Here is a 123,426-nt window from a genome sequence, read left to right as displayed (position 1 = left end):
TTTTTGGGATTAACCAATTTGCTGACCTGGGCTTGTCAGCGCTTTAGCTGTCTTTAGAGTCTTCAACGCAGGAGGATGTACCTGAACAAAACCAGAGATGACAAAAATCCACACAGGTAGGAATTCTAACCAGGAGGTACGAGTTAGAGCTGGCTGCTCGAAGGTGGGAAATGTTTTAGAAAAATACTCTTCCACGTGTTGATGTTTTAACAAATTTTCTTCTTGTATCACATCATCTCCTCTCCACTGTGAGCTCAGTCTAAACAAACAGATTATTTTGTTTGTGTTCCCTAATTGTCTTTCTAAGTAGCTGCCTGCTACTTTACACCTCTTATCTTCACACATTTTACCTTTTTGACCTTTTCAAGAATAAAGACAAACACAGTGGTCGACTAGAATCTGTTCAACCGAGTTGCCTAATATTTGATAAAGAAACGTGCAAAACGACACATTTTCAAAACCAGGCACAAGATTGATTTGCTTGTTTCATTTCACACATGATAGCTGGGCAGGCATTACAGAGACCTCCAAATTTGTATAAAAGCAATTTAAAAATTCATTTTGAACACAGGAAAATTGGAGTCAAAGTTCACAAATCTGTACCTCAAAACGGTGAAGCCGACATGCCAACCACTTGTCCGTCATCAGTTGGCCTTGACTAAGCGAACGCTATTTTCCATCTCTCTCCAAATGTGATTTAAAAAAAACGGGGCGTGCTTTCATTCCAGCGCCTCAGCTTTGACATCATCATTGGGCCACCATGGCGACACAGCTGAAACACACACACACGCTTGCAGAGCAATTCACACCATCTGACACAGCTGACACAATGCTTTAAAAATAGACCTGGCGCTTATATGTATATAAAGTCAGGCACGTATTGACCAACTTATGAAGAGTGATAGAATATCAGCGATGGAGAGAGATAGGGCAACATATTCATAGTTCCACAAGTAGGTCGTATCTCCACAAGTGCGATTTAAAAGTGTGACTTGACGATAACATTGAACATGTCCAAACTAAACGTTCAACGTGGTTACAAGCGATCTTTTTCAAACTGGTTTATAATCAAAAATGACCGTAAAGAGGCTTACCATGTCATTCTCTATTATTCCAGTTAAACGCCTTAAGCCGTTTTCACACTGCACTTAGCATGGTGATTGGTGGGCTTCATGGATCAGAGCAATGCTGGACAGCACAGTACGGCAAAAAGGACTTGTCACGTATGAACGTTCCATTGGAAGTATCTCCAACTGACTGCTCTGCAGTGGCCAACATGACATCATCCGCAAGTGGAATTTTTTTTTGCAGATACTTATGAATTTAATTTGCACACGCCGATTTCGTGCTCGGACTCCGGCGAGTCTGGCAAGATCCCACCGAGTTCCGCTGAATTTAAAGGGAATGAGGGGAGCCGTTATGATCTGCCGGGAATCAAGTTGGCCGTGTTCAGTCCCACAACCTTTCTAACTGTGCCTGACTATAAGATACAACAAAACTTCTCTCTGCGTAGTTCCTGTTAGCTGTCAGCACATCCAAATATGAGCAACCGGTACGCTGTAGTTTTTATGACTTAAACATGTCCAGAGTGAAAAGGGATTCACTCTGCCATCTACTTGCTGATCTTACAGCCTTGTTGGGACATGGTGGCTTTCCGCCAAAATGCACTAAACGTCACACTTTTTGACACGCAAAGGCAGCAGCCTACGCCTACACTCATTCCACCATCTTTGGTGGGCCGACACCGGTGGGACGGGGGTCTGGAGAAACCCTGAGGCCGACCATTAGGCAACTGTTAAGTCACAGAATAAACACCATTTTACCACTCGGGTACAGACAGCAAATAAAAGCCACAAGAGGAATTTTAGCGGTTTGTACGCAAGTCGGAACAATCAAAAGATTTAATGTCTGTTTGTTCCTTGGGGCCATTTCCCTTCGTCTTTTGAATCTGATGCTGTCGAGTGAGGCCATTTGTTTTAATAATGGAAAATGTGGTTCTTTGGTGGTAGCGTTAGTGGAGGGGGGTGGGGGCACCTACACCGTTGAGAGAAAGCGAGCTTCTGGTTGAAATGGTCTCTACGGCTCAGGAACATGCTCGTGATCCAAAACCTAAGCTCGTTTTCCTTCAAAACACATATTCATTATCCTTCCTCCTCCTGTTTCCTCATGTCTCTCCTCAGCTGAAGCGGCACATGGAACGGACAGGAAATTCCTTGGGTGTAAAAGCCCGCTCTGGCTTCCTGTTTCATTAGGTTCTTGGTCACTTTGGTCCACACAATCGCTCGATTCCTATGGTCTCCCACCTCCCCCGAGTGATGCAGATTGTTCCAGGCTGGGCGATATGGCACTTTGGATGACAGATGAGTCATGAAGCGGCGGAAGTCATGAGCTGGCCCCGGTTGCAGAGCGACCCGCCCTTTGTTTTCAACACATGCGCTTAGCAACGCGATGCAATGTGATTGTTAGAGATGAAGAAATCCTCCCAGGGGCTTTTTAGGGGCTAAAGGTTTCTTCGTTGGAGTGTTTGCAGTCGTCTCTTTAAATCGAACCCTTTATGTACAAGCGCTACGTGTGTGTGTGTGTGTTTGTGTTTGTGTGCGCACTCAGCATTAAAAGGTAGATTCTGAGCTTCTCTTATTATTGATGTTGACCTTTTGTCACTTTAGTCATTTAGCAACCAGGACAGAGAAGTGTATTATTTTATAACTCCACTGCACCACATCAAATCCATTTGTATGGTTGTCATAGCAATTTCTTTGTCAGTATATCTCTATTTCTCTGCACTGTCATTTGAAATGAACAGGGTGTCAAACTTAGTCAGCGGAATGTCTTTGTTGAGTCCTCCAAGTCACACTGTGTGCATGCAACAACATTTATTTGTTTGTGACTCTCCTCTGCCACATCAAAACTTGCGTGCGTGTCATCACGCCAGATGACAACTCACATAGTACAACGCACACGTATTAGTTCAACACAGCATACTGCAAATTGTATCAACTACAATAATAACAGAATTGTTTTGGTGAAATTATTCTAATCTGTCTAATGTGTTTCGACACATTAGTAGTAGCCCTATTATACTGAGTAGCCTAACAAAGAACAACCAGCATGGTTAATTTTTGCTCAAATCACCTAGCTGACTCGGCACTGTTTCCTTCATTGTGTGGCTTTGGGTACGTCTGGTGGCAGCCAAGTGCCTCATTATTTTATCTTTCCATTTTTAATGGTGCTTGTCTTCATTCATATCACAGGTGAAATGGAGTTTATTCCAGCTGACCTTGGGAAAAAGTTCAGACCAAAGTGGCCTTGGAAAAAAAGACGCTTGGTCAGTAACCCAGCTGGAGATGACGTCACCATGCTATGTAACACAAACCACTATTTCCAAAATTGATTACTGTATATGTGATTTTTTTCCCAGAAGCCTGACAGTGTAAAACTATGAATTTTATGGTAGTCTGGGATTATCATTATGGTCATCGTTTCAACTATAAGGGAAAGAGATTACATTCATTGAAAAAAGATGCATTTGTTTAATCAAGATCACCAAAAGGAAGCAAGGTGAGTTCTCCATCCAATCCTCCCCTTCTCAAACCAAATAAATTCATTATTTGTAAACGTTGCTAGATTTTGTATATTAATATTTGCTAATGTATACAAGAGGTACAGCTAAACCCAAAGAAACTAAGAAGAAGAAAAAAACAACAACAACAAGGAAATGCCAGCAAGCTTATCTGACAATGCACCAACTAATAAACATGAGGACAAGTCTAAAAAGGGGGCCAAGACCCTCTCATGACCCTTGGACATGAACACACAAGCATGCACCCAATTTAGCATGCAGGCTGCCTCATGTTTTATTTGGATGGGCCATTTGTCTCTTCGTGTAATGATGTACCCCTTTTTCCTCTTCTTGTGTTTTTGTACACGAGCGGCCGGTTTATGGAATGTGTCTATAAAATGCTTGTTAGTATGGGTACAGCCTGGGGGTGTTGTTTCAAACACACACACACACACACACACACACACACACACACACACACACACACACACACACACACACACACACACACACGTATAAGCGATCACACATTCCCTCCAATTTGTTCCCACACAAACTCAAACTCACTAGCCAAATGCGTTTGACACGGTGCACATGGAAATAGCCGGTCCACTTTCCCTTAAGGTTAAACCTCTGAAGTGTTCAGACACAAACACAAACATGCCTTGGGTAGCATAGTTGTCATTGTTGTTTTTTTGTCACATCTGATGTTCACATTACTCTCATATGCCCACAGGAAAGGAATAAATCAGAAATTTGCAATGACAAAATGATGCTGTCAGGAAGTCTTGATGAAGGGAACGCTTGTGACGTTTTAACATTTTTCACTGTCGCAAGTCGGTAACCACTCTTAAAAGCAGGATAGGATTCTTCACTCGTTCGAATGTGAGCATACTTATCTTTTTGCAATTTTCTTAGCACTCCTTGTTGGGGATACTTTTTGATTAAGTGGAGCAAAAAGCCCAAAACTTGCTGAACTGAGCTCTTGTGACGTACACGACAATTTAATTATTTTTTAATTATGATGATCACTATTTTCTTCATGTTGTCCTGATTTTGGCCCTTTTATAATACCAGCTCGCATGGTTCTATTGGTTCGTACTGAGTCATGTGGTTACCAATTTGAACTCTCTCTCCCAGGTTACCAAATATGGTTCCTCAGCCGATAGAGGGCCTTTAAGCTTGTGTCATGGTGACCATTTGGGAGCGCCAATGAAAACAGCGCCGCTAGTGTCATGACTCCACCGCAATTAATCGGCCGCATGGTGGCATGTTTTGCTTCTACCTCTGGAAGCTCCTCGGGCGCACTGCTTGTTTACACAAAAATGAACAATGTCGGGAGGGAAATGCCACCCTTGCCTGGGATGTTAGATAGCGTACCACGACAGAGGGCCCACCCCTCGCCCACTGCACTTTTGCCTTCGATGTGGACGAGACTTCAGGACGAGGGCCAGAAGCAAGTCCAATTCAAAGTCTCCCAAGAATGCCGCACGTTGCCAAGCAGCGTCGCATTCAAATAAAAGTTGTGAGTAAATCGACCTTCACAGAGTGACACCTCCAGGCCTCCTTTTATGCCACTTGTTTATCTTCACGTGCAAGTTCGCCTTATATAGACGCCATCGGCGGGCGTGCAATCGGCCTCATATTGACTCATGTACGAGAGGTTGAATCCAGTGCGAGTGGGAGGTCTCACGACACCGCCGGAGTAAGAACATCAGAGCGCCCGAGTTGATTGACAGTGCAATGTCAGCAAATTCATTAAGGAGCCTCGGCGAATATCATGTCCTCGGTCGGGGATTGGATTTCTAGCCAAACAGAGTGAAGCATGAGAACTAGCAAGTAGAAGCAGACGGGAAGTGAGGTGTCTTCTAATGAAAGGTTTCGAGGTCAACTGTGTTATTATCGTTCGAACGCAGCTTCTTCTGAAAGGTGACACATCCTTACGTAGCATCTACACCTGTTCTCTGGTTCCGTTTACCTCTCTGAACCGTGCAGTTATTTGTTCAACAGTCTGGTTAATATAAGAGCCCCCTCGGCCCCTTTTATAGCCAACCCAAGTGTATGTTTTTGAGGCGCGGCGGTTGTGTATGCTTATTATGACTGGTTATTCTCTCGTCGCATCAGCAGTGGGGTGGTCTGTTCCATTATTAGCTTGGCTGGTAGGGGAAGATAGCCATAGAAAATGTTTCAACGACTAAAATGTTGAAAAATGATCATTCGTTCATTCAGATCCTTGTCAAAATTTGAATGGCTTCATAGAATTACTTTTTTGTGGGTCAAAAGGTTGATTAAAATATCTACACTGGATGAGAATTTATGAACACAGCACTAGATTACTTTAATGAGATTATAGTACATTTCGCAAAAGTCAAACAGTGACCACGAGACAAGAAGTTGAAGCTAACTTCAAAACCTGACATGAAAGTATTAACAGTATATACACATAGGTTAATGTATAAAAACAAGTTTGTTAGAATTGGATCTTTAAATATCGATGACAATTTAGTGAATGCTAAATTGGCAAGCAATAGAAAGGACCGACAATAATTACTCACAAATATCATTAAATCAAGTCAAAAATGTTCTTTCTCTAAACACCCCGACTTGACTAAACACGGAATTATGATAAATATTGATCCAGGCATGACAGATCCAGGGAGGAATTTTTATTGCAGCCGAATGGAGCTCAGGGATGGACTTGGAAAATCTTTGCTTTCAGGACTGTCCTTAATAGTCAATCTTCTGCAGTTTATACGACTCCTCTCCAGGCCGCAAGGAATCCTTTCTTCCAACAGCCAGTTGTAAACTATAAATAGCTTCGGAATGATACAGTTTGTGCTGGCTGGCTTGTAAGGTGGGCTGAGCAGGTTTGTATTCAGCAGACACGTTCTTCATCCGAGGATCCAACAATCTCAGAGTTCCTGTGTTTGTGTTTAGGAATGTTGTTTTGTGTGCTGTTGATGAAAATCCCCAACATCAGGAGACAAAACAAGTCCGGTTTGCACAACTTCACAATGGACTCATGTTGTTCAAAGTGTTGAAATGTGACAGTCACGCCTAATTACGATCATGGTATGAATTGCTTTATGCAAACCCGTTGTGACATATAAATCTGATTATTAACAGCTTAGCGAGGGATCTCCTTCACTCAGCAGCCACGGTTGGTCTCTTTTGGGGTTTGGAGAGCGATACATTATCCATTCAACAACAAACCTTTCTTTAACATTTTCACAAGTGGAACACCCAGCAGTAAGAAATGAGCTCATCAGTGGTTGCCTAGCTTTGTATAAGACGACAACAGAACAGTGTCACATTGTCCTGTTGGAAGGAGAAGCGGAGGTGCTACAATAAGCCAAATGTCATCTGACCCCAAATGTGACCCCGCCTGACCGACTGGAAAAAAGAAGAAACTGCAGTTACTTTGCACTTCCTTGCATAGTATGGTGGCGACTGTAATCCGGCCAAATATATAACACGCACGCATTTTATGTCGTAACATGTTTGGCAAACTCACATGACAAATAATAAAGACAAGCACTGTACATTGGAGACTATGCGAGCGAAAAGAAGTAGCTTATTTAGAAGAACGTCAGGAAACAGCTTTGACTCATAAGGCACGGGGGGGCCGTTCATTAGAGGAAATGAATCAGCATGAGAAAGCAAACATCGAGTGTTGCTGTCCATGCTCGACAGGTATTACCATGAATGGTCAGCGCCTCTCGCAAGTGAGACATTTTGTCTCCAGGTGGCAGAGATGAATCACATTACAAGCTAATGCTCACACTTCCTGAATGAGCGAGCCGGAGGGAAAAATAACACATATAAAGCAAAAATGTTGTGCCGTAAAGTCCAAATGATTCAGCGCTTGTACCCTAGACGTCACTTAAAAGGCAGATTTTTTTGTAAACTTTGTTATAACAGCTGGAATAGAAGTCGTAGTACCGACAGAACCGAGGCTAACTGATAGCTTGAAAAGGGCACACAGACAGCTTTCGGGAATGATCACATCTGAGTGTGATGCTTCTTCTATTCTGCCACCTCTCTTATCACTCGTGCACCTCTTGGTACATGAGCACGCAAGGCTCCGATTGCCAAAAGGGAGTTAACGCTCACTCATCGGCGTGTCAATTTCAGCCTTGCCTCTCAACCACGTCTGCTTTCTGTTAGCGTAAGCTTGGGCTTGTGTTGTGCTCTAAATAGTTTTACTTAAGTTGCCATCTCACTGTCCATCCCATGTGAATCCACATCGGTGTAATTGCTCAGACCAATTTGGTATCTTCTTTGTTGTAACTTGTCTTTTTTTTTCCTCCTGCCTTTTGCTCCACTCTCAACATTCCACAGAAAACCATACGATCCCAAAGGCCAAGTTGAGATAAGTCAATCAGGAATATTTCATGCCAAACTCTTGAAAAGTTCCAGAGAAGCTCTGGATGTTATCACTTTGGAGTCATTACAGTCCTCCCAGCGATGAGAATAATCCACGTGACGAGCCAAGCAACATCCTTTTATTGAGATACAGAGCCAAATGTGTCATAAAGTTACTTTCCCTGCTGCTCCACCATGTTGTCATGTCTGTAATTGCTTCCATGACTCTTAGTTGTGGTGCGGGCCATACTGCTGATGTTAGCCACAGGTGGAGGACAAGCCAGGCTCAGCTGGGTGGAGTGCTGGACTGACTCGGCGGAGTCTGTCGAAGGAGGCGCAGATACTGATGACATAAGGATGAAGTGCTATGAGCCTGAGGCTTTCCTTTGTTCCTTCGCTTTTTCCTTCCTTTTGTCATTCCAGGTATTCTAACTGTTAGTCTATTTTATCGTTTGATTTTCCACTTGGAACCATAAAAGAGTTTACTGTACTCAACCAAAGGCTGAATAAGATCTGATTTAAAACAAAGTATCTGAAGAATGCTTTTATATGTTTTGTCTTATTTTACTGCTGTAGGAGACAGAAAGATAGACAGAGATAGACAGACAGATGGCAGACGGACCAACAGACAGATAGAAACCAACATATTATTTCATGTATACATGTTCGTCTTTCAGTATTTGCGTAGCAAACACAACAGCTGCGGTCCCAAACTCATCATAAAAGTTTCGTGTGAGGCTTTTAAAGCCTTCATTGGCAAACAAACTAGAAAGGAGACCCTCAGGTGATTCCACAAAGAGCGCGTTGATCCACCTGCCGGCCGCCGACCAGGAGGCGGAGCACGAAAGTTTTGTCTGTGATTAGTGGTGTTTAGAGGGCAGAGTTGTGACCTCTCCTCCTTGGGTGAATGGTCACACTCTGCAGGGGCTTGATGAAGGGCCCCGAGAACAGACTCACATGCTGACACACTACAGCGCTCTCTAATCTACTGTGACCAAACACGGGCCGGAGAGCGGGTGGATTTGGGGGGTACCAGTAGCCAATTACTTGAAGAATGTCAGCTCAACTTTTAAGAGTAGCTTGACTGCAGCGTGTCGTGTTTGGGGGTCCCTGAAAATGTCGGGTCCCGGGTAATCGCTTATGTTAAGTCCGCCCATAAAACTTTTTTTTGTTTTTTTTCTATTCTGCCCTCCCTAAACATGCAACGTTCAGTTCGACATTTGTCCAAAGGAGAGCCAAAGTACTGTTCAAGCAATTTATTCAACACAGCATCGCGGTCATTATTGTCAGCTAATATCTAATCTGCCAGCGGGATGCAGACTGGCATCATTCAAGCCAAAAGCAAATCCCACTTCTGTGTAATCCCAGGGGACGTGTAGTGGGAAAAGTAGCATATGTCATGGAAGTGCTCAACCATAATGTTTTCCCTGGGAGCAGCTGGAGCGTGGGATGGATCCAGTGTTGACCTCCTGGCTCCTAATGTGTAATCTACCACTTTGTACTGCTCAGGTAAAAAAAAAAAAAAGTCTCTCACATATCTTAATAAACATGGGCAGCAACATCTCGTGGCTCTTCATTCATCCAATCATTTTTCAGACACGAGCAAGAATCAGATGTTTGAACACATTTGGACTGTATAATCTGATGAATGAAATTAATAATACATCATCATTTCCTCGCTAGTTATACGGTTTAAGTAGATTTTTCCATTGAATACTTATTTGTTCTTACTTGAGAGAGATTTTATCTTTGCCATACTATCCTGAAGTACCAAGTAACATATTTGGCTGACCTCTACAAATTCTACGAACATGCAACCAGGAGCTAGCTAGCGTCGTTAACTTGGCTGGCACAACAGATAGGAACCCGCCTCACGAATGGTCACATTGTGGTTAACAAGCACAAAACAGTATACTATTGTTTCACAATAAACAATACAAATATATGTTGCTTACTTTATAGTCTGGTGAGGGTTATATATGAACAAAACAATTATAAATTATTGTTATTATTATAAATATAATTGTATAATAATAATTATTATTATTTTATTATTGTTATTATTATATGAACGATTTCCCCCTAATTTTAGCTGGTGCGGTTTATAATCAGGTGCGTCTTAGAGTCCAGAAATTATGGTAATTTGTTGATTTTTTTCCATTTAATTAATTTATTTAATTGATTTTAATATCTTGTGCAGACAATCGAATACAGTTTTGTTTCGAGTCAGCATTTATCTGGTTTCAGTTTGGGTTTTGGAAACCTCACAAATACATGAGAAAACCCCTTCAACCTCTCTGGATAATGTGTGGTACCCCAAGCACATTGTTTAACCATAATTAAAAGAGTAAAACACATCAAAAACTACACACAACAAAAACTCCAATAAGTCATTAAGTTCAACGAAGCACATTCAAGAAAAGTGTTAGGCCCTTGTTCTGTGCTACACTGTTATTGGCCAGTTTGCTTTCTGGGGTACGACAAACGATGAATTTGTATCCAATTTTAACAGCGTCATTGTGATGGGAAATAGCTCATTAGGAACCAAGTGGTTGTGTTGCGTGATCGTATGACATTTCAATCGTCATTTTCCACAATAAAAATGATGAGGGGATTGCCGCAAAAATATAGTTACCAGATATGCTAACAGCCTACACATCTGGTTTTGGGGAGAACTGATCAGAATCTCAAACAAGCAACTCGGGATAGACCGTAAAAATATGTGTCTAATGTGTGTCGGTCTTCTCGAGGACATCCATCCATTTGTTTAAGCTAAACACATTGTATGAAGAAAAAATATGTAACTATGTTTTCCAGTCACCGTTTTCTGTCCTGGAAGTAAAAGTTGAATGATGATACAGCTGGATGGTGGGAAAAGTGTAAACAGAAACCAGTTTAACATTCCAGTGCCTTAAAGAGGCTCTTTCTTGAAGTGATCTGTTATCTATTAATGTTTCCAAATACTTTGACATCTGCTCACAGATGCAGAGCCGCAAGGAGCCAAAAGGCCCAACGAGGCCAGCAAGTGCGAAGCGTTCTACATTGATGTTTGTATGAGGAGCGCGAGGGGATCCTCTTTCAGAAAGAATCCCCAGAGATGGACCATAAATAACCCTCTGGAGTCATCTGGGATGTATAATTAATTTCCAGAAGCGCTTTTCCTACGATGGCAGTGTTTTGAGCAGGCTGTCACCTGTCAGTTGCACGCTGCGCCTATTGTCCAAAACGCATCCCGAGCCTGACATTGTGATGCTCTTTCTTGACGAAGACCTGCCACAGACATACTATGACACGTGGGAACTGTAAATTCTGAAAAAAAAAAAGTCCTAAACTCACCCCAAAAAAATGGACTCTATTTGTTTCAGGCATCAAAGCTCTGTAATAATGTTTCCACGACAACATGAGAAACACTCGCTCCACACCCAACACTGTTTATACAGGTACACCAGTGGATCCATGTGTGTAACAGGAAATGAGGTCACTTAGATGGGAAAAAATTTTTGTTTGCACAGCATGCCGGAAACATGGTCCAGTTATACCAAGGAGTGATAAACAACATGGATGTCAGGGTTATGGTATTTGTGAAGAGTGACAAAATGCTGGTTAGGGACTTTTACGTGATTCAGTCAAAGTCTGCTTTCAGGGAATAAGACACATGGACAGGAAGTCATTACACTTCCTTTCCCAGATTCACAAATTGTGTTTTGTACTCTTGGGATCAGTAGGGCATCAAAACTAGTTTCAATTGTTCTCATGAGGACAAACAAGCATTCTGCACCGGGCTTTCTCCTCGTGCTCCAGCTTCCAAAAACATGGTACGAGTATAGACACTCCATGAGGAATTTGATAGGTATCTCAATTCAACCATTGACCCTTAGAGCCATGTTGAAAGCCATCTGGGAAACAAACTCAAAAAGTCAGAGGGGGTATAATGCCTAAAAAAAAAATTCAAATCAAAGTTTTTCATCTTAGAGCGTCCTGAGAGGTTCATGAAGAGGAATGTACTGTTCGGATACTGAGGGGTGAAGTCATCTCTCTCTTTCTTTCTTTTCTCTACAATCAAGCACGTTCACATTATTTTGCCCACTGCTGTTAATGCACAGAGGGCCCGGCCCGGCTGTGAGCACATTCGCATTCTATGAAATTTTCACCATGAACAAAGCCGGGCACAGGGCCAAACACTGAGCTAATGGGATGGATTTAATTACAAAGCTGGAAGCTGTTCTTTCAGTTATTTCACTTTTTGGAATCGATAAATGGAGACTGATGATAGTAAAAAATGTATAGATATAATCGTGACGGGGCCACTTGACCTCCGGCTAGTAGAGTTTCCTGCCAAGCAAGCGCTCTTCGGCCCAAAGTTGTGACATGGCTTGGCGTTGACGAGTACAGCCATGAAGTAAGTCGGTGCTGCCCTTGCCTGGTCATAAAACGTATTGCACCCAATGAAGCACAATGGAGAAGCACTATTGGAGCTATAAAACACAAAAAACTTTTTTTTTGTAATACAAACGTATATGTAACAAAATAATAAATAGGTATTTAACCTAAATTTTTTCATGTGCACTGTATGCAAAACATTTCAGTCCTATATTTTTATAAATAGATCCTCGGTGGAATAAGTTACAGCAAAAAAAAAAAGACTGGATGTTTATTAATATCAAGATATATTTTAGTGTTTTTTTTTGTCTTTATAATTAACACTTTCTGAGGAAATCTGTGAATAGCAATAACTGAGTTACTGCCCTGACAAGTAATAGCAAACTTAAGGAATCACAGTGTGTGTGAGGAAAATTAAAACTGACAGCAGACATTACAGTAAACATTTCTTAAATGTGCACTTTATTTTGATATAGAAAAAGACCTTCTTTTGTCCACTTTAAGGGAACAGTTTCACGAGAGAGGCTCTCCACAGCTCATTTGAGTCTTTCCAGCATTCCAGCAATCACACTTATTATCTTTTGCTCATACACACACACATACTTGTGCAGTGGTCCCAGGCTAAAAGTGATCGAAAACAGCCGAGCGTGATGAAGACGGTAATCCTCTGAAGACCACTGCTTTGGTGAAGCACACTTGGATTAAGACAAAATAAAAATAAAAGGCAAAAAAAAATTACATCAAATTCTCATACATGTCAGCACATTCCAAATAAAAGATGGTTTAGTGTGTGTTTTTTTAAAGACATTTAAATAGCATAAAAGTTAAAAGGTCACAACAAGATTTCATCATCAGCACAAGAATGTGTCGCGGTAAAGCAGCAAGTCACCTTTCTTGACCTCCTTTATGAAGAGTTACAGAATGTGGAGGGAAAGGGCAGTCAAGTCTGTAACATGAGCACCTTTCCAAAACACAGAATTTTCTCATTATTATGCTGCCCAAGTTCTCTAAATACAGTACACCTATGGACACACACACACACACACACACACACATACACACAATGTCACATTTTTCTCAAAATGCTCTTTTCTTCATATGACACATCTCTTGTTCAGAGGCGACGATGCATAAATTGTCGTCGTTACACGAGACAAGTATCGATAGATATACTTCATTTTTCACTCTGTAGCTGTTGCACTCTGGATCAAACCTGGCCTGGCACCCTAGAACGGGTTTGCGTTAACAGACGGGGACATATTAACAGTAACAGGCTACTCCCAGGCTAGACTGAAGAACAGGTCAAGGTAGTTGTTTCAGAAATAATTGGACGTTGCACTCTGGAGCAGCCCGGGAGCTACACTCAAGACCTAATATAGTGTTGGATTCTAATATATGCGGGGTTAGAATCAAGAGCTTGTAAAATAGTCTTGAAAGGTCCCAAAGCTATATTCTAGGACAGGCTAGAAATATCACTCAAGAGCCAGTTGCGGTTTGACCTTAGAATAGCAGCGTCACACTCGTGATACTCTCACACAGACTGCATTGGATCCTAGATCTGGCCTAGGATTAGACTACAAATTTAGGATCCCCTCCAGACCCTCTAAAACTGAGCCAAGGCTATAGCAGTGAACGCGATTGATCGAAAAGAAAAGATGAAAGACTACACTGTTGTGGAACAGGCCAGGGGTGACATTCCAGAAAAGGAGAAGCATTCCAGTTCAGAGCAGGCCTTGAGGCGTGTTGTCAAGCTGTAGTACAGGTGCTAGTGCACACTCAAGAGCTGGTTTGGAGTCAAGCCTCTGGAACCCATCTAGGTTACATTCTAGAGCAGGGGTCTCAAACTCATTTTCCTTCAGAAGGCCATTGTGACTGCCAACCCAAATAAATGTATACAGTATAGGCTACACAACAAAACGATGACTAGTTTTGAAATCAGAGCCAACTAGTAAAAACTGTTACAATTTTTAAAACTATGAATGGTAATAAAAATCGCTAGCAAAATTTCTAGAAGACAATTTGCAATTTTAGTTTTGACACAAAGTTGATGCACAATTTGTCTTCGTGGGCCAAATATAATTACACTAGGGGCCAAATTTGGCCCGTGGGCCAGAGTTTGACACTCCTTTTCTAGAGCAAAACCATTGTCAGACTCGACAGATGACCAGAGTCTAGAGAGCAACCTTAGCGGCAACTCACAACAGGTCTGGCATTAACTACATCTGGCCTGACGTTGGGGGCTTTGGGAGACTCCCTTTAATGCTCAAGAACATATTGGCGGTTACATTCTAGAAGAGGATTGTTCAATCCTGGTCCTAGAGGACCCCTTTTCTGGATGTTTTAGACGTTTCCCAATCACACCTGATTAAAATGATCTGGATCGTTCTCCAGCTTCTGCACACCTTGTTGATTGTCTCTTGTTTGTCTCAGTCTAGTAAAAGGTCAGAGGTAACACTTCAAAACAAGTCAGCCCCACACTCTAGAACAGGGTTAGGTGACAACTTAAAGATTGTAGACTGACATGGCACAGTTCAAGGGCAGATCTAAGGTTACACCATAGAACAGCGCTTTGACTCTAGAACTGAGATTCTTAGAATTATCCAAGGTTACACTCGAGAAGAGTGAGACATTAGAATTTAGAGCGGGCCCACATACACAACGGGGGTTGTTTGAGGACATATTGGACCAGGTCCAGAAAAGGCCTGGCATTGCTCTCTACAGCAGGCCATAGCTTGTAGTCTAGACCAATCTTTGCAGAATACAAAGTACAACTGTCTGTCTGCCCGCCTCTCTGCCTAGAAGAGGTCCAGAGTGGCAATCAGTTCGTGATCCGAATGTAAACATTCAAAGACCACGTGGAGTTCCAGCAGTGCGGTGAAAATAATGTAGAAATCCGCTCAGGCGGGGTTCTAGCACAACTCCAAGTGGATGAAAGTCGATCTTTTCCAGCGGCGCCTCAGCCACAAGAGATCCATCAGACAAAGACTCGATAATATCACAGGCATTGAAACTACGACACAAAGATGGCGTTTGTGAAAGACGAGCAAAGGCTGACGCAGATGATCTCGGCCTCGCAATCACACAAACGCTGTACAGTACACGAGAAAACAAGTATTTCCAGGATTATTAGGTCAGTTTACGCCGTCATTTGGCTTGACTGCAGCACGGGCAGGTCTGCTGCGTTACAAAGTGTTAGCTATGTCACTCACATTTTCTCTTGGATGTCTCTAAAGTTAGCAAGCAGGACTTCCTCCTGCATTTTTTTTTTTTTTTTGCATAAGGCTGTGTTCACCACCCCCAACACAATTCACAATGAAAGTCATGTAACTGCATATACGGCAGCATATGACTCCTGATCTTCCATGCGTTCCACCATCCATGACTGAGTTCAATGCAAAGTGTTGTTTATATTTGTGCAAAACATCTGCGGAGAAGCGCGGACTAAACGTCAGGAGGAAGCGGGTCCGTCACCGCTGCTACTTGCACACTTTCTTCGAGACACCCTTCACGATGGCCGAGCTTCGATTGGTCGCTTTGGAAAGGCTCGTCCCCTGGGGACTCTTGAACCTCCTCCTCTGTGGGCTCCAGAGTGGCTGGCTCTATGGAGCTGAGTTGATAGTAGTTGAGAGGGGCGGAGTCTTTGAGAAGGTCTGCGGGACTCTCCTCCTCTTGGTTGATACAGAGCACGGCGGTCCCAGTCGGGAAAGGCCCCTGCAGGAGTACCTCCTCCACTTGCGGCTCCTCTACCCGCACCTCCCTTTCCCGTCTCTCCTGTTCCTCGGCGCTTTGCAGGTGCAACACGGCGGTCTCATTCTCCCGCTCAAGAATGTCCTCCTCCGCCTCCGAGACACACGCACGCACCCCGCTCTCTTCCGAGCCCGGGGATGCGGAGCAAGCGGAGAACGGGAAAGACACCCGGTCCGACTCGGCGTACGTCTCTCCGGGCACTTGTAGCAGCACCCTCCTCTTCTCCAGGTCCAACTTCATGATGGTGTGCAGGTAGTGCGTTCGGACACGAAGAGGGTTGAACTCGACTCGGCCCGCTAAATTTCCGCAACCATCTCTGGAGCAACCGCATGGGAAGGACATTCTGTCCACCTGAAGGAGAAAACAGGCTTCGCTATTGTCTCGATTGTTCAACCCTAAAAATGGACTTACACACTTGACGGTTTAGGTTTACACTGTAGGAACACGTGAAGCGACAACCATGCAGATGCCCAACATCCACATGAGTAACTTCACAAACGGCAAAGACAAGTACACGTCAAAAAACATTTTAAGCTGTATTTATGAAACAAGGGCGCAGATTTTGTTTTAAAATGGTGTTATTTCCAACTTCAGCACTTTAACTATATCAAAAATATACTGCTTGCAGAGAGTGATAACTTTTGGCTCTGTGGAGCAACATTCTTTATTTCCTTGTTACTTACTTGACTGAATCATGCAACTGTTGGAAAACGGATTTTGGTCGAGAATAAACACTTCAACTTTAATTTTTGTTATGTTTTTCTACCAGGTTACATCAATCACCTATTTTTTGCGCAAGGGTGCAATTTCATGAAGTCATCTTAGTTCTAGAAACACTTAATGATTTACCAAACTCCAACAGAGCACAAGTCTTCACCCTTTGCTGTCCATGGTAAAAAAATGCATTTTAATTTATTTACATCGTTGAGGAAAATAGAGACCTGTGTCTGTCCGTCTGTGGCCAAGACAGTCAAATCAAACAAGGTTAACCAGGATCTAAAGGTGAGCACCCTACCTGGCATTTGATGCCGGCCTGGCTGCAGCCGCAGCGTCGAGGGTCGCAGTACAGACGGCAGTCGCAGCCACATTCCTCCCGGGACAGGCGGATGGCTCGGAGCTCCGTTTTCTCCCGAGCGTCGATGCGTGCGATTCCAGAGGCTCGCAGAAGGGCTCTGCGCCGCTTGGTGGGCAGCGGCTGAAGGAAGAAGCAGTCGTCCACCTCCACGGCGTCCACGTCGAGGTCCTCATCCGAAACGTCGTCCAGAGTAAGCAGTTCGGCTTGGGCACACTCCACCGTGCCGTTCCTGGTCAGCTGTGTACGACAGTCAACCCAGCTAAAGTAAATAAAGTGTGGAGTAAAAACAAATACAGACACTGATGTGAAATATGTGCCTTGGCTTGATAAAGGTTGGGAAAGCAGTGCTCTCTCTTTTCTTTCCCCAGAGAATCAATCCACTGCTGAGCCCATTTTGAATTCTTTTTGCTATGCTGCAGCCCCTTTTGCCCGAAATGTAGTGTACTGTAAGATTTGGAATTTTTTCCCGAAAATGAAGTATTCCTAAGACTTCTCATGCTTAGTCAACGAAACCATGATGGGCCATGGTGTAAAAGTGTGCTGCATCCCGGATGCTTAAATAAGCAAGATCAAATATGCCGGTACGTTTTAATCGGACTCTTGCAGTGTAACTTGTCCAAACGCTTGGTGGACTGGTCTCTAGCGTACCCAATTAAGTGCCCATTTAGAGACTAGCACCCACAGCTTTCTGTACCTTCAGCTTGCGGGCGTTGAGCTTCTCCTGGCGTAGGTGTTGGCGTAAAGTGTGTCGGTGGCTGGTTTCCTGCTCCCGAGCAAACTCGCCCAGCGTGTAACGTCGGATGGACGAGTGGTTGTGGGCCATGCCCAACGAGCTGCCCCCCTGGCTGGGCACGCTCGTGAATCCCTGCCTCCGGGGGAAATAATACACTGTAACAGCATCGAAACGCACTTTCTTGCCTCCCGGCGACAGCTTGTGCTGTCTGAGGATTGAGGTGGCTGCGGGGGAAGAAACATTTAGGATGGAAATGAATGCTTATTTGCTACATTTGCACCAATATTTATTTTTTCCCTGCTTACGAGTGAATTCTGTCCTGGAGGATGGGTTGAGGCTGTCGCAGCTGTCAGCGCTGTCACTGCTGGAGATATCATCGTCAGAGTCTTTGGGTGTAGAAAAGGGAGAGCCGTTGTCCACCTCTTCATATCGTCGTTTGAGGCTGAGGGAAGAACCTGCCTCCATGGAAACTGTGTCTGAGGGTACAAGTAAGCGCCAGTGATCGATCATCAAAGCAAACAAAAAAAGATCGAGGGTGATAAACTGTTGCATGCAAAAACTGCAGTTGGGTTTTTAAAAAAGGGATGGGCGGTTTAGCTGAATTTCCCTAATTTGCCATGGGGGAAATTTGCCATTTTCAATCCCAGGTATTTATTCATTCTTTTTTTCATTTCCCTCCCCAAGATTTAAGGTAAAAAAAGAAGGGACGGAAAACTGAATAAATGACACCCACACAAGTAGCTTAACCTATAGTCTATATTTTTGAAAATATATTACATTTACTTATGAGGTTTTGGCTTGCAACTAGCAACAAGAAAAGTATATCCTGCATTTTCGAAACAAAATTCCCCAAATGAGGCTTTTAATTTAGCAAAGATATGATTTTATATGAATTATCTGAACCGAATACACAACAATTACATCACGGTAGACGGCAAGACAGAGAAAAAAAAAAAAGGGTTCATCTTAGCTTTGTAACATTGTTTGCAACAACCTCCCCCCCATTTTTCACAAACTAATTTGGACTGAAGTCATCACCATGGCAACTAGCTAAAATGGAATTACATTTCAAATTCAAGTTACAGCATCCACACTTCAGTGTTGGAATGGAGACATGACCAGCACACCATTGGTGTAAAATCCATCCTCAAACCAGCAAGGTAATATCGGAGCGTTATAATGTTATATAATACAAAAATGATCTCGTCCTTGTACTATGACTAAGCTTTTCCATTAACTGTCAGTGGAATTGATGATTGACTGGTTTAGCATGTCATGTGGCCATTTGTTCACACAACAAGCCTTGAGATGGTGAGAGCCAACACAACGGTTACCATGGTGACTAAATCAGGACGTGAGGACGCCAAAGAATCCGCTTCAGCCCACGAAGAAAAAAACAAAAACGATTTTCTCTAATATTGACTTCATCATTCAGAAATGATACAGTGGAATTTGGAAAACAAAAATAGTCAGGCAATGCAGACAATTGTTGCCTGAATTTTTATATTGCATATATTTGGCCATTTCCTACACTGGGAAAGTCCGTTTGAGCCCAGGGGGATTACTTTGAAGGGGGAAGTTTGTAGCAGTTTGGATAGGATATCTTTGGTGATACCCGCCCTGAAATTTGTCTGGCACATACAGTAGTAACAGTTTTATGATGGTGATAGTTGACCTTGGAGTGGATTATTTCTGTTTGCATTATCTCCTATGGGAACAAATCATACGTCAATGATCATTCTAGAAAGGACCGTGTCCCACTGTAGAGCTTCCAGGGAATCAAGTACTGTATTGCAATTACATCAATATACATGACAATCAACAGGAATCACAAATACCTTTTACCAACACACTGTACGCCTATCGCACAGCTTTTTTCCCTCTAACCCAATCCACATTTTGGATGCTGGGCCATCAATTCGGCTAGTGCCTCCTCTCCTAAATGATGCTGTCATTTTTTTGAGGAGAAGCAAGTACAGTGCTGTAAAGCGACCTTGTATTGCAGCATTTTTACCGCATTTAAACCCCCCGGAGAAGCCGTCAGGATGTGTGCAGTAATCATTCATTGGATTTCCAAGTGGAATGTTTTCCTTCACCCTTTTGAAAAGCTCAAAGTATATATCTTTACCATTTGGTAATATGACTTGCTTATTTTTGGTGATTTAGCTTTGTATGACAGTTTAACAAAATACCTGACTGTAGAATAAAGATGAATAACCTACTTATTACTAAAGGATGTATAGATAGATAGAAGCTGCTGATGACGGTGCAGTTTACAGAAAGCAGGAGCAGTATTGTCCAACTGTGGCAAGAACAGTCAATATATATATATATGAATGAGAGCACTTAGTATTTACATCTACAGTATATGCAAAAAAACTGTTTTCACGTGCACACGGTTTGGGGGGTTAAGAACGCTCACAATGACAAAGAAGCTTTTCTTACCTGGGTCACGAAGGGGAACTTGACTGCAACCAGCTCGTTGCTCTTTTCTCTTCCTTTGTGTTCATGAGTTATGTTGAACACCCTGTCAAACGCCTTTCTGATGCCGGAACCAGCAGCAATAGATTTTAAAGTGATTGTCTACGCGTACTACTTCTTCGATGTGCTTGGAGGAGGCTACTTGGGCTCATTGTTCTGTAGAGCTGGGGGGAAAAAAAAAAAAAACGAACCGCAGCCCTCTTTAGGATGTAGTTCAACGGATATCAAAGGGGTCGTCACGTTACCAGGAGGGAGGTGGGATCTATTTCCGCGCTGTATTGTATATATATATTTTTTTGATCGTTAAGTTTTTGCCTGCTCTTGACAGGGGCTTTTAAATGGAGAAGCCCACTGACATCTTTAGTCGTGGTCCTTTTTCGCCACCTCCTCGCTGTCCTCCTCCACCTCACTCAATGGGCCGGGGAACGGTCAGCAGGGTCGATCTTCGTCTCCTCGCTCACTACACGTTTCCGGTGTCAATTGTCGCGGCCGTCTTTGGGGCGAGAAGACGGTCTTTGAACCGGTTTCGCCCCGGCCGGCCCCGGTCGCTAGATTGTAACAATGGCAGCCCAAAAATTCCTCCCGGCGGACATATATATATACATACTCCCAGTGACGTCACGCTTAGCTTCTGCGCCAAGGAATGCTGGGAAATGGAGTGTTTGAGTTTGCCTTTGTCCGGCATGCTTTCAAACCGTTATAATTACTATCCATCCATTTTCAGAAAAAGCCTATCCTCAGTTATTGCATTATTCGTTTTTCGCTACTTTAAGTTAGCAATAGGAAATTAATAAAATACGTTTTTGGCTCAAAAATATAACATTGAAAAAAACATGTCACTGACAATTTCCTTATGGATCTAATAAGGCCAGCCCAACTTTAACTTTGAACTTACTAGCAATGAAGCAACTATACCTACAGATACATACAACATAGTGTATTTTCTCAAACAGTGTAAAGGGTTATTTCTTCAACTGAAGAATACTTGATGTTTTCTTTGAAGGAAGACTTTATGTACACATTTTTATTTTATGACGGTCTTTTTGGAATAATTCTGTCGACTATGCAAGTAAATTTCAAATCTTAGCAACAACCAGCAAAATCCCCAAAATGGTGTCCATGGGCATTTTCTTAACCGCAAAGATAAATAGATAAACATACTACAATAACTGACATTTCCCTTTTTTCTTATGAAAAGGTGTTTATTTTTTCTGGTATTTATGAGACAACGCGGTGAATCAGATTCGTACCAAGGCTGACAAATGACACAAGTATAAAAAAATGTCTAATTGATCATAAAAGCAGAGACAGAAAATGAACTCTCACATGCAACTCTGGTGTGCCCCATGTTACCAGTATTGCTAGCATTTGAATGGATACAAATAAAGACTTCAAAATTCTAAAAGTAATGTGCGGAAAATACTTAAAATCTATTTAAATGTAATGTTGTCCAAGAAAGCCTAATTAAAATGTTTTTGTGCTAAATAACTCCATCATTTGCACCCACCAAGTTTTTAGTCGCTATTCAAAGTATCAGAATTAGTGCAACTACCAGCTAGTAGATGCTAAATGTGTTAATAGCTGTATTTCACTTCCCCTTAAAGATGTAACTGGCTGTTAGCTGGTCTTTTAGCTCCATTCCCGCCCAGCGCAATGTATTCTCTTAGCACTGATTTGAGTTGTATTCAAGAGTTTTTAGAAAAGCAAACCTTGATTACAGAGTGCTAACCTTTGGCACACCAGACGCAGCGGTCACACCGGCCAAACATGAGCAAAGGAGGTGAGAAAATGCGGCCATGTTGGCGAGAGGACAGCAGGGTGACAAGGGGAGATGCGCTTTGTGTCACCGTGGTAACGGAGTCACTCCCTCCCAAGAAAGACATGAAAAGGCCAGGTGCTTCGTGTTCCCGCCGAACAGCTTCAAGAGGCTTCCTGCGGCGTTTCCTAGTGATCCGGGAAGAGCGAGGAGGGTGAAGCTGGATAGTTGAAAGGACCGTCTGGATCTAGTTCACTTCAGGATGATGTGGTAGCCGTCATTCGTGTCATCTGCAACAACAACAGCCATGACTGCCACAGTCAAAGAAAAACAAACAGACACGAAATCAGGAAAACGGTGAAAGATCAATACCTTTCATGGTGTCCAGAACAAAACAAACTTCATCCTGGAAGTTTTGAATCATCTAGGAGGTCAAAAAAGAAGAGTAGAAAATGTTCAAAATTCAGAAGGAAAGGCCAATGACTCACATAAAGCAAGTGCCCCAATGCACCACAGGCAGATGACAAAGGAAAATAATGAATGCAAATTCTTTCAAATGCATACAGCGCCGCCTTCATCAACCATCATTCAGGATTTTCGATGAGTGCACACTGAGAGCAAATCAGTACACGTCTACTGGCTTGTACTCAACCTTCAAATCTACAGTCCTGCTTTTGATTGTATGGTCGGCCTATAGATGGGGTGGCTAAAGTATCCAAGGTCAAAGATAAAATGTTTCATCTGCCTAGTTCTGAAAATGGGTCTGAGAGTGAGCCATTCTGCGCTTCTGCCCATAGGTTAGTAACAGAAAAGCAACGCAACACAGCATGTCTCCACCCATGACTTGACAGCTAGGCTGGGCAAAGATCCAGAGCCAAGCGAGGGCCCCTGGACTACTCAGTTTAAATCACTATCCTGCTCGCCTGTTTAAAGCGGGAGTCAAATAAAAATAAAAAATTACAATATATTTTACGTGGGACTTCCACTCAAAACACTATTGAGATTAAAATTGCATATATGGAACATGAATTAAGAAGCAGCAAAATCCACCTTTTTTAAATTGATTTTAGGGGACCATTTTGCCACTTGCTGTCGACTGAAGATGAAGAAATCATTTAGAATGTCAGAAGCTCACCTCATCACTGACTAGCACGTGGATGCCAGTGGGACCCTGTTTAAAGATCTGGTTGATCTGTCGAGGTGAGATGTTGAAGAGCTGAGCGATCTTCTCTGTCAGCTCGGTAGCAGTCAACTCCTCCAGGTAGATTGCATGATATACTGCAAGCAAGAAATACAAAGTACGTCTGTCAATAATTGCAAATGTTTAAAAAAATATATATATATATCTTGGTACTATCATTGTATCTGGACTGTACTGTCGTGCTCTGTGCTTTGTCGATATTAACAAAACAAGGTATTCCCCAATCTCAAACTGACCATTTGGAGAATTGTTGGACTATCACTCCATGTAGGAATACAAAAACTGTATGCTATAGCAAAATATACCCTAAAAGTCAAGAAGACACTGATTGTAGTCAATGAACAAAAATCGTCTTTCATTTTCAATTTATGAAAAATATTAATTTTCCATCTAAACATCTTTCTTTTCTTTTTTCCATGTGCACTGACTAAAGAACGTGTTGTTCGCAGCATCTCCGTTCTCATGTTTGGTCTGCTGCTCGCGTGCCTGCTGCGACTCCTGGCACACGTAGATGGTTAACCTCGGGCGGACCACCCTGTCGGCGACACATATGAAGGCGTGTTTGCAGTTATTCCCGTTCTGCATCGACCAATCAACAAACTGCATGCCGTCTCCATGTACTCACCGTCCTTTTAGCGCATTGAATAATCGTATGCCGTCTGGCGGGCCACAGATCTGAATGACATCGTCCCTGGTGAGCTTCAACAAGTCTGCTCCTGGTAATCACAAAAAAATAAATTAACACTGATCGGAAAACCAATCATGTCTACTCAGGACTTTTAAAAGCGGCTCAGCAGACACACAAAAAAAAAAGTACTTGACTATGTTGACATATACACAATACTTGCTGCAATGTAGAGCGAGGAACAAGTTTGTACCTGAGAAATTGGTGAAGAGCCGTGAGAAGGGCGAGAAGCGGTTCCGGAGAAGCCATTGTTGAGCATCTTGTGGCGTCGCCGCGGGTAACAAATTCTTAAGAGGGAAATAAAGTCACTAGCGGCCTCAACAAGTAAACAGCAATAAACAGCTTTGTAAATAGCTTTGTATTTTCATGACAGTAGACTGTTTTCATGTTTCCCAATATTACACTTATTAACCTTTAAAAGAAGAAGTATAACTGTGCTTATTTTAGAAATGGAAGAATAAGATCTTAAATTGGCGATGCTAGTCAAATGTCACCTGTACTTACGTCCGCGACTTGAACAACAGGCTCAGGCTGGTGGTTTGGTGATCCGTTTCTAAAAAGGATCAAATGGAAAGAGTGCGTTAGCAAGCAAAGATTCACCGCAAACAAAAAGATGGCATCGAGAACATCTTTCACCCTTCTAGAACAGGAAAGCTGTTCTGTGTACTGTTGAAGGCCGGTGATGGCGAGTTGTTGACGTAGGTGACTTCGGGCCAGGGGGAACACTGTCAAGAGTCCAAAGGTTCTGTTAATGCATCAAGTGGGCTCGCTGTGCATCGTGGTGCCAAGACTGCGGCTCCGACCAAACAAGGAAGGTTAAGGAGGCATTTAGGAGTTGCTCACTTACATTTAAAGTTCATAAATGTGAATCATAATTATTCTCAAGGTCTATTAGTCACATGTTGTAAATAGCCCACTTGGTGAGTACAGAATGATCATTTGAATCATCTTGGCAAGAACAATTCTCCAATTACATTTGATAAGGACACATTTGTGGACCGCTCTAAATAAAGCTTTGATTTATTTTCATGAACATTACCTCAAGGTTATTAATACACACACTAACCTCTGTGAGGATTGTCGTTTCATACGAGGGCTGATATTTCTCCTTCTCTTGCGGGGCCCTCTTCTCCATCTTCTCCCTGTCCGTCTTCTGCTTTCTGTCCGCACCTTTGGGCTGAAAGAGGTGACATGAAGTCACTGACCCGATGACACCGACTCGCACCCCAGCAAACACGTCAGGGGTTTTCCACTCATCACCTTGAAAACTTTGACCTGACAGGAGGCGGAGTGGAGGTGCTCGGTGTACTCGCTGCTCTCGTTCTCTTTGAACGTGTCAATCTGGATGCGGAAGGGAACCCCTTTTTCCCCGCCGTGCTTGCGCATGGTAAATTCTGTGCTGATGCAGTGAACCTAGCATTGGTGAAGAATCAACAAGGTTCTTGCATATAACGGGTGACCCAAAAAGATGCGTACCCATGAAAATTTCAATTGTGACTTTGATTAAAAAGCTATTTATTTCAAATTACAACCACACATTATTCACTTTATGGAAGACCATTTACCAGAGTTTCAGCTATTTCTGTCAATTTTTAGTCAATTGACTTCCTCTTCCTCAAAGACAATGTATACCAGGGAAATCCACAAACAATTGAGGAACAGAAAACTGCCATCACAGCAAAAATAAGAGCCATCCCGAAAGAGGAGTGTGTAAAAGTGATTGACAACTTTGTCAGACGAGTACAGGTTTGCTTGCAACGGAATGGTGGACATTTGGAACACATCTTGGGAAAGCCATAAATTGACTAAAAATTGACAGAAATAGCTGAAACTCCAAACTGAAACTTCCATAAACTGAATAATGTGTGGTTGTAATTTGAAATAAATAGCTTTTTAATCAAAGTCACAATTGAAATTTTCATGGGTACGCATCTTTTTGGGTCACCCTGTATATGAAAGTCAGAAAAAACATTGAAAAAAAAATTGCACGCTAAACAATTCTAATTTACCGAATGGACCTGAATAATCTTGGGAAAAGCTGCGCAACGATATCAAGAAGAGGAAGTCAATCAGGAGGATCGTGCTACCTGGATAAAAACGGAGGTTCTTTTTGACGGTTCCCAAAGGAACTCCACAGTGTTAAGCTGAGTAGGGTTAGCCCGTGGATCGATAATGCCGACTGACATGGGCACATCTGCAACAGACACAATGTGCAACAGTCTTTGAACATAAGGCGAGGCAAATTTGACAACACTGTATTCCACTGCTGTTGCAAATATTGGATGCTAGTCTGAAAAGAACTTAGCTTAGCTTCTGCTAACAGATTTTGTCTCAAGGAAATTAATCTGTTCCAACAGAAGTGTGCAAAACAAGATTCTAAGGCACCCACCCAGGTCCAGAATGCGATCCCCAGGCCTGTTCCAGCGCCAGCCCTCCAGCTGCTGGTGCTCTGTGTACTGAAGTCGGCGGTCGTGAAACACCACGCGAATGATGCTCTGCGTGTTAGATACAGCATATTTGCATATTACAGACATTTGTGTGGCACTTGAGTACAACCCTGAAAAAAGGAATTAGCAGATGAGTATTTATGCCCTAATTGTTGCACATTGACATGCAATATAATCTTAGCAATATGAATGACACATTCATCAGAGTCATCAATTGATCATAAACATTCTTGGCAATTAAGTATTAAAGAATATATTGAAAGCAGTCCAATGGCCACCCATAGCAAAAGTAACACACACAGGCACCTGAGTAACGCACCTTAACCATTTTACCAGAGATTTCCGGAAGTTCATCAATTTTTCGATTATCAAGCATTATAATTTCGTAGGACTGCCCTGCAATGACAAGTGTACAGGGGATAACACATGGTTAACATAGAAAATCATTGCACTTTTGGATTTAAAGTAAAAAATGTGGAACTTCCAACATGGGAAACAATCTATTCCGTAACATTTGGTGACTTCCAAATTGCGCTAACATTCTCAAAGATTATGCAAAGGAAATAAATTTATTCTATGGTAAAACAGAAATCAAGTTAAACTACAAACTTTTGGATGACCCGACAAACTGCTTGTCATTAGTAGCGGTGTAACGAATGATTTAGAAAACGCGCGAGCATCAGTACAAACTAATGAATTAGTCTGAAGTGGACAATGGTTCCATCGAAAAGTCATCAATGGGTAGGAATCGGTTTGATGTTGCTGATTATTTGTTTTTCAATTTATTCAATTGAATACTTAGATCTGGAAAGATTTTACATGTTGTTGTATCTCAATAAACCTGACAATAGCGTCACTTGTTAATGCACATTGTAAATTGATTTTCTCCGTAAACCTTCGGAATCAGACCAAACCAAATTGTTCCACGTGGAATAATATATCACTTCATGAATTCTGATACATATTATTATAGTATTGTGATACATAACGTTTGCTTGACCTTGAAACCTTTTTGTCATTAAATTTAAGATTAATTCCAAATTCCACTACCTGGGCAACTTTGGCCATTTCACACAAACTCAGTCAGACTAAGTGATTTATCAGCTAACAAATGAGAGTGGCCATTATGTAACGTTTTAACTCCAATGTCTGGTATCCACGTGCTGACCTTGATTGAGGTAGGTGAGTGTTTCATCATGCAGTTTAACGGCTGGCGAGGTAGCAGCACACAGAACATACTGGAAGGGAAGGATCTTGTTGTCGCTGTCCGGAGGCAAGTTGGACTCCTCTTGTTTGAAGATGGGCAGGGCAAGTACGTCGCTGAAGGTGAGACAAAAACAGAACAACTGTTAGTACATGTACAGTGCAAAGTGCAACAAACGAGCATGTGTATTCCCTTACTGAAGCAGTTCAATATTCATAATCAAGGCAATGCTAGCAAATATCTGAGTATCTCGACAATTTACAATGCAAAGTGTTGCTCGTGATGCAGACAGCTTGACAATGAAAGAGAGGGGAGAATATTTCAGCGTATAAACAAAGCCAAGGCAGCTTTATTTATGTAGCACATTTCAAACTCAATGTGCTTCATTAAAGAGCATTTACAAACAAAGAGTGGCAGGCACTTAAAAGCAAGGCAAAGACACTGTCACTTCACTTGCGACAGTCAGAATTCCAGCCAAGCTGCTTGCATATGGTGGGCAACTGATGAAAAGCAGAATCACGCACACAGACTTATATTCGCAAATGTGAAAGTTTCACAGACAGAGTCACCAGCAATATTGTGACTGCATAATAACAGGTTAAGTATCAGAGTCCTGCTGAGTTAAAACTGCTTCAGTACCTCATGCTGTATGCCCCTGCACCGAGCTCCTGACCGATGCCAGAGAGGCTGGCATCGAAGTCCTGGACCAGTCCGGACTCGATCACTTCGTCGGAGAGAGGCAATTTCAGAGCCCAGGCCATGATGACTTTGTGCGGATCTCAATGGGTTTTGGTTCTGATAGCACCCTCAATCACGTTTTAACCTTTGGTGAAGAAAACGAAGTTTGACTTCCAACCGTGAAAGCGGTGCATTGAACTTGCACGCATCTGTAAAGTGATGGACTTAACAAATTATTTTCATTTGATCAATTAGCGGTCTGCATATTTTACCTTACGGCGAAGCGGAGCGCAGCTGCTTTCTAATGGTGCGAGATTTTCATGCCATCACGTCGTGCGCCGTCGCTCTAGTACTAAAATAAACATGTCGGGCTAGTCACGCTAAGCAGCTAGCAACAGCGATCCCAAAAATTAGCGCGTCCTCCCAACATGAGGTGTCACGACAACATCATACAATCCACAACCCACATTTCTAGAACCGTGTGTGAGCCTAAAAATGCCGTAAAATAAAGATCAAACGATATGTTCTTTTTGTTTATTTATCTAGCCAACGAACGGAGTTACTGTAATTTCCGTGCGTGGCTCTCCTTCGTTTTGTTTTATTACGCACAATGCTGCCCCCTCGCGCCTGGGAATTCTTTTTATTAACAGTTCTACAGTACAGAAAAGCTGCTGTGTGGCGTTTGCATGTTCTCTCGGTGCGCTCGTATGCTCATGACTGCTTTCCACATGAACTGAACACTCGACATTTTTCATACGGATTAACAAGTATGAATGATTTTATGCCTACATATAGTTTTAATCAGCGAATTTACCCTGGTACTACATTATTATTTTTTTGTTGGGTAAATCAATCCCAAAAAAAGCATATTTTCACCGCTGAGTAGATCAACTGGTATGAACTGAAAATGTATCATCACAAATAAACACTTTTTAATTAGTAAAGACAGTTTATTTACATTTTTAAAAAAAAATTCCTCTCACTTCTTGCAAAGGCAGACGTTTCAGTCAAACAAGATAGTTATAGATAGAATATTTCTATCATTTTATTTGTTTAATATATTTTTGTTAATTTAAGGTTATTTAACAATATTGCATTTTTTTCCATAAAGCACATAGCAAGCAAACCAAACATATTCACTTATTGTATGGCATCTTGTTTTGATCTTCTAATTCACCGTGATTCATATTTATTCTGTATAACAGTAGCTGATCTGCGTTAAAAATGTTGCTACATTGCGATATTGATAAAAATTAAAAAAAAAAAATCATGAGGCCCACCAACATGGCTATATCGTTTGCAGTAGAAAAGAATTAGTAACATTTTTTTACCTCCTCAGGCATCAATAAAGTGCAAAGAATCCTTGATAATTAACATATAGGTTCACACATAATAAGCAGTTAGTAGAAAAAAAGACATACAGAACATGCAACATCTTCAAGTCATTACACATAACTCTCATGTAATTCCATCAGTTTGATTTATACTAGAGCCACTACATTTATCGAAAATATGTTACTGTTGTAGGGCGCTTTTGAAAGTTACATTGTTAATAACTTCATAAAATGAAAATTTCATCTAACTTGAGATGAGGAGCAGTTTGTTATCACCGAAAGACGACAGAGAAGGCACAAAAACAGCAATACGTTGTGACCAAATCATACTGGTTAATGACAAACTGTATCAAAAGTTTGCATTCGTCCTGAAATTAACTTAGGACTTGTACCAACTTCAAACATCAACAACTAGTATAAAGTATATAAAAATCAACACAGTTGACTTGAGCTTTTATGATTATCAAGAAATACCAAATTGATGATTGTCCCTGACTTGTTGCAGGATTGCGTTGCGGCTGCATAGACAAGCAGCAGATGAAATCGTCCATCATGGCAATAAACTTGATCCAGTGGAACCTCTGAAGTCACTCCGATTGAAGCAATTTTGGGTCAAACTGTCCCCTTGAAAATATCAATATTACTTTTATTGGCATTTTTAAAAAGACCGGTTAGTCATTGTTGACTGTCACACGTGTAAAAAGAGGTTAATCACTGGAGAACAACAGTTTGACTTTTGACACCAAATGATGTCATGCCCCATGGTCAATCGTTTGATGCACACTGAATAGAAATCCCTGCGATGTCATCATGATGTCGCATTCAAACTTTGATATTTTGTGTGACTTTGGGAGTCATTTTTCCGGAAAAGAACTTCAAAGTGTTCCACTTTAGAGGTTCCACTGAACTCAATAATGAACAACAATGCCACTTAACAAACTGAGCTGACTTACCTGCGTGTATGTTGCCATTAATAGGAGAACCGTACACACTCGTACACTCAGCCTTAGAACCCAGGAACTCACTTTAGTATTGTAGCGCTGAGTCTTAAATAATGTGTAACTTCATGTTGGGGTATTTACAACAAAATTTGCAAATTCCATTTTCTACTGGACCTGGAAAATGTTAATCTTGCTGGTGTTTTTCAGCGTCTGTCGTCGGTTGCAGAACCAAACCCGCACCACCTCTCGGTCGTAGTTCAGCTCCTTTGCGATTTCCGTGATCTCTTGCCCTGTGGGCAGCGAGTTCTTCTCAAAGTAGGAGTTGAGGACTTCGATGGCTTGAGGCGTGAAACTGGTGCGCCGCTTGCGTTTCTTCGACGGTTCGCCGCCGACAAACTCCATCAGGTTCTGCTGACCCTTTTGGTTCCAGTGCTCGGCCTCGGCAAGCCACTTCTCCAACACTGGCTTCAACTTCTGGGCACTCTTCGGGGTGATGTCCAGCTTTTCAAACCTGTCGCGAAAAGACTTTTCATTTAAGTTTTTTTTTTTCTAATGCATTGATGTTGATGAACGAATGGTTAATGACACTGAGACCTTTATTGTTTTAATTTTCTAGTTAACAAGTGATTAACTAGCTCAACATGACAAAACAAAGCTTGCTGTTACAATTACATGTAAAATCACATCAGACTGTTGTGAAACTTAACCCGAAACTTTTAAACACTGGGAGAATTTCATTGCAAATCTTCAGTTTTAATAATAAATATCCCTGTTTTAATAAAGATGACAAAATAAGTGTAATTCACCTGCAAATGGCGGATTGGCTGTAGGCCGGGCCCTCTGTAGCAGTCAGTGCCTGTCCCACTTGAGTCTGCGTCAAACCCAAGGATAGCCGCCGGATTTTGAAATTCTTAGCAAACTCACGTATTTCTTCCAGATTGATGCCTTCCTCATTGCTGGCAGCCTGATGGGGCTCTGCCGGACCGTGGCGGAATACACATGGTACATAAAACTGATTGTGAGTCATGTTTGCACAAGAGGGCAGATGTACGTACTGCTGACAAGCTGGCCCACTTTTGCCATCTCGCCACAGGTGATGGGGAGCGATGAGGATGGCGAGGTGGAGCTTTTGAGTACCGACGGCTGCGGGGCGATGACAACCGGCAACTGCGTGGCAGCTGTTGCCGGCGCCTGCGAGGGATCATGTACAAACAGGACAAATCAGTCACATTTTGCAACCCAAAGATTCAAATTAGGCAAGATCATGCATACCTGTGAGGTTGGTTTGGAAGGTGCGGCTGACACGGCAGCTTTGGGCAGAACAGCTGCAGAAGCCGCGACCGCGGCAGCTCCGTTCCCGACGGCAGCGAAAATCTGGCCCTGAGTGTTCAGGAGCAACTGCGGGGTGACCGTCTGGACCTGCAGACCCTGGAAGGGGAGGGTCGGAGTGGTAGCCCCCCCGGCCAGGGAGGCCGGGTTCACCAAAAAAGGGAGAGTTCCTATAACCTGAGAATAGATGTCGAATAGGAAGAGCATAAGCAAAACAACTTCCGATTAGCAGGGATTAGAAACGATCCGTTAACACTAAACTTTCTTTTGTAGTAGCAATAACAGCAACATCGTATCGTGATCTCGTGTTATTTGGGAACCAGACATTGCAAGTAATGTTTCATTTAAAGGGGACATGACATTGACTTTTCAATTGTTTCTATTCAGATAGTAGGATATTTGGAGTGACTGTATGTATCAAGTATGACATTAAATAAATATTTTCTTTCCTGTCAATTCCTGAAAATGTCTCTGTCGGAGAGCCATTCTGCAATTGTGGTTTACATTATGTAAGTTTTCAAGCTCATGATGAAAAAGTTTGGCTTTCAGGTTTGCCTTTGTCGAGAGATGGCTGGAGTCCAGCGACAGACTTTAAGGAAGCACTCGAGCCGTTTTTCAATGTCAAGAACAGAGTGCAGTGAACACGGCGAGTCCTGTCTTAGAAGTACGTAATTGGGAATGTACTTCCTACGAACGCTTGCCTCTTTTATCTATTCCCTTCAGCCTTAGGTTCAGACCAACCTGGCCCTGTGTGGTTGTCAGGATCTGGCTTGTGATGCCCGCCATGTTGGACATAGCGTTGGTGATGATGGGACTGGAGGTGAGGGAACTGAGAAACTGGGTCTGTGCTCCCAAAGATGCAGCATTGATCTGAGGACAAAAACACACGTTGGAACAAAAAAACTGAACATTCAAAAAATTCGCAATAGTTGTGGTGAATCTCAGTTTCGTCTTCCTCACCAGTGCGGGATTGATGGAGAGTCCAGCCGTCTGCAGTGCAGCCACCGATATGTTGGACTGGGCAGCAACGGTTGCGGCCGATGTGGCTTGAGCAGCTGCCTCTTGGGCGGCAGAGATGATCGTAGCTGGTGTGGACTGAGACGCCAAGCCGCAAGTTTGCTGGATGGAACCTGCCGGAGCCTGGAACACTGCCTGCGTGCTGGTTTGTAGAGGAGCCTGAACTGAATTTAGAATGACCAAACATGATCAATATTACAGGTGATCACAGTTGAAAACATCGACGACTATTTTCCAACAAACGAGTCTAAACTGAAAAAAAAATCAACAATATTATCATCGTTGACCGTCATCACGACCATTACCTTGAAGGCCAGCAAAGGGCATCTTAAGGAAGTTAGCGGGCTGCGTGGCGGCAGCAGCGGCGAGTCCAGACAGTGTGGCCACATTGGTAGTGGGCAGGGTGAAAACAGCCAGACCGCCCTGGCCGCCGATGGAGCCTGCCATGCTGATGGGGATGAGCAGTGGCTGGCCCAGCGAGCTTGTCTGGGCCAACATGCCAGTCATAAGAGTGGCAAGATTTTCTTGTGATAGAACCTGTGTGATATAATAGCACACAAACTCAGATGATGTCAGTACACAGCAGAAAAACACAGTGTATATATTTGGGGGGCTAAAAGAGTCATTTAGGTTGAAACAATTTTATTATGGCAACAATGTTAGTTAGCACAGCAAAGCAAGCAAGCTTTTTTGCTCCACAAAAGTTTTAAGAGTTTTTACTTATATTTTTAAGTGAGGGACAATACAAGGGAAAATTAGTTCTATGGCCTCTTATTTGTTTGTTAAAAATGCAGGAAAGGCAATTTTTACACCAGCAAAACTAAAAACAGTTGAAATTGTATTTAAAATGTATTTATTTTGTTTTTATTTTATTTAGTTTGTTGCCTTGAAATTTTGAGGTCACCCAACTTTTGTTTACATTGCGCAAAATGGATGCATGGCTAATATCCCTTTTGATTCCTTTAATAATGATTACCTGCGGACAACCTTGCACAGTGACGGGCAGAGTGGCCACGGGAGGCTGCGGCAAGGATATACTGATGGGCACAGTTGGACTGAGGGTATGGACAGCGTGAGCTGGCGCTTCACCTGATGCCGCTTGCTGTTTGCCAGCTACTGTCGGAGCACATCGGGTGAGGTGGTGAGTTTGGCGCATTTCTTTCGTGTGCAAATTGAAAATCCAAAGTGTGGCTGGCTTCAGCTTACCGACTTCCTCAGTGTTCTGGGATCCAGCGTTGTCATTGCGTGGGCGGGAACCATCAGGTTGAGCCCCTCCCCCCTCTGTTTTGCCCTCACTTGTCTTCCCTTCAGGTACCGATGAAGACAGAGACGCATCAACCCCGACTTCTAACACACGAATTGTCTCATGGCCAGACATCACGATGACCTGAAGACAAAGGGAAGGTCAAATACGAAACAGAAGGCAGGCTCATAGTTTATTCTGTTCTATTTATGATTTGGAATATAGAAAACTCAATCACAGTTAGTACCTAAGAGAGGTCTTTATGTTGCCTTCAAGAGAAGCTGAAACACCTACTTCACGGAGTAATTTCATTCAAATATTAGAATTATTAACAATTAAAAAGATTAATTATTATGTTCATCGCTGGTCTACGCAAATTTGAAGTCAAGGGGAGCAACTGTGGCGCATTTGTCTGATTTCCTTGTGTTTTACATGTTGCCACTAACTCAAGAGCATTCAGTCTGACTTTGAGATACTTAATTTGGACAGTATTTTCTGCTAGGTTCCACTTAGATGAATTTGATTCTAAGGAAATGCAAATATGAAAGGTTGAGAATGAGAAGCGAGGTGATTGGAGAACAAGGTCCGCACAGAGAGGGAGAGAGAGAGAGAGCGACAGACGGACAGACAGACGGACAGAGAAAAGAGGATGCATACCTGGTTGCCTCTGGCAGGGAATTTCAAATGGCAGGGTTTAAATGGCTGAAAAAAGACTTCTGCGCTCAGACAGTGAACAGCTAAAGGAGGACAAAGAAGCCAAGCATGTTAAAATACAAATGAGGAGAGCATGAGTACAGCAACATAAACAAACACAAACAATGGAAAGCATCAGCCAACGATCAGCTCAAGCAGTGTTTTCTTTCAAACATCCCTTGGCACACCAGTAAAGAGAGAGAAATGCTTCCCATCCACACACACACACAACAGCCATTTTTAGCCCATGAAAAAAAGCAAAGGGCTGCAGGGTGGAATTTATCATACATAAAGCATATAAAGTAGGACGAGTCAACGACTATGCTGTTATTTTCACATTTTGGCTATAGAGCCATCTATGTAAGCTTTAAAGCAGGGCTGTCCAAAATCTTTCTTTAAGAATAATTAACAAGTATACAGACCACTTAGTTAATTTATTCAACTTGGGTAAAACCAACTGATCTGCATAGATACAGAAAACACATATTAAACAATTGTATATTGTATAATTGTATATGATATACATGCATATATACAGTAGATATGTATCACAGACAGACCTGTTATGAGTTTGATACAGTGGCCACAGTATTCTACTAGTTCATTTACAGCACCAGGTTTGCGTTACTGGTAGTAGTCTAGAGTGGTTAAGATCCTATTTGTCTGGCAGGACGTTTTGGTGTTCTGTCATATGGAGTTCCACAAGGAATCTATTTTGGGTCCTTTGCTGTTTTCATTGTATTTGCCACCCCAGTGCCCCTAGGTTCCATCCGACGTAAACAGGGCATTTCCTTTCACTGCTATACAGATGACTGTCAGCTCGATGTCCTTGCTGAGCGAAAATGACCTTAAAGGTCAACAATCAAAAAAGATCACTAACTCTGTGATGTGAAAGGGACATGAAATGAAGCGATCTGAAGCTTGTGCTGTTGCTGGACACAAATAGAGGCGCAACTGGTTGTGTTGAGTGTTTGCATAATACGTCTCACAAGTCATTCACCATAATAAAAATGTCAAAGAGCTAAATTCGCAATGTAGTTACCAAATACGCTTACTATACATCTGGCTTCCTCTTTGTGTTCTATTACTACCACTACTATTAATGTATTTTTGGGACATATATGGATGCCTGTTGCACTCTGATGCCTCTCAGAAGTCAATTTGATACTACAGACATCTGGTTTAATGGAGGAGAGTCACAGTTTGGTGTGTGTGGTCTCATTATAAGTAGTGTTCCGTATGTGTCCACTGAAAAGTGCACATCTAAAAAATGACCCTTATGGAATTTTAATGAACTTGTTCTGAGTTCTGCATGTGCTCTGCATGTAAATCTCAACTGTCTGCCGAAATGGAAGATATTCTTTGCAAATTGAGTTACCTGCTCGTTGACAGCAAGCGGGGCATCTCTGACAGGAAGGTCCTGAGACTTCATGGCTTGGCTGCACCACCTCTATCCTCCTGCCGCTGCAAATGAGTCAAATCGGTCGATTTGAATATATGCATTTTAATAGAATTGCATGGAACGTTTAGTATTCTTGGCTATTTATGGGGCAAGACTATTGAGTGGGACCTATAAACAGGTCCCACTGTGTTGCACTTGGCTGCAGAGGAGATGGGGGGGCTGGAGGACTTCCACTGATGGCGGGCATGAAGCGAATGAAAAAAAAAATCAAAGCCCAAAAAGGAAATTGTGGTGCTACTTTTCCCGCCACCGGGGTGCAGTTAAGACATGCATGTGTGGCAAAAGTTTATCGGGTGTAAATGGTCTCGTCGCTATGCCACCCCTTCCCTCCCCATCCACCATTCGAACCAATAAAAGTCTCGTCGGTCACTTTAGGACATCATTACTAGACTGCCATATTCGCCGTCATGAATCGGTCTCTCTTTATCATAAATATATAAATTATGCTAATGCAGAGCATTGCATATTAACCCAAAGTCATTTCCTGTCGCAGTTTGACAGCTTCGCGCAAACCAGGCGACAAGAATCGTGCTTTTAAATGGTATTATTTTTGTTTGTTTGTTTAGTTATTTTTCAACGGTCAACTTACCGGTTTAAAAAGGTCCTTGTCACAGTTTGGTTCAGTCGCAGCTAATTAAAAATGCATCTCAGCTCCCAGACAGGCGCAGTGGCTGCACACACAAAAGCCATTTGCATTGATAAGAAGGAGGGCTGCAATGTTTGGGGGGATCTGGCCTCTCGTCTCGCCTCGCCGCGATGCCAACACTTCGGCTCATCCCCCCCAACCCTCCAAAAAAACCTCCAGGCGCCTCACAAGATCCCATGTGAGGTACAAACTCGGTGGGAATCGACAGAAATGTGCTCTTTTTGCCACTACGTCATGAACATAATTTATGCAAGAAAAAAAATATTGCATTGAAAATGTCTGCCGTGAGTTGAGAGGCGCCGTGGCGCTCTTAAAGGGCCAGTGCACCAAATAAGGTCCAGACAACGGCTCTTACAGTGATTGCGTAACTTGATCTCAAACTCATCTCCACCGGGTCTATTATTGTTTAATTTTATTTCCGAGAACGTAGGAATACTTTAAAATAAATAAATGATTTAATTGTTATAACAGCAGATGCGATGCAATAAAATGCATGCAATCAGTTAGATTCACATGGGGTTGTGGCTATTTTAGTTTTTCAGTATTTATCTTATTAGATGTGCAAAAATGAAAAAACTATTTCGTGTCTGCATCACAGTAGGAAGGTCAGAGGTAAAACGCTCACCATTTATTGAACATTGCGATAACCTTCAGGGAAATGAAATGAAACAAATGTATCAAATTAAACTCAATTAAAACGGGATTTATTTTTTCTTCCAAAGTTTTGGTTTTCTTTTGAAGTTAAAAAGCACCTTCTCACTGCATTTTTGTTCAAACCCCATTTTAAATTATGGAGACCTTTCAGATATGAGTGCTGCAGATCAATGTCTGAGAAAGTCTGACTGTGTATCATGCTTCTCTGGGATTTATTATTAAAGGTAGTGTCGACACATCCTTGTGAGTTGAATTCTCAAGTGGCATGGGATTATATATTCACCAGGAGGTTGGGCCATTCTTGGACTTCTGCCCTCTTTACATTTGTAATTTATTCATACCGAGAGGTCTCAACTCACCTCACCTTTGTATCGTTAAAACAACCACTGCTACATACAAAGTGCTGTAAATTGAGTAAAAATCAGTTATGCAAGAACAAAAACAGTGAAAACAGTAAATTAATAACACATATAAACAAAACATATTTGAATAAATTATCAACCAATCAATCAATCTGATCTCGCATTCACTCGTCACCTCCACCATCAACCAATAGGGGACGCTCCAACTGAAAACTAAGCAGCCGCGCTCCACCGCCGAACGAGATCAGTTGACGTCACCGATATCTACAACAACAAGAAGCAGAAAAACAAGGAAGTGGATTATTGCTATTCACCGCTCTTCGTTTGAACGACTCTGTGACGAGATAAGCAGAGTCCCCTGTGATTGTCTGACATCCTCTACATTTCGAACCGGACTGTGACAATGAACAACAAAGGTATTTTACCCGCTCATATTTCTTAGTTTTTTCTCCCTGTCAGCGGCTTGCTATGCGTCGCCAAGGCTAAAGGTAGCAATGCTAGTTGTTTTGGACAACCGGGGGTGGTTACATGACAATACATGGCCGTCGGAATTTTTGTGGAACTCGTTGAATGTCAGTGCCTTACAATGTCAGATTAAAGATTAAAACACGGTTTAGTTCAAACGAACGAATGCGTGATCATATCATGCCGTATTGCTTAGTATCAGGCGAAATTGTGATATCGGAGTCGGGTTTGGACGAGTTGATTTTGGTTTCATTTCCCCAGAATAGCAAGGGAGTTATCATCAGTGTGAGTTTTTGTAATATAAATGTTTGGCGGATGCCTGATTATTCTCATGGTACAATAAATATACATTTACAAACGATTTAAAAACGCACATGCAAAAAAAAAAAAGGCCCCAACATACATTTAAATGATGATGTAAATACAAAGGTTACCGTAATTGTATTTCTCTGGCATTAAGTGGAAAAGCATGTAATTGTTCTGTCTGATAGATAAAGTTAAGACTTTTTTTGGTAATAAAATTAGAACTTTTCTCAGCGGGGCCTTTTCAAAGGCCATGGACAATGACGAAAGCAAACTCCATCACCTTTCCAACATTCTCACGTTTGATTTGCCCAGCATGCGTATGTTCAAGTTTGGTGTTGTGTTCCAGGGTCATATCCACAGCAGAGTGTGTACCCTCAGCAGAGCACCGCCCCCGTTTACCCCCCTGCTATGCAAATATCTCCTCAGGCGCCTCCTTATACGGACACGCCTCCCGCATACTCTGAGGTAACCATAGCGATGGCCGAGATGATCCCGATTGTGAACTTGTTAACCACTTCTTGTATCTCTCCACAGATCTACCAGCCTAGGTATGTGCTTCCCCACCAGGTGACCGGCCAGATGCCTCAGATGTCCTCCCCCTATGTGGGCACTCAGGTCTACATGCCCATGCAGCCTCAGATGCCCGTCGGAGCCATGGCCCAGAACGTCCCCCTGGCTTATTATCCGATGGGGGCCATGTACCCGCCTGGTTCCACGGTGATGGTTGATGGTGGCTTCGACGCTGGCGCCCGCTTCACAGCTGGAAGCAGCGTTTCCATCCCGGTGAGTGTTTGTCCTCATCTACTTGATGTGTTGTCTTTCTGATTTAAAGAAATACAGTAAAGAATGTTCTTTTGGGGACTCACGGGAGTGACTGATGGTCTAATTTACTGTGCCTCAGCCCCCACCCCCTGGGCACGCCCCAAATGCAGCTCAACTGGCGGCCATGCAGGGCGCCAACGTGGTCATGACGCAGCGCAAGAACAACTTCTTCTTGGGCGGCTCCAGCGGAGGTTACACCATCTGGTAACAGCAGATGCTCCCTCACGCCTAAATCCAATGCAGCGCCTCCCCCCTTCCCCAACATCACGTACCCCCCCTCCCCCCTATCCTCCTTAGGCTGCTTAGCCACAATACTGATATCACCTAATGGAATGTAATGTTTTTGAGCCCTTGTGAAAGGTACAGTACTCCACTTATAACTTAGCCATTAAGTGACCAACAAGTATTTAATGTTGTAGAATCCATCCCATCATTTTCCACTGCGTCTAGCTTCAGTTTTAGTTTAGGTCATTCCAGGTTCACAAGAATGGTGGCCTGTGCTATGACACTTGTGGTTAAGTAGGTAGCTAAACTTGATAGATTTCGCAAGGCTTACGCCATAAGATCAACTTCAAGCCAAAGTCAAGTCACACATTTTCTTTACAATATTATCTTCTATCTCCAACCAGTTTGAACACAGGTAAGATGTGATGGTTTTTAATCTGTGAGCCATAAGGCACGAATATAATTTTCAGTCGCATCAAGTAGAAGTACAAGACAAAATGGCCGCCCCCCCAGAAATTGATAAAAACAGGTGGATTTTTCTGCTTAATTCATACTCTACAAACGCATTAATCAAAATACCATATGAAGGGGCATAGACCATATATTGTGATGAAAATATTTGACTTGACTACACCTTTAAGAGATCAAAATGTGGCAACAACATCAAATACCAACCAATCAAGACAACTCCAGCTTGGTTTGAAAAAATAACATTTTAAAGCCGTGTGTCTCTGATAAATTCACTAAGAGGTGTTCAACTGGTCTTCCACTTCTTCTTCTTTTTCCCCCCCCTCAAAGGCCATTTAAACAGATATCAGACCAAATTCTTTTTGGGAAACATCAGTATCACAAGAAACTGAAGGGTAAAGTCAAATTAGAGATCAACAGCATTTCAGACACATTTCTGCCTCGACAGCAGCACAACTCTGCTGTAAAGATGCTAAACTGCTGCTTGTTTATTAAAATCGAGTGCAGGTTAAATCATCTTTTCAATGATTTTTGATCAACCAGTTGAAACTCACTGCTCTAGAGACTAAAATATCATACTTGAAGCAGCTTCTACAGAAAAGACAGTAGGCAATGTCACATTCGTGTAGTGTTTAATAGTTGAGCTGCTTTATGGTGAAAGTGAAATGCAATTACAAAGTTGAATGCAAAAAAAAAAAATCCCCACTTGTCTTTTTTTCTCTCATTTTTTTAGTGTAGTAAACTAATGTTCCTATAAATACCAGTATGACTATCACAAAAAATTCTCGAGGAAAAAAAAAAAATGCATTGAAGTAGATCAAACTTGTCTTTTACGCAATGTGATATAAAAAAGAAAAAAGCAAGTTGCATTTAAAGAGCTTCAAAATAAAGAAATGCGCAAAATGCACTTGCCGAAAAGTGGTTTACTGTACCTTGTTGGGCGACGTGTAGATTTAACATAGTCAAGTGCCAAAGAGCACTGGGGATCGAGCCCCATTTCAAGAAACAAAACGTTCAAAGGAAAATGGAAAGAGATTCAAGTGAGTTGACTGCGACAGGCTGGTTGGTGTAACTTTTGTAGTTTGTTTCTTTTCTTTCTGTTTTGATGTCGGATACCCAGAGTTTATACAAAATGTCTGAAATGTGCTTATTTGTGCAAGCTCATTCATTTAGTACTCGTTTACTTTTTCTTCTGGTTTTCAATTTGGCACATTTGAAAAGGTTTCTGTTAGTGAACCATATTCACTTGTTTAAAAAGAACAACACTGAGTCAGTTGTACCAAAGAAAATGATTTATGATATCAACTAATCAGTTCATGTGGGATTTTTCATAATTGTTCAAAGTTGTGCATTTCATCATTTTTAATTTGCACATTATTCCTAATTTAAAAAAGAAAAAGAGGATGCACTGCTAAACTAATATGACAAATTCCAGACAACGGGTGGTTGGTTATTTTTTAGTCATAGGTGTGTGTGTGTGTCTATATTTAGAAAACTGTGAACTATTGTGCTCAGAGGCTTTACTGCTGTCTGTGATAATGATGCGCTTTTTTTAATAACAACCAATCAGAAAACTAGCGGTGTTTGTTTGCTGACTAGTTGATGTTTTACTTAATTAATGGGTAAATGTTTCATTTAAAATGAGCCTATAGGCCAGGTAAATATGTATCCTTAGAAATACGAGGTGAAATTAAGGGGAAAAATATTGGGGATCTTTCACAAACTGGGATTAAACAATCACCACGCTGTATCCGTGTTTGTGTCAAAGGATGTTTTAGATTATTAGATGATGAAACCCGTCAGAAGGACGTTGGAAATTTGATCACATTTCCACCCACTAATCAAGATCCTAGAAGGTCAGATGAGTCTATTTAGAAAAAAAGATACATTTAAAAAAAGGCCACCAATTTCCCTGACATTCGGGAGTAATAAACAGTTTCCAGCACTCGTTTCTCACAAGGTTTGAAGCAAAATGCACTCATGAGACTCTTTTGTTTTAGTCTGTATGCTGAGTTTTGCATTTTTACGACACTATCTGAACAGGAAGTTGCTCTTTGTAGATGTTGTCCACTGGGTGTCCGACTAACCGTGTTCAGGTTTTGGCTGCTATGGGGGGGGGAGCTCTTCCGCTACCTTTATCAAACATGCGGTTGCCTTGGAAAGGGGTCATTCGAACTAAAGTTCTCATACTCAAGAGGGCCCACAGCTTCCAAAACTTGAACTGTCCACTTTAGTTTTGTGTGTTTTTTTTTTTTTTCTTCTTTTTGTAACGGTGGTGCCACCAATATGAAGTACTTCCTGTACGAGAGCAGCTGTAATGCCAACCGCAGCCCGACAGACTTCTTCTCTGTTAAAGGATCAAGGACATTCCTGGTTCAGGGATTCTCTTTCCGATGTTTTGTAAAAAAGAAATAAAAAGAAAAAAGACGCCGCGCTAAAGCGATGACGGACTTATTATGCACATTTTCTGTCTTGAGATGGCTAAAGGAGATGAGCGTCAATGACTTAGGTGCACTTAACTTTTTTATACTAAACTTAAAATTTAAGTGTAAGTTTAGAATAAAGGTTATTTTGGACATTTGAGAAGTTGTTTAAATTTATTCGCATATGTAATGTATTCACAATGGGGCACACTGCTAAATAAAGGACATTTGTTTTTTTGTAACGTGATGAAAGAAATCATGTCATTTTTTCATTTGAGTTCCATTTTGTGAAAATGAATAGTCACAGGAAGTGGTTTTTTTTTTTTTTTTTAATAAACCTATCTGTGCAGCCACTGTGTTGGCAACCACTATGTAATTGTGTTTGATACTCTAAGTAAATGTCATGTTTTCATTTAGTTGCTCTGGTTCCAATAAGATCAGCTCAAACACAAAACACTGTACATGTTTGTAGGCTCGTTCAGTGTGATCACATAGGGGGGGATCCTGTAAAAGAATGTAGATCTGTTCAGCCTGAACGATTGCGTGGAGCTTTTGGTTTGCTTATTATTTCAAAAGAGAAAATGGTTAGTTTTCAAACCTTAAAAATAACACTGAGGGTTTTCCTGACACCCCCCCATAAAATAATACCGGAAAGGTTTTCCAATTCCACCAAAAAAATGAAAACATTTTTCCAAAACATCTTTTTTTATTGCCTTCCATATTTATGTCAAACATGGAGGTCAAATTGAAGCGAGTCAGTAACCATACAAAACTTTTTTTTTTTTTTTTTTTTTAAATTGTAACATCTAAAACAGGACAGTCTCCCTCTACCCCGAGAGGCACGTATGATAAATATTGCAGCACACTTACATAATAAAAATCACACTTTAACATCCTTCTACCCATTACAATTCCCAAAGTATAAAACCACTCAAAATAATTTTCTTTGGTTTCACACACAAAATTTTCTTCAGATAGGTTTACTCCTGGGGCGTTTTTTTTTCCTGAGCCTCCTATCCTCCCGCTCCTCAGTGAAGTTCAGTCTCTCAAATAAAATATTCCTTCTTTTCGCTGGCAGCCTGGTTAGCAGGATCCTCGTCGGGGTCCTCGCCGGGGGCCTGCTCTCCTGTCGTCCTGTAGTCCCCCTTGTTGTGACACATGTAGTGATACACCAGGACGGCCAGCAAGACCAGCGTCAGCACGATTAATGTCGATACCACTGGGGAGCACAAGAGGGATTCACACACACAGGGCTGCCACTCAAGTGATCACAATGATGAGAAGATATTTACCTGCAATGACTGTGGTGTCTGGTTTTAAGTGGGCTGTAGATGTCACTGCAGTAACTACGATGAAACAAAAGCATGAGCTCAGTGGAGGCTGGCAGTGACGTCACTGACTCTTGTCATAGTTCTCACAATATTTGATTAACTACTATTGACACCCTCAACCTGTTTGATTTTTCTTTTTCCACGACATTCCAAATGGATGTATTGGCTATGGCCAATGTTTGTGCAATAGCTGTGATATCAATAAATACCATGAAATAAAAGCTGGGATTCTGAAGTATAAGGAAGTGACCTCACCGTTTCAATACCTTCAGAGGGGTGAGTTGGTTGAAAAGGATTTGCTAGTCATTGTGGTCAGTTTTTTTTTTTTTTTTTTTTTTTTTTAATTGATGTTTTACTCAATGCACATTTACTAGTTTCAAGTAGATTCACCTTCCGGAAATAAGCAAAATATTGTTTTGTTGCTGGATCACCAATCGGATCAGTCGCCAGCTATATTTTGATTGAGACTATTATATGTGATGATTCAAAACATGCATTTCACATTTGAGGAGCTTCAATCATGTGGCTTGACGATAGCAATGAGGTGACCCAAAAACAAAGAGGCAGCATATGTAAAGGACTCTTACTGTTTTGTGTTGTGTTGGTGAAAGGGGGTAGCGTCGCCATGTTGAAAGCTGAAAGACAAAATTGAAAGTAGCTCGTTTCTTAAATAACAATGAGGGTTCCAACAATGCACATTTCATCTGCATTTTACAGAAATTCACCCAAACGTCCATTTTCTACAGTGCAGAACCCTGACAGGTTATCTTTCTTGGTAGCCATCTACTAAAGATAGAAACAAACTTCATTTTAGTTTATGCTAAAATGTTGTGCTCACTGCTTCAAACTTTTTTTTTCCCCCAAAACTATCTGTTCATTTTGCCATTTAACCAATGGACTGGACAAAACAAACATTTTAATTTACACAATTTATTCAAAAACAGGATATACAATTTCAAATTGACAGAAAAGAAAACGCACAAACAAATGATTCAATTAATCTTTGGGTTCATGTGAGCAAATGAGCAAAAATGTCGATCACTGCTTAACAAAGCAACAGTTTTTCCAAATAGGTTTTAAATTCCACAAAAAGGTAACACACTGGTCAACTTGTAGTTGTTTTTTTTAAATCGGAGATGAGAATTAAATCTCCTTGGTTACTTTTTGTGTGGACTAATCTGCCCTTGTTTTTCTCGTGCACATCAGGTTTTCACAAGTAATGGGACAAATTATGATTGTTCATTTTTATGTCGTCATGTTAATTCTTATGGTGAAAACAATGTACGCTATTTGGGAATTGTTGACCCGAGTCTAACGTTCTAGCTTAAGTCACTTTTTGTGTTCAGAAAGAACCGACGTTGGTAGCCAAAATAAATACACGTTTGTCAACATCGCCGTTTCCGTTTGTTAAAGCCATTCCCCAAATTAGGCTGACTTTCGTTTTTATTCGTTTCATGTTAAGTCAAAGATATTTCAATTACCTTCAAATTCATTTAGCAGTTAGTTGAAAAAAACACAAATGATACTTTAAAATAAATAAAGGAACACAATTCAGGACCAAACGTCCGATCAGCCCAATATTTAGCACGGCTGCACGTCTCCGATCTTACCTGGGCGCGTGCCACCAACAAGCAAGCAAGTAGTCGTCCGTTTGCCGGAGTTTGCACACTTAGAGAGTGGAGAAAAATGTGACTCACTCCTGGCAAAAGGTATAAAGTCTCGTCTAGCGTCGAGAACAGTTGAGCCGACTGAAAGAGACGTTTTGCTATTATTTTGGCGTTGTCCGCTCGATTTCAAAGCTCTCGTGACTTCCACAATGAGCGCACCGTGTACGAGCGTTTTCAGCCCCTCCCTTTTCAATGTGCAAAGATCGTTCATAGAGAAGTTGCACTGCTATCAAGTCAAAACGTGGGGCCCACAACTATCCGTATGAGCGCCTACAAGCCCCACCCATCGTTGACGTCCAAAGATCGCGTGTCACAAAGATCACCGCTCCTAAGCTTCGATGGGGAGTAGACTATTTTGAGTCATCATCTACATTTTCTTGTTTGCAGCGCAGCACTAAAGTCGTAATTACTATAATTATATTACTAGACTATAACTTTTAGGAAATAAAATAGTATACAACAAATTAAAAACGTCAGAATCCATTTTTTTGTCGGCTGTGTTGATAACAGAAGGAATATCGTCACTAGAATTACTGCAAATAAGCCACTATAACAACATACACATTTAAAAAGTCACTCTGGACTTTCAAATCAACTCTTTTAGAAGTTAATAGGATGAGGAAGTACAATTTTCCGCCTAATTTTTACTGAACTTCATCCGAGGCATAGTTGCAAATTAGAAATGAGAGAAAAAATACAATGAAGACACCAAATTACAAGAGGATAATTTTTAATATTTTACTTGCGGCAGAAAGAATCATCAAACGGAAGCACGTGGCTAACGCTGCTAATAAACTTTGACAAGTGGGTTGATTTCTAGCCACAAAAACTTCTTTGAATCTAACCAAGTAGTGCACGATTGCACACAATCCATTAAAAAAAATGAAAAAAATAGCGGGATATATAGTACTTGTCATGAAGACCAGGGGTGACCTGGAGATGACTGGGCAAGGAGAGGGGTACGACCTTGTCTGGCCGCCAGCTCAACGCAGGCCCGCAGAAAAACAACTATTCACGATTTTGAGTCTCCAATGCATGTTTTGGGGATATGGGAGGAAGCTGGAGTAACTGGATAAAGTCCACACAAGCACAATGAGAATTTGCAAACTCACACAGGATGGGCGGTGAAGAAATTTGAACTCATGACCTCTCAACTGTGAGGCAGATATACTAAGCCCTCACCGATACCATGTTGCCCTAGCACATTCCATTTCAACTCAGTTCTTGCTTCTTTTTAATTTTACACCAATGATTATTATGTCCATCCATATACGAAGATTGGCAGATGTGCATTTCACAATAATTAATAAATTAGCAAACTACTTCTAGCCTTAGTTTAGTACTTCCTTGGAATTGTGAATCAACATCGACCTTAAAAACGGAGAAAAACAAGCACTAAAATATTACATTCTTACGATTGTGTCCGTGCCATGTGTCTAAAAAAAAAAAAAAAACAGACAAAACTATAAAAAGATGCTGAGAATGCGGGAGGGTGTTTGACAACAGATGTAGTCTTGTTGCTCCTTCCTCTGCAGCTGTTGGCTTCCATCTTATCACCATCAGCTGTTCATAACCACATTTAACATGAAAGTCAAGCAGACAAAATGGGTAAAACCCAGCTTGTTTACTGTGACAAGCACAAACCTTGAGGCATGGACTTGTTAGACATCTGTATTCTTGGAGCCTGCAGGAGGAACCTAAAAGCACAACCGTGGTATTGTTTAGAAGAAATAAAATACTAACAAGGAATTATCAGGGAGTGTGTGTGTGTGTGTGTGTGTGTGTGTGTGTGTGTGTGTGTGTGTGTGTGTGTGTGTGTGTGTGTGTGTGTGTTGGGGGGGGCATGATATGATATGGCAAGAATTGGCAACTGGTGGACCAGTTGCCGATTTTGAGTGGCCCCTTCTACAGGGACTTTATATTTTTTCCAAACAACTTAAAGAAGAAGACTGTATGTGAACTTGCTGTCCAAGGGAACAGCTTCTAATTTTGGACATGTTTTGTATGGACTGTGAGGTGTGTAAAGCAAACGTTAAACCTTGTCCAGTTCCTCAGTGTTCAATCCTGGAACTTCTCCGTTCTCCAGTCCGTTGGACTTGGGAGTATTGTGGCCGTCGCCCGAGTTGTTGACATGCAGTGAATCGCAGTCTCCTGCGGTCAACTGGAGCTCCAAACTCTCCGAGTCGCACGAGTTATTCAGCTCACTGCTGCTCTCGCTAGGTGGAGCATCTTCTTGCTTCTCTTCCGTTTGTGCGGGACTCTTTGTTTCAGATTCTTCTACCTGCAAACTCTTCTCCTTCTCTTCTTCCTCCTCTTCCCCATCGGTGTTTTCTTTTTCTGACTCGGGCTTGTCCGCAGCAACCACAAGATCCTCTTGGATGCAAAGATCATGGATTTCAATGTGGCTTGACCCCCTTGAGTCAGTGGTGGTCTTCAGTGGAGGCGACAGCGATGAGGCTGCGACAGCGCTGTTCTCTCTGGACAGACTACTATGGCGAGGTTTTTCTGGGGACCTGAAACTAAATCTCTGGCCACCTTTTGGACTGTAGCTCCTGTGGAACTCAGAGAAACTGGACTTCCAAGCTCTAGGGGACATCAGGGTTCGCCTCCTCAAGGAACCATACCTTCAACAATGAAAAAAATAATCAGTCAAAATGCAGCCATGGAAAATGCTAACTGATTTTGGGGCCAGCCCATTTGAAATCTCACACAGCAGTGACTTAATTTGACCATTTTGTGGTTAGCACATCTGACTTCTATGCAAACAATGTGCAAACAGTTGCTAGTCTGTGACAGTGTGAATATGAGTATGAATGGTTCTCTGCCTCGATAGTTATTTGACGTGCAATTGTATATGCTACCAAAAAAGTCAAATCAACTAACTTTTGCATTCCCTGGATGGCAAACACTTTGTCTGGATGTTGGGCCTGCAGTTCCTTCACCACATGGTGCAGATCCATGTTGAGCTAGGAGAGAGGATGTTTGGTTTTAAAATAAATATTTTCTTGTTTTGTTGTCATTTGTTGATGCTAATACAACACACCGTTCTCATTTCCTTGTAGAAGATGTCTCGTAAACTTGATATTGCAGAGAAGACGGCCACGTAGCATCCGATCCGGCTAAGATGCAAAAAGTAATGAGTATGATGGTATAGGAAGATGACTATGAGTAGAAATTTTAAAAGCACCTTTCGTGCAGCACAGGTAGCTCCGATTTCAGCTCATTATTGATTCCTTCATAGACAAATTTAGCACCATTCATCACTTCTTCTGCCTGCAAAAAAAGGGTCAAACGTTTATTTGATTTTTTTTCTGAAAAATTAGGTCAATTTACATTAAGTGTTTAATATTGAAGAGAACCTTGCTGATCTTGATGTCATCTCGCTTTTTGGCCATCTTCAGGGCCTCCAGGTGGTGACGGGCTGAGTCGTAGTCCACCAGTTTCCTCCCCCTCTTGGATATTTTCTCCTAAATAGTAACATGCGAATATCCATGTACTAGCCACTTTATTAGGTACATTCCCACAATCTAACATGCATCGAAATGTTTGCCTTTACCAACATAATATCATTGAATCTTGATTGACGCCATAAAAAATATATTAATTTAACATTATGTAATAAAAAATGGATCACAAATACAAATATGATCATGATAATCGAACGTGATTATCAGATTATACAGCTCTTATATGGGTGCTCCTTAGATTCGTGTTGTTGATATGGAGTGTCGTGTGTCTGTGTTAACCTACCTTGACATCTGGGAACTGACCCACATAAGACTCCATGGTCCGGACGGCTTGGTCCAACAGCTTCACCTCGTGGTCATTCCAGAGGAGGTTCTCCCCCTTAAAAGAAAAAAAACAATATGTAACATCTGATACAAAAAATTACAATTTGGAGAGGAGAAAAACATTAGCTCTATTTCTTCTGACTCAGCTCAACTCCGTAGAGAATCAGTCATTTACATATTAAAGATGATTTATTAAAAAAATAAAACTTAATGCATGTTAACGCAACAGTTCTTATATGAACAATTAGGCTAGTGTCAGTCATGACCTCCACCACAGCTCCAATATCTTCTTGTCCCACCCAGTCGCTTTCGTAAACATCGAACAAAGACTGCGAAAGACGTCTTGAGGCTTCTCGCATGTCTGGAGGGAGCAGAAGTGGTAATGTGAGATTAAAAAAAAAAAGACAATCTGTCATAGTGCATCAGTTAGACACAAAAAGGGACGCACCTCTGACTGCTTCAATGTAATTCCTCAAGTCTTTGTGTATTCTGTTGCCATCAGTCTGCCAGCAGATAAGTAAACACATAAATCAAGTACTGTGTCATCCCTCATTTGTTTGACATCCAAAACAAATTCGTTAGGTCACTGAATTATTTTTTCTCCATACTATATATTTACCTGTTGGTCATAGAAAAGTTGCACATAGTGTTCAAATTGATCATCTCTGGTCACTTCGGACTTCCCAAGCTTCTGCAGCACCTGCAAGAAAAACAAATCATTATAAACAACTGGCAATAATTGTCATTTTTAAATGTTGCCTTTTGAAATGTGTACCTTTTCTTTGCTTCTGCTCAGCTGTCTTTGGACTTTTTTGGTAAAGTCCCCAGTGCTGCCTTTAGGACTTGTGCGATCCGCCATTGCTTGACTTGTCTGAGTATGATATAAGAAGATTTTATTTTATTTTTATATGGTTCATGCCTGGACAGAAATCCCCTATTTTTCTTTTTGAAAATGTATACAGTATTGGAAATTTATCAGCGTTTTTTGTAGGCTATTTCAAGTACCCCCCCCCCCCCCCCATATATTTCAATGGGTGTCAATTGCATGCATTATACAAAATTGCGGCCCCGTCCATCATTCAAGTTGCCCATTACTGGAGTAGCAAAATTCAACATATTTTTTCAAAACAATAGCAAAATAATTCATTTTAAACTAGTTACAATCATATTAATATTTTAATTACTATTATGAAATGAAACACAAACTATAATTTGGAGGCCAAACAGGCCTCAGGTGTGTGACCAGAAAAAATACAACTTTATACCTCAAATCATATTGGGGGAAAAAGAAACTTTGCTTGACTCGACCCAGTATATTTCAATTCTAAAAAAAATATATGGTTACCTGTTGACTACGTTACCCACAACCCCTTGCGAAAAAATATCAACAACAAACATGGCTGCTCTGGACTATGACCAGTAAAAAAAAAATATTCCTCCCTCGGTAACCACGAAAGAGGAGTGGCCCCATGACAAAGTCTCCAGCTCCACAGTTGCTGGTCGACTTGAGTGACTTTATCATGGGGAGCACGGTGGCCAAATGTGCTGTCACCGACTTGGGCATCCAGTGGGCTGGTTGGGCGCTGGCGGCGGCGTTTAAAACCGAAAAGTTCTACGACTTGGCAGGTACAAACGAAACCAAAACTTGTTCATACCTGCGCAAACGTGAAATATCAACTGAGGCCGTGTTCGTTATTTAAACGGGCATTTTAATGTGTTGCTTAATTTGTTTTTGGATTCCGTAACTATGTTAATGGAGTCGGCGTGTTAATCGTATTAGAAATGCTGTTGTGAAACAGCCTTCTCAATGGATTGCATTGATGATGGGATAGAAAACATGGATGGAAGAAGCATTAGCAACATTTTGTAAGTTCAATCACAATTATTGATGAATTGATGAATAATTATTAATGGTAAGATAATATGTAATATAATGAGTGGGTAAATTATATCAAATATTTCCGATTCCTTTTTCCCCATTCACATCATTTCATTAGGATTTAAAGGCAGGAATGAAAGACGGAAAATGAGAGCCGAAATTTAAAAAAAAAAAATGTTTTAACCTGTCTATCCGTCCTGCTTGCTGGAAACAGGCAGCGTAAAAAAAAAATGACAGGGTGCCCTCGTTTTGCGACTTTTCAAAGTTACAAACGACGCGTAATCCACGAGTATGACTGTCATCACGCGGCACCGAATTTACTCTTTTCACTGGATTGAAAAAATAATAATAAAAATCAAAAAGATTCCCGTACTGCGATTCTGACATGACTACTGCGTACTTTAGTAGTAGTGTGGATCGGAGAGACCGATGACATGTTCAAACTTTGAGATAGATACGTCGCCGCGGTAAATTGCTTCCCAGGTTGACTTTCAATTGGAAAATAACATTTGAGAATGTGTCCGAAATGTTCGTCGACAGAGTTCTTCCAATGAACATAATGGGTAAAGGCAGTTTCCCAAAAAGAAGAGATCAGTGAAATGTTGTGGCTATGTGCAATTCAGATATGAACATCCTCAAAATGAGTTGACAGTTGAGAAGCACTGCTTAAGTCCATCGTTACGAGTTAATCTCTCGTCTTACCTTTCAATGCGGCCGTCGGATTTCACCTTGACACTTGAGTGTCACCCGTTCCTGTCACTTGTGGCCTCGCCACTGTGCTTCTAGGCGGCGTCACCCTTGAACCTTGGAACCAATTACCAGACGTTTCCTGCGTAAAAGATTGATGGAAACACGCCTTACTCGGCAGCGAGCCAGCCAATGTGTGATTCTTTGCTCGGATTTTTTTCAGGCTCTGGTACATTTATACTGCTCGCCCACCTAAGCCGTCTGTGGGGAGGGGCCGCCCATCTTCGGCAGGATGTTCAGACTGGGCTGGTGACGGCGTGGGGGCTCAGGTACGTTCCCTTGGCATGAGCCAGTTTTCACCTGGGGGCCATAATCAAATCAAGACAATGTGAGGATGCAACAGTCATCCATTTTATTCCTCGGCAGTTTGGTTTTGATCTCAGACACCTCACTCTTACTCTCAACGCAAGGAGGATGAAGTTCCAGCTTGGCCGCTGAGGTCAACTGAGAAACCCTAAAGTCGGGTTAATGAATAATATCTGGGTTAATGCGACTGGTGGTTAACAACACTTTTCCCGCAGGCTGGGTACATTCCTCTTCATGCGGATCTTGAAGGACGGCCAGGATCGAAGGTTTAACAATGTCCGAGACAGTCCAGGGACTTTCTTTGTTTACTGGACTATTCAAGGTATTTAATGCCGCTTGGGTGGTCTCCTTTAAAACGTTTTTTTATACAAATATGGCCTCAAATTATATACATATATACTGATCTATAATGGGTTGGAGGGAATTTCTGTGCACAGGAATTGCTGCATGGTTATAAAGGGTGCTCAAACAGGAAACATTCCTCTATAACACCCGGAACTGGAGTTCAGGGCAACATCGCCACAGAGGTCATCAAAAGTTCAAACATAAGCACTCGAAATTGGTCAAAATTAATTAAAACAATGGCCAAAGTCTTTAAACACTACATATAACACAATAAGCACACACACACACACACACACACACACACACACACACACACACACACACACACACACACACAAAACTTAACAATTTAAAATGGACGAACATTTTAAAAAGGAAATTCATTTAACTTTGACTAGTGGCTTCACCCACTGATGCTACAACATCCGTTTCACCACTTCCCCAAAAAAAAAAAAAAGTTCAGCCAAATTTACACTGCTGTGCACTTGCGTACGTTGCTGATTGTTTTTTTTTTCCCGGCTGCTCTTTTCCACACCCTCCTCAGACAGCCCATTACTGTAAGGACACTGTTTAAAAAAAAAAAAAAAATAAACCTTCTCTTTTTTTTTTCCAGCTGTGTGGGTATTTATGACTCTCCTGCCCACCCTCATGCTCAACAGTGAAAAGCGCAACACTCCTTTGGGAATGAGAGACTACGCCGGCTGGACCCTGTGGGGCATTGGCTTTGCCACAGAGACCATCGCCGACCGGCAGAAATGGATTTTCAAAGGCGACCCGGATAACGTGGTCAGTAAACCTGTTAATTACACACATCCAAGTCTGCGTTCATTAACAAGTAGTGTTTTCTGCCCTCAGGGGAAGTTCATCCAGAGTGGGCTGTGGGCTTACAGCAGACACCCCAATTATTTTGGAGAGATACTTCAGTGGTCAGGTCTATGGCTCTCAGCTTCATCGGTGATGCAAGGGTATCAGTACCTGAGCGTAGCGTCCCCTCTTTTTGTTTGGTTCCTGCTGCGCCATGTCAGTGGCATTCCCATACTGGAAAAGCAGGCCTTAAAGAAGTGGGGGTCGGACCCAAACTTCCAGAACTACCTCAAGAACACTCCTCTGCTGTGGCCATGGCCAAAGTTTTGATATTTCCATGTAGGAGAATATACAATCAATTTAATAAAATATATCCTTTCTGGAAAAATGTTTGACATTTTGTAACAGGAATTGTGCCATTATTTGACAATTAATTGGTTGATCAAGCTTTTGAAAATCTGTAGTGTATGCGGAAGGGCACAGGTCAAAACAAAAAGAGTGTTACTCTTATTTATATATTTTTTTTAGAATAGTTTACAAAAAGACTGATTCTGTTAAGTTCTTGCTGAGAATTTAGGTAACATCAAAAACAGTTTTTTATTCAGATGACTCAAATTGCAATAAATATAAACATGCAATAAATAAGCCTGGCACCACAGTAACAAAACCAATTCAAGACAGTCTTGTACCGTGGCTTCAATTCAATTCTGACAAACTGCAATTGGATCCCAACAGATCGTCTTATTTTCGATTATCTTCTATAACTCTGCTACAGCTATAATACTCAAATTATTATTTCTAACATCAACTGATCTGGTTAGTCATGTTGGACTGGTATTATTTTGAGCACAATTGTATATCTGTAATATATATATCAAACACATAATGCAAGTGTTAAATATAAAAAAAGGAGAAACACACATTTTTCAAAAAAGTATATTTTAACTATTTAAGCAAAACGTTACACAAAACACCACATTTCTCTAAAAGTGTACAACAAGCAATGGCAGCTAACCTAAACAGGCAGGTGTACCTTCGAATATGAAATGCCTAAAAAACACACTCTTCAACTTCTGAGTGACACATGAGTTGAAAAGCGATGGAACAAAAGAAACTTTCGCAAACCAGCTGTGAACACTTGCACATTACTAAAGAGTATGATTATGTTCTGTTTTGAATGTATGTTGTTACTTACGTATGATACCCAAAATAAACAAACAAATAACTCCGTGTCAATCAAAACCAAATATTGTAAAGACAGAATGTGTGATGCAGCTCTCATAGTTACTATACTGTCCAAGTGGTCAGAATGAGGCAGGTTGCTGTAGGTCCCTTTCCATATTTAAAACACACACACACATCTATCAAAAAGGTATACAAAACATTGTTCAGTCTGATTTTGAAGAGGAAGAAAAAAAAAGAGGCGATTTTGAAAACAGGTAAACCATCTTTTTGAGACGTGGAACATTAAACACAAACAATAAGTGTTGCAGGGGCAGAAAAAAAAAAAAAAAAAGATGTGGGTTACTTGAGGAGTGGCGATTGAAAGAACCTCCCTTGAGGGAGTGCAGCTGCGGACTTGCTCTTGCTGCCAAATCTTTAAAACACAACATCGCAACAATGAGGTCAGTTCAAAGGAAACCATTTACCAACTTGCAAATTCCGTGAAACACAGAATGGGAGGGAAAATTAAAAAAAAAAAAAAAAAAAAAAAAAAAAAAGAATTCACAACTTCTTTGAAACACTTTTTGGCCCACCCGCGCACACAAATCTGGGAAAGTAGAAATCCAATCAATCGCCTTACCTGGGTGTCAGCGTGGACTTGAAGCGCTGCGTCAGCGAGCTGGAGGACGGCGTTTTATTCATCTGCTGCTCCGGAGTGGTCAGGGGGCCGAGCAAGGTCACTGGAACAGAAGCAACGGTTCAAAGTAGGGCCTGGGACCAACCCTATTTTGGACAGACTGATGAATGCTCACCTCTATCTGGAGTGTAGCAGTTGGAGTTCTGGATGACCAGGTGATCAGAGCGCGGCTGCTCGTTTTCAGACTTTACAAACTGTGCCCAGTAACTAGCTGGCATGCTCAACAGACGTTCCACAACCTGAGCAGAGAGGAGTCAGTACTACTTCCAAGTATTGTGGGCCTCACTTCTCAGCAAGCTGATTAAGAAAACTCAACGAGCAAGAGGAAATTCCTTTGTATGTATTTATATCTTATGAGATGTTTGGTCTATGAGTGGACCTCAAAATGCTCCTTACGAAAGAAACTCTTGTCCAAGTTGTGATGAGCTGACAATGCAAACCTGCAAAGTACAAACCTTTGGTTGGCGTTTGGTATCATGTAGGATTGTCATGGGGTCCGGGTTGGGAACAGCATGACCCACGATTGTGGGACCAAACACCCGCGCCAAGTTAGAGATGGTCATCTTGGTGTCCAAACTCTCGGCCACTCTGAAATATGCATTCACAGACGCTGGGTAATGTGGACTTCAACACAAAAAGGAAGGTGTATCTGGCAGCTGCTAACCTCTGAAGGTGGAGGATCAAGAATGCCAAAGTGTCTCTGTTAGCATGTGGCAGAAGACTGACGGTTTGGTACATCAAGGCAATGCTGTTGTCATCATCGGAGGCCTCTGAGACAAATGGACACCAGAGAAGCAATTGTTACTTGAAGTTGAAGGAGACAACTGCAAATAAATGTCCATTTTGAACAATCCTCAAGATGGACGATTTATCTGATGAGTCGAATCACAATTGTATATTGATCTGTGTTTTGATGAGATGGATTCTAAAAAAATAAAATCGTGGAGGGGGTTGGCTCTACATATTACCGGCGGCTTCCATGAATTGACGATTCAGGTAAAAGGTGAGGAGAGGATCCTTGAGGTTGCGAAGGAAGTCCTTGAGGAGGCCGGTGATGGCGTGAATGTCGTCCACCTTGCTTAGCACAGGAACGGTTTTGCCGCGAAGAAACTTCTCTTTCAGATCCTTCACTGTGCGATCAGCACCGGACAGCCGGTACAGTCCAGTCTAAAAACAGGTGAGGGGTTCCTTATGATTGTTTCGTTTTTAGCTTGGATACATACGATCATGAGGAGAGAAAATGCCCCGTACCTCATGCAGTCCTCGTTGTTCAATCTCTCCAATGCAGAGGACCACGAGAGGGGGGATCTTTGGTGAAACGTCTGGGACGTAATCCGCAAGAACGCCCTGGAAACAAACAAGAAGATTCAAATGGCAATTTTGGAGCAATGTCAAAATGAAAGTATCTTAAGTCTGTTACATGAAACTATTTCTTCCCAATGTTGCATGGCAAGCTAAGCTAAACACCTGTGCGGTTTGCTCTGGCTCACCTCCCCAAATTTTACAGGTGTATTTCCGATGTTGGGGATGCACGGCAGTGGGCATCGGTCCCGACATTCCGGGTGGGCGACCACGCGGCAGTCGCAGCACCTCAAGGCGATCTTGCCAAATTTGATCCTCTTCCCGCAAGGCACGCAAGACTCTGGCTTGATGACCTAGGAAAGCCAAATGACGGGAGTGAAACGGAGATTGCTAGCTCGACGACAGATCAACGCCATCGGTACTCCAATGAGATTTTTTTTTTTTTTTCTTTTTAAGTCCAAGACAGACTTCTGCCACAAACACAAACTAATACTAGTTAAAAAAACACAATTGCTTCCAAAGCGTGTAGTCTTACCGTTTTGGAGACAAACTCATGCTGACGAACACTTTTGCTTTTCTGCGGCGTGCCGGGCTCATTTTTTTTCTCCACTTCCGGGTTGACAGGCTGCTTGAAAACATCCTCGGACGTGGCGGACTGCGAGTCCCACTCCATGGGAGCTGAAGCGGACACAGACGTGATTGAGCAACCATGTCTCCATAACAGCACACTCAACCAAATAAGGCAACAGTGGCTCGTGTTCAGTGTTCATTTGAGCGGAGGCCATTTGGTGAGGGAATACAGTCACGTTTATGAAGCTAGTCAAGTCAAGTCAAGTTTATTTGTATAGCCCTAAATCACAAGCAGTCTCAAAGGGCTTCACATAGACAATCAATTGACAATTATTCTCAAAGCATCCCCTGATCTTGGGCTCCCAAAAGGGCAAGGAAAAACTCAAAAACCCCGAAAGCTACAGAAAGACAAAATGTCGCAGTGAACCGCACATTTACCAGTGTTTCTCCTGCTACGAGTCCAGTAAGGAATGGTCTCGATGGTGGCAACTGCCTCAACGGGTCCGCCGTCTGCCGGGACGGTCACTTTGGTCGTGGTTACCAGGCTCTCGTTGGCCTGTCAGACAAACAAGAAGAGATACATACAACATAAAAGCCCAACATTAAGCATTGAGATGAGCATCATTTCGCTGAATAGCACTTATATCACAGTTGTATTAGTTGCTTCCATTTCATAAAAATAAATATATAAATAAATTACCCCCTCGTGCATGACAGTTGTTGATCGAGTTCTTTTGGAAACTCCTGAAGGGCCGTCCACGTGATGCCTTGATGAGCGCTAAAATGAACATGAAGATTACATAATGCCTGAGGTAAGCACATTTTGAGGAGAGGTACCGTACGGAAGGACTTGACATACCCTTTTTTGTCGCTTCCTCAGTCGCATTGGCCTCACAGTGGACGTGTCCCAGTCCTATTACGGGCCAAGCACAATTACATGTGACTTGATTGTTATGGGTGATGATAGATAGAGTTTAGGCATTCGATAAAAGGAGCTTACAAGAGAGTCGTCAGTTTTATCATAGCTGATATCTGACACGATTGAGCCAGATTCATCTATGGTGGTCAACCTAGACAAAGGAAAAAAAAAAAAAAAAAAAAGAAAGATAAAAGTTTAGGTTAAAAGGCAAAAACAGCGACAATGGTGAACGTGAGGAAGACGTTTGATTTGCCAGTGGAGTGGTTCTTGAAAATTGCATTGACTATACAAAGAGAATACAAACAAATATTTAAAAAATGAAATTTAGGATGAGCAATATTTTAACATTATTTATAAATAAGTATCCTAACTGGTGGACATAAGTGATGCTCCAAAAATACATTTGGATGGATAGAGAAGTATTTCAAACAACTGCTGTAGGATGTCCATCATCGTTTGACAGCGAAATATTCATGCCCGCATAAACACAGACAGCAGTTACATTGAAAAAAAAAAATATAGTGTCATTTTTGAAGATGCATTAGTATAATGACCTACTATCCTTATTTTTTTTTATGCTGGTGAAGTTTCACCTATTGATCAGATGCCCAAAACAAAAGTCATGCTGGGCCAGTAGATGGCAATGTAACTTTGTAAAGTAGTGTTACACAAGCTGCATATTTTTAGTTGTGTGACACTAAAGCAGTTTTATTTATGAACATTCTGCCTGGCATCAAAATCCATAAATTAGTTTCCGGCACCAACACTGAAGGTTAGCATAGGTTTTCTTATGTGTTTACTATTTATTATTTTACCTATGAAACATGTATTTGATGACCTATTTATTTACTACAATGTATAATCTTTATTTTACACTCTTGTGTCTCAATCCATCATAAATGTAGAGGGAAGATTTTTCTTTTTAACCTTCCATGCGCCAGAGCGACAAACACTGGCTACCTGCTTAGACGAGCGATTGTATGAAATCTGCTAGTATTTCCATCCAATGTTAATAAAAACAACAAACACACGAGCTGTTGGTTTGTCTTTCGAAAAGTACCATTTCGAGACTCATTTTCTAAATCTTTGTAAAGTCAGGCTGGGGTTCATAAATTAAATCGTAAAGCATCTGTCCATCTTCACTTAAAGCATTCTTGTATGAATGAGCCTGACATCCAAGCGTGTCACGATGCCCGAGGCGTCGAGACATTCTCGCCTGCAAACCGATGGGAAAGATTGTCACCTTCGACTGGTATTGACAGCGGCCGTTCCCTGGCCGTGCGTGTTGAGGAAGGCTAGAGCCGAGCGCTGCTCCGCACTCAACTGGATGCTGTTCGAAGAGCCCTCGCTTGTTAGAAGATCCCTTATCAACTGGATCTGGCGGTCCTGCACCCAACACGGACAGAACCACAGATTGTCAAATGAAACCATTCATCCACGCTCTTAAGACTAATTCCCAGTGCTCGCAAACAAATTCTCCACAGTCCACACACCAGTTTGTCACAGTCAGCCTCGGCCTTCTGCCGGCGACGAATCTCCACGTCCACTTGGTTGCGGGCATGCTTCAGTTTGACCTCCAAGGAAGATTTTTCAGTCTCTGCTTTGGTGAGAATCTCCTTGCAGGATTCGAGATTCTCCTCTGCCATCAGCCACTTGCGGCGGCAGTCTTCAAAGTTCTGAGCCATGAGAATGAAGCCTGGTGGCAAAACGAGTCATTTTTCTAAACATCTTTGAACTTCACAGAAGCGGGTGTGTGTCGGCAGTCTTTTATAACGCCATTAATTTTCTCCTTTATTTGAACTTTTCCAAACTTTTCATTACATTGCGACCAATATAAAATGTTGGGAGCTGATACAGAAGGGAATAAAATACAATATATGCATATATAATGCATAAAATATTTTTTTCAAATACATTTCAACGAGCGTCAATTTTCTTTGTGACATTCTTTGATGGAGAAGATCTTTGCTTATTGTTTTTGTGTGTGCCTGTTAATTAGTAGTTTGTTCTCAGCATCTTAGTAAACCTTCCCCATTTGTACTTTCACCCATTCTTGTTCTATCCGAGTTATGCTGAACACTTGGCACTGTTTGTGTTTTTGCATGGAAAATTGTCGACAATTGTAAAACATTGAGTCAGCAGACATCCAGTGCGATGCGCCAGAGCAAATTAATTGTTGCATTGGATATTGTCACATGTTCTATTTCTAGAGCAATAGATTGTGAAACTCCAAAAGAAAAATACAACTCACTGGGTTCCACGCCATCAGAGAGAACTTCAACCTGCGACCGCATTTTCTCATACAAACTCTGGAGGCTCAGCACAGCGTTCTCCATGGTATTTTGAGGGAAAGCTGGAAAAGAGCATGAGAAGAGATTGTTTTTCACACAAAAAAATTCAAAAAAAAAAAAATAAATAAATCAAGGCTTAGATAATATAATATAAAGACACTGATTATGAAATAATTCAAATTTAGGGCATTATACCATGACTATACAGGGCAAATGCTGATTCTGCCACCATCACCGAAAAAAAGGTTTAAAATCAAACCATGGGAACCACGTCGTGAGGATCCAATCTACATATAACATAGCAGTGATTTTCTTTCTAGTGTGAATTTTTAAGCACAGAACAGTTATTCTATTGCAAAAAAAAACACGTTTGCTGTGGTTAACTTGGAGAAAGGGTCACCAACCTTTTGCAACTGAAGAGGGAGCAACAGCAATGTCTAAATACTCTTATTGATACAAACATGCAATGAATAAAGACCTAGACAATGTTAAGTTCTCATAATAAAACATTAACAATTATTTCAAAATAAATTATAAACTATTTTTAAAGTAGTGGTCATCTTGCACTGGATCTGACGATAACAATTGAGCGCATTGGCTAAAAAAAGAAAACATTATTAGGAAACAACAATGTCCTATCACTGGTGAGTTGTTTTAAGAGAAGGCCTGCAGGCTACTCGTCTGGTGAGATGGTGCCCGCCATGTTGGTAACCTGTTTTTTAAAATAACGTCCCGTTGAGAAAGTCTGCTGGTAGAGGTAAGGTAGAAAATCGGGGTATTTTTTTTTTGGGGGGGGGGGCTAAATCACGATTCATGACTGCTTTGGATTGGAATATAAAAGAAAAATAACGCAGAGACAACATTACTGCTACGCATTCAAAGTAAACATCGAAAATACGTTTTTGGTGACGTTTTCCAATAGTTTAGAATGTCTACATTTCCGTTTATTTTTCACACTGACGACAAAAAGAATTCAAAGACTATAAAGTAAGCAACGGTTACGATCGTGAGTCAGACAGTGGACGCTCGCAACCGACCATTGTCAGCTGCTCAAACATACGCAAAACAAACAACCAAAAAAAGCCCATTACCTGCTGATCTTTTATTGCAATTATAGAAATATCTGAAGAAAAACACCCACCAGCGAGTTTGTAATCACACTGGTGCGACGATCTTCGAGTTTCCAAGAGACCAGCAACCACTTTGCCGTGCCGTCCGCTCGCCTCCTCTTGCAACAGCCGCGTGTAAATTTAAAATTTCACTCCTAGCCAATGAGCACCGAGCACTGTGCCACTTGATGGTTACGCCACGTCTAAAAAAAACCCGAACCGTTTCCGGTAAAAACCTTCAAATTTGAAGCATTTTCTAGAGAGCCATACTACCGAATGGGGGAAAACAGGACCACTAATCAAATACATAAGTGTCCTTTGACCTAGGCAGAGAACGTTATCAACCTATATGTTGTTGTTTTTTTTAAATATATTTAAAACGTGTTATATTTACAATCTCGTCCTGTGACCTAGACCACAGGTGTCAAAGTCAAGGCCTGGGGGCCAGATATGGTCATTTTATGTGGCCCCTGAAGACAAATGGTGCTTCATCTGTCAATACAAAAGTTACAAATTATCTTCACTTTTAAAAAATACCAAAATTGCTTGCAATTTTTTGCTACCATTGATCTTTTAAAAACAACAGTTTTTGCTCGTCTCCGGTTTCAAACTTACTTATTCATCAGATTGTTGATGGTCATAACGGCCCTCTACTATGACTACGATGCGGCCCGCGACAAAAATGAGTTTGACACCCCTGACCTAGACAGAGAAAGTTATCGCCTTATATGTTTTTTTTATGTATTTATTTAAAATGTGTTATATTTACTATCTCAGTGTTTTTACTTCTGATATAGGGTAGGTAGCTTGAATGTGATTTAAGCTTAAGAAAACAATACATTGTCACGTGGTACATCAAGGATCGTTAAGTTATTGCCACTTGTATGTTTCGTTTTGTGTTTTTCATCCAATTTTCTGTGACATGCATTTTCTACTGCTTATTTTGGAACTGCGTCGTAAAACGAGGACCCCTTGCGTGGATGGAATGCTACCGTAGAATTGAGCAAATATTTGATCAATATTCCGCATATTGGCTGACTGCCACTCAACTGTCTGGTTTCAAAATACAACTGCCCCCTCCGTGATTAATCTTTGGGCCGATCAATAGTCTTTAACTGGATTGTGGGAAATGAATGAAGAGTCACCCGCATGAGAGAGGTGGGGGTGTAAAAAGCGGGGAGGGGGTGGCACCACCAACCCGATGAGGACAAACTTGCGAGAAGCGGAGACAACAGTGCAGATGCTCGGTGGCTTTTGAGAACACGCAAACGCGCGCGCTTACACGCGCGAACACACGAAAACCCACTAAGGCTGCAGAGATTTATTGGATTACGACAACACGATGATCGCCACAACTCAACAAAACATGACCACCGAGCTGGTACGTGTCTTCATTTGTGTGTGCCTTTGCGCGCGCGCACGCGTACGCGTGTGTGCCTCCACCCTGGTTGTGCGCTTGATATCTCCCCGTGAATGACCACAACAGGGGAGCATTGAATCAGACTTTGTTGCTATCAATATGATCATTTTCCACACGTGCAATGAAGAAGCTGTCCATATGTCGCCTTTATTTCCATCGATGACATCCTTTTCGCTTTGCTTGCCGCAAGAATTCAATATGGAGCATTTGAGACCCCTCATTGGTACCCTGAATGATGTCTATGTGCCCCATTTACTAATTTCTTTCGCTTGCTGTCGTATCAGCTCTTTTGTTGCAGAAAATCGTTATTTACTCAACTATTGGTAGGGGCAACATTTGTTTTGTAGTGAGCCAATATATATTGAAACAAGAGTTATTAAATCATTGACGTATATAACAAAAACGAATAATGACACTTGGAATAGCTGATATTACATATAAATCTAATAGAGTTTTCAAAAACACAATTTTGGAGTCTAATAACATTGCCACTTGTGTAATAACTAATTCATGTTCAATTCAAGTTGGATGTTGGTTTAACGTTTTTTTAAACCTGTTCTCAGGGTGAAGAATGCCATTAATTATCAGTAAAAAAAATAATTTTGTGCGTTAGTTGAAACACAGTCAACAAAGTCAAACCCATATTGAACATTTGTAAATCTTTGTAAAATTGGTTATAAAATCATAAAAAGTCTTTGATTTGATTGTGTACATTGGTTGCATATGATGAAAATCTGGTAAAGTGACATTTTCCCTTAAAATAATTAAATTAATGTAAAAAAAAAAAAAGGCAGTTTACCACATTTTAATATGGTGCTGGAATTAGATTTTTATTTTGTTACACATTTTATTTCTCAACACATCCACCTGCAGTTACTGAGGTACTCATTTTTCAAATGATGTCACATTTTGGAATGACATGTAACATGACATTCTGCGCTGTGACGTTACACAGTTATCAAGGCAATAATGACCCAGCAACAACCCATACCAACATTGAAAGCAAGAAAAAAAAAAACGCATAACACTCTTAATTGGTTACCTGGCTTAATATGTTCGTGCAAGTAAAGTATAAATCGGAATAAATCGAAACCAATTGCCTGAAACCACTCAATGACGCTGGCTGATCTCTCCTTCTTGTTATTGATAACGTCAACGAAGGCTCATTAACTGCGCACTGCACAATGTGTCAAGGGTCACTTACATTGTGTGGTAAACTCTTAGATCAGAGTAATTACATGCATAGCTGATTTCAAAAATGGCTCTCTGTGGATGTTGCGGCAGATGCCATCTGCTACTCATTCTTTTTCCAACAGCAACTGGAATAGCAACAAACAAACAAACAAACTAACTAACTAACTAACTAACTAACTAACTAACTAACTAACTAACTAACTAACTAACTAACTAACTAACTAACTAACTAAATCAATAGGTTTCTATTCAACACTTTTTCCAAATTTCCCGCAATTTAATGTAAAACAGATAAAACAGTTTTACATTAGTTTCGAATGCTGCCTGAAAATGCATTCGTGTGCTTCTGTGTCTCTGCAGTACAAGTGTATAAATGCTAAAGCTTGCCAAGTGGACTAATTAGCACATGCTGTATTATCAAGAGGACTCTCCCCTTTGCTCTGGTGAGATCAGCACAGAGAGTTCCCAGTGGAGAAACTGAGATGTAACACCACACAGAGCCCAGAGAGATCTGTCGTGAACTCACACAAGAACTTTATGTGCTTTGGCTTTGACGTGATGACATCCCGGGCAAACTTGAGTGCAGCACCCGAGGAATAATCCCTGCTGCTTTATTGTCTCTCACAAGGCTGAGTGATGCCACATTGCTGGCAAAAGTTGTAACATTTCTCACGAAAGCTGCAGTCAATATGAAGATTGATGAGGCAAAGCTCTTCAATAAAGGGTGCCATCACTGGCTTATAAAACGTCTCATCTAACAAGGTGACACTTCAATAATTACCTTTATAAAGGCAACATGCTCAGTTTGAAACTTTTCTAGATGTTTTTGGAACACAGCTGTCCCATGCATTTGTCAAATAATGCTCCATGGATCGAAAATTCGGATACACTTTATATACCCAATTTCATGCCTTGTTGAAACTCGCATGTGTGAAAGAGCAGACCTGTTCGTCTCATTTCCTGTTAGGCCAATGATGATTTTATATTATTATGATGACTAGGAGTGGAGCTGCGGGTGACTGCACTGAAACAAAGTAATCATGTCTTCTATTCTTCTTGTCAATTAATATGCAGATACATAGTCGGAATGAACCCCTAATACACGGCTTTGAAACCTTGCGATGAAAATGTGCTTCTTATCAGATGTGAACGCTGTTAACCAACGTTAACGTGGACATCCAAAAACACACAATGCAGCTCTACTTACTTTTTGGCTTTGATGAAGTGTTTCAGAAATTGCAGTGGTCGGAATCCTGCCGTCCATCCATCCGTCCGTCTATCCGTCCGTCCGTCTATCCGTCCATCCGTCCGTCCGTCCGTCCATCCATCCATCCATCCATCCATCCATCCATCCATCCATCCATCCATCCATCCATCCATCCATCCATCCATCCATCCATCCATCCATCCTTCCATCCATCCATCCATCCATCCATCCATCCATCCATCCATCCATCCATCCATCCATCCATCCATCCATCCATCCATCCCCTCATCCCCTATAGCGCTCATTCAAGTCACAGGTGCACGTAGCCTTTCCGAGCTGACTTTGACAGAAGGCGGTGTCCAACCTGAACTAGTTTCCAGCCAGTTGCTGCTGCAGTACAAGAAATTACTATGCATTTACTTTTTATCAAGGGTGCCAGGGGGCGATGTTTATGATTCCTTGGCCTTGGGATAGATCTGTGCTCTACTTGGTGCCGCTTTCCTTTTATCTGTTGCTGCAAATGGGGTCAGAAAATCCTGCTATCTTTGCTGATTGAATATTTCTTTGCTGTTTTCTCCAGTAATATTGATAAGTGTGCAGCAAAAGAATATGCGGATACCACTGTCATGGGGAAAAAAAAAAAAGGCTCGAGGGCCTTGGAAAAAAAAAACAATCATCCCAGTTAGTGGCTGTTACAAGACTGAAAGCGATGGCAAGATGGTGCACTGACGTTCTTCTCTAAGTAATAAAAGAATTGCTGAGATGTGAATCGATACGACACCGCTGCCATATCTCATTATGCGAGCGGCTTGGTTGTTCCTCCAAACAATACAAAGTTACAGGCCGCTCGAACGACGACCTCTGCTCTGAGCCAGATATTGACAAGGTGATACATATGTGGGGCTACATGCTAATCTACACTTTCCCCTTGTGTGCAATTATGGCGCTTCATTAAAGTCAGGTTCATGTGGAAAATACTGAGGGCTGCGTATCTGCCACGGAATTCCTTTTGTAGGCTTGCTTCTTAAATAACGTGGAGAATGCTCTTTTTTTCTGTGCATATGCAAATCCAAAAGCAGTATCCCTCATCCGTCTGCTCTAACCTCTCTTCTTGTGATTTATCGGCAAAATCATGATGGCTCAAAGACACAGAAAATGGAGTTAAAGAAGTCTCCTGAGTCTAATTTGTGAAATCTTCACAGTGCCTGGATCGCCACTCTGGTTTGTAGTGCTTAAGTGTGTATGGCAATGGAAGTACGATCTATACAATTGGAATCGTTGGATGAATTCCTGAGGGAATTGTTTGGCTGGCATTGTGTCAGTAAACGGAACTTTTGAAATCACATCACGCTGTGTAGAGCGCTGCTACACTCACATTTAACACAGAGCATGTGATACAATTGTGAAATTTGATTTTTGGAGTAATTTCCGTAGTGTCTGACTTGATTGTCGGTACTGCCAAACTCTCCATGTGCTTCCTCTCTTTAGCCATTCCCATGGAAACATCACAGCTAATCCTTTTGGTTTGGGAGGGAAGCAATAATTGTGCCCTGCTAGTTAGATACCAGCAAGAACCATCAGTCAGCGATTCATCCATATTTATTTTTATTTTACAGCCCTTGTTGTCATTAGGGTCATTAGGATAACAAAAGATTGCTCCTTCCTATGTGTGTTTCTCTTAAAGCCCCTTGCTGAGGCTTCTTCTCTCATTTGGAATATGCCAAAGAACATGAACATTTCATCTTTTCATTTTTGTTGAACTGAATTGCTTTATAGTGGTTCAAGGTCCCAAATTTGATATGACTTTAGTGGTGTATTTCTCCTGATTTTTCTTTTTTTTTTTTTTTTTTATCACAATGTGGATCGTTTAACTCCCAAAGAACCACTTGTGATACAAGCTGGCCAACGCTTCTGATTGTTCCTTACAGATTTTGCCTAGCAAACAAGGGACGTGCCTAGGAAAAATTGTCCCAAAAAAATCTGTTGCTTATGCAAAAAAATGAGTCACCCTCAAATGTTTAATAAACGGATTATATGATGTCAAACAAATATAATGATAAATGCCAACTGTGTGTTTATCTGCCATCAGAACTGGTTTGTGCATCAGCATTTTGATTAAGATTCTCCCTTTGCTCAATTGTCATGTATGTGCTTGAGCCAGCACTTTTCGTGACATATTTATTTCACGTATGTGATATCCCACATATGTAATTTCTGGAAAGCTGTCTTTACTCTGGGGACTCATTTTCTTGTCCTCCATATCCTTGAGTTTCTCCTGATGAAAGACTTAGCCATTCCTACCCCAATGGATGTTCTAACTGTGACACATCCTTCATTTTACATATGTGTGACTTGGGGGGTGGGAGGGATCCCCCAAGGCATGTGGGAGCGTGCTTCCGCCTTCATGTTGATTCATTTGAGGTAGGAATTGAGTTTTTGGAATTCTCCCCATTATCATGCTTGCGTAGGTTTTCTCTAGGTACTCTCGCCCAAATTCTAGTCGTGGTCTCTTTACTGGCAGGACTGAAGATAATATTGTGTAGCCTAATATAATAATGCAATTGCAAATTCAGCTAAACACATTCATAACATATCAATCATATCTAAAGATGTAAATCTTTGCACGTGATTGTCAGTAGTCAAGTTTACCTTTGAGCAAGTGCATTTTTGCCAGATGGATTCAACTTGCTGAATAAGCATTATGATGCTCATTTGACTCCTGCACAATGTATTTCTTGATCTAATTGCGCGTTAATGAAGTGTTATATTTGTGGAAGCGCATTAGTTGGCACTATTCATGCTCATATGGTCTCGATTAGGGATTCAAAAATAGAGTTGGTGCAGGCAGCCCATTGAGCAAGGAGGGGCCGCAGTCTCTTTCCCTCTGTGCTTCCGGCCTGCCCACATTGCTGGCAACGCACGGTGAAGGTGGGCGAGGCGTAATGAATGCTGAGTTTATCGGCCACCAGATGATTGAACTTCAGCCGGAGGTGTCAGCCACTCATTGTGATAAAACGTAACCGAGGCTGCCTACGGCACACCATTGTGTTTAATTGTGACTGATGACGACTAGCAAGCAGCTTAAATGCGTTGCCTGCAACCTTGTACGGATGAGATTTGCTCTCATTTGAGCTTTATTTCCTTTTAAGGCATGTTGCTGTGTGTGGGAAAGAAAGGTATAAACAGTATGTGGCTAATTGATAATCGATAAATTGATCATGGTAAATCAGGGTGTCACTTTTTCACCTCCAAGACGCTTATCTCTCTAATGATGACGCAGTATCTGTCATGGTGACAATCGGATCCACCTATTTATTTATGCAATATGTATTTACATATCATTTTAGATGTCATAAAAAATGGAGGGAAGTGTGTTTGGTTTTAATTTTATGACACGTTAACTTGAACATTGTCAAGACGGATACAATTAAGCAACAATCAATTTCACATCATCATCAGAATTATTACACTTTGACCGTGGACTGTGTATGTGGAGTGGACAAATTGTTCCACCACAACTCCACTTAACTATCAAGTAATCTTTTTCATACTTTTTTAAAAAATGTTTTCTTTTTGTTATTGTTGTTGTTGTGCTGGCATTTCTCAAAGCAACTGCAACGGCATCAGCCGGTATTCCCGAGCAATATCCAAGGATAGAGTGTTATTATAAATCCAGCTTCATCAAAATTCCAAGCACGCCACACGCATCACATTTTGTTTTAGCGGCACCACTTTGCCTCTCAGTCAGTTAAGCTAAATGAAGTGCACAGTGACTGAAAGTGATAGCGCAGACAAAAAAAAAAAAACCATCAGCATTTGAAAGTCTGATCTCATAACAAGGGAATGCATCTTTTAGATGGACATGGAGGTGATATGAAAGTTAAGACTTGCTCGCTTGTTCCACTGTGAAAGTAAAGCCACACAAATGTGCCCATTCTTTATTCGGGACAGGAGCTGGGGACTTCAGACGGGCCACCGCGGAACTGGAAGGGCATCGGCATCGCCATGATGGTGATTCTGGCTGTCATGTCGTTGGTCATTCTCTCTGTTGTCCTTCTCACCCCTGGTAAGAAAGATGAAAAGGAAACAATGGAAATAGAAATACTGACGTCACTAAAGTTTTGAAATGTTTTTTTTTCTCGATATTTAAAACAAGTGTACAAATAACTTAAACGCAGTAAAGGTCTTGGTGATTCACCTCACTTATCAAATTTTCTATCAACCTTTATTATCTCAAGTATAAAAAATGTTAAACCATTAACTATAAAATAAACAAAAGACTCCGACTGATTCTTTTGTCCGGCTTCATCTTCAGATGAATCACACTTGTTACGCCGCTCACTTTTCACTATGGAGGACTTGGAAAGTGAAGAGTTCAAAGTTCACGACCCCTGCGTGGCCTGGTTAACGGGTAAGGATCATACTTTATATTGCATCAAGCAGTTCTGTTCAAACCAGAATTTAAGGGAGAACAATGAAGATGAGAAATATTTGTCTCCGCTCTACTGAACTACACCCAAGTCCACCTCTCTCAAGCACCCTGTCACCCGAAATACCCTTTTGCGGAAATACCTCATCAATCAGAGTTAGAGCACACTTTATTCAAACTGTTTTATTAGAACTGTGATTGGACATCACCTAAGCCCTGAGCAACTGTGATGTCATATTCAGTCAACAGCGAGTGACAAAATGGCCTCCCCCTGAGATGAATAAAAAAATAGAGGGAACTTGCTGCTTTATTCATGTTCCACCAATAATATTCATCAGAAAGCTTTGTTTAGACATGTTTGGCTGCATAGAACCTATTGTAAAGAAACGTTTTGACTTGACGTCTCCTTTAAATTTCACAGTTTCTGCAAGCACCTCAAAGACCAAACTGCTTGTATACAACTCACGAGCAATCAAAAAGTCAATTTTCCATAATATACCACTTTTACTGCTGGCAGATAACGAAGTGGTTCTGCGCACCAGAGAAGGGCACGTCTTGTCTTTCAACCTCAACAACAACCTGACGACCATCCTGCTGGACAATACTTCACTGGTGAGTGCTGCATAAATGAAGATAACAACTTTTTTTTCTTTCTTGATGAGCAGATGAAGGCAGACTAGGTATAAGGATGTAAACTCACTTCGAGGCTCAAACAGAAGCAGATCTGAAGGAGGAGCTTCTTTAACGCTGCTGTTCGTCTCTTGGCCGACCATCCTGCTGTAAATGCAAAGGAAATCAGTTTCTTGGTCGAAATTTTCAGTCTGTTTAGGAATAATTATGATTGATCCATCACACACAAGCAAAATGGCTGATCGTAAACTGTGATTTGGCTTGTCTCCGCATTGAACGTTCACACTTTAGTTCAATGACTAATGACACAAAAACGATCTGTTTTTGCCAAACTTGCCATATGACGGCAAACGGGAGGGACCTCTGTTGACTCATCACAACGTTTTTGGTCAACAACACCATTTCTTCAAAGTTCCGACAGTTCAGACAAAGCCAGTAATTTGATTATCGCTAACGCTGCATAAGTGTAATCACTGATGTACACCCCTGTAGTCAGAGCATAATATAGTTTGGCAGCGTGACAGAATATCGCTCCTTTTTCTACTCGGCATGTTATTTCAAAGAGAATTGTTTTCTTCCCAGCAAGGGCCTCATCGCTCCTAAGACCCCCTGCGTGCGACATGAGCATTCTAACAATATGTGGGTCACAGCAGGATGTCGCTGTCAGGCTCAAGATGAAGTGTGTTGGGAGATGGTGTGCACCAAGAAGTGTAATTGGGTCCCCCCAAATAAATGAATACAAAAGTACTGAGCACAAGGGCCACCATTAGCCGTGATGTTTTTGCAAGGCTTTAATGACAATGTATGTATACATATAGCTAACCAGAACAGTGTGAACTCTAAAAAAAAAAAAGACTTACTATGTAGGCTATAGCTACGCAACAACCTCACCTGTTTGTGTCTTACTATTTGCCATTTTCTTGTTTCAAAATGACTGCTGTGAAAATTGTTATTAAAACAACAAAGCTACTGGTGGACTTTGACATAGCACAGCAGCAAATACTCTAAAAGTCATGTCAAAGTTTGAGGCTAACATCTGTAGCTCTGGGAAAGCATAGAAATAAAGACTTGAATTTGTTTACTAAATAAAAACATATTTTTGATTGAATAAAGGAAGACAAATGGTCCCACGACTCAGCCGTGGGGAGCTCCAACGGTCAAGTGCAATACTAGAAACGAGAGCAAATCACTCACAGCAAAGATAAAATCCTAATTACTTCATCAATTATTTGTGCTCTGATCATTTTTTTTTTATATCTGTGTGTGTTTTTCAGGATCTGACCACAACAAAATTCCAGGTTTCTGCAGACAGGAGCTTTGTGCTCCTGGCTTACAACATTAAGCCGGTGAGTTGTCTTTCAAAGTTTGTCTTGTTTACAAAACTTTGTTGTTTTAGTAGAGTTAGCATAATTCTGCTGTGCACACTGTGAAGAAGATTTTTTTTTTTGCAAATTAGCATTGCCCATCTGTCTGGTATGTATTTAAAATGAGGTGGGGAACCTTATTCCCATCAGAGCTACTCTGCACCCGCGGTCCTGCCTGCACCGATCAAACAAATGTTTATGTACTGTATGTTAAATGAGCATTTTAGGTCGATTATTCCGATGCTCCATAACACTTGTTCATTTTTTTCTTAAAGACGAGCATGGTGAGCCGCATCAAATAGATTCCCTACCCTTGCAATAGAGGTGGTGTGAACACAAAGAAAGTGCCCCGTCCTGACTCAGCCATACTGTAGCGCTCGTTGGCTCGATAAAAACGACACCAGATGACTGGGAGAAAGAAAGCTCAGGGAGCTGAATATTTAAGCCGACACATAGCAGGCTGGCGAGGAAGGATGAAAGGATTTCTTTGGAGAAAACCGTTGGGGGAGGCAGAAGGGAACATAAAGGAGATGAAGGCAATGAAACTGGGCAGCTGTTTCAGTGGGAAGGTCCAAATAAAAAGCTGCCATGAATTGCACAGCTAGGTGTTTGCAAATGAACATCAGGGGGTCCGTCACACAGCAGCACAGATCGTTACTTAAGCATCTCTCTGACCCACCTGACACACTCATTAAGAGATGGATGAGTTGCAATTTACAAGCAAATGAAAACAAGTTTGGATTGAATGAAAGCCGCACCAAGTTCCTTGCGCATTTTTTTTAAAGTCAAGTCACAAGTGGCACTATCTATCTGTGGAAGAGCTACTCTATCATATTCTCTTTGTTAAAGTAATGAGCACTGTGTGCCCTTTGCAAATTAATTATTCAGACAATTGAAAGTCCACAATTGGCAGCATGGTGTGAAAGTGGTTCATAGATCTGCCTCCTAGATCCAAGGTTTTGAACCTATTTCACTTTTGCCAAAGAAAACACACAAGCAACCGTTCAGACTAGCAGGTGAGGTTTTGTTTTTGGAGTTCCGATTTTCAGAAAGCCTGGTCTAATTCACAAACCCTCACAAAGACCAGATTCCTTGCCTTCCCAACCCTTTCAATTTGACTTTAAATGAAACAACCTCATCACTGCAGGATCAGGAAAGGATCAAGGTTCTGTTTGACTTTCTCCATCTCCCAGTACATATATTTGGTTCTGCTCAGATTTTGACAATAGATTACGATTTGACAACATCAAATGCTCTAAATCCACCCTGGCTAAAGTCAACTAAGGCATTCCACAAGGCTCTGAACTTGACCCCCTCCTATTACTGTGTGATATATCATGTTTTTATGATATATATTGATATATTTGTGCGATATACGGTGCGCCACATACTGTATTTGTATCAATAGCCATTTATACTGGAAAAACTGACGAAACAGAACTTATTTCAGAAATTAGTAGTACTTGTATTGATCTTTTGTCTTTGTTCTTTATTTTTGGGATACTAATGGACAGAAAATAGATTCTTGTATTTTGAAAACCGTTGCTGTATTTGTATTTGCGTGGACTTCACTGTCAGTTTTGAAATAACTCAAGACACGAAGGGCTTCTCTTTTCGCAAGTAGGTCGCTGTAAAGGATTTATGTCAGTCTCATTTTCAGAGTTGCCATACGATTGAGCGACCAGTCCAGTCAATGTACCCCATCTCTCACTCAAATCCATCTTACCTGAGATCCTAAAGAAGATAAATGCTCAAAGAAATGGATACTGATGGAGACCTCTTTTGATATCATTTGACTCACGCCACACTAATTTGTATGCGGTTACACTGTAAGACATCAAAAGATGGACGGGGTGGGGGCTGACCTGCCACTTTGAATTATGCATTCATGAGTTACAGCGCAAGGCCACCCTCTGTCTTTTTACGAAAAAGAACCCCCTCCCCTGATTCCTGATTCGTCTCCCTCACTCACTTTTTTTTTTCTGTCTATCTCGGAGCAATTTATGCTGACTGGTGCAGTTTGCAGCAGCCCCGCCGTGAGCAAGTCAAGACAGGAAGTAGCGGTGGGGGAATAGGGGAGGTCGAGTGGTGGCGATTGGCTTGGAGGAAATGAGATTTTGTGACTAGATATACCGGCCAGTTAAAATCCATCAGAGAGATTATTATTTGGGGTTGGCAGAGGTTCTTACTGAGTTGAACTGTCGTAGAGAGAAACAATTGAAGAAACTCTGCGGGAAGTTGCTTTTCTATTAGACTGTCAGGGATGCCTACTGGGTAGCAATAAATAGATTTTGGTAACAAGTCAAGGATGGGTTATTTGGGAAAATATATTACCCTCTCACTCAAAAGAGATTGGAGGAAGGAAAGAGAATTCAAAAACGAGATGAAATCAAATAGAAAAGAGCGGGAGGTTGGAGTTCTGGGACGGATACACGCAGGTGAACACAAAGATCTTTGGGGAAGAATCGATTCCCAGATGCCGATATGGGAGGTTTAGGGTTGATGATGAGTAATGGCTAAAATATCTTAGTATATCGACTGTTCATTACAGTAACGTCCATCCGCTAATCACTTCCAGCTCGACAATACGTATCACTCATCAGGTCTTGGGGTGCGGTACATGCTGAACCAGCAACCCCCCTCCTGTTTTTTTTTTTTTTTTTATCTTTTCAATCTAGTTCAACTGAACCGTTGAGTGTTTACTCCCTCGCAGTCACTCAGCCTTGGTGTGAGTGAGCTCAGGGACCAGGCTGCACTTCACTTGACAATCATCATGAAGTAGTCTCGGACCACTGGACTGATTTAACAGGACATTGAACAGCAACTGGTCAATAATAAAATGCAGAGCGTGGCGAGTGTGGATTTTTTAAGCATATAAAAATGAACAGAACAGCCACAGCCAAGCTTTTTATCATAAGACTATAAAGTGGCCCTCTCGCTTTCTCAATTTATTCTAGGATGATTTATTTGGAATTGAATTGCCTTTTACCTGGAAAGAATTCATTATCCACCCTTTTCCGCACTTGTTCTCATTAAGGTCATGTGAACTGGAGCTTTGGCCTAGATGACTTTGGATGGGAAGTGCGATACACCCTGGATGGGTTTCAAGTCGATTGCAGGCTGTAGTCTGTCAAAGAATTGGAAATAGAAAGAGATCTGCACCAGCGCCAGACTGTTGCCATCATAAAATCTGACATGACTCGCTCGCATCAATCCACTAAATGACTTTAGGCTCTGCTGCAGGCTGCGGTGGCTTTTTTTTTTAAAGCAGCTAATGAAGCCTTCAGCATGCTTTGTCTCTCTTGTGATTGGCTGACTACTGGTTGAGAAAGTGCAGGATTATATCTGCAGCAGATCCCACATTCAAAATTTCAGTAATGTCGATGATTAAGTCAATTTAATCATGCCTGCCAAAATTGTGATCAGGATTAAAATTATTAAGATATCACATGACTGTTTTTTTCCCCCCAGATTAAAAAAAAGATTAATCATTCAGCCCTAGTTTTCAGTTTGTTAATCCATTCCTAAGTACTACTATCCTTTCATCCATTTCTCTTAAGCGTTTATCTTCACAGGGTTGCAGGATAAGTCCTAATAATTAAAAACAAGCAGCAATTTCAAGAGAGCCGTTGCACCTCTTGCACTTGCTTTCATCTATTATTCATTCCCAAATCATTTGCTGTTGTTTTTGTGGAATTCTTTATACTTACTTGGGCAAAGAGTTTGTCTTTGTTTTAGAAGCAAAGAAAAATTGTTCTTGTGCTGGCAGAACAACCAGACCCCTGAGTATGTGCTCCAGAAGCAGGAACAGTTGCGTGTTGATGTACATAACCACAAGTTAAATAAATATATTCTAATATTAAAATATGATAAATGCAGGATGATGTACACATAACTGTTTGTGTGTATTGTCTAGTCTGCGTCAGTGTGTTTCGTCTGCACCATCTCATGCTCAAAGTTGTACGTGTCAGCTCAATTATTTTCCTTTTACGAGCTTCAGAATTGACCTACCTTTACCCTTGCAGCCTTAACCCTGTGGCACGCCTCACCTGCCGAGCTGTACAACAAAGGGACAAATCCAATATCCCTTCTTAAAGTCTGCTTTGTAGAAGATGTGACATTTAATTTCTATAGGGACTTGTTTCCAGGAACTTTTCAAATGGCAATTTGTCTCCTTTCAGCCTCTTGAGTGAAAAAAAAAAAAGGTAAGAATCAATGCATCACCTTGAATTCATCAGGTGATCCTGTGATCAATGGCAGTCAACACACACACACATGCACCCCCCCCACCCCACCCACACACAAATGCATCATTGATGTTGGTTATTAGTCTTCTTCAGCATGTTAATTCAATTATTCTAGGAGCTGCTGGTGTTTGTGACACATTGGCCAGCCACCATAAATCTCACTGTGAAGGTTGTTAGCTGCAATGTGAACGAAGAGCTTTTCTTTTTTCACCTCTTTATTTCCTCAGTTATACGTACCTCAGAGTTGTTCTGTGATTCAATGTTCTTTTATTCAGACCTGATTTCCCTCATGATGAAATAAGGGTTGCTTAATGAATTTAAATCAAGTCTTTTAATCAAGTTCACTGTCATTGCCGCTTTAGAGTGCCTCGATATCGGCCAGCAGTGCGTATTTTTCTTTTTTCTTAATGAGCATGTGCCAACCGACCTACGTCCGCATGATATGCTCTACCTCTTTCAGGTGTTCTCTCAGTCCTTCACAGCTACCTATGCTATCTACAGTGTGGCCACTGGGTAGGTGGACTCCTGAATGCTAATGCATGGGCTGCATGCCGGCGGACGTGCAGACTGAGCAACTCCTCTCATCTGATCAGAGCCTCGTGCTTGCGTCAAACATACATTCATTCATTAGTGTTCTCTCCTCAGATTCCACTGCCTGAGAATCATTTTCAGCATTCTATGACTAATATGGGCTAGGTGATCCTCTGGGGAACTCTCTGGAAAAGGACTTAAGGAGGAGCTGTGAAGCAGATCATTGCCCGGTGGTACTGGGGAGGCTTGTCCCTCGGCGGTGAAACCCCTAATAAGGGATTGGAGATGTTGCACCCCTGCATGAACCAATGCCATTCGCTCTCTTTTTGTTTCCCTCTCTCTGCATCTTGCTCAGACATAACAGCATCTTCCAGCCCAGGGTGCAGACAAACAATGGAGGTCCTTTTTAGAAGGATGCAGCTTCCTAATGGATGCATTATGTGCAATGCTTTGTGTGTGTTGCAGGGAGCTGCTGGCACTTAGGCCACCAGTGGAGGAGAAGGATGGCTTGCAGTATGCTTCCTGGGGGCCTCAGGGGAACCAACTGGTGAGACAGACACTCATTCTGTCATTTGCAGCACTTAAGGCTGACTTTAAACTGTAGGGCTGAAGACCAGTTTTCCTTAAATGTGTCCCAGTTTGGCGACAAGTGTCATTGCCGCGTGAGCAGTAAAAAAAAAAAAAAAACCCAAAAAAATCTGTTCTCAGTCGTTTCTGTGAAGGGAATAAGTGGCAATGTGAGTACAGCCTCAAGACAATAGTATCATTACAGCACCACAAATTAGTAATAATAGAAATCTATTCTCAGGTCACCATCATAACACCTTTTTAATTGTAAAGACAGCACCACCCAAATAAATAAATAAATAAATAAATAATTAAATAAATAATTAAATAAATAAATAAATAAATAAATAAATAAATAAATAAATAAATAAATAAATAAAGCACTAATTCACATTACTACAGCTACCTGCCTATCTTCTGTCCATTTAAAAAATCAAATGTAGTTGAAGAACTATGATTAAAATTATTTCGTTAACCAGAGATACTTCAAATGGTGGTTGGTGGGCGTTGACTCCCAAATTTGAATGTGATAGGCTAACTCTAAAACACAGCCACATCCCCAGAAATAAGACACACTTATGCAATCACATTATTTTTATTCGTACTTCTCTCAAATATTTAAAACTTGAGTTATACGGGTTATATGTATATCACAGTGATGATGTAAAAACCTTTGAAATGATTTATCTTGTCTTATTTTTACAATTGCATTTATGCAAGGGTGTTTAGACTTTATAGCTACTGTATGTTTCAATATCTCATCAATATATGTGATTTAATAACATAATGTTAGTACCATCATTTTGAAATTAATTCAACTTTATTATAGCTGCTTCGCTATAATAAATAAGTATAAGTTCCATTCATCATGTTCAGGGTAGCAAACAAAGATGTTTTGTATTATTTTGTATTTGTTGGACCTGACCACATGTGTGCTGCTGGCAAGTGTACCATTCCCTTTTGGATGGAGTTCCACTCAGTCCTTTGTTCCTGCAGCCAGCTACAAAATCTGTAACTGTACTGTCGTGGATAAAGGATTTCTTTTGTGTGTACCATTGCCAGGCCTTTGTGTTTGATGGAGACATTTACTACAAGCCCAGTGTGACCAGCCAGGCCCTGCGTCTCACATCCACTGGCGACCGGCACAGCGTGCTGAACGGGCTCTCGGATTGGACCTACGAGGGTGGGTATTAAAAATCAAGGCGGGCAATCTTAAAGAAGCTTTTGATGTGTATTTTCAATGGATACATACTTTGATACAAAACAGAGGAGGTGCTTCTGTCCTATGTTGCCCACTGGTGGTCCATGGACGGCGCCCGGTTGGCGTACCTCAGCATCAACAACTCTGCCACACCACTCGTGGAAATACCTCAATTTTTGGGTGGGCTGTACCCCTCCAATTTGATCTTCCCCTACCCCAAGGTGGGTTCAATATGCTGCAGTGTATTGTATTGCTCATAGCAAGAAACTCACTTAGACTCTATGACATTGATGAATCACAAGCAGCCCAGTGTTTTTCAACCTTCATTGAGCCAAGGCACATATACGATACAATCGAAAGATTATATTGTAATTTATTGTATTTAGTTTATAGTGCAGATACAGCGGAGTGCAATGCCAACTTTTTTTTTTTACAAGATATTACACACTATACGAAATGTAAACAATCACATTTAGCATCACAGCTTACAAAACATTCTGCAAAATTTAAAAAAAAAGTCTTTTCACATTCATGTTTCATACTGCAAAAATTAAAAAAGGTTTTCACATTCATATTTTACATTAAAATAATGGCAAACCATCAAATACAATTATCACCAAAAGCACGTATACTGAAATGATGATCACAGTTTACTCACAAATCTATTAACTTCGTGTGAAATATTGGCATATTTAATTAAAAACAACTATTGTTATGTTGTCTTGCTAAAACACAAAACCACAAGTCTGTTTGGTGGGCACAGGAACAAAGGACCGTTTGTCACAGTTGGATTGTACCTTCTGCCCTCTAGTGGAACAGTCTTGATTTGTCCTATCTGCCAGTTCACATTGCGAGCATAGACAGATAAACAAAGACGCCTTATTTGGAATAAAATAAAATAAAAATAAATAAATAAATAAATAAATAAAAAGGGGACAAATCTGTCTCATACTGCATCGCCACTCCTATAGCACATGTTTGTTTTGGTTGAATGAAATGTAATGCAGAATTGAGTTTGTGATTTTGTAACAGTGTATAAAATGAAGCTGTTTATTAATACACATTTCACTGATTGCTCTGATAGGCTGGCTCCAATATTCCATCAGTTAGCCTGTTTGTGGTGAACCTGTATGGCCCGGCCCACACAGTGGAGATGACACCTCCTGACTCAGTCAGGGCCAGGTAGGTCAACACCTTTGAACCAAATAGAAGTGGCAGGTTCCATTTATATATGTATAAAACATAACTTAACATATATCAAAGCAATCCCACTGTTACTAATAATTAAATGCAAAGGGCACTCAGCAGACTGTCGCCAATAACAAAAAGGACAAAACACAATTAACTACGTGTTTGTTAGAAGGGCACTTTCTGGTTCATGGAGGATGACGTAAAACATTACAGTGGTGTCATTTTTATGTGGTGGACTGTTGTACCCATTACGCAATGCCATCATAAAGTGAACATTATGCTGGCTTAGCAATGCATGGGTCCAATGATAAAAGTTTGATTTATAACTCCAAACCAGTTTCATTCAGAAATGGGCCGAGGCATTGGAAAATCCCCAAACATGGAACTTTTTTTGTCCAAGTCAAGTCAAGTCAAGTTTATTTGTATAGCCCTAAATCACAAGCAGTCTCAAAGGGCTTCACATAGACAATCAATTGACAATTATTCTCAATGCATCCCCTGATCTTGGGCTCCCAACAACCCAACAAATTGGGTCAATAAATGTATACACAATGGTATTAGATATGGGTCTCTTGAAAATATCTGAAAATAGATGACAATATCGTTGGTAATATAATCAAATGGGATACTCAAAACTGGAATGTAAATCCATTCGATTTTCATCTTGAATCAGACCAGCCTGTTTGCATTGGACTTTTTAAGGGAAACCTTGTCGTAACCACCCCCAATCCAATTTGTCCTTGGAGAAGATACAGTAATTGTTGAAATGTCTCTTGACATTCACTTGTGTGGGTCCCGACAGAGATGGCTACATCTCCATGGTGACCTGGACCAGCAGCACCCGCCTGGCAGTTCGTTGGCTGAATCGAGCTCAGAACCAATCGATACTTTGTGCGTGTGAGGCCACTACGGGGGCATGCTCAGAGGTCAGTGATCAGCATCAGTCACTCTTTAGCTCTCTGCTTCAACACGCAGCTTTGTATAACAATATTTTATTATTATTATTATTATTATTCAGAATTGATTCCCTTCTGTGGTTAAATGTCTACTATGCTAATTGATATTCACTATCATTTGCAGCATGGGAAGAATTTATTTGCAATGTTTTCAAACTGTACATCGTCAACTAGAAGGGAAGTTTGACTTTTTTTTGCACGATGTTACTCGATGCTCTGTAAATTCCATCTGACCATCTAACTCGTAAATAAGTATTCATGCTATTGAACCGCACAAGAAATATGAAATTGTCTTTCATAACAATAAAATGTTTGATACTTGTAATTAGATGTATTCACGCGCAGGACTAGTGTATTCGGCATACATTTGGTCACATTTCAAATTATTTGAATGTATTTGGAATGTACTAACATTTCTGATTTGTCCCTTCTAAAGAAACACAAGATGACCATGGATGTCATGCACAGCCAATGGCAGGTATGAAACAATGCTATTATTAAACAAACCCACAAATGGTTAATGAAATAACTTGACCAATGTGATTATTAAACAAATAAAGAAATAATTAAGTCAATAAATTGAAATGAAGCATTGTCTTTTTTTTACCAGAAATAATCTATAAACAAATCTAAATGTAGCCTAAAATAAAATAATGGTACCCTTAATGCAGAATTTTGTTGCACAACCTTCCACATTGTGTTTCGTGTCTGATCTTTTGTACTTTATTTATTTATTTATTTATTTATTTATTTGAATCTCAGCAGGATGTGCCACTCTTCTCAAATGATGGCTCCATGTTCTACACCATTGTGCCAGCCAAGCAGGGCGCCCGGGGAGAGTTCAGCCACATAGCCGCTCTGTCAGCTCAGGTTTGTCCGCGTGAGGCTCATTAACATTTATTCCCTCCAAATTGTCCATTACCACTTCAGCGGCGTTGAACACAAGACCCACTTGGGGGCAACAGCATCTTGGTTACATTTGCAGCACATTCTCCCTCAGTACAGAGAAATCATGACCAAGTCACCATGAAATGCTTGCTGGGTGGCTTCATTTAATCCTCACTCGAGCGGGGCAAATGAAGAAAAGAGCAATGGTGCTTTTAGAAACAATACAGAAGGACCTTTTGTCTTGTCATTTATCATTACCACTTAAGTGAATTTGCCATTAGAAGGTGAGCCCTTGCTAATTGGCCCCATTAGTAATTGGAAGATTCACTCAAGTTTTTTTTTCCCCTGAGCACTAATTGACTGCACTCCCTTAACTCACACATAATGCTCCTGCACTTATTATTATTGTTATCATTATTTTTAAACTCTTATGTCCACCCAGCCCACCATTCCCTCCAGCCCTACTCGCTTTTTGACATCAGGAAGCTGGGATGTCACCTCGCTTTGCGCCCTGGATGAGAAAGCTGGAAAGATGTAAGTGACATGGACTGTTTGCTTGTTTCCATTAGACATGGAAGTAAATTTCTTCACATTTTAGCTGATAAAGCAGCAAAGAAGCTTGTGATTACTTGCTTGTGGTATAGGAAAGATTATTGCTTAATTCTATCATTATCCAGCTATGTCAAGAAAGCCATCAAGCAGAGACAGATCACAGTCAAGCATTCCTGAGTAGAAAGGAAGGAAAAATATTTTAATTTCAAGGAGGGCTAAATTTGATGTTAGTGCACCACAATGGGATTTTATGATGACATAGCTAAATGGTGAATAGTAGGCTACATATAGTTTGCAGGATTACGCAATAGCAAATAGCAAAAATGTTATTTGCATTTAGGTGAGGATCTGAATGATATTTTTTACTGTGTTGGAGTCACTTCGGCATCATCCCCCCCTAAAAATCATAATGGTAGCTCCTGTTTGTTCATTAACTTTTGTGGACCAGAATCTGTCTGCACATACACAGATAGACAAACAAAAACAAATACGACACCTAACCTTTTCTCTATTTTTGCTCCAATCTATCAGTGCTGTAAGACATTGGCACAAATACTATGCTGAATATTTATTGGCCATCACCAAATTCAAGAAGTGCTTATCATTAATTGTCCAACCAGTAATGTCTGCCTAATAGTCAAGAGGGTGGACAAATGCACTTTATTTTCTTTTTTTATTTACTTGCTGTTTTTTTTTTGTCACCAGCTATTTCCTAAGTACAGAGGAATCAAGACAGGGCAGACACCTCTATAGGTGAGTTGCAAGAATGCCATTTACTTATGGACTAATGCTGCATTCCAGAAAACTGGCAAGTCAACATTTCTAACCTGCCAAATAGGAAAAGTGCATTGGGATACAGCACAAAGTCCTGCTTGCAAACTCAAGGCAAGCTGCCAGCACCAAGATGCAGGATATGTGATGTCACAGAGTTGCATAACTGTTAGTGAAAATCCTCCAGTCATCATGGGCCTAAATGTTGTAATCCATTGGGGCTTTTAACAAGTGATTTGAAGACTTCTTTTTTCAGAGTAGGATGATCACACAACATACATACCAATAGGTTTGTTGTATAATCGATACATCATGGAAAAAGAACAATTGAAAATTCACTGAAAGCCCAAAACTAAGTGTAGGTAAACTTTTCACCATATATATTGTACATGTAGAAAAGCAAACTCTGATGTCCCTCGTTATACTGCTCAATGTCGATTTCATTCTGTATCTAAGAGTTTGCGCCCAACTTAGAAATTTCAAGTTCATGTGATGTGCTGAAGCCCAGGGGGGTTAATGGCACATGGTCAGAATGACAAGAACTCTGTGTGCTGCAAAATAGGTCTCACTTGGCTTTAGGCTTCACAAGGCAAAGTCAGAGCAGTGGTTTATTGAACATATTGTACAGGACTTGAATCTCACAACACCAACTAAAAATGTCTCACAGCACGTAGACCGAAATAGTATCTGCGGATTTACAATAGCATGTTCAAATGTCAATCCGGCCTTTGTAGAAAACTTAGCCACCAGCATAGTCCAATGTGTGTATACTGTAGTTGTCTTGTATGTGTGTGTCTACTCTGAACACATCTCTTCTTGTTTCCAAGCGTGGACGTGGAGGGAGCATTTCAGCGCCAGTGTGTCACTTGTAACCTCCTGGACGGATGTCACTTCTTTCGAGCCGACTTCAGTCCCAACTGCACCTATTTCACTCTCCGCTGCCTTGGTGAGTGGCAGATGCATCGTCATATAGGAACCTGCAAAGTCATGTTTCAGAAAGTTGCTCAGCCTCTCATTTCGTTATACTTCAAAAACAATCTTACAAATTGTATATTTTTAATATCGGTCAAATTCCAAAATGTAAGAGTTGACTTTTTTTTTTGTTATGATTAGATTTCACCAGGGTTTTAAAATGTTTGTTATCTAAAACATTCTCCAGGTCCAGGTATTCCAAAAGTGACAGTCCACAACTTAAAGGACCCCTCCAGTGAGTTTCACTTTTGCATCTGTATCTTAAAATGTTGGGCATTATTCAAATCTCCAGGAACTCATTTTTTTAGTGGTGTAGCACATCAACATCAAGATGGCGCAAATTCCCGCAAACTCTTCGACGTTCCAGAGGGACAGCTGCTTTATATAGAGTTTGCTACGGAATTTGTAAAATTGTGTCAAAATAAAATCATGTAAAATTCTTATTTATTATTTTTCTGCTTTGTGGCTTACCAACAAATTTCTAGCACACTGTATACAAACGTATGTAGCTCTGAGTCTTCACGAATCTCTTCAATGTTCAGATAAAAATAAATATGTTTTCTTTTGTAGGATACGTTGTGTTGGAGGACAACAGTCCCCTGGCCAAAGTCTTGGAAGACAAGCGTCTCCCTGAAACTCTATTCAGGACAATTTCAGCTGACAACCATGGTACAACACCTTCATTACAATTGCTGATCTCTTTAGTACCGAGAACCATCTAAAGCTATCCACTTTTCATTCACCTTATTGACCTCATTTAGTTTAAGATAGATCCAAATTAATTTCCTTTTTTCTTTTCTTAGATGTGCACCTAAAATTATCTTTACCTCAAGGTTACGAGGCTAACCTTCACCCTCTGCTCATTATTGTGTAAGTAAACACGTGTGCAGGCCTTCCGTCACCTGTTTTGCACTCACCCAAGCCTTTCAAGGGTTTCAGCTTTCAAATATCTTCTCATTCAGTGACAGCATTCCCGGTCATCAGTCAGTGACGGAGGAGTTCGCACTTGACTGGCCTCAGGTCCTTTGCAGCTCACACAACGTGGCGTTGGTCTGGGTGGAGGACCGGAGCGGGGTCGGCCGTGGGCAGAAGACTGTCATGGCAGAGCCACGCAAATTTGGTTCACTTCAAGTCAAAGATCATTTGGAAGTTGTTGAGTGGGTGTCACACAATAGCCACGGCAGTCACGCCAATGATGGCGGGAAACCTGACTAAATGAATGACTTATTTGCAGGTTGTTGAGGAAGCTGCCTTATATTGACGATCGCCGTATGGCTCTTTATGGCAAGGTAAAAAAAGAAAAAAATTCAATCCTTTTAGTTGCTCTTCAGAATTTTTTTTTATCTCTCCATTCAAGCTTATTTGTTTTCTGAACAGGGATTTGGTGGACACTTAACCCTGAAAATGTTAACTGCAACAGAGAAGCTCTTTCAATGCTCGGCTGCTGTGGCCCCAATAACAGACTTTAAGCTTTACAGTGAGTCATTGTCATCATTACTATCATCAATATTATCTACTTCCCTAAGTGACCCACCTATGGGTCAGTATTCCCTCACCTGTCGTCGTCATCATCAGTCTACTGAGCAATTTTTCACTCTACACTTTATCGACCAACCTAGGGATCCCCTCTATTGTAACTAGCTCGATGTTGAAAGATAACTTTCCATTTCAGGCGCTGCATTTTCTGAGCGGTATCTTGGCCTTCCAGCAAAGGAGGAGCATGTTTACTCGGTAAGGTTATCAAACTATATTCTGAACTGGACTGTTGACGTTTCCTCCTATTGCAAAACTGGGCTCAGCAGTAAAATATATTGCATTATTGACTGTAAACACTAGTTCACAGCAATTATTGCTTCTTGGTGGTACTGTTATATAAAGCATTTGGTTATCACGCCCTAATTAATTATTTACACCCAAGGGGAAATTTTAATGTTCTAATCTGATACGCTTTAACACACACAAAAAAAAAAACACAGAACTTTAGAGTAAAGTTAACAAGGGTGTTTCGCAGAGAAAATCACAAACTAGAGCCTGCACTATTATAATTGCAGCGTAAAAAGAATTGGCAATCGGGTTGTGTTGTTGAATTAATTGCGCGTTTTATTATTGCAGACTACCTCTCTGCTGGAAGAGGTCAGCAAACTGAAAGATGAGAACTTTCTCATTCTCCATGGAACTGCAGATGGTAAACAATCCTTTCCTTCTTGATATCATGACGGCTTTAAATGTCGCTCATCCTACCTTAGTGCTAACGGGCAAGTGTGTTGTGCTTTTGACTACAGCGAGGGTCCACTTTCAGCACAGCGCGGAGCTCCTGAGCCGACTGGTGAGGGTGGAGGCCAACTACTCCCTGCGGCTGTACCCCGATGAGGGCCACACATTGCGGGAACCGCGCAGCGTTCAGCACTTCCAGCGCACGGTGGTCAACTATTTTCATAATTGCTTCAAGCACAGCATCCTCTTGGATACATTTGAAGAAGAAGAGGAAGATGATGATTGACCCTTCTCACCTTTGCAAGGACTACACGCCTTGGTGGTGAGTGCGATGTGGAATGCGGGAGTGCGGACCAAACACTATCGAGCGAGCAAATCGGCTCCTACAATTTGTGGGGAATTGGAGGAACTCAACATCTATTGCACACAATTGTTTCTGATGTTTACTGTTTGCTCGGGACCCTGTGAACACAACTGTGTGTTGTTTTTGCAGCTTTCATGAAAAAAAAAAAATCAGGTCTTAAAAACGGGACAATATATGTTACAGTCTGTACAATCTGTCGCACGTATTTGAAACAAAAAGCAACACTGTACATCTGTGGGGTGACCCAAAGAGGGCTGTGCCCTCACCATCTATCACATTTGGAGTGCGTTTGTCTAAAAGGGTGTGCAATTTTATTCAATCAACCTATGGACCACTTCTCGAGCAGACTTCCTGAATCCACTGTATATGTGAGAGGCTGATTGTGCCAAATGTTTACAGGTTTTAAAGTGTACCTAAAGACTGCATGATGTGAAGTAGATTGCATTATCTGTGTTTTGTCATTATGGTTCGAAATATATTGTTACATTCTGACACACAAACACTTTCATATGCAAAATGCAGCAGTAGGGCGAAATTCCCAAAGTGAAGCTCACACTTACTGTTGAGTCATTCTGCTCACGGGCTAGTTGGAACGGATCCACTTTCCATTCAAGGTTATATTTATTGTAACAGATATGTTTTTCACACTGCTTTAACAGCGCAGAGCATACAGTATGTGCCAAAATACGTACAATATTCATGAATTACTGTAGTAATGGGTTTAAAATGCAGTTGTAATTTGGATCAATTAAACAATAAGCACTGACAAAGACTGCAGTGGAAGCAAATCACCTTCATATTTTGGTACTCAACATTTGGATGAGTCTCTCTTAATGCATGAGACATTCATTTATTTACTGGCCCAAAACAGCGGTTCAGTGCATCAAACGAAACCATTGCATGATTCTCCACATCAAGCATTTGTTTTTCAGCAAAATCTTGAAAATTAAAATCGTTTACAGCAAAACTGTATTTACTTGTGGTCATCGTAAGACATTGTGTTTCATATGTTCCATTCCACGTGATTGATTTTCTCAAAGCATTGTGAGTATAAAATAACATTGCAAAAAATTTGTACAATTGTGTTTTTGTTCTGATTTTGAATCTTGGTTCCTTCACACATTCCAAATATGTATGGACGTAAAGTTAAATGAATACTCCAAGAGGACCAACACACGTGCTGATACAAATGATCAAGATAGTTGTCAGATTTCGACAGAGCTTGAATTTGCATCATGCATATCAGACCCGTTGGGAATTAAGGAATTAAGGAAGGATGGTAAAGTTGAACAAATTTACATAGTCAGATCTTGAACATACAGTGTGTTCAGATAGCGTCACAGAAGCCGTCAAATGAGCGGAAGCGTCGCGGTGTTCTAGCCAATCACAACCCTCTACGCACTTACACGTTTCCGGTCTATCGTCCAATCAATATTGATGCTACTTGCGGGCCTGAATCCCTCTTCAACCTTCTGTTCTTTGGAGGGGCACCTTCAAGCGACTCCGCGGTGCACCGGTAGTGGCTTCTTGATCAACTGAAAACATCGCAGAGTAACACGAACCCAGCGACAATGTCCTTCCTGACTGTCAGTAGGCTAGCGCCTAAACTCCTCAATTCAAAGGTAAGAGGACAGTTCCGTGGCCTTCATGTTAACTTGATCACCCTTGCTTCAGCCGTCTAACCGAAGTTAGCCGGCTAACGACAATGTAGCTAATGTTAGCTCCGACGACCACATTGTGATATAACGGCGGTCTCCATTATGGATTAAATGCTGCATCTAACCATAAACGTTTGATTGAATTTACTAACGCTGTTTCTAATTGTTTTCAAATGCGATGGCAAATATTAACATGTCACTGTTTCTTTATGACTAATCACAGGTGGGACATAACCATTCAAGTTAAGATACGTAATGTGCAAACAGTGTCATGGATTTGGCAAGTCAATTGGTTATCAGTGATACGATCTGATTTTAACTAGTGTTGAGGAATTGCAGTGCTGAAACACCCTTAGAAATTGTCCACCACCATCTTGACCTTCACTTAAAAACGTCCCATTGCTAAACTTTGTCTCAAGTTTTAAGATCCTTGAAGGCTTTTTTTGTGGATCGTTTCAAATGTCAAGGCAACCCGCACTGTTTTGTAAAATTGCACACAGTGTGCATTTGTCAATGTGGTCTAACAGTACGTATGTATATTGTACACTTTATAGGAATTGAATTACCAATAAATTTGCCCCTGAGATTATCAAGCGTGACATTGCCTGTCTGCACTGGATGGCACTTTTTTTTTTTTTTTTTTTTTTTTTTTTTTTACAATTTACTGTTTTACTCCACTGACCTCAAGGTTGAAGTGCATTCAAACCTACTGTGTCATCTGTATTTATAATGCTGTACAACCTGCAATGGTTATCTGGCTTCAAAATTGGGACAATTCCCAGATAACCTCAGTCACTCGCATCTCTTACTCCTACCCCGATTTGGCTCTTTATTGTTGTTCTTACATAACAAACCCTGATGGTCAAAATCTCAAATGTGACAGAACACCTGGTGCTTCACATGTTTTGAGCATGCACAGTTGCAAGGGAACCCGTACTTGGGGATGAAGTTTTCTCAGGTTAAATGTATCAAGTGATGGTTAATTCATGCACTACCCCTGCCCCTCGCTCTGCTTTAAGAAAGTATGTTCAATTGTGATTGCATGATTTCTTAAACATTCCAAATCTGTTCTCCAAAATAATGTCCACACCTCATAGAGATACTCGCTTTTTTTTCTTCAGGAATAGAATAACCGATGGTGCCAATAGTAGCCAATTTACAGTGGGGTTTAAAGAGTGCATGTAAAGTTTTCTGAAGCAAAGGTTACTTTTTTTTTTTAATAATCTGAAGAGAAGTAAAATGGGGGACGGCAGAAGTGTCATCTCACATCCTCAGATAAGAGAAGGATTTTTAAAAATATTTTTGTAAAGCCCCAAAAGTCAGAAACCCATCATTATTCATTTCTCCCAAAATTTGCCGATCAATGCATGATGTGGTTGATCAGAGCCACAAAATAAGACTGAAAACACAATTTTGTTCATGCCAAGGATGTTCTGTGCGCTACCTTTGTTAGTATTTTTGTTTTTTCCCAATATTTAAAAAAGGGGGGGGAATTTTGCCAGACAGTTTTTAAAAGGTTTATAATTTCATGCTAATTACTTCATCTGTTGTGTTTTGTATTATTTTAATTAGAAAAATTACAATGCTGCGATTTGCTTGGAACATTTGTGTCGGAATATGTAACTTGTATTCTCTTTTCTTTATATCACCTTTACTGTAAACATCAACCAAGAGTGATGAACTGTAAACAGCTTGAAGTAAGAATGCATTGTTTAATATTTAGAGAACTGTTTTCTTGACTTGACCTTGATTTCTTGACAGCAATAGAGGAAGAACAGGCACCATTTGTTAAATAAAGTTCCCACCCCCTCTTGGAGACACCTTGGATTTATTGCTGTCAAATACTTAAATGTCCTTGTTAGGAAATGCCAGTTGAATGTTTAAACGTGATTCAAAAGTTGCTCGTGTCTTTTTGTCATGTGCCCCGCCCAGGAAGTAAGCACTGACTAATGCCCCATATTTAAGCCCTTCCCAGGCTGTTACATAACAGCCCCTTGGCAATGTGAGGCGACATAAGATCCTAACTTTTGTTTTCAATGACCCTCCTGAGTCATTTCCGTCCAACCAGTTTGTGGTGACTAATCATACCAGTGGGACCGAAGCCAACTAACCCAAAGCTTTTTAACAGCACTCCTCCTTCAGTTGTTGATATAACTTGTCCTCTCAGGGGAGTCGTCTTTCAGTGGCAACATGAAGCAGACATAACTTTTTTTTCCTTTGGTACTATAGGTTGGAGAGAGCCTAAATCAATTGCAGCGCAACTGTACTTTACTATTAGTTCTTTTTATTGAGGGCGGGGCAATATGCTGTTTAATCATCACATGGTGGAAAAAGAACTGTACAAATGCAATGGACATTTATGCCCATAAAGAGTGTTTGGAAACATTTGACCACAGCTGTAACCTCAAATGAAAATAGGCCTTCTTTCCATAGAGGCACATTGATTATGCATTTATGAAAAGTGGGCTCAGTGGAATCGAGATTATTTATGGATGAGAATTGAGTGAAGAAGTGTTACTAATTTACATGCTTAATTGATTGTTTTATTGAGAATGTCGAGTGCAGTAAAAGCTTTATGCTTTGTTGTCTTAGATAATGATGATGATGTTGAGTGCTTTGAAATGACTGCATCTCTGTTTTGATTTGTATTTTAATTTCTGTTTTATTCATGCACAGCACTTTGTTTCAGCTGCCTTTTTTTTTTTGTCTTAAACCGCTCTGTAAATAAAGATGAGTTGAATTTCCGGAAGGAGGTTTTAGTGACTCGCATTAAAATATTGCTGTCCAAAAATACTTGCCTGGTTTGTACCTGATTTACTAACAATGTCACAATTATTTCTTGTGCCACAGAATGCCACCCACTTCATTACAGCTGCAAGAAACGCCAGCGCCTCCACAACAGTAAGTCCCCTTGAGCCCAACCCAATTGTCTCAATTATGTTGCATTAAAAGTGTTAAACGATTGAAATTATAAAAGACAACTGGCCTCCATCTTGTTCAATCTTATGATGGTTACATAGATCTGCAGACCTCTAAAATAGTTTTTCCAATTAATCAAAGTCGCACATGCATGCACTAGATTGGAACGGATCACGTCACATGTAAACAGTTGACCAAAAATCGTCACTCTGAATGATTTCCAATGGAATGTCAGAAACATGCTTGTGAACCCAGCTAATAAACGGTTCCGTCAACGGCTCACTGCGTGTTGCTAATTGCAGTGTGAAAAAGTCTCTAGTCTCAACTAGTTTCTAGTCTACATATACCGTTATGTCATGTGAAATGTTCAGGTATGTCTGCACAGGCCTCCAAATGTTCCAGGCAGTGTTCTCCCGTTCAGGAAAAGGCCATTTTTGTGCGGACCTTTTGTAGGTCAATCAATACTTTGGTCAAATGTTAACAATCAGACTGTTGAGAAAACCCTCTGATCATATTTTAGCAATGTGTTATTTTTGGGACTAGGTGTTTGTTTTTGCCCTCTTCAAGTGTGTTTTTTGTTTTTCAAATCCAGAATCTGAAGGACGTTCTGTCAGACCTGATCCCTAAAGAACAGAGCAGGATCAAGAACTTTAAGCAGCAGTATGGGAAAACCAACATAGGGCAGATTACTGTGGATATGGTGAGCAAACTTATGACTCTTCATCAACTTAATTTCTATCACAGGTTTAATAAACTATATCGTCTGTGGGAGGGAAAGAAAAAACTACAACACGCGTTATAATTGTTTTAGCATGATTATTTCAAGTTTTCTTCCTGTAGCAATGTGCCATGAGCGGTTCATAAAATTTTCACATTCCCATGCCTCTATTGAAATTCAACCCGTAGCCATGTGCCCCCCCCCCCCACTCCCTTGCACAAAAACATCAAATATAAATGTCCCCAACACATACAGCACAAATGAAAGTGTTTCTTTTTCCACATGCACGTTTTCCTGCAAACACGATACCCGAGGTCCCACGCTAGACCCGAGGTCCCACGCTAGCACAGTAAGTCCCGTGACTTACTGAAAATAAAACTATAGCAATAAAATAGGATTAAGTATATTTGATGGAGGTAATTCACGGTTTGAACGTGTGTAAATATGCAATGCGGAAAAGGTGTGGATGCATCAGTGTGAAAATCCAAGAAGTGTGGATTGTGCATATTAGCAAAGTCATTTTCAACTTGACAACAAACAATAGCAAAACGTAGATTCCAATTGTTGTAATTCCAAATTCTGCTCCACAACTTGTGATAAAAACGTCTGTTGATGTTATCACGTCTTTCTCAGTGTTAACTGAAAGTTTGAGATTACACTCTAGATATAACTGTATTCAAAAACAAGTTCTGCTTGTAATTGATTTTAGTTACTGTGTAAAGCACATTGAGTTGCCTTGTGTATGAACTGTGCTATTTATCGGTCAATCGATTTGCCTTGCCCCTTACCACAGCGTCAAAAGGTTGACGTAATGCAAAATGTCCAGTAAGCATAATCGTCTGTTGGGTTAATTTTGGCAACACTAGGTAAACCATGGAGTGCAACGCAGATTAGTCAAACCACTTAATCTGTCAGGGTTGTCTGCGTCAGTTATCTATCAGTCGGGTCATCCTGCTGAGGTCACCAATCTGCCTGCTAATAACTGCAACACAAGGGTGCACGGTGACCCTTTCTGGAGCTTTACAAACATGAGCAGATTTGACAATTTGATGCAATACGCTCGCAAATCATAGCCAAAGAATGAACTTTGGTATTTGATGAGAACTTGCCCCAGCGCATCATGAGTCACATGTACACACATAGGTGCTGCCAAGAAATGTTGAGAAACAAGCTGTGTCCAAATTAAAAGGCTGCTGCAAACTCAAAGGCTGCATTTTTGGCTGCATGCTTTTAGTTGCAGTGTGCCACACCCACATGTGGTTTTTAAATTGTAGAAAGACAATTAGCAGCCTGGCTTATTCCATTCCTAAAAAGGGAACAAAGGACAAAGTCCACCAACGTTAAACTAAATCAAACATTTCAAGAAAATAAATCAAATAAAGTAATTCGTAAAGTAAGTAAATTAAGCCTCTCGAGCAATGAAAAATGTTCTTGGGCCTTTCTTATTAATACCTCACAAACTTCAAAGATTTATACCATAGTGGTAACTCATTCAACCAATGATTTAAAAAAGGCTTTGTTTTAAAGTATCTACATTTGTTAACAAGGAATTTGCCTAAATATTCATGCTTTCGCCCCCCCAAAAAAAATCTTAATGGAACTTCAATGTCAAAGGTGCCGTCAGCTCAATATATTTGGTCCTAAATCAGCCCTGCATTTCCAACCAAAAAAACCTGTGCCCACATTTGGACAGGCCTCGTGTGTATTTCGACACCACTTGCGATCGAGTTGTGCACTAAGTGGCTCGTGCAGTTGAAAAACCGGCCTTCAGAGGACGCAGCCTGTGAATTGTGACATAGCATCAGTCTTTGGTTGCACATTCATTTCCAGCATGTGCAAAGAAGCAATGTCATGTTTTACATTCGTTGGTCTCTTGTAATCTATGAAGCGACCTGCCTAATCAACAATATCATAACACTAAATAGATTTTTTTCCCCTTTGGAGATGAAATGCAACTGAAAGACATTTATCTGTGTATTTTTTTTGTAATTTATTTCAATCTTGCATTTGTTTGCTTGTCCAGGTGTATGGAGGGATGAGGGGCATGAAGGGTCTGGTATATGAGACTTCTGTGCTGGATCCCGATGAGGTCAGTGCTGATTAATGCTACCCTTTTAGCCCTAAATGGATCATCTTGTGAGCAAAATTGGATTGTCACAGTGGCAGTATTCAGTTACACCCAAAAAAAAGAATAACAAATAAATACTGGTACTGTTAGACTTGATTAGCAACTTGAATCATTCTCTTTGGTTACAGGGCATCCGCTTCCGAGGTTATAGCATCCCAGAATGTCAGAAGTTATTGCCCAAAGCCGAAGGAGGTGAGGAGCCATTGCCTGAAGGTCTCTTCTGGCTGCTGGTCACAGGACAGGTGCCCACTGGGGAGCAGGTGAGACTCAGGGTGGTGTAATGGAGCCACCAAAAACATATTCCATGTTCTACTTTTTTTTTCCCCCTAAAAAGCAACTGTGTCCATTTTTGAAGCTGTGGAAATTTTTCTTTGACTGGACTTTGAGATGACTAAACAATAGTCAAATTACAAACATAGTGCACAGTACGTGCCTACAAACGGTTGTAAAGCAACATAACTGCTTGCCGCTATAAAATGTTTGATCATTTATAAATGAATCGGTCCGACACATTTATTGCGGAGGAAAAAGATCATTTGATTGCCATTATTGCTCAAGATAAAGTCAAGGCAGACTGATAAGCCCATTGCCTTTCAGCTGGGCCTGTCTGAGAGAGAAAAAAAACATTCTGCGCAACTTGACTCTGTCAAGTTTTATATAAGTGAGACAAATGTGTCCACAATGCGTACGTCATGCTACACGCTCCTGCTTGCCAGGTGAACTGGGTGTCGAAAGAGTGGGCGAAGAGAGCGGCGCTCCCGTCGCATGTTGTCACGATGTTGGACAACTTCCCCACCAACCTGCACCCCATGTCTCAGTTCAGCGCCGCCATCACGGCCCTTAACAGTGAGAGCAGCTTCGCACGTGCCTACTCTGAGGGTGTGCACAAGTCCAAGTACTGGGAGGTGAGTTGTCATGCTTACATCGGCCTTTATTCTATTTTTTAATATGCCTAATTTCTACTCTCCTGATGAATTGTGCTAAAGCTTATTCATGATGTCATCATATCTGCCTCAGTATAAAAAAAATTTAAGCAGCTCTGAACTACCTATACTGCCCAGATGCTTTAATTGGGTCATAGTTTATGGATTTCTACTTGCAGGCGTTATGCCGCCAATCGATTTTTTTTTTTTTATATTCTCGTCACATCTGACCAATGGAATTCACAAACACGCCCCAGTGGACTGATGAAACTGAGTCCAAGCTCATATTGAACTTTACGAGTCACATTTTAAATATATACTGCATTTAATACTCAACTTTACGAGTCATATTTTAAATAGATACTCTATTTAATTCACAGACAGCTAATTTCTAAATTATTATATTACCTCAGGTTACTAAATGCAGAAACAAGATTACATTGCATGCTTGGTCTACTTCCATGTATGTGCAACAAAAACAAATATGTAAATACATAAGTTCCCCTTTAGTCCAAATAGCTCTGGGTTATTTGAAAATATCATAAAATAGTCTTCCATTGTGAATTAATGGCATCGTACAATGAGACAATTGTTGGTTTATGGAAAAACACCAGTTATGGAAAAACACTGCATGTGTTCACACCGATGCGCAAATAAATTACAGGGGGTATTGACAAAGCAAAGACTGCAGTGAAATAGTGAAAATATGAATAACTAAAGCCTGGAGGGCTTTGTAATTTCATGTATACGGTGGAGGCAAAGCCCTTAAAAATGTAAAGGATAATAAAGCAGCAACAGCATGCATCTAGCCCTCTGTACAATCTTTTCACCCACGTTACACAAACCATTGTACAGTATTCAATCGATACATTTTAAACACAAACAACGCCACATGAGGCTCATCGCGTGTTTGTTAGCATACTACCTTAGATAACCCGACGGCAAAGTCGTGCGTCTGTCAAAGCCACCCACTTCTTTGGCTCTCTTTCTCTCAGTATGTCTATGAAGACTCCATGGACCTGATCGCCAAGCTGCCTTGTATTGCGGCCAAGATCTACCGCAACCTGTACCGCGAAGGCAGTAGCATCGGAGCCATTGACTCCAACTTGGACTGGTCTCACAATTTCACCAACATGCTGGGCTACAGCGATGCCCAGTTTACTGAGCTCATGAGACTCTATCTGACTATCCACAGGTAACCCACACTGCACTGGGCCAAAGATATTGTCTTATATTTGATTGAATAAATATACTACTAAATTCTGTCAACAAACAAAATATTTATAAAAGGGAACACTTGAGGGGTTTTACGTTGAGGCAATCGACACGTTTAGTTTCATAGTATAAACTCTGTTCATTTACTCAACTATCAAAATACTTGTCGACATATTGACAATACATTTAAATTTCTACTTTAAAATGGTCAAATTTGCATGTTCATTTACTGTAGCTTTAGCTTTGCATTTTGTTGAGATATGAGTGAGGGTAGTGTACATAAAAATTGCACAACTTAGACAAGCTAACGTTTGTGTCGTGCAACAGTGACCACGAAGGAGGCAATGTCAGTGCCCACACCAGCCACTTGGTGGGTAGCGCTTTGTCAGACCCCTACTTGTCCTTCAGCGCCGCCATGAATGGCCTGGCTGGTCCTCTTCACGGCCTGGCAAACCAGGTTAGTCATTGACAGACATATATACAACCAATTAAAGGGTGGTTTGTCCTGTCAGTGATGTCCTCTGCTCTTTTGTCTCCCAGGAGGTGCTGGTGTGGCTGACCGCACTGCAGAAGGAGCTCGGAGGGGAGGTGTCAGATGAGAGGATGAGGGATTACATCTGGAACACGCTCAAATCCGGAAGGGTAAATAGCTTCAGAATGAAATTAAATTACATGTAGCTTCTCAGGTTGGATTCAAACCAAAATGCTTCGTGTCGCAATTAAATATTGTTCTGTGGGTTCACGGTTTTCCTTGGACAACCTGACTGCTGTGAAAAAGCTCATTAAACAGTAGTCGACTATCATTTTACACTGTAAGGTAATAATAAAATTAAATAGAATTGGAATTGTTCGCAGCCGTCATAAAGCCCATCCTTAAACGAAATCTTGCAGACGCAATAACATTTGATGCAATGTACCGTCTTTGTGTCAGGTGGTGCCAGGCTACGGTCACGCCGTCCTGAGGAAGACGGACCCTCGTTATACCTGCCAGCGCGAGTTTGCCCTCAAGCACCTGCCCAATGACCCAATGTTCAAGATGGTGGCTCAGCTCTACAAGATTGTCCCCAATGTGCTGCTGGAGCAGGGCAAGGCCAAAAACCCCTGGCCAAACGTGGATGCCCACAGTGGCGTTCTGCTGCAGGTGAGTGTTCCTGCGGTTGTCAAGTGTTGTGTCATGGATAGATAAACAGTAGCAGCATAGCACTGATGTAATAAGGCAACAAAGCAAGTTAGTGCCCCCCATTAAAAGCCATCTGTAATTTTGTTAGGTGCCACAAGATGGCAGCTGACTACTTAACATTGAAAATATCATAAAACACCCCCCACCCGCCACTAAAAGCAGTCTGTAATTTTGCTAGGTCCCACAAGAAGGCAGCTGAATACTTAACACTGAGAGGATCATAAAACACCACCGCCGTGTACCAATCATGAACTCGTATTATACAAACGACGATTCTATACTCACTTAACAGTCGACACAAGCCACCGTCACACAAGGCTTGTCAATAATATTAGGTTGCGTACTGGCCGAAATAACATGCTAGCACATACTGACAAGACATTACGCATGAGCAAACAAATATACGCACTAAAACGTTAAACAGGCTATTAAAGTCATCTTTTGGCGTTAGCGGACAATCGTTCATGTTTGGCAATCCGGGCAAAATAGACCATGTGTGGGCTATTGGTACTTGTATTGGAAGAAAAGCAGAAAGTTTCACCTTTGACATTGCACAAATGCATTTTAGGACCGCAATTAAACCAGGCACGACATCTCAAAGGCAGATGAAAACAGCACTAGCAATTGCTTAAAGCCAGTAACACCAAACCCCCAACAGAGGGCGCCAATGTAATTTACTACTTTAGCCTGAGCACAAAGCCAGGGAATGGATAGGCTAAAAAAAAAAAAAAATTTGCAAGCAACAACCTTGAATAATAATGTCAGGGTACACTGTTCTGTCACAATATATATCAGGCATAGATATTTAGTCATAAATAAATAATTGCCATGTCCTATTTCTCATGGCACAGTGGTTGGGACTGACTCTTGCAATGGAGTGGTTTGAGGAATTGCACATTTACATAGTTCAAATGAATGCAATCTGACCGCGCCCCTCCTGTACTCCCCCATCCGCAGTACTACGGAATGACGGAGATGAACTACTACACGGTGCTGTTTGGCGTCTCACGGGCTCTCGGTGTGTTGGCCCAGCTGGTGTGGAGTCGAGCCCTGGGCTTCCCGCTGGAGCGCCCCAAGTCCATGAGCACGGATGGACTCATGTCTTTGGTGGGCACCAAGTCGGGTTGATCGCCAACCGCGCTGGGAGTTGTAGTGGTGAGAGGAGGCGCAAAGGCGACAGATTATGCTGAGTTGTCTACCCCCCCCCCCCCCGACCTTCCCTGTCCACCCTTCGGAATTCTGAGGGATTGAAAGACGATATACGTTTAATGTCATTACACACTAAAAGACTCTCCTCTCGCCACTGCTAGTTGTCCAGCTGCCTCCTCGGGAGGTGAAACTTCCATTCGCTTAGAAATCGACTCCCACCTGAGATTTTATTTTTGAAGCTAGCCTAGCAAGGCCTCGCTCTAAATTCAGCGTGACACTCAAAGGGAATTGTGGGAGTCAATTGCACTTCCTTTGTAGTATTTGTTTCAGTGGCTAAGGCCAAGTCCCCCAACAATCAATTGACATGTCACTTTGGTTTCTTCTATGCATCATCCCCGCCCCCACCATTCTCCTGCCGTTGGCAACGTTTTACTCCCATTTATGAGCACTCCCGTTTTCACCATTCTCACCGCAATCAAGCTGTTTCAAAATAAAACAAAAAAAGAAACTTGGGGTGAAACTAAGATAATGCCGCTTTCAATCTGGATCTGTATTTTTGTTGTTTGTAGTGCTAGTCTGTCTTCCCTCTATGATCAAAATAACTGTCTCGTCTTTGTCCGAATCCGGCACTGTTTTAAAATGGCAATTGGCACAGTGGCCCGTAGTGACGCAAAAGAGCAAGCTTGAATCCAAATCAGGTTTTGACTTTGTAATTCTTTATGTCCGTTCACATTAGTTCCTTTTTGTTTTGTTTTGTCCACACGAGAGCGCTTTTTCAACATCGGCGAGTCCAAAATCAGCATTTACTCGATAGATTGGATCTCGTCATTTGAGGCCTGAGACCCCAACTCGCCACCGCTCGCTTCCTTGCTTGAGTGTGTCCCTTCATCCTGAGCTTAGTGGTGTTAAATATGTTTCGAACTATCATGCTTGGTTCACGTCGTGGTTTTTTACTTTTATTTATACTTTGTGTACATAGGTTATATATATGTATAAGTTCTGCTCGTAACAACCACACCAAGTACCAACTGTGTTATAGTTCAGTCTCTCGTGTAGAAACCGCAGCTATCTTGTACATACGTGTTTTTGCCCATTTGTTCCGGGTGTTTTCGAGCTTGCTCTCGAGCTCCGCTTCCAAGACAGCCTACCCACCTGTGACTTTGTGTGTCAACACTCCATTTTTGCCTCTCTGAATCCTTTCTTCTTTTTCTCTCTCTCTCTCTCTCTCCCTCTCTCTCTCTCTCTCTCTCTCTCTCTCTCTCTTCCCCCCCCCCCCCCCCCCCCCCCCACTCATGTCTATCGCCTCGCCGGATTTGTTACTTTGATCATAGAGGAGCAGGAAGGTCGTAAATGAGAATGAAATGTAAGGTGGGTTCATCAGATGCGCTGCAGGGGGCAGAATGGGTCGCAGGGCAATAAATACTGGAAAACATGACTCGAAACAAGAAAGAAAAAAAAAAGGAAAAATAAAGGTTTTTATTAACACTGCCTGGTGTGCTTCTTATCAAGTCAATTTGATTTATAAGGCCCTTACTCATGAAAAGTCTTCATATGCCCACAGTTGGCTAATACTAACATTCCATGCTTAACACCAGGACGGTGCGAAACCTTGACAAGGGGCCACAGATTAAGGAATCCCCCCCCCCCTCTTCAAGGGTGACCAGGCTGCTATAGCTGCTGAGTGGGCAACATTTAACATAAGACGATGCCATGCAATGTGACAGCCCATTCAGAATCTGATCAGAATCACCTTTATTGTCATAACTAGAACCTGCAGACTTCTGGATTTAAAAAAATATATAAAAAATGCAAATTCCCGTGGCTCAGTGCTCAAGATAAGTCTTAACGACCAGAGATGTGCGTCACGGCACTTTGGCCTTCCTCCGTCACACGAGCCCTCCTTACTGAATGTGCTAGGATATTAATAACACCCTACATGCCGCCACCCAGGTCTGCTTGAAACTTGAAAATGACCTGGAAAATGTGATGGCCACCCTTTGAGTTGGATAAAAATAGGAGAATTGGGCTGCTTAATTCATATTCCACACTGAATATTAACACAAACGCAGTGATTGCACTAGTTGGGGCCACATGCAACTTAGTATTACTGTCAAGAAAACTTTGGGGTTGACTTTGAACAAAATAAGCTTTTGTACAAGAAAGTGTACTGGTTGTGATTGATATATTTACGGGTAATTTGGTTCGAAATTAGACATGGTGGCTAACCTTTCTATTGCTCACATTATTAGCATGACTGGATGGATGGATTGACAACTCAGAAGCTGCACGCACTGAAAATAAGGAACTTTATTTATATACAGTCTCACCTCCAAAAGTACACTTCAGCCTTTGTACAACATAAGGACATCACAATAACGCACAGGTGCTTGAAAGTTTTTAAATATTTGCCTGCCTCACGAGCGTTCTCCCCGCAGATTAAAAAAAGCTCGACAACATGAAATCGTCCATGTAGCAAAGCGACACTTAATATTTTGTCAATTGGTTCAAATTGTCACATCAACGCACAGGGCAGGAAGTTGAAAATAGAATTCATAGACCTTTGGTGACAATCTTTTGTATGTCTTACAATCAATGTGTGAACAGCACACAAACACAGGTTGCAGCCTTGCATACATGTGCAGACAAATGACTAGATTAAGACGGATTTAGTTCCTAGGCCAACTGTATGTTAGTGTGAACGCTGCATTCCTTTCATGCTTTCATTTGCCATGTAACATTGAAGCTCTGAAATGCTGATTGAACTTGAGAAGTATAAAGCCGAGGGTCCTGATATTTGTGAAGATATGAGCACTTTTGGGAGGAGGGGGGGTGTCAGAGGGGGGGGTGTCAGAGACCAATTTGAACTACAACAGATGAATAACTGCAAATTGACTTATCTTTTTATTTGAACACAAAAAAGAAAAGGTTGGGAAAACTGAGAAGTGTGAACAGGTTTTTAATCAGAAAAGTAATTAATTTGAATTGACCTGTTTTTTTTCCATTGTTTTTAATTTTTTAGTATTTTAGATTGATATTTTTTAAAATAAAACCTTAAAAACAAAAATGACCTTTTATATGTAAAAAATACTTGGATTTATTTAAAAACTGGAATTAAGTTTTTTTTTTAAACTCCCCAAATTAAGATAGCTGTATTCCTGCATTTCAAATTGTTACATTTCAAATAGTGACCCTCACCATTAACAATGACAAAATGCAGCCTTTGCAAATATATTTAGTTGGAATCTAACGGCATCCTTTCTTGACATTCTTCAGATTAAAAAAAAACTAAAACAGTTCATTGTGTAACTGAGCAGATGTGATGCAGCTGCCAATATACTTCTCCTGAGATGATAAAAAGAAAAGCTGAAGCACTGGCATGAAGCAATCTGTGCACGCGTATGCAAATGTCACACATGACAGCAAGCAAGTTCAAAGTGCAGAAAGAAAACTTCTTTGTTCTTTTAATCAAACCTGTTAACACTTTTTCACTGTCCCAAAAATGGCACATTTTATCTGCTCCCCCTTTAAAAAAAAAAAAACACTAATCATATAGTATAAGTGTTCAGCACCAAGCACACTATAATAGAGCAAAGCAAACTACTCACAAAAAATGGGATACTGGAGAATTTTCAGGATGAGCCTAAAATATTTTAAAGGAAGAAAATAAAAGATAAACTGGAAGAGTAATTTAAAAAAACACCTGCTGTGAATGAGGCTCCTTCTGAGAGAACAGCAAGTTGTAGGAAAAAGTGCTGAGACACTAAACAGTTGAATACATATGTGCTTTCAAAAATTGTGAGAAGTTTGGCAACATTCAGGACTCATCCTGATATTTCAGCTAACATCCAAACTTTTTGTGAGTAGTGTATCAAAACAAATCAACGTGAAGGAATATGTTCGACTTGAAGGTCACAGTGAAACATTGGACTTCTTCCCCTTCCGAATTAAATTCAGGATAGGTTGTCTTAAAAATATATATGTATTTTTTAAATAAAAGCATATTGTTTGACGATGTATTTGTTGTTTTGTACATGAACTCGCTGGACAATGTCCCTCAAGAGAGGTAGACGGGGGGGGCGAGGCAGGGAGTAGGGGGGAGAAAAAGCAGCTTCATGCAGTTTGGGTGTTTTACGGCCAGACATCACGTCTGGTGGACCTCGTGGAACATGAGCTCTCGTGGGATACGAGTCTCTGGGCCGTAGAGCTTGCAGGCACGACGCTCAAAAGCAGCCACGTTCTGCTTGACCACCTCGTCGAAGAACATGGCGGCCAGCTGCGAGTGCAGCAGGGAGCGGAACTCGAAGGATATCTGGAGAGGCGAGAGGGAGGGGGTGGGGCGTGCTCACAGAAATGGCAAAGCGGCCACGGCGGACGTCACGCGGAGGGAGTGGCGACTTACGGAAAAGTCAACAGTGCAGGTGCGAGGGTAACCGGGAATGCCAGGACTGAAACGCCAAATGGTCTCCAGGTGGTTGAACAGCTTTCCGTCCGTGCACACGGCCTGAAGGCAGTCAGCACCGGGAGAACGACACAACAAAGGTTATTAAAATGGTTAAAAAACATTCGGAAAAATTAGTTTGTCTGGTCGTGCAACTTGTAAATATCTTAAAATTCACGTTCAGACGGCATCCAAAAGCCAACGTCCATATTCGTGTTGACTGTCTGCACCAAATGTACACTATATGCGAAATGCCCAAAAAAAAAAAAAAAAAGTAGAAGAGGAAATGAAGAAAATGGAAGCATCGCAATAAACATGTTACGTATCGCTAGTTTAGCATGCGGCTTCCACCACGAAAAGGATTTCCTACTAACAGCACATAATAGCCAGCTGACCAACCAAAAGAGCTTTGTTTTGTTATTATTTTTTCCGGAAATGTGAGTTTTAGTGACTTGTAAATTGCATTCCGCTACATTACGATGTCAATTTAAAAATGAAGTAGATACAGCCAAAGCCATGGCGAGAACTCACCTTGACCAGGTGAGGCCGTACGCAGCTGATCATGGACGTGTAGCGCTCGATAACAGGCGGGAAGCCCACCTCCAGCTGGGCCTTGCAGTGGCCCGCCCGCTTGGCCACCGTCTGAGACTTCTTGCACCACGGAACGAACAGCTTGTAGTCGTCGACGTTGGCAACCACATCGTACATCTCCAGCATGGAGTAGCTTCAGGTAAAAGGACACATGCTCAGTGGGGGGGGGGGGGTGCATACGCACGCATCAGACGAGGAAAACTTTTCAACGGCGCCCGTTACCCAAGTATCCTGCGTTCCGAGTACTCCTTCCTTTTGTTGGTAAGGCTGATGAAGTTCCTGCTCTGGGGAACACTCGCCATTGCTTCCCAATCGTGGAGGCAAAGCACTCTGGGAGATCTGGTCATCAAAATGCCGCATGAGGACAAATGTCTGCGAGAGGACAAAAGACATCCTGTGAGTGTAGAAAAAGACTGCGGGTGTGCACCGGTAAATTCCGACCTCAAGAGTGACAATAGGACATAGAAAGTTGGCTGGCTGGCTGCTGCTGGCGTTTTCTCATTTGATATGTGACAAGTGCTCCTGCAACATGTGATGTTAGAATGTGGCTGACCTCAACGAGCCAAGATGGGACTAGAATAATCTCCGTCCGCTCCGTCCTCAGTGACACAGGTGTTTTGGAAAAAAAAGCTTTTTGGCCTTTCAACGACACGCAAACCTTCTTTCACTCGAATGACTTCAGGGAAAAACTTCTGCTCTGGTTGTTGTGCACCTTAATCATTTCATTTCCTATTTCTGAATGTCTTTCCATTTCAGGGGAACACATACAAAAATGTTCATTTGATGCAAGAACAGCAGAGTAGACTTCATCTCTCTATATTGAGAAGACACTTTATACTTCTGCAAAGATCTGCCGGGGGCTTTAAAACACTGCAAAGAGCTTGAGCCATTTACTTAGAGAGGACTTTATTTTGACAGGATACTTTATGCTGATTGCTCTATGCTGAGTGGGCCCTTGAATCATGAAATAATCATAATGAAATATTTGGGGAGAGGGGAATATTAAGCAGTACAGTGGCTCACGAATCCACTTAGTTTTATTTCAATATTTTGTTCAATGACCATTGTTTTTCATTAAAAATGCACAGTATATTCCAAGTTTATTCACAATATATCGAATTGTTTGGGGTTAAAAAAATATATATATAGTCTCGTAGTCTGTCAGTAACGCAGTCTAAATCAGTAGTAAAATCACAATTAGAGTAAGCTGTGTTTATATACAATATATGAATTGTAAAACAATAGAAAAAGTAACCCTGGCGTGACTTCTCATGCAACAAGACGTGACGATGTCTTATGTCATAGCATGAACTAGTTCATCGGGCACCGTTCGTAACCTCGAAACCGAAACGCTACGTACTGTACTCGCAATTCCAAGTCACAGTAATGTTAAATTGTAATCTAAGTAACACTCACAGACAGATTATCTGATGTTCATTACCTGATATTTTGTCGCGTGCACATTCGGGGCACCGATGGGCGACAAGACCGGGGCGAGCCCACGATGGCAAGCTGGAGATAGTCGCTAAAAGTCCGCACACCCATGGGCAACCTCCGGGCTGTGGTCGCAGCTGCCATCCAGACAGCCACACGGTGTCAAGATGAATAAACAGGGGTGGAACAGACTGAAGCGATCGGAAGACAAAAGAAGCGCCTTTCGATCCGTGCAGTGGTAAGACGTGTCGCTCACAGAAAAAGCATTCGATGACAAGCTGGCGACGTAACGATCGCAAGTGATGCTAGCTAAGCGCGAGCTAACATTAGCCAGCTAGCGAGGAATCGTAATAGTCTGAATTCCCGCAACAAAAAAGCGAAAACATCACTCGCGCTGTCACATCGTCACTGATCATAAACTACGACAGAGTTGGTGGGTATGTTTTGTTTGTTGCCGAATACCGGCTTGCCAGTTCCCGACGACCTTCTGCTGATCACTAAAACGCCGGTGGGACAAATCGCTTGCTCTGCTGGTCAGCTCAAAGCGGATGGCAGACAAAAGGCTGCTCCCTAGTGTGGCGGAGGATTAAAAAAAAAAAAACAAGACAGTCTGATTTCGTGGTACATAGACGACTAAAATCACTTCGATTTCAATTTTCCACACTGAAATAAATACAAATGTCGTTTAATACGTTCCATTCACACAAAAACACCCTGCCAACTGGTGTATGATTTTTTTTAAAAATAAGAAATAAATAGCACTATATTTTATTGTAATTTATTAAAAGATACAGCAATAACATTTAAAGGAAAACTAAAGATCCAATCCCAGTTGCATTATGATTTGATTGAATACTTTAATGATACGAGACTGACATTGCTGATCAGTCTGGTGCCGTAGCCACTAGGGGGCAGTATAATGCACCAGTGACATGCGATGAGGCCTTACTGAAGACCAAAAGTTCCATACGTCGTGGCCTAACAGGGCCACCAAAAGTCTTAACGTAGAACCCTGATAATCTGTACCTTCAATTTACTAGACTCTTTTTAAGGCTCAATCTTTTATTTTGTTTTTATTCAAAACAAATCAGCTTTTACATCTCTGAAATGCAATGACACCAAAGCAATGGAAAATAAAACATCTTCTGGTTCATTAATTAATCATCAGACAGATTTATCACTCAAATAAATCATAAATCAAAATAATCATAGTTGCACCGCTACATCTATTCAACATGACATTAAAAAAAAATTGTGTGTGGATGGAAGATTTTTCTGGTTGGCTCATATGTGTCTTGTGTATTGTCAGGCCAAAGACATTTTGCTGCCCAATAAAAATGTTTCATTTACAGAGGGGAGGATGTGGATGATGACAATTGACATTAACTGTGTTGTTTAACTTTACACTTGTTGCATGGAACAGGCACTCCAGAGACCCAAATAATTGTTTAATCTACAATAAATGTCGACTTTTGTTAATAACTCCACTTTGCCTTCTGTCTGCTGTTATTTTATTTTCCCCCTTGCATGACAGATGGTGGTGATGTTAAATTGCTTTTTAAAAACACAGCCTGTACAATAAAAAGCACTGTAAATAAAATTAAAATAAAATAAAAAGACTGTGACAGTTTGATGCTGAAACGAATTGTTTTTTATTCATTCATTCATTCATTGGATATTTCCTCTCCAATAGATGCTTCGCCATAGCGACTGATGATTCTGAGTTTGGATGAATACTGACAATGTATTTTTTATGGGTGGTTTTATCAAAGGGTAGCTAGCAATGTGTCAGTGTTATGCACATGATAAGGAGACAAAAATGCTTATAACAAAGTCACTTTATAGTTGCCGCTTGAGAATGACAAAGCCGGATGAATTTAGGGAGTCACAAGTGTTTCCATAATCCTCCTTAACATTGCATTCCTTCAATTTTTATCCAACAAATCGCCGCCTTGTCGTTGCATGCGTGACCCATTGTTTCACTAACATACAAGCAAAAAAAATTGTTTTTAATATTATTTTTCTTGACATGTTTCTAGTTTTACATCATTTGAAAGGTTTTGCAGCTCCATCGGCAAATGTGCATTAACATTGCACCGCAATTCACAGACAATGTGTAATAATTAGCCCCCAAAATGTGTCGGGAGATTTGAGATTTAGGGAAGCACGGGTGGCATTTCGAAAGCATGTGAGTTCTTGAATTTTTAATACCCCTAATTCAAGATATTGAATTTGGTAGTAGGTTTCCTCCAAAGCCTTTCTATGTTAGCTTGTATTAACACTTAAATATGAGAATATTCTCAAAAGATGGAGGTCAGTATGTAACACTCAGGTTGTTCTCCACTGGTTCATCTTCCACATGGTAGACTGGCGGCATCTGCTACCTTCAAACCTCCTTTGATATCGTACTGCTCAGTTTTTAGGTTTTCATGTTTGTTATTGTGCTTGAGGTTTGCTGAGGCGTAAGCTACATCTGCACTGCATACATACATATTCTATTATCTTGCTCTCTTGTGTGTCTTGATTATATAACCCATTAGTAATAAAGGAAAGTTGATTTGATGTGCCTCTTGCCATGTTCCAAATTACAGGGTCAGAGATTTAACAGGCTAGAGTGGTCGATGAGTTCAAACATGGAGACGACCTCAATCTTTGCACACGTGATCGACATGCGTGTGCATATTCGCAAAGTGTTCTCAAAACTGTACGTTCATACTGGATGAGCGTTAATGCTTGACGTAATTCATGTCAGGCGAGGTACCCCCCTCACCAAGTTTGTGCGTGCGTGCGTGTGTGTGCAAGCCGGGCCTCCTTTGTCTGCTGAAACACGTGGGGCTCAAACATGAGTGAGTTTATAAAGCCTCTTTGCAGTTGCCGGCTGCTCACTAAAGGGATACTTGACGAGGAGCAAGATGATGAAGATGTCGCCGGTGCTGCTGGTGCTGCTGGTAGTTGCCTCACGCTCTGCGGCCAGTAAGTAAAGAAGATGCTTTAAAAAGAAAAAAGTAATAATAGTCAGTGTTAATATGAAATAATAAGATAAGGCTAATGGAAATATATATCGAATATATTTTTAGTGTGTCATACCTGTAAATATTCCATTTATAGACGTGATCAAAACGACAAAATGGCTATATCAAATTGAAAAATAGTTTTCAGTGGTATCGAACAGGTTTAAAAAAAAATGTCTTTGAACAAAAGTTATATGTGGATGACATTTCCGTATGTTTGCCACTTTAAAATAAAATGAACTTTCTTTTTTCATTTGTTTTAATCCATATTCTAACCTCTGACTTTTTAATCTGCATTAAACCTTCAAACACCTGAGTGTCACATGAGAAGGATTGAAGAAAGCAAAGCCACGTTCAGGCATTTGTATGTATTATATAAAAAAAAATAACAAATCTGTGATAGCGGGTGACATTAGACAAACATTATGTTAGATAATTAATAAATAAAATACAGATGAGTAGGTCAAACAATTCTAGTTCAGACAACAATTTTTCTTCGTCTTCTTCAATTTTATTTATAGCGCACTTTTGGAGTTTTTTTCCCACAGGAAATAAATACTGGCGAAATTTGTTGTTCTAATAAAACCTAATAAAATGTTTTATGTAGCATTTTAACAGTGTTATCTGTCAAACAATTGTAAGTTAGCAAGTGAAGGTTTTTAAAGTCTTAAATTTTGTTTCTTACTAATCTTCTCTTTGCATTCCTTCTTGTTGGCACCATCAAAAGCCAAAGAAAAAGCTAAATACATGCTTTGAATTAAAAATATAACATTATATCCTTCTCTTTTTTACAATATTTATTCTAGAGCCCAAAAATCGCTTCATTCGCTATCCATCCTGGAACACCAAGCTTTACCCAATATGGAAAGTTGGAGACCCCCGTTACGCAGACTCTTGGAAAGGTTTGTATCTCAACACATGGGTATTCATTCAAATATCACATTTAGCTGTATAAAACCTACTTTGGAAACATTTGTTACGACACATGCCTTTTTTTTGACTGAGTTTTGCCCAAAGTCGTCTCAAACTCACCTGCGTTCCTTATCAATGGAAAGAAAATAGATGGTTGGATGTTAAGACACTTCATGTTTTTTGTGTGTTCTACACACAGGTGGAAAAGTAACATTCAATGTTGCCAACGACTCTCCAACTCTGACTGGAGCCAAAGTGACCTTCACCATTGACTTGGAATTCCCCCATAACCAAAAAGTACAGGCCGATGGAGACGTGGTTTGGGCACAAGACTGCGTTGTAAACGGTAACACATTAGTGTGCATACACACAGAAGGGTTACCTAATACACGACAACAACATAGGCTGGCACTGGAATGTTAAATTGGTCTATTTGGTCTATTACAAACAAATAGGACTTGGACCACCACCAAACTCCTCCCAAAACCTTTTAAGCACAACAAACCACAAAACCGGAAGTCCCTTATGATGTGACTGCTTAGAGATGATATTCTTAAAGCAGAAGTCGACCTCAAAATTTTGTTTGAAATAATATGTTTAATGCCCCCCCCCCCCTCCCCGATTGATAAAACCGGGTGAATTTTGCTTGTCAATTTATATTCCACAAACGCAATATTGATTAAAATGCCGTGTTTAGACTCGTGGGGGCACCAACAACATATTACTGTCAAGAAAGTATTGCGATTGACTTCCACTTTAATTATTTGTGTCGCATTGTCTTTCAGGAACCAAATTTCTGGCATCCGAAACCGTTTTTCCAACTTCGAAGACAGATTGGGAAGCAGTTTTCCCTGACGGGACACCAATCAAGAAGGACACAAAGCCCAATTATGTGTTTGTCTGGAAGACCTGGGGTAACTGAAGCCCTCTTTTTACAATCTATTTCACATAGAGCAGTCATTTAAGGTATCATTGAAAAGTTTTTTCATCAAGTTATGCTCATTTTGATCATTATTTGTCCTGAGCAGGTCAGTACTGGCAGGTAGCAGACGGTCCCTCATCCACCCTTACTATCGACACAACTGACATTCCACTGGGCTCCTACACCATGGACATCGTCATCTACCACTACCGGAGCAAAGAGAAGTTTATTCCTCTGGGTTATGCCTCCACACAGTTTTCCATCACTGGTAAGGAATTTCAGATGGGTATGAATCCTGCATAAGACACTCAAGGGAAGGGAATAATTGTTCTTCATTGATAGCCTAAATAAGTCTTCAACATTCAACTACAACTTGAACATTTCTGGGGGATCCAAACATTAGCAAGCTTGTTACTTTTTGGCTCCTCCTCGTATACTGTATAATGCACCCTATCTAATTACCTTAACATTGACTCACACATAAAGCAAGAGGTCTACATTAGAATCAGAATCAGTCAATTTATTTCAATACAAAAACCTTGAACAATGAAAACATGCTAATTAGTGACCCAAAAACTGGTCACCAATCCCCTAAAAGTTATTGATGTTGCTTATCTTCCTTACGGATCTGATTGTGTAGATGTGTATTCATTTCAATACCAAATCAATGGGATCAATATGTTAATCAACAACTTTTTCTCTCTGCAGATCAAATCCCATTTGCCGTCTCCCTGAACCAAGTGGACGACATCCTGGCTGGGGACATGAGCTTCGTCCTGAACAGGGCCATCGCCTTCAGCGTCAGCCTGCACGATCCCAGCCAATTCCTGAGCGACGCCGATATCACCTTCAACTGGGACTTTGGGGACACCAGCGGGGCTCTCATTTCCAGAGAACTGACCGTCACGCACACCTACGTGAGCTCCGGGTCCTTCAAGCCCCGTGTGGTGGTCCAAGCGGTGATTCCAGACAAAGCTTGCATCCCTCCTGTGAATACCACAACCAAGGCCCCCGTGCCACCCAGTGATCAGGAAACCTCAGGTATGCCATCTTGTGTTCATGATGACATGTGACCGCATGCAGATGTCATTTAACCCGTGTCTTGTGGCAGCTGCCGTAGTAATCGGTTTGAGGACCAACGCAATTCATTCAGACGCGGAGGAGGAAACGAGTGAAGACGAGACCTCCACCACTCAACTCGGCCAAGAAGGGGCTCCAGCCGCTAGAACTCCTTCCCCCACCAACGAGGCACACGCTGACCCTGCCGCTAATCCTTTAGGCGAGGAGGCAGGCAATGATGTAGAGATGGAAGGTAAAGATGCCTGCAGTGACTCTTTTTTGATGCACTCGTGTACGTAATTCCTGACAGTCGTTTTTCCTCAGCAGGTTTAAAACGACCATCGTCACTGACCGGCCAATCCTCGGTTGTTTTCGTCGTCAAAAGGGAAATAAAGGACAAACCCACCGATGAGGACTGTGTGACATATCGATATGGCTCCTTCTGCGCTGACATTCAAGTGGTTGGTGGGTTCTTTGTCGTTAGTTGTTCCTGATCAAACTTTTCCCTAGGTGAATATCAATGTCAGCAAACGTTTTCTCTATTTTTCAGAGGCCGTCGACAAAGTTGAAATTGTACAAATGGAAAACAGCATAACAGCAAGACCAGGAATGAAGAACAATGCTATTGATTTTACCGTAACCTGCCAGGGAAGGTGAATGCACCCCTAGATTAGACCATCTTCCAATAGAAACTAATCAATCTCTTTCAGAAAGCAGGTTGTCCTTTGATTTTTTTTTCTCCCCAGAGAAAATAATCACAACAAAATGAAGCACTGCTTATGCTTTCAAATCTCACTTTTTCATAAAATATTATATTAGCTGTAACAGAAGTCAAAAGCGACGTTTACCCTTATAAAAACAACCAGATCCAAGATTTGAACCCTGAACCTCAGAACTGGGAAGCACTTCTGCTAACCACTCACCCCACTGTGTTAAACCTATAAAACATACATGCATGTGATCTTTGGCTTTGAATGTATTACTGAGGCATCTCTCCCGCTCACTCAGCTTCCCCAAACAGGTGTGCAGTATGATTCTGGATGCAGAGTGCTTGAAGCCCATTCACACCACATGCAACATGGTGGAGCCCTCCAAAGAGTGCCAGATGGTGTTGCATCATTTCTTCAACAGCTCCGGCGTCTACTGCATCAACGTGTCCGTGGCCAACGACGTCAGTTTGGCCGCCACCAGTGCAAAGGTTAACATTGACATGGGTAAGTATGGTTATGTTGGATGAATGCGCTTGATCACTTTCTTGTCTGCTCACTGACACATCCCATTTTTGTTTCAGGTTTGGGGCTGTCCTCCTCCAGCATTATCACCACCGTGCTGGGTGTCACGCTCTTTGTTTTGTCTTTAGGAGTAGTGGCATTTTCTTACAAGTAAGTCATGTTTCTAGCAGTTTGCATATTTGCCATTTTTTGAAGAGTAGGCTATACATATATAGTGGTGCACTGCTAAGTTTGTTTTGAGGGAGACCTGCCTCAAGACCAAACGGATTTTAATGCATCACCAGCCAAACAACAACAACAAAAAATGTTTATTATCTTACTTTGATATCACCTGCCCATCTCTACAAAAAGAAACATACTCATGACGCATCGTTTAATGTCATCCCTCTGCCTCTAGGGGGCGTATTTGCTAAATATTTGAGGACCAACATGATAATGTGATGTATCAACTTGCAAAGCCATCCTCTCTTATTTCTTTGAATTTATTCATTGGCAGTTTTAACTTGATAAAGTGATCACTTCAATGGCCCAAGGTTTTTGCAGTACTTAAGATGCAACCGTCACTCAACAGGCGGCTGAAATCCTACCACCATCTGAAGGGAGACATCAGGGGAAGCGAGGAGCCTCAGGCTGGCTGGCATCTCAGTGGTTCTACAGCATCAATGCTGTGGAAGATGTTCAACAGGCGGGGGGGAGTGGTCGATCAGCATCCCCTGCTGCAAGACAGACTAGTGTGAGCAAGGCCCCTGAGGGAATCTCCATGTCACAGCTTCTCCTCACTGCTTCCTTTTTGTACTTTTTTTTAAAAAAAAGATACCCTTTTTTTTAAGATTGAACACATGTATCAGTTTCTTGTGAATCAAATACATTGCTGAATTACACCAGATTAATGTCCTCAATTTTGGTAATCAAATCAAAACAAGGAATCATCATTAAATTTGTGTTTTCCATTAAACTTTGCTTGGAGCATTTTTGTCCTTCCTGTAATAACAATTGCACTGAACTACTCAAGCCCAGTTGTTGCTCAAACTTAACATTTATTCTAAATTCCAACATTTTGTCAGCTAAGTTTTATAAGCCCAAGATAAAACCTTGATGGAAACAAGACAAATTGACTTGCCACATAACTTTATTTGGAGCCAGGAAGAACATTTTGAACAACTTTAAACAACCAATCTGTCAACTGACCGACAGACACTTGTCTGGAATGCCTTCAAGAACACACAACAATTAAATTCCCTAGTTTCTTGTGCCTTTTAATATTCTTCTCCTTCCTCCTCCCCTTCACCCTCAATGGAGTCGACTCCAACCTCCTCGTAATCCTTCTCCAAAGCTGCCATGTCTTCTCGGGCCTCAGAGAACTCGCCCTCCTCCATGCCCTCGCCAACGTACCAGTGCACAAAGGCGCGCTTGGCGTACATCAGGTCAAACTTGTGGTCAAGGCGGGCCCAGGCCTCAGCGATGGCAGTGGTGTTGCTCAACATACACACGGCCCTCTGGACCTTGGCCAGGTCACCACCGGGAACTACGGTGGGAGGCTGATAGTTGATGCCCACCTTAAAACCAGTGGGGCACCAGTCCACAAACTGGATGGTGCGCTTGGTTTTGATGGTGGCAATGGCAGCGTTGACATCTTTGGGAACCACATCCCCACGGAAGAGCAAGCAGCAGGCCATGTACTTGCCGTGACGAGGGTCACATTTGACCATCTGGTTGGCGGGCTCAAAGCAGGCGTTGGTGATTTCCGCCACAGAGAGCTGCTCATGGTACGCCTTCTCAGCGGAGATGACGGGGGCATAGGTGGCCAGGGGGAAGTGGATACGGGGGTAGGGCACCAAGTTGGTCTGGAACTCTGTCAGATCAACATTGAGGGCGCCATCAAAACGAAGGGAGGCCGTGATGGAGGACACGATCTGACTGATCAATCGGTTCAGGTTAGTGTAAGTGGGACGCTCGATGTCGAGGTTCCTGCGGCAGATGTCGTAGATGGCCTCGTTGTCGACCATGAAAGCGCAGTCGGAGTGCTCGAGGGTGGTGTGAGTGGTCAGGATGGAGTTGTAGGGCTCTACCACAGCGGTGGACACCTGGGGAGCCGGGTAGATGGAGAACTCCAGCTTGGACTTCTTGCCGTAGTCTACGGAGAGACGCTCCATCAGCAGGGAGGTGAAACCTGAGCCGGTGCCACCTCCGAAGCTGTGGAACACCAAGAAGCCCTGCAGGCCAGTGCACTGGTCGGCCTGACGACACAAAGACGAGGACAATACATTAGCATTCTGGCTTCCTGCCTCTGTCCAAAACCATGTTGAGTGTTTGCAAAGGTACGCACCAGTTTACGGATCCTGTCCAGCACCAGGTCAATGATCTCCTTGCCTATTGTGTAGTGTCCGCGGGCGTAGTTGTTGGCGGCGTCCTCCTTGCCTGTGATCAGCTGCTCAGGGTGGAAAAGCTGGCGGTAGGTTCCAGTGCGTACCTCATCTTAGAAAAATCCATAAAAATGACTTTTCACATCATATCAAGCGTCGAAGAAACTGTTTTGTAGTCTTTACCGATGACAGTGGGCTCCAGGTCCACAAAGACAGCTCTGGGGACATGTTTTCCAGCTCCAGTCTCGCTGAAGAAGGTGTTGAATGAATCATCTCCACCTCCCAGTGTCTTGTCGCTTGGCATCTGTCCATCTGGCTGGATGCCATGCTCCAGGCAGTATAGCTCCCAGCATGCATTGCCGATCTGGACGCCGGCCTGACCAACGTGGATGGAGATACACTCGCGCTGGGCAGAGAAAAAAAAATATTCAAGTTAATTAAGATGACTAACTTACTACTTAGTGTCACGGCTGTGCCTAAAAATGAAAGCTAACGTCATGTTGAATTATTGTTGGGCGCCCCCATCGTTTGCTGCAAGAATTGCAGCAGTAGACACCACCCTGCTGCATGACAACCCACAGCACACGGAAACGCAGAAGAACCCCCCCACCCCCACTGTCCGCAACCCCCCCCCCCCCCCCCTCTTGCACGCAAGAATAAAACACTCTTTTGTTGTGTGCTGTCGTTTTTTTTTATCCTTCTCTTCTCTAGTTTCCTGCATCACTCTCCTCTTTTGGCAAGGAAATGCAAATAAGACGCGCATGCGTGTCCACCCTCTAGTTCTGGAATATTCCACTTGCTCTCCACCGAGGATGCAGAATCACGGCTTTGTACGGGTTAAAAGAGGCCAAAATCCACACAATGCTCAGTTTCTTCGAATGAAGCACCGGCGCGGTAATTGGCGCAGGTATTGTACTTAACCATGCTTAAAATCTATTCAAGTGTGAATTATTAAAAACGTATTTATAAATTACTAATGACCTGCCACAAAAGAGCCTTTCTCCATCTCTCCCCAGCCGAGCCCCTCCCTACAAACTGACGTCGTTTGCAAGGTGCCACGTTTATTTGTAAAAAAAAAAAAAAGTAATAACCTCACATTTGGAACAGAAATCTAAGAACAAAAATGAATTTCGAGAAGATATTGTCTGATATAACTGTATTTGGCATATTGTGAGCTTCTCTCTCCTCAGTACCACTTAGTCATTGTTCGCATCACGAAGACACAAAGCATCGCAACCTGCTACAGTCACTGTAAAACTCCAATTGATAATCCTTCGTGACTTCATTAAAATAATGAATTATGACCATTATATTCGGTCCTAATGTGCAAATAAGACAGCATTGCAGAACCAAAATCGAGATCAGGACGTCGTGCTGGAAAGGACCGACTTCGACCATCTCCTTTTTATCCCTGCTAAGAATCCTCTTTCTAAAAACAAAAGAGAAAACAAGGATGATAGCCGAACTCACCATGTTTTCGTCTCGGGTTTAAGGCAGGAAAGAGGACGAAGAAAAATATTTTTGGGGTGGGTATTTCTAAGAGGTTTGCGTTGCGTGTTGTACCCAACGGGGTCGATGCAACAACTGCTGAATGGGAAGGCGGTGCTTGCACATATATACGCGCACGGCAGCACTGGGGCAGAGCGAAAAGCGCACTCTACTGCCCCCTTGTAGGTAACATTATTACATCTTTTTTTAAACGAATTTCCCCGGTGTGCAATGCAATGCTGTGCTTAAAATGAGCTATTATAATTTGTTCTTTGCAATTTTCATTCTCGTGTGCGATCATGCTTCATTCTTAACTCGGACATGAATACCCCTTGTCATCTAGCAGACGCAGGACAAAGCCTTCCATGCGTGCAATTCTTTAGGCGTGGCATTTGGCAATCAATACAGAGGAGCATGGCACACGTGTATGCAGTATATATATATATATATATATATATATATATATATATATATATATATATATATATATATATATATATATATATATATATATATATATATATATATATATATATATGTATGTGTATGTACACACATATATAAGATACTTTCTAACAATATACCTACCTATCTATAGATATTTCTTCTGTGTCAATGGGGTAAATTATCGCAATAAGTCTTATAATAACGATTATTATTGTGCTCCTTCCTTTTTCATTCTAAGGCAGAAACTACATTGGAAATGGTTGTAATCAAATTTTAGAGACAGCAAACCTAATCAGAAACTAAGACCTTTGCAAGAATACAGTGCTGCAAATAGCTTTATTTGCAGCTACCATGGTTGCATAGGATGTCCATGATGGCCGCCCACCCTCCTCATCTCCCTCTTTTTTTATTTTCTCCTCATCTCCCTCTTTTGTGTCCTCATTTTCTGCAGTGATGTCATCGAGTGGCCCGATCACATGACCACTGCGTCACTTAGCAGCTCTCTCTGTGGTATGGGGCGTTTCCTCACTTTCTAACCTCTGTGCGAACTGAAAAATGACTGCTGTGGATTGTTGTGATGTATAAAGCAGTGACATTTGGCATTGCGTTTAGTTTCTCAGCTCGTGTCTTCTTTTGCCAGGAAAAGGCCGAGCGCTTATGCAAGGAAAATTCATTTAAGATGAATGGATGAATGATGGACGGGCGGATGGATGAATAAATTGGTGAGAGAGAGAGACAGATAGACAGACCAGCAAACAGGAAGTGAAGACTCGAGAACATTCTCTCCTCCTCCTCCTCCTCCTTCTTCTTCATGACAGCAGCTGTGGCAAAGGGAGCAGCTGCACTCCGAGACTAGAATGCTGAAAAGATGGGAGTGGTCCTTTCCTGGCACCAAAGCGACTGCGCTGAATCGAGCAAAGAGAACATGACCCTATTCCCCGGGCGGCACTTTTTCCATTAAGCACAGCACAACTATATTAAACGGCAATAGATCACATTTTCACCTTGCAGTAGAAAAATGGGATGATTTTTGTGTTTTACCTATTTCCACAATGTAAACAAGGAAAACTGAATATTGGGTGACATATTGTTAGTTCTGAATATGGGTCTGACTTCAATATATTTGGTTTTGGCATTTTCCAAATAGCAAGGATGGAAATTATAGTACTGTACATACAAATAACATTTTACCATTCTTAATATGTATGTAAAAATAGATGATTATTATTATTATTATTATTGTTGGACTGCAAATTAATTGCACAACAGGCAAATTTATCCATGCGGGGACGAATATCATGTAAATCAGTCAAACGCGCTAAATTCACATCAAGTCACTACAAGTCTTCTCTCCATTGTACGACCCAAACCATAATGAGCTAAGCTGAAAAAATATGCAAGCACGAGATCTTATTTGCGAGTAACTTTAGCATGTGTTCTGCTGTATTTTCATTTTGGATGATATTATACTGCATAAGGTCAACATAACGTATTTAAAACAACACAAGACGTAGGATTTCTAACATGAGTACTGTAATTTACTAAAGTGAGTCACCTAATGGAGAACATCTAAGCGGCATTGAATTTCTATTTTTAGATGCATCACACTCATAGGCAGAAAATTGTAGGCCTTGGGGTAACTTGTCAAAGAATGTCTTTGTTGTCAGCAACCAAGGCACCAAGCGATTCAATAGTATCAATGTTTATGAACTATTTAACACCATGTGCTGCCTTGACCATGCAGTCTATTCATCACAATGTATTGAACGCGGTTCTAAAAAGCTGAATAACCATTTCCGACAAGAGGACATTTGCGTAAAGGAGTCAGCAAGCAGCCTCAGTCTAGCAGGGCAGCTGCTGCAGGGTTGCTGCCATTTAAACTGGGTCACGTGACAACCAGATAAAGGCGGTCTTATGCGGATACTGGGGCTGTGTCTAGGCAACGGCGCTATTCATCCCCTAGCAACCGTTAAATCTTGGGAGGAGGAATGGGGGATGGGCCATCTGTGCCGGTACATGACTGGACTGGATGACCTCATTTGTCAGCTAAAGCCTTTGAAAACAAAGATTGGTCACGAAATCAGTCTGGGACTAGAAACAGAGACGTTGTTTACTTGATAATCGTGGATTATCTTTGTATTGCAAACGATGTCTCACAAACGTGTGAGTCCGGACAATCAAATGATCACTAATGTAGGGTAGACTGAACCGCCTAATGGATATTTCCTTAGCAAATCAATGACATGTATTATGCACGACACTCAGCAGATCAATAATTTTGCTTGCCTGAACATCAAATACCATAGATACAGAAAAGCTATACATTCAAATAAAAACAACAAATAATGATGTTCATGTAATGCTATTTTTCAAATAGTGTTTCAGGTGTTTTCATGACATTGTGAATACCATTTGTTCATTTAACTAGTGTGAATGGAAAGACATTTGAACATTTATTACATATGCTTGATAAGGAAGATACAAGTATGCGGAGTGTCTAAAGCAGCGCAGCTTTAGATTTAATTGCATACTAGTAGGCCAAAAGTCGTGGAACAAAATGTTGCAAATAGTACACGCTCAACTTGCACACCATAGTCTCTTGACAAGTACTAGTTTGTCTTAATAATCAAGATAAGTCGTTCTAGTACATGGACCTTCATCTATATTTTTATCCTTTACTTGGTGTATAGTCGTAAATGATATATTCTTGCTAGTTCCGCCTTGTGTTACTAGAATTATGAATACTACTCATTTGAGCATTTATTCCATATCCTTGCCATAAATTGTAAATGCAACTGCCTTTCATGCAGTCTACGTGGCTTTGATTCCAGCACCAGTGACCCAATGCCAAACCTCCACCAGTCAAATCCAGATGAAAAAAAAAAAGTCCTGACAACTGCACCAAACAAACTATTTCAGTGGCTCTCTGTGGTGACACATGAATTAGAAAGAAAAAAAAGACACAATCATTCTACGAGCATGCTCGAGTTGTTCTAGTGAGCCAGATACTTATTCCGACAGTGTCATGAGTACATGGATATCAAGTTCCATGTCAAGGAAATGGTAAGAGTGCTCAAATGGCTTTCAAATGATTTGTCTTTTGTGAGATTATGCAACATTGTACTTTCAACTAACAGTCTGAGGCCTGTCTTCTGGTAGCATCACGATGAAATTACGCAGCATTTTCCTCAGCTAGCCATGCTTTTTGCACAAAGCCGGGTGGGGCCAGGGAGGATGCTTGTGTGACCACTACTGAGAATAGCCAATAGAAAGCCACGGATAGTTGATTGACAGGCATCTGTCCACTAATAGTAGAGCACTTGAAGTCGCCGCGCCTCTGATCAGCCAATGGTGACACAGCAAGCGACGGCGCGAGGTCGCGTCAGTATAAATACGGTCTCGAGTTCCCGGGTGCGCCATAATGTCTTACATCGACCGCGTAACAGTCGGATTGTAAGACAATTCCTCAACGGACTTCCTTGTTGTAACCTTCTCGACTGACCCCTCAAGAAAAGCAAAATGGTAAGAGTGATTATAAAAACTTCCATGAGTTGCTGACTATAATTGGCGTTTTTGTGTCCCATCGGTGTCGGGTACGAGATGGGGTTGAAATAAATGTCGATTTTTTTTTTCTTTCCCCCAAATCTTAAGGTTTACATTTGGTGACTCAGTTCGTCATGAGTTGTCTTCAAATATATGTAACATTTGATATAAATAGCCTTTTAGGTGGACACGTAGAAAGATGACTGACGCAGATGCTTGCTCTCACCGTACTTTTGATTTTCGCTTCAAAGACCGACTGGCCATTTTCTCAAAGTCCCGTGAATTCGAAGTCAAATCGGTCTACGCAGACCTTAATTAAAGACTTGCGCGTTCAGATGGTTAATCATGGGTGAGCACAGCGTTTGCCATGATACGGCTCACGCCCAGTCACCCAATCCCGGGAGATGATGGATGGTTGGATGGATGGATGGATGAGGGTGGAGGTGGGGGCAGCAGGGTTTTGTGATTAGGCAGCGCCCTGTCACCATGTCACATTTGACATACTAGTCATTGACCGCTGACCAACAGTCAGCTCAAGGTTCACCAAACTGAAACGTCACATGCTGAAGTGACAAGAGTAAAAAGAAATTTATGTAGTAAACTGCACGGAATAGTAGAAATTTATATTGATAAAAAAATTTGAATTTCAATTTTTTTTTGAAAGGATTTAATTTCTTACATTTTTCCCCTCACATACACACAGCGCGAGTGTATTTCCATCCACGTTGGCCAAGCTGGTGTTCAGATCGGCAATGCATGCTGGGAACTTTATTGCCTGGAGCACGGCATCCAGCCAGACGGACAGATGCCCAGTGACAAGACAATTGGGGGTGGAGATGATTCCTTCAACACCTTCTTCAGCGAGACTGGAGCTGGAAAACATGTCCCCAGAGCTGTCTTTGTGGACTTGGAGCCCACTGTCATCGGTAAAGACTTTGCTCAACAAAACTGTTTCTTTGATGTGTGATATGATGTGAAAAGTCATTTTTATGGATTTTTCTAAGATGAGGTACGTACTGGAACCTACCGCCAGCTTTTCCACCCTGAGCAGCTGATCACAGGCAAGGAGGATGCTGCTAATAACTACGCCCGTGGACACTACACAATAGGCAAGGAGATCATTGACCTGGTGCTGGACAGGATCCGCAAACTGGTACGTAACTTTGCAAACACTCAACATGGTTTTGGACCGAGGCAGGAATCCAGAATGCTAATGTATTGTCCTCGTCTTTGTGTCGTCAGGCCGACCAGTGCACTGGCCTGCAGGGCTTCTTGGTGTTCCACAGCTTCGGAGGTGGCACCGGCTCAGGTTTCACCTCCCTGCTGATGGAGCGTCTCTCCGTAGACTACGGCAAGAAGTCCAAGCTGGAGTTCTCCATCTACCCGGCTCCCCAGGTGTCCACCGCCGTGGTGGAGCCCTACAACTCCATCCTGACCACTCACACCACTCTCGAGCACTCCGACTGCGCTTTCATGGTCGACAACGAGGCCATCTACGACATCTGCCGCAGGAACCTCGACATCGAGCGTCCCACATACACCAACCTGAACCGGTTGATCGGCCAGATCGTGTCCTCCATCACAGCCTCCCTTCGCTTCGATGGTGCCCTCAATGTTGACCTGACAGAGTTCCAGACCAACTTAGTGCCCTACCCCCGTATCCACTTCCCCCTGGCCACCTACGCTCCAGTCATCTCCACTGAGAAGGCGTACCATGAGCAGCTCTCTGTGTCGGAAATCACCAACGCCTGCTTTGAGCCCGCCAACCAGATGGTCAAATGTGACCCTCGCCATGGCAAGTACATGGCCTGCTGCCTCTTGTACCGTGGCGATGTGGTGCCCAAAGATGTCAACGCAGCTATCGCCGCTATCAAAACCAAGCGCAGCATCCAGTTTGTGGACTGGTGCCCCACAGGTTTCAAGGTGGGCATCAACTACCAGCCCCCCACCGTGGTTCCCGGTGGCGACCTGGCCAAGGTCCAGAGGGCCGTGTGCATGTTGAGCAACACCACCGCCATCGCTGAGGCCTGGGCCCGCCTTGACCACAAGTTTGACCTGATGTACGCCAAGCGCGCCTTTGTGCACTGGTACGTTGGCGAGGGCATGGAGGAGGGCGAGTTTTCCGAGGCCAGAGAAGACATGGCGGCTCTGGAGAAGGATTACGAGGAGGTTGGAGTCGACTCCGTTGAGGGTGACGGAGAGGAGGAAGGAGAAGAATATTAAAAGGCACTCGACTAATAAACAAAAAAAAAATCCAAAGCATTCCAATGAGTTGGTCTGTTTAAATAAAGTTTGAATAAATGGCATGTGAAGAAGTTTTGATTTTGAGTGCTTCTTTCTCAATGTTTCTGCATGAACTCCCTGCAACTGCAATACAAAATGCCACATCAGCTATGTAAATCGCACCACGTAGACTTCCTACTCACTTTAAAGGCAACTGCTCCCCCTGCTGGTGGGTCAGCGCTACAAGAATGAACGACGACAGAGACCATGATCTCAGTTCTGTTCAGGGTCGAAGTGACATTTTGGCAACACAACTTGGACTGGTGTCAAATTCAGTGAAATAGTTGACGTTAAAATTTAAATTGTTTCAGAATCTCTACTCAAGTTTTGCATTAGCTTCATAGTTTTATTGAATGACTACAATTTTACTCCAGTTGTAAGCACCTTTGAACTACTCGGGCAAATCTTGAGACAGTTTGCATTTGTCTCCTAATTCCGCTTACATTAATTATATTTTGGCCGTAGTTGTGTGGGAGAGACCAAAGTCCACTAAAAATAAACCACTGAAATGATCATTCTGCTGCCTTAAATGAATGAATAAATACGAATGAAAATGCACGACTAGCGGAAAACAATGAAACATCAGTCCTCTGCAATTATGACACAAAACATGTTCTCTAAATTGCACATTTATTTCAACGCAATCAGGCGACAACAAAACAAGTCACTTGTGACGTCAGCTCTACCGTCCTAAAATGCAAGCAGGCTGCCGTTCATTGAACACTAGAGGGCAGTATAACTGCATGTGTGCACAATTGGGCCGACCTAAAACGTCCACATTTTGGGAATGAACTCTAATCTAAGGAGAAGCGTGCTTGATTTTCTCTTGACAAAAACTGAGGTTCCAATTTTTTTTTCTTTTAAACTTGTGTAATGCCGAACCTTTTCATCATATATCAAAACATCAAGTATTCAGATGGTCTGGTGAATCTCCAAAAGGAGAACATAACACAATTATGAAAATCGTTTTATTTGATCTCCTTATTTTTTTCCCACGTTATCTTCTTTTTCACTCACATTCATATTAAACAAATAATATGCTGCCTTGAAAATAAATACTTCATATAAATTTTAAACAATACAACAACCATGCCTTTGTTTAGAGATAACTCGACATTTACCACAAAAAAATACCTGGCGCTCATGACAATAATTATTTTATAAACATCCAATTATATCTGTAGTTTGGCAGGAAGGAAACATTTTTATACTCAGGGAAACAAGTTCAGATTTTCATCTAGACATGAATACAAATTTGGCAGCATTAACGTCGAAGCAACGTCAAAGTAGGCTGCGTGCTGACATCAGACATCTCGAAGTGCGCACATGCTGAATAATACGCTTTTGTCACCGTGCTCCCTCTTGTCACCCGACAGAACAATGTCTTCTCTGTGTGAGTGACAAGAATGCCCCCCCCCCCATTTTTGAGACTCTCCCACTTGCACATTCCTCCACACTGGGCTGCAACAGTCGGTTCTCGAAGCCCTTTTAC

General features: G+C 41.5%; 14 protein-coding genes and 2 long non-coding RNA genes across 22 annotated transcripts; 7 read left to right on the top strand and 9 right to left on the bottom strand.

Annotated features, from left to right (window-relative positions):
* Positions 1–12,756: 12,756 nt before the first annotated feature.
* On the bottom strand, positions 12,757–20,941 carry csrnp2 (cysteine-serine-rich nuclear protein 2). 2 transcript variants are annotated; one of them, XM_085924188.1, is made up of 6 exons: positions 20,586–20,941; positions 20,305–20,504; positions 18,165–18,335; positions 17,821–18,083; positions 17,067–17,363; positions 12,757–16,402 (listed from the first exon to the last, which is right to left on the bottom strand). In XM_085924188.1, the coding sequence occupies exons 3-6, from the start codon at positions 18,322–18,324 to the stop codon at positions 15,746–15,748; spliced, it is 1,377 nt and encodes a 458-aa protein (XP_085780314.1). In that variant the 5' UTR covers positions 18,325–18,335; positions 20,305–20,504; positions 20,586–20,941; the 3' UTR covers positions 12,757–15,745. The 2 variants fall into 2 exon arrangements, with proteins under 2 accessions (XP_085780314.1, XP_085780322.1); XM_085924196.1 differs by having other exon boundaries at positions 20,697–20,941.
* Positions 20,942–21,427: 486 nt separating this feature from the next.
* Positions 21,428–28,933, bottom strand: tfcp2 (transcription factor CP2). The gene is made up of 16 exons (XM_085918539.1): positions 28,584–28,933; positions 28,273–28,456; positions 27,598–27,749; positions 26,749–26,825; positions 26,372–26,477; positions 26,070–26,176; positions 25,243–25,395; positions 25,049–25,159; positions 24,619–24,707; positions 24,487–24,535; positions 24,176–24,269; positions 23,923–24,013; positions 23,726–23,832; positions 23,232–23,374; positions 22,469–22,520; positions 21,428–22,386 (listed from the first exon to the last, which is right to left on the bottom strand). The coding sequence occupies exons 2-16, from the start codon at positions 28,392–28,394 to the stop codon at positions 22,349–22,351; spliced, it is 1,491 nt and encodes a 496-aa protein (XP_085774665.1). The 5' UTR covers positions 28,395–28,456; positions 28,584–28,933; the 3' UTR covers positions 21,428–22,348.
* On the top strand, positions 27,585–32,827 carry LOC147061811 (uncharacterized). Of its 2 annotated transcripts, none has more exons than XR_015066957.1 (3): positions 27,585–27,755; positions 31,524–31,588; positions 31,680–32,827. It is a non-coding gene; the product is annotated as an uncharacterized LOC147061811 (long non-coding RNA). The 2 variants fall into 2 exon arrangements; XR_015066955.1 differs by having other exon boundaries at positions 31,524–31,604.
* Positions 29,263–39,132, bottom strand: pou6f1 (POU class 6 homeobox 1). The gene is given in 14 exon segments (XM_085918411.1): positions 29,263–31,097; positions 31,393–31,561; positions 31,642–31,777; positions 31,859–32,092; positions 32,657–32,785; positions 32,876–33,096; positions 33,238–33,469; positions 33,909–34,048; positions 34,139–34,319; positions 34,833–34,875; positions 34,877–34,912; positions 36,247–36,332; positions 36,920–38,256; positions 39,044–39,132. Coding segments are annotated over 12 exon segments (1,893 nt in total). The 5' UTR covers positions 36,273–36,332; positions 36,920–38,256; positions 39,044–39,132; the 3' UTR covers positions 29,263–30,751.
* dazap2 (DAZ associated protein 2) lies at positions 38,231–43,055 on the top strand. The gene is made up of 4 exons (XM_085918794.1): positions 38,231–38,408; positions 39,110–39,228; positions 39,298–39,546; positions 39,665–43,055. The coding sequence occupies exons 1-4, from the start codon at positions 38,396–38,398 to the stop codon at positions 39,791–39,793; spliced, it is 510 nt and encodes a 169-aa protein (XP_085774920.1). The 5' UTR covers positions 38,231–38,395; the 3' UTR covers positions 39,794–43,055.
* LOC147061808 (uncharacterized) lies at positions 42,622–45,925 on the bottom strand. The gene is made up of 4 exons (XM_085918669.1): positions 45,643–45,925; positions 44,620–44,667; positions 43,994–44,047; positions 42,622–43,920 (listed from the first exon to the last, which is right to left on the bottom strand). The coding sequence occupies exons 1-4, from the start codon at positions 45,908–45,910 to the stop codon at positions 43,748–43,750; spliced, it is 543 nt and encodes a 180-aa protein (XP_085774795.1). The 5' UTR covers positions 45,911–45,925; the 3' UTR covers positions 42,622–43,747.
* A 508-nt stretch (positions 45,926–46,433) lies between these two features.
* Positions 46,434–52,247, bottom strand: bin2a (bridging integrator 2a). Of its 2 annotated transcripts, none has more exons than XM_085927396.1 (13): positions 52,072–52,247; positions 50,266–50,361; positions 50,110–50,190; positions 49,939–49,993; positions 49,757–49,851; positions 49,450–49,545; positions 49,059–49,166; positions 48,887–48,972; positions 48,743–48,818; positions 48,583–48,665; positions 47,738–48,323; positions 47,344–47,396; positions 46,434–47,262 (listed from the first exon to the last, which is right to left on the bottom strand). In XM_085927396.1, the coding sequence occupies exons 2-12, from the start codon at positions 50,347–50,349 to the stop codon at positions 47,361–47,363; spliced, it is 1,386 nt and encodes a 461-aa protein (XP_085783522.1). In that variant the 5' UTR covers positions 50,350–50,361; positions 52,072–52,247; the 3' UTR covers positions 46,434–47,262; positions 47,344–47,360. The 2 variants fall into 2 exon arrangements, with proteins under 2 accessions (XP_085783522.1, XP_085783530.1); XM_085927404.1 differs by lacking the exon at positions 52,072–52,247 and adding an exon at positions 50,836–51,240.
* LOC147061806 (uncharacterized) lies at positions 50,871–53,968 on the top strand. Its single transcript, XM_085927415.1, has 5 exons — positions 50,871–51,116; positions 52,280–52,385; positions 52,638–52,744; positions 53,381–53,553; positions 53,623–53,968. Exons 1-5 carry the CDS (start codon positions 50,960–50,962, stop codon positions 53,899–53,901), a joined length of 822 nt encoding a protein of 273 aa, XP_085783541.1. The 5' UTR covers positions 50,871–50,959; the 3' UTR covers positions 53,902–53,968.
* Positions 53,969–54,491: 523 nt separating this feature from the next.
* racgap1 (Rac GTPase activating protein 1) lies at positions 54,492–61,805 on the bottom strand. 2 transcript variants are annotated; one of them, XM_085923515.1, is made up of 17 exons: positions 61,656–61,805; positions 60,475–60,576; positions 59,717–59,919; positions 59,467–59,609; positions 58,305–58,374; positions 58,164–58,217; positions 58,005–58,082; positions 57,743–57,860; positions 57,270–57,412; positions 56,923–57,087; positions 56,684–56,779; positions 56,401–56,599; positions 56,097–56,202; positions 55,888–56,020; positions 55,548–55,671; positions 55,376–55,475; positions 54,492–55,168 (listed from the first exon to the last, which is right to left on the bottom strand). In XM_085923515.1, the coding sequence occupies exons 2-17, from the start codon at positions 60,557–60,559 to the stop codon at positions 55,096–55,098; spliced, it is 1,890 nt and encodes a 629-aa protein (XP_085779641.1). In that variant the 5' UTR covers positions 60,560–60,576; positions 61,656–61,805; the 3' UTR covers positions 54,492–55,095. The 2 variants fall into 2 exon arrangements, with proteins under 2 accessions (XP_085779641.1, XP_085779650.1); XM_085923524.1 differs by lacking the exon at positions 61,656–61,805 and adding an exon at positions 60,919–61,314.
* Positions 61,806–62,965: 1,160 nt separating this feature from the next.
* LOC147061803 (inactive dipeptidyl peptidase 10) lies at positions 62,966–86,650 on the top strand. 2 transcript variants are annotated; one of them, XM_085910999.1, is made up of 25 exons: positions 62,966–63,004; positions 69,396–69,510; positions 69,760–69,855; positions 70,391–70,485; positions 71,778–71,849; positions 76,575–76,627; positions 77,111–77,192; positions 78,275–78,395; positions 78,480–78,634; positions 79,498–79,595; positions 80,407–80,530; positions 80,997–81,038; positions 81,326–81,430; positions 81,891–81,982; positions 82,706–82,753; positions 83,599–83,717; positions 83,931–83,978; positions 84,314–84,412; positions 84,547–84,613; positions 84,706–84,900; positions 84,978–85,032; positions 85,121–85,220; positions 85,416–85,474; positions 85,856–85,928; positions 86,026–86,650. In XM_085910999.1, exons 1-25 carry the CDS (start codon positions 62,966–62,968, stop codon positions 86,241–86,243), a joined length of 2,370 nt encoding a protein of 789 aa, XP_085767125.1. In that variant the 3' UTR covers positions 86,244–86,650. The 2 variants fall into 2 exon arrangements, with proteins under 2 accessions (XP_085767125.1, XP_085767115.1); XM_085910989.1 differs by having other exon boundaries at positions 81,323–81,430.
* LOC147061804 (uncharacterized) lies at positions 68,907–72,322 on the bottom strand. The gene is made up of 3 exons (XR_015065972.1): positions 72,179–72,322; positions 70,574–70,650; positions 68,907–69,507 (listed from the first exon to the last, which is right to left on the bottom strand). It is a non-coding gene; the product is annotated as an uncharacterized LOC147061804 (long non-coding RNA).
* Positions 86,651–87,776: 1,126 nt separating the features above from the next.
* On the top strand, positions 87,777–99,696 carry cs (citrate synthase). The gene is made up of 11 exons (XM_085905390.1): positions 87,777–87,943; positions 90,830–90,880; positions 91,491–91,598; positions 93,640–93,705; positions 93,873–94,004; positions 94,461–94,649; positions 95,663–95,862; positions 96,210–96,339; positions 96,423–96,524; positions 96,814–97,023; positions 98,020–99,696. Exons 1-11 carry the CDS (start codon positions 87,893–87,895, stop codon positions 98,188–98,190), a joined length of 1,410 nt encoding a protein of 469 aa, XP_085761516.1. The 5' UTR covers positions 87,777–87,892; the 3' UTR covers positions 98,191–99,696.
* An 804-nt stretch (positions 99,697–100,500) lies between these two features.
* Positions 100,501–105,230, bottom strand: coq10a (coenzyme Q10A). The gene is made up of 5 exons (XM_085905401.1): positions 104,682–105,230; positions 103,463–103,612; positions 103,181–103,373; positions 102,611–102,712; positions 100,501–102,520 (listed from the first exon to the last, which is right to left on the bottom strand). The coding sequence occupies exons 1-5, from the start codon at positions 104,816–104,818 to the stop codon at positions 102,353–102,355; spliced, it is 750 nt and encodes a 249-aa protein (XP_085761527.1). The 5' UTR covers positions 104,819–105,230; the 3' UTR covers positions 100,501–102,352.
* Positions 105,231–107,586: 2,356 nt separating this feature from the next.
* LOC147061800 (melanocyte protein PMEL-like) lies at positions 107,587–112,547 on the top strand. Of its 2 annotated transcripts, none has more exons than XM_085905381.1 (12): positions 107,587–107,647; positions 108,492–108,587; positions 108,797–108,943; positions 109,383–109,511; positions 109,626–109,787; positions 110,228–110,560; positions 110,631–110,831; positions 110,906–111,043; positions 111,129–111,231; positions 111,587–111,792; positions 111,870–111,960; positions 112,382–112,547. In XM_085905381.1, the coding sequence occupies exons 1-12, from the start codon at positions 107,587–107,589 to the stop codon at positions 112,545–112,547; spliced, it is 1,833 nt and encodes a 610-aa protein (XP_085761507.1). The 2 variants fall into 2 exon arrangements, with proteins under 2 accessions (XP_085761507.1, XP_085761499.1); XM_085905373.1 differs by having other exon boundaries at positions 110,903–111,043.
* Positions 112,548–112,934: 387 nt separating this feature from the next.
* Positions 112,935–115,755, bottom strand: LOC147061799 (tubulin alpha-1B chain). Its single transcript, XM_085914753.1, has 4 exons — positions 115,644–115,755; positions 114,357–114,579; positions 114,137–114,285; positions 112,935–114,047 (listed from the first exon to the last, which is right to left on the bottom strand). The coding sequence occupies exons 1-4, from the start codon at positions 115,644–115,646 to the stop codon at positions 113,067–113,069; spliced, it is 1,356 nt and encodes a 451-aa protein (XP_085770879.1). The 5' UTR covers positions 115,647–115,755; the 3' UTR covers positions 112,935–113,066.
* A 3,751-nt stretch (positions 115,756–119,506) lies between these two features.
* On the top strand, positions 119,507–121,966 carry LOC147061798 (tubulin alpha chain-like). The gene is made up of 4 exons (XM_085912578.1): positions 119,507–119,630; positions 120,355–120,577; positions 120,656–120,804; positions 120,894–121,966. Exons 1-4 carry the CDS (start codon positions 119,628–119,630, stop codon positions 121,872–121,874), a joined length of 1,356 nt encoding a protein of 451 aa, XP_085768704.1. The 5' UTR covers positions 119,507–119,627; the 3' UTR covers positions 121,875–121,966.
* The last annotated feature ends 1,460 nt before the right edge of the window (positions 121,967–123,426 follow it).

Source organism: Syngnathus leptorhynchus, chromosome 1 (genome assembly GCF_054491065.1).
Source record: "Syngnathus leptorhynchus isolate UIUO chromosome 1, UIUO_Slep, whole genome shotgun sequence".
NCBI lineage: Eukaryota > Metazoa > Chordata > Actinopteri > Syngnathiformes > Syngnathidae > Syngnathus > Syngnathus leptorhynchus.
This window is presented reverse-complemented; position numbering and strand designations above follow the sequence as displayed.

Bases quoted from the DNA above. Each gene is read 5' to 3' on its own strand.
- csrnp2 (XM_085924188.1), bottom strand. From the start codon at position 18,324: ATGGAGGCAGGTTCTTCCCTCAGCCTCAAACGACGATATGAAGAGGTG. The intron at 17,364-17,820 runs GTACAGAAAGCT...TGTCGTACACAG, and splicing joins TCAACGCCCGCAAGCTGAAG to CTGACCAGGAACGGCACGGT. The intron at 16,403-17,066 runs GTAGGGTGCTCA...TTTCTCCTTCAG, and splicing joins AGGCCGGCATCAAATGCCAG to GTGGACAGAATGTCCTTCCC.
- tfcp2 (XM_085918539.1), bottom strand. From the start codon at position 28,394: ATGGCCTGGGCTCTGAAATTGCCTCTCTCCGACGAAGTGATCGAGTCC. The intron at 23,833-23,922 runs GTGAGTACATGG...TGTCGCCGACAG, and splicing joins TTCAATGCGCTAAAAGGACG to GGTGGTCCGCCCGAGGTTAA. The intron at 22,521-23,231 runs GTGAGCTTCTGA...TTGACCTCCTAG, and splicing joins ACGTGCTAGTCAGTGATGAG to ATGATTCAAAACTTCCAGGA.
- dazap2 (XM_085918794.1), top strand. The intron at 39,229-39,297 runs GTAACCATAGCG...ATCTCTCCACAG, and splicing joins CGCCTCCCGCATACTCTGAG to ATCTACCAGCCTAGGTATGT. The intron at 39,547-39,664 runs GTGAGTGTTTGT...ACTGTGCCTCAG, and splicing joins GAAGCAGCGTTTCCATCCCG to CCCCCACCCCCTGGGCACGC.
- LOC147061808 (XM_085918669.1), bottom strand. From the start codon at position 45,910: ATGAACGATCTTTGCACATTGAAAAGGGAGGGGCTGAAAACGCTCGTA. The intron at 44,048-44,619 runs GTAAGAGTCCTT...GTTTCATCGTAG, and splicing joins CACCAACACAACACAAAACA to TTACTGCAGTGACATCTACA. The intron at 43,921-43,993 runs GTAAATATCTTC...TGTGCTCCCCAG, and splicing joins AGACACCACAGTCATTGCAG to TGGTATCGACATTAATCGTG.
- bin2a (XM_085927396.1), bottom strand. From the start codon at position 50,349: ATGGCGGATCGCACAAGTCCTAAAGGCAGCACTGGGGACTTTACCAAA. The intron at 49,546-49,756 runs GTCATGACTGAC...TTTTCTTTTAAG, and splicing joins ATATTGGAGCTGTGGTGGAG to GGGGAGAACCTCCTCTGGAA. The intron at 48,324-48,582 runs GTTAGTTGATTT...TCATTGTTGAAG, and splicing joins GCCATCCAGGGAATGCAAAA to GTATGGTTCCTTGAGGAGGC.
- LOC147061806 (XM_085927415.1), top strand. From the start codon at position 50,960: ATGACAAAGTCTCCAGCTCCACAGTTGCTGGTCGACTTGAGTGACTTT. The intron at 51,117-52,279 runs GTACAAACGAAA...GATTTTTTTCAG, and splicing joins AAAGTTCTACGACTTGGCAG to GCTCTGGTACATTTATACTG. The intron at 52,386-52,637 runs GTACGTTCCCTT...CTTTTCCCGCAG, and splicing joins GTGACGGCGTGGGGGCTCAG to GCTGGGTACATTCCTCTTCA.
- racgap1 (XM_085923515.1), bottom strand. From the start codon at position 60,559: ATGGAGAACGCTGTGCTGAGCCTCCAGAGTTTGTATGAGAAAATGCGG. The intron at 58,083-58,163 runs GTATGTCAAGTC...TGTTCATTTTAG, and splicing joins TGAGGAAGCGACAAAAAAGG to CGCTCATCAAGGCATCACGT. The intron at 56,021-56,096 runs GTTAGCAGCTGC...TGCATATTTCAG, and splicing joins TTGATCCTCCACCTTCAGAG to AGTGGCCGAGAGTTTGGACA.
- LOC147061803 (XM_085910989.1), top strand. From the start codon at position 62,966: ATGATCGCCACAACTCAACAAAACATGACCACCGAGCTG. The intron at 70,486-71,777 runs GTGAGTGCTGCA...TGTGTTTTTCAG, and splicing joins TGCTGGACAATACTTCACTG to GATCTGACCACAACAAAATT. The intron at 84,413-84,546 runs GTACAACACCTT...TTCTTTTCTTAG, and splicing joins AATTTCAGCTGACAACCATG to ATGTGCACCTAAAATTATCT.
- cs (XM_085905390.1), top strand. From the start codon at position 87,893: ATGTCCTTCCTGACTGTCAGTAGGCTAGCGCCTAAACTCCTCAATTCA. The intron at 96,340-96,422 runs GTTAGTCATTGA...TTTGTCTCCCAG, and splicing joins TTCACGGCCTGGCAAACCAG to GAGGTGCTGGTGTGGCTGAC. The intron at 96,525-96,813 runs GTAAATAGCTTC...TCTTTGTGTCAG, and splicing joins ACACGCTCAAATCCGGAAGG to GTGGTGCCAGGCTACGGTCA.
- coq10a (XM_085905401.1), bottom strand. From the start codon at position 104,818: ATGGCAGCTGCGACCACAGCCCGGAGGTTGCCCATGGGTGTGCGGACT. The intron at 102,713-103,180 runs GTGAGTTCTCGC...GACTGCCTTCAG, and splicing joins TACGGCCTCACCTGGTCAAG to GCCGTGTGCACGGACGGAAA. The intron at 102,521-102,610 runs GTAAGTCGCCAC...TCGCCTCTCCAG, and splicing joins CCTGCACTGTTGACTTTTCC to ATATCCTTCGAGTTCCGCTC.
- LOC147061800 (XM_085905373.1), top strand. From the start codon at position 107,587: ATGATGAAGATGTCGCCGGTGCTGCTGGTGCTGCTGGTAGTTGCCTCA. The intron at 110,832-110,902 runs GTAAAGATGCCT...GTTTTTCCTCAG, and splicing joins CAATGATGTAGAGATGGAAG to CAGGTTTAAAACGACCATCG. The intron at 111,793-111,869 runs GTAAGTATGGTT...TTTTTGTTTCAG, and splicing joins AAAGGTTAACATTGACATGG to GTTTGGGGCTGTCCTCCTCC.
- LOC147061799 (XM_085914753.1), bottom strand. The intron at 114,286-114,356 runs GTAAAGACTACA...GATTTTTCTAAG, and splicing joins CCTGGAGCCCACTGTCATCG to ATGAGGTACGCACTGGAACC. The intron at 114,048-114,136 runs GTGCGTACCTTT...TTGTGTCGTCAG, and splicing joins TGGACAGGATCCGTAAACTG to GCCGACCAGTGCACTGGCCT.
- LOC147061798 (XM_085912578.1), top strand. The intron at 120,578-120,655 runs GTAAAGACTTTG...GATTTTTCTAAG, and splicing joins CTTGGAGCCCACTGTCATCG to ATGAGGTACGTACTGGAACC. The intron at 120,805-120,893 runs GTACGTAACTTT...TTGTGTCGTCAG, and splicing joins TGGACAGGATCCGCAAACTG to GCCGACCAGTGCACTGGCCT.